The sequence below is a fragment of the Ostrinia nubilalis genome, chromosome 14 (assembly GCF_963855985.1).
Source record: "Ostrinia nubilalis chromosome 14, ilOstNubi1.1, whole genome shotgun sequence".
Taxonomy (NCBI): domain Eukaryota; kingdom Metazoa; phylum Arthropoda; class Insecta; order Lepidoptera; family Crambidae; genus Ostrinia; species Ostrinia nubilalis.
Window position 1 is genome coordinate 15,836,388 of NC_087101.1, and position 144,179 is coordinate 15,980,566.

Sequence of the window (144,179 nt, forward strand, 5' to 3'; positions counted from 1 at the left end):
TTCGCACGTATCTACAGAAGAGACTAACCTTACCTAAGTGTGTAATGCATGAAAAAATATCAGACGTGATAGCTTCGTTCAGCAGACATTAAGCGTGATGAAAAATTAAAGCCTCTATATTGATTTTCGATATTTTGATCATTCCATATTTTGAACGTTTTCGATATTTTGAGTGTTCGATATTTTGATTTTCAGTCATTTCTTATTCGATAAGGTGGAGGTAACCCGATTTATATGGCTATACCACAGATAATATAATACTACCTATACTATTTATAATATTTCATAATTAAAGAGACTATGACTATGACATTCTTGACACGATTAATCCACTGCTTATCAGTTGCATTGTACGCTTCAAGTGTCGGAATTTATACTTCAAATGCGTTGGCAAACGAAATATAATCTTTCCCTTAAAGTGGCTTTGTACAAGTAACTGTTTAATTTGTTTGCGATTGGAGTTTTGAATCATAGCGCTGTTATCATTGATAAGGACGTCTTATCTGTCGATGTGGCGATATCGATTGTCTGCATTCGCGTATATTGTTTGATATTGCTGTTCGTGCTTCAATAAACATTATGATCTTAATTTGTTGCTTTTATTGCTATTTTATTTGCTCTATTAAAGGGTTAGACACCATGAGATCATCAACCTGCCTAATGAATTGTGTTGATTAGTTTTGCGATTGCCATATTGCTTTACAAAACCCATAATGATGATCATCAGCCACCTCAGTCCACTGCTGGACATAGGTCTCTATTATTACATGTATTTGATCGTTATCTTTTTATTTTTATTTTTATTTTATTTATTAAGACAACCAACAAGACAACACGCATACATGGAATTACTATAACTAAAATTGCTTAGAACTAAGTGTTGTCTTAATTACTTCATGATACTTACCTCTAATTGCTCACTATACTCGTAGTAGTCTTTAAAAAAATCTAGTAATTTTATGACTTGGGTTTGTTACACTTTGCTTGATTATGCATGAGTACGCCTGAAGATTTATGTGCAAAGACTTTCAGTTCGTCTAATCATACACTTTAATCTGTCATTAATATTAAAACTTTCGTAACATCTTATTATTAATCATTGTATTTTCATCATCAATATTTCTGACTAACATTATCCGGTTGAAATAATTACAGCTTATGAAATTCGGGGAAGTTTATACGAATACACCAATTACCAATCGTCACCGATATGATACCGATAGCATGATGTCGTTTGATACAACAATCAGCGGCTGTGTTTAGATATAAGATATAACTCAAGTCAATAAATAATCCAAGTCATGTCCAAGGACTCAGTGTGGTGTTGTTCTCACCATTAAGTAAATGTAACAATATGATTCTGAAATAACAGCCATGTTAAATTTTTAGATCCGTATTAGAAAACAACGCTCAAAACTTATTTAATTTCAATAATTGTTCCTGCCCAGTGGCTAAATATTGAAATTGAACTATCTAGAACAGTGGTTCCCAAAGTTGTCTGGGTTACTACGACTCATCTAATACAAGTTCCCAAACTCGGGACCCACCTACAGGAAATTTCGCCCGCTGCCCAAGCGGTTGGATTGGTAGGGTGGTATGTCGTTCTACAGACAGGGCCCACTCAATGTTCGCTCGCGACCCACCACTGGGCCGCGACCCATAGTTTGGGAAACCCTGATCTAGAGGCTCTTGATATTGAATGAGCTTCAAATTGAATGAGCTTTTGAGTTTCATTCAGTGTCGGTATTAGGCACATATAAATCTTATTCAAATAATCACGAGAAGTTCCTAGATAAACTTTAATGAATCCTTAGGTACTACTCGACTCGACTATTTCTAGCGAATTGTCTTGCTCGTATAACTCTTATGCATATTCGCTGCTCAGATGTTATCTGGCCTCTATCGGCGGTCCAATATAACTCCCAGTTATCTAGCGCGCGCCATACAGCGGAACCGCGTAGGCGTCGCGATCGATCAGCTGATTGCCTCGGATGGGACCTGCTTACAGCTACTTACGTCTATATTACTTCCGTTCGATTTAGAGCATTTCTCGTATAGTTAGAGCATTACAATTCCAAGCATACGATAATGATATCACACGAATCACGAATTCGTATCTGATGCATTTTCGGCTTCGAATTTCCAACTTGATCCACTTGCATAATCCTACAGTGACAGCAGCAAATCACATAATACCTACATTCAATGTTTATTCCTATTGCCATTTTAGGTGGATTATTGCCCAAATCAATAACATTTTCTGAATATTAGCACGTCGCTACATTCTTGCTGCTTATCGTCTTGCTATGATATATGGTCTACAATTTTAATCAAGGAGACGAAAGTGTCCTTGAATCAATTAGGTATATGCTCCTGAGTCCTGATTGAATAGTGTAGGTACTAAACATTTATTTTTAACCGGAAGTCATTGGTAACTGATTTTGTTGCGCTACTTCTTAGCACTTCCCAAATATTTACGTCAAGGTGCTGGACCTCATGTATGAGGAATGTTGAAGTGTCACGTCGTTTATCTTTTCGGGGAGCAAATCCGAAAGCATTAAAAAGCAAAGATGCAGAGGCCGCGCCTGCCCCGCTGACACCATTCGTGCTGCCTCTTATTACGCGTGCAAACATCGTTTCGAAAAGATCGTAAACTCGCCATGTTTATGTAAACTGATTATTATTTTATCGGAGGACAAAACTCGATACACTTATCGCATAACACGGCAAACACCCGAGAAATTATTTAATTCGCTCACGTAAGCGAATGCGTTTACGTTTTTTGCAATATTCTAACTGTTTTATTATACTGTTTAACATATTGATTGAATAAGTTTCATATTATCAGTGTTGTTTTTAATGATTTTATTGCTTTTATCACGATAAGCGAACGTGATTTGTTACTATACAGTGTGTAGACATTGCAGTTTTCCTCGTGCAAAAAAATGTGCATTGATGATTGTACCTACTCAACACGGTTTTGTACATTTCATCCTTACTGTCTTCTATCTACTATTTCCTCCTATTATACGTATCATAGCGCTTTCCTAGAAAACTAATTTTCAAAATGGGATGAATAGTTTCAGTTGTTATTTCCCCCAAAGTTAGGCAATTTCCTTGCAAACAATATCAGGAATCATCGATAGGTAACAAAACTTAAGCTGGCGACTGACTTGTTTACATGCGGACTAATATGTAAGTCTGTGTAACATTATTACCACAGAGTCATTGGTTTACACGGTTCAGTATCTGCCCTACGTGCTCTGCCTTACGCGATACTCAATTTTAAGTATAGGTAGAGTCGGCGCGAATGTCAAAATAAATACTTTCCAGGATTTTAATGTCTGTTTTCACCATCAATCCCTAATTTTTAAGTGACCCCTTTGAAAACAAAATTCCTGATAAATGTTACCATAGGGGTCACTTAAAAGTTAGGGATTGATGGTGAAAACGGGCATTAGTCCAGTAAAATAAATAGACGACATCACATCAAGGTCTTTCGTAGTTGTTACTGCAGCATCTTGTTGTTGTATGTTCGTTTCAGCCAAATGACGTCCACTGCTGGACTTAGGCCTCCCCCATGGTTTTCCACAATGAACTTTCCTGCACTGCCCGCATCCAAGCTCTTCCCGGGACAGAATCTGAACAGATTGTAACTGATGGTATTTTGCAACAAATAGGTACCTATGGTTTATTGTACTCTCAGATCATAGAAGGGAATAGATGTGAAACGGGGGCGTGGCGCGTGTCTCCGCGATATGCCCAGAAACGAACATCGCCCGCGACGCCAGGTTAGTCGCGATTCAGTCGTACTGAGGAAATGTTCTCCGATATTGTTGGATAATGCGTCGTAACGTGCAATAACATAAGTGAAACGAAGAACTACAGGAACAATGAAGTCATTTACCACATGTAAGTATTGAAAATCCATTGGTATTTTGCTTATAAATAAAAAAAACTAAACATTTTTACGAACGAATTCAGTGCCGTGACATTTACTGCGATATCGAAATTAGTGGTGATAAAAATTCAAACACGTTGTACATTGACGATTTAGTTAGCAACCACTTTATGTCATGCGTAACTACTGCGCAATGTATTTTATTTCTTCCGATATCCACTGACGCGTGAAAATACACAGTACGGCCGCATGTGCCGGTCGTAACATAGTGCAGGGCTCGTGTTCTAATACGGTTTCCTATTATCGATAAATAGAAGTAAATTATTATTTTCTATTTTCTAATTTTGAATGAAAAAATCATGAGTTGCTTGCGATTTTTAAGTTTTTACAAAAACAATAACAATAGTAGAAGGGATTAGTAACTGTCAACTATGTAATTACTATAAGAGCTAGTTGAAAGCCTAATATAGGCATTATTTTTGATAAACATAGGCGGTACGAATTTCGCCATAATTAAAAAGTTAATGCGCGATAGTAGTTAATAATAATTACAGTGATCCTGTTATTATTATTAAAGTAAATAATAATATATTACCAATATTGTAAATACTGGTAAAAATCGCAAGTACCTACTTAACCCATGACTTTTCATACAAACTTTGTCAGTCTATAACTTCTATACTCCATCCATAACGACATTGAGCTTTGGTTGGGGTAAATTAATATAAGGTAACTTCATTTAGTCCCAATAATTGATTCTGAGTTTTTCGTCCATACAAAATGGAACTGACTCCTTTATGCAAAAATCGTTAAAGAACATAATAATAACGTATAATAATAAAAAGGTTTTCATACAAGCATTTTTTAAACCAATTTCGAGCCTTGCCCCCAGGATTTAAAGTATCGATATCTTATCGACTCCATTTTATCTTTCTTCTCTCTAATTGCTTTTTTCAAAGTGTGCGTCACGTCACGCGGCCATTCATTGGCCATAAGCCACGCCTTCTGGCCAATCACAGCACTTTTAAGCCGGTTGCACATGTTGTCGTAGACTCTCAGTCGCTTTGTTTTTACACAGTTTAATGTGTGTGTGGGAGCTGTGGTGGGGGAAATGTGGGGACACCTGGTTCTCGTTGTAGTTACGCGCGACTTCATATCTATTCTCTTTCTATGATCTGAGATTGTACTGTAGATTCGGTGGTCAGCTTTACTTCGCTGACGTCACTGCCGACGTCAGTGGCGCCGTCTCGTCAAGGCTCTTTCCGGCAACGTTTTCCCCTGACCCCGGTTTTTCTCGGCACTCAGGCTAATCGATTGATCCAGTGATTCATTCCGGCACTTCTAGATAAACCTAAATGCAATGCAAAATTTAATTTTATGTCTACTTACCTCTTCTTCTTGTCGTGTCGACAACAAACCTACACAGTGTCAGCTCATCTCATCATCGTATTCTGAGTCCGTTACACTTAGTTATGTCTATAATCACATTAAAAACCACTTTGAAAAGTTGACTTGCATATCTCCCGCGCGAGTAAAAGTGTGATATACTTAATTACAAACATGTAACATTATAATTTTTCCCCTTTTTTGGAACTGTATAGTGGCGAAAGCAAAATTACGCTCGTGACGTGGTGCCACCACATTCCATAACTGCTGTCTAATAAGGCTCCTACAAACTTTACTCGTTTAACGCTGAATATGGTAAAATATAGAGTAGGCAGCTAGTAATTGGTACATTTCACGTGGAATGTATGTCAAATGAGATGGAATCTGCTGCCTCCACTATTTTGATGATTGCGCGTGCTGTCCTCTGACCTTTCGTCACGCGTCGTTTGCCACGTGTAACAGTTTACAAAAACTTACTCACATAAGTAAAATTTTATAAAAAAAAATAAAACCGACTCCAAAAAACCTACACTAAAAAGTAGAAAAATAATTACTAATTACCTACTTATTTATTAGGACGAATTATTAATATTTATGTAGGTATACCATGATTGATACTTCTGGAGTCGGTGCCAAGATTATGAAACATGTAAAGTTTGCCTGCACCGACTCCAAAAGTATCAATCATGGTATACCTACATAAATATTAATAATTCGTCCTAATAAATAAGTAGGTAATTAGTAATTATTTTTCTACTTTTTAGTGTAGGTTTTTTGGAGTCGGTTTTATTTTTTTTTATAAAATTTTACTTATTTCTTGCTTTTTAGTTAACTAATTATTACCTTGATGTTACCACTGAAGGTAGGCAGTACATTGAGACCATATTCTTAATGTATATTATAAAAAAGTTCATCCCCAATTTTCCACCCTTGGGGGTGAAATATTTTCTTCAAATTCGCATGAAACCACCCTTTTGATGATTTCTATTCAACAAAAAAATAATCGTTCTAATTGGTTTATAATCGGCGGAGATATTGCGTATAAAAAAGTTCATCCCCAATTTTCCACCCTTGGGGGTTGTTTTTTTTATTATTAAATTTAAATGGGACCACCCTTGAGGTATTACCTATACGCTGAAAAAAGATTTGTTCAAATCGGTTCATCATTGGCGGAGTTATCGCGTAACAAACATAGAAAAAAAAAACATACGGGTCGAATTGAGAACCTCCTCCTTTTTTTGAAGTCGGTTGAAAACTATACAGACTTCAGTCCACGTCTTCAGTGAAGTGTTATTGACTCATAAATTATAGTACTAAAAGTCTGTTGATATTATTTCTTAGTTTAAAACCAGTAGAATACTTCAACGCTAATGCCTGGAGTATACACTGGTACAAATACAAACAACTGGTACAAAAACAAACACAGATAATATTTACAAACTAACCAAATTTTTATAAATATAAATTCGTAAATTGTAAAGTCATACTTTTGAAATATGAATAATGAATGGATGTGTGTGAGGCTTATTTACACTGTCTTTTGAGAGGACATTGAACTCATTACGTACTGAATGCTAATTGTGACATTTAACATGTAACACAACATGGACCGTCAGGTAAGTCGCCATATTGACATGACTGCCAAAATTCATGAAGTCTTTATTTTGCAATTCAGCAATGTTTCTGTAGTTGTGGTTTGTTGTAATTATAAGCTATTGTAGGTACTCGTAGTAGATAATTCGTAGCTACTTTGACATGGTTGTTATTAACCGCTTGTAAAAATAAGTGTAGCAGAGCGCATGGGTCCTATCATGGGTTTGGTTAGGCTCATCAAACAGTTACGTAGGTTTTGTGTTCGTGACTATTGTGAAACTACTTTGAACATACAAATACCTATAATTTTAAGTAAGAAACATTAATTATTCATAAACGCACTTTTATCCTCAAGTCAGATTTGTTTCCACTTAAATTATTGAATTATTCTGCTATAAATATGTTAATATTGTTAGCTTGACTTTGACTCACCTTTGGGTCAAGAGGTTTACTTATCGGTATCAATCCCTAAGTCATTCCAAGATTATGGTAAAGTAATGCCTGTTTTCACCATGAGTCCCTAATTTTTAAGTGACCTCTTTGAAAACAAATGTGTTACCATAATAGTTACTTAAAAATTAGGGATTGATGGTGAAAACGGGTTTAAGAATAGTTTATCGACAGTCGACTAGCTATTATAGTATCAATGCACTTTGTATATTGGCAGGCAGATGAGGCAGATTCTTCACCCACCCTTGTTAGCAGTGAGTGACCTCCATGTAAGAATCGTTCCCAGCACCTGTGTGTGTTATGTTGTGTAAAATTACCACAATTTCCCGCTTGGAGTCACCGGGCAGTTTGCACGAACAGACAGACATTCTAATTTGATTAGTATGTTCGTTCGGAAGTCTTCACCGCACATGCTAAATAGCACAGTATTGCGGATAAATAGTCACATGTACAATAGCTTTAATATGTAGATACGACAGAGTAGAGTATAGAGTTCCAAACTTTATCCGTTCAACCCGCCTTCTGAGCACTGAATCATTTTCATTTTAGGTTATTGTAATTCTATCTTTGTCCTACATAACCAAACTAATGACACCTAACGCAGGACCTGCAGTCAAGATTTCAACTCTTTAATTACTTCCAAAATCACGGAACCACCTATGTATACTTTCATGTATGTAATGTAGTGTGCTATCTACATATAAAACTCACACGCTAATAAGTCTCGCGACGGGAAGCTCATTCAGACGAGACGTTACAACTCGATCTATTCGTTTAATGACCGTCAATCGATCAGTGATTGTTCAGTGAATTACTTGTACACTCGCTATTCTTACAGGATGATTATTTTAAACCTACTTATGGTATTTATGGAGGGCATAGAGATAAAAACTTAAGAGCATTGAAACCGCAAGAAAAACAAATTCTTATTCTTCTTCAATATCAATTGTTCTTTTAATACTACATTTTACTTATAACTTTCACTCATTACTTTATAAAAATGCGTTCATGGGCCGACTTTTCAACAAAGCCTCCGCCCTCCACAGACGATTCGTATGTTTTAATTAGGTACAATAAATACGACGAGTACTATTATTGTTTTACGATTAATCTTTGAATAGATCAGCCTGTTTAAAAGTATCGTCAGTTCCGTTTGAGTCATAACAATCGGCTCTATTGTATTATAGATTAATAATCACGTTGATAAAAGTAAAAGCTGGGATATGATCAGTATTTTAATAGAATTATTTATGAGTTAGACTTGTGGCATGCACATCGAATCAATGCCTCTTATTATGCTTTTTCATAATGGGTGAAACTTTAATAAATCATTATATTGTCTTGCAATATTTATACAATTTGTATTGCACTAATCCATATTAATAACCTTCGAAGATATTGTTCCGCTAACAAGCATAAAGCAATCAAATCCTTGTGAATAGATTCATGAGTATATTATGACTTTGTATTCTTTAGCAGTCTCACTATTGACGTCTATTAATAAGTTATACTCTCTACTTTTTTTATAAACAGTAGAGTTTCTATTGACTCGTATTACATACTGTACAAATGAAATAGAAGCTCAAGAACTCAAGACGATGTAAATAAGAAGTGACAGTTTTTGATATAATAGAATGATACAAATACTGAAATATCCCTCGTAAAAAAATACATTTGCACCATAAATGGCGTTATGCATGTTCGATGAATGAAGGGTCGCAAGGAAAGCGGTCCGGCTCCTTTCGCCGCGTTCGCTCTCGAAGGAATGCGCGTGCGCCGGCGGCTGCGGTCCGTGCGAATTGCGACCGTGCCGCATGTCACTTCCAATAAGCCTAGAAACCTAACAGCGAATAATAATTTCTGTAGAAAATTTCAGCAGTTACCTTATCGTTCTCTTTGTTTTCTTACATTTTCTAGCCAACCTAAGATCTACATTGGTCTACAGCTCAATAGACCATTTTCGGATGACGTTACGATGGTGGCTAAATCTAAATGAATGATAGTAAAAGAACATAAGATGCCGAAGTGAAGCATGAGGACTATACCCAGCAGTGAGCGAAAGTTATTAAAGAGATCTCTATTTTTAATATAGAACTTGTAGAAGTAATCATCGATGCAAATGAAAGCTACATTTGCTGGCGGCTGACATGACTCGATATCTTTTACATTCGAATTGATTACTAAAAGGATTGTCTCAGCCGATTGATAAATCCAGTGCTCATGTAAGAACCCCGGTGTGGTTTCGAAAGCGACGAGCGGTTTGGGAATACTTCAGAGACGAGCCGAGCCGTGCAGCTGCGCAAACGACGCAGGAATGAGGATATTGCCTCTTCTCGTTGCCATAACATCGTGTCGTGGAATAAACGTACTTACATTAGCACTGAAATGTGCGAAACGGTTGACACGAGCAATTACTTGAAAGGTACTGTTACGGCTAGACTGAGAGAAATGCCAGTGTGAGTGATGCATTTGAAAAACTTAGAACACAGACATGTTTGGCATTTTTAATTACTATTTAACTTCATTTGATCTCTTTATACCTAATTACATAGACTATCATCATCATTAACTTTCCATTAATTACGTTGTTATCTTTCTATAATAGTAAGACCACGCTATAATTAATTTACCATAGGTAATTAAAGCTTCAATTAATTAATCAAAGCGCTCTTTTTTATTTTGTTATTTGCTCTCGTATTCACTGAAAGCTGGATTGAAATAAGAATTCCCTGCTAGGTATGTCATGCTTACCTATGTGTGTTAGACTGTAGTTTGTTGAAATTATAATTTCATGTGAAACAGTGAAATGATGAGCGAATCAGATTCCCCGCGCTGAAATAGTGATTGATATACTCAACAGACATCACACAAACACGTGAAACGACAACGCGCGTACCTCTACAATACAAGTTTTCGAGTACCCACGCAGGATGTGGAGGTCCGTTAGGCGCCGCCGCGAGGTCCGCAGCCGAAAAACTGCAATAACCGGCCCCTCCCGTTTAATGTCCGAGCACACATGTCTCCGCTTCCACACAAACCATTGAGGTTTGACGAGTTTCCATACAATAAGTGACGTCCGCTGATCTGTATCTTATGATCGTCTTTTTTTCATCAGCGCCAATAAGCAAGATATTAAATTACTGCGTCTCTTCTACCTTATTTACCCTAATTCAGTGGTTTGAGGATTGCTAAAATTTAATAAAGTGTCGAGCCAATATAACAATATTATCGCCTATCATGTCAAAGCCTATAATTTCTTACATTTGCCATGAATAAACCGGAGCCATAAATATGTCAAAGCATCTCTAGAGAACAATAATCATCTATAAATAACCATGGCGCTCGTCTATTTCGCAAGGAGTGCAATGCCATCGCCAAGGCCGCTGCAATCTGCATAGATTACCAGCAAGAACAGCTCCGCCGTTAATTGCCCATTGTTTGAGCCGCGATGACGCTAGCTAGCGCCACCTGTGACAGTTAGTGCGTCAGTCGCTATCGACATTAAAGGTTACATAAAACAGATGTTAGGGGCCTGTTTGTTTGCTGAAACTGAAACGATGAATTTAGATCTGTCTGACCAACCTTCTAAGTTCAGATTCTTCTGTAAATGCATTATTACAATATTCAAAATTTTGGAACAGTCGACACGAAACAGGAAGGATGTATGAGATATGTATGAGTAAGAGCGGCCACCAGATGTTTGATCAACTGAGAAAGTCTCAAATAATTTTCCAAAATGAGTTTTAAGTAGGCCAACGAATGAGTGATTTCACATGAGCAATTCCTACCTACTTGGTGGTTCGACATCATCTACATATTCTTGCACGAAAAGAGTTAAAGTTAGTTTAAAACAAAAATTTCAACTACGAATTATACAGCTCGATACCGATTAATTTTAAATTAAATTTCCCTGAAAATACAGGTCATATTTATTGAAATAGGTAATATGTATTTGGATCGGTCTGTAAAAGCCGGCCAATCTGTGTACTTTACTGCTTAAGGCAAAGGCAAGTCGTAGGTATTCAGGGATTGCAATCTAGATTAATTTTAAGATATTCCGCTTGCGCAATAAGTAGGTCCGACGAAGATTACTTTTAATTTGATGATGGATCACCGAGAATGACGCCGGTTGATTTGTTAAAATTATATTGTGAGTTATCACTGGCAGCTAATTAGAAAGGTAATCGTGATTATTTATGGCCTAATCCAATGAAACGTTAAGCGTTGCTCGCAAAGAATTTGCAGTTTTTCAGCGATCATTAAAATCATCAAAGATTCAGGCTCAGTAACTGTCCCATTGTTTTCTAAACAGAAAAAGGCCAGGGCAATTATCCTACTTATTACTTTGATAGGATTTGACTCGTTATTGTTAACTATAACTTTATAAGGTAACTTACTATGAATAAAAATGTATGTCTTGATCAAGATGTGACAAAAATATCCACATTAAACTAATCAAATATTGAGTTTGCTTAAACTGATACTCAAACATTAACACCTCAACTCGCCAAAGATGTAATTGTTTAGCAAATAGCTTATAACGGTGTCGCCGAAGAAGGCCGCATCAAATATGCGCGAGCAGACGACCCCGCATCTAGGGCACTAAATAAATAAACAAGATCATCCGTTTGACCCGCTTTACTGGTTCTTCGCGTATAATTACGCAAACTCGCTCGAAATACAGTAAAAACACGTCTGCCTTCCTCTATCGTAAATACCGACAATTTTGTCGACTTGAATTGAAATCTATCTGAAGAAAATCCAGAAGTTGCAAACAAATGTTTCAACAATATTATTTTGAGACCGATTGGTGCCGATTGTTACTTGAAGGATTTTACAGAGTTTGCTTTACTTAAACAGACGCTAACTCGTTTCCAGTATTATTGAAGTCTTGTATTTAAATAATATGATCGATTTTTATAAAAATAAATTAAAACCAGGTGAGTTAGCACGAGATCCAGATATGTGACCGAATAATTTAAATCTGGTTTAGTTTTTATACCACTTACTTACCTAGATCTGTGACAATAATACATAGTTTGTGTCCCAGACTCCCACGCGCGGGATTGAGATAAAAGCAATTGCTTCTGCAGATTCATTAGCGATAAATGAGTATTTTATCATCTCTAGCATTCAATTTCCGACCGTCTCGAGTGCGTGCGCTCGATAGTCGGATCGTATTTCTAGATCTGAAACCAAATTGAATGTGTCAGCTGGTTTATAATACACAGCCATGAAAGCAAAACAGCAAATAATAAATATATTGTTACACAGGCCCTATTTTACTTGCTTAAGTTTTTATTCCAATTCCGACAGAATTATTACTTTCGTAGCCTGTGATAACTGTTTTATATGTTTAACGCAGTAATTAATTTATGAACAACATTAAGATGAAAACATTTATTAAGTGGGGAAATCGAGATTTTGAAAATCTTTCATCAAATTTGAGGGTTTGATAATAGAATTTCAAGATAAAAAACTTATTGATTGTCTGACACTAACAATTTTTATTCTTCGCCTTACTCTCACTTCTCTATGATCAAATTTAAAATCACAAACTAACACGCGTGAGTAATATCCTTTTCCTTGTAGTCGATTAAATCTGAAGCTACCCGCATGATTAGGTGCGTTAATTCGCATAGTGACAATAATCGCATGTGGAAAGTAATCGCTCGCCGCAATTGTTTGAAAAACGTCAGTTAATAATTAACCGTAATGACGGACAGTGCATATTACCGGGGAACACTGCGAAAACTCGCGCACATTACATCCCGCTCCATGAATGAGAAGTTTAGTAAGAGTCTGCATGCGAGATTAAAGATGGCTCCGCGGTTTTTGTGAGAACGAATTTCAACCGGAAAAAAGCGAGTAAAAACGACAGTATTCATTAATTGCGGGTTCCGCTTCAGTGGCCGCGACACAACGGAGGAAAGTTGTGAGGCTGCGGCAGGCCCGCTGGCACTCCCTCCGCAATACTCCGCATGCAAAGCCGAATAATGTGTCATGGTTACAGACGCTAGTGATCAGCGTTTGCTAATTATGAAGACAATGAAGGTCCAAAAACAGTTTAACATTCCCCCTGGACAAACTTGACCTTCATTGGTTGGGTTTTTATTGGCGGTCAAGCTGTAAACACACACAGAAGTTTTAGCAGTGGGAACGAAAGGTGGAATTAGTCCCGTAATTGTGAAGATGCACACCGGTAATTGCCTACACTGCACATTAACCTTAACAAGTACTTCTACTGTCTTGCAGCTTTCAAGAATTTCAAGGAGCTTTAAATATGAGCCTACTGGGTGCAGGTCCTCTAGGGCAGTGTTGTGGTACAGGCGGCTAACTCGCGATGAATAAACCCATTTGGTTTTGTCGCTACTTCTCCCATGGCATCACGGACGCCCTAAAAACTTGCTGTTACGCAGTGCGTCGCAATTCCACCGGCGGAGGGTCGACGACCCGCAGTTGTTTGTAGTCTCTACGGAGTTTACATACGAATACCTCGTAAAAGTACTTTTTGGTAGTTATAATAAAACGGTTAGTGAAGATTGCAACAAAGTAACTTGTTGCCTGTAGGCGTAAGTAGGCAAGATAGTCTTACAAGAACTTTACTTTGTTATTAATTTATCAACTTATTACACTGCCGTACAGCTCAATACTCACTTTATTGCTTTACCACATCTGCTACGATAAATAAGGAGGATAAAGAATACTCATCGAATAGTAGGTACCTACTTTCAGCCTTTTCAGTTAGATCTTACACAAACTTTCCGAGTGAAATATTCTACCGATACTTTTAACACTTTTTTACTTACCGAGGTATAACAAGACCACAAATTGAGACGAACACTGTGTGTGAAATTATTTTAAATTTAACATACAGCTTTCGTTCCGCTATTCAATTGTTGCATGAATCAGAACTGTCAAATTGTGTATTATTTCCGGCTCGTTGATGCTGCGCCACAATCAAAACCAATAGTAAGACTAAGAACTGGATATGGCACGCAAAGTTTACGTACGGGTACCTTTACAGAAAAACGTCTTATAGGGTGGGCCAAATAGTCACCAGACTTTATTTAATAGCAATAATAAGAAGATGTTTTACTATGCCCCTTTACTGCGGCTCTTCAGTGCTTGCGCTGGTGCGCGGTGAAAGCTGCGGCATCAGCCAATTCAATTCAGACCGACGCGCACGGTGGTCTGAAAATGAAGGTCCCATACCATAGAAACTTAATGTCAGAAATTAATGAATAAAAATATGTATTATGTTTAGTATACCTCCCTTTGTTTTACTAATATAGTATGAAGGGTATGAGTAGCTCCATGTGTGAGAAAAAAAATATTTTTATTTTTTTTTGTATGGAAAAAAACACTTAAAGTGGATTTTTTTTAAACTGAATAGAACTGAAGGGCTGGTACTCACATGAGCTATTGCACCATACACGGCGATCAAGATGACATACAATTCTTGTGCCTTTGGGTGCCGTGCCGCTTTGCATGTACCAAGCTTTGGAAATTTTGAATTTTCGGTAGGTGATCTTTCAAGTCTTTGATGTTATTTTATGAAGTTATTAACCGCTTTCAATACGAGAATAGTATGTAAATTAATACTCATATAACTAGGAATATACTAGGGATATTTTAAAATAATTTTTATTTTGAAAATATAAAAAAATAAACCTATTAATCATTGAATGAAGTAACCAACCAGTTGGTAACTGACATTGTTATTAGTTACTAACCTGCAAATGACGTTTTAATGAAAATAATAGAAATCAATATTGATTAAATAAACAACTTAAAAAATCGAACTGCCTAATAGGCCAGTAGAATTACATTTGAAATCGGAAATAATTCCTACAAAAGATTTTATTGCTTTAATGGCTTCATTTGTTACCCATTAATAAGACTATCCTACATTTTCGACTTCGACGGAGTTGTGCTTAAGTAGTAGCTTACCCTATCGAAAACTGGTCTTCATGACGGTTGAAGGGCATTTAATCCTGCATTGAATAAGACCAAATTCACAATACATATTATGTATTGGACAAACCGTTCTCGTGCTTATCTTCGAAAAAGTACAAAATGTACTTATAATTTAATGATCCTCTCCACGTCCAATGTCTCGATACCCGCAGGATTCCAAGTTTTGAAAATGACCGCCACAACCAGTGTAACCCTGTCAAGACTTACGAGCTGGATACGCCTATATCTTGTTCGTCCCAGCCATTCGATACGTTGCCTAATCGATGCCTTGTATGGTAACACAGAGTCGTTCAGGAGAGTGCAAGAAAGAGGTGCAGTAACCGCAGTTAAGGAACGGCTGGGACGAACAAGGATAGGTGCATCCAGCTCTTAAGCCTTGACAGGGTTAAACTTGACAGGCTTAGGATACGTACATTTTGTACTTTTTCGAAGATAAGCTCGAGAACGGTTTGTCCAATACATGATATTATGTATTATGAATTTGGTCTTATTCAATGCAGGATTAAATACCCTTCAACCGTCATGAAGACCAGTTTTCAATAGGGTAAGTCCTTTACGCGATGTAACCGTAAAACCGAAAAAACGCCCCTTTCGGGGGCCCCCACCACTTAAGCACAACTCCGCCGAAGTCGAAAATTTAGGATAGTCTAATGGGTAACAAATGAAGCCATTAAAACAATAAAATCTTTTGTAGGAATTATTTCCGATTTCAAATGTAATTCTACTGGCCTATTAGGCAGTTCGATTTTTTAAGTTGTTTATTTCAATATGCTGCTATTATTTTCATTAAAACGTCATTTGCAGGTTAGTAACTAATAACAATATCAGTTACCAACTGTTTGGTTACTTCATTCAATGATTAAATGTTTTATTTTTTTATATTTTCAAAATAAAAATTATTTAAAAATATCCCTAGTATATTCCTAGTTATATGAGTATTAATTTACATACTATTCTCGTATTGAAAGCGGTTAATAACTTCATAAAATAACATCAACGACTTGAAATATCACCTACCGAAAATTCAAAATTTCCAAAGCTTGGTACATGCAAAGCGGCACCCAAAGGCACAAGAATTGTATGTCATCTTGATCGCCGTGCATGGTGCAATAGCTTATGTGAGTACCAGCCCTTCAGTTCTATTCAGTTTTAAAAAAATCCACTTTAAGTGTTTTTTTCCATACAAAAAAAATAAAAATATTTTTTTCTCACACATGGAGCTACTCATACCCTTCATACTATATTAGTAAAACAAAGGGAGGTATACTAAACAGAATACATATTTTTATTTATTAATTTCTGACATTAAGTTTCTATGGTATGGGAGCTTCATTTTCAGACCACTGTGCGACGGCAGATGAGGTGACGTTTCACTTTCAACTTGAATGACCCGGCCCGGCGTGACATAAGGGCAACTTAATTAATTATTCATAATTAAATTAAATCTGTAGCAGTAGTTAGTAAGCAAATCTAATTTTGTCATAGCCAGCCATGATAGCGTGTTTATTTAATAAATCATTATTTTAATATAAAAAGTTTAAATACATAGTTTGATTAATACTGGGACGTGTAAAAATGCCTTTTAAAAGTTCATTTGCAAAAATAAAATGAGTTTTATGAGTTTTTTTAATGAGTTCAAATGTGACTAAACAGTTTACATAATGGTTACTCATTTTACCTTCAGACCTAAAAAGCTTTTAGTAGTGATCCTAACTTTACTCGTATTTGTCATTCCAACTTACTTTTTGTTTAGTTAGTGGCCACCAGCGTTGGAATGTATTTGGTTATACCACAAACGCCTACAATCAAATCAATCTCAATCACGTTCTTTGTCGGTAGACCTTTCAAACTTTGCACACCTAAGTATATGCCTAATCATATCCGAAAAGCAAGTAATGCCTATCAATTAATCTTTTATCTTTGAATCTGCATATGCTGATACGAAATTTCATGGAAATTTAAAAATATGTAGTATCAATGCTCAAAATTAAATCGTAATACAAGTATCTATGCCTACTGGCAAAGTAAACTAACAATATGAAAAAAGGCTAGTAAAACCACGTGAAGGTATAATAAACGTGCACAATACGGGTAATACGATATAAAATGTAGTAGGAAACTCATTGTAATAAGGTTGAAAATTTCTGTGCTCTGTATTGTGACTGCGCTTAAATTGCAAATTGTTTTCGATGCATAGCAAAGCGCAAAAAATTTACTGCATTATTTTTGTGGCTTATAAATTACTAGCTTTCCGCCCGCGGCTTCGCCCGCGTGGAATTTTGTCTTTCACGGAAAAACTTTATCACGCGCGTTCCTGTTTAAAAAACCGGGATAAAATCTATCCTATGTCCTTTCCCGGGACTCAAACTATATCTATGCCAAATTTCATCAAAATCGGTTCTATGGTTTTGGCGTGAAAGAGAGACAGGCAGACAGACAGACAGAGTTACTTTCGCATTTATAATATTAGTATAGATGATAAAATCAATGAGATTCAGTCTGAAGGTGAGGTGGGGAATGAGAATTTTTAGGAGTGCATATTGACTTACCTATATGTATATTTATCACTGTATATTTTGTGTCATGCCTGCTTGGATAATGTTATCGTTGGAAAGCTTGAAAGCCAAGTGACACGCTCAAAAGTTACATAAAAACTGGAAGCTCAAAAGTTTCTCATTGATGAGGTAATAGTTGGGTTAAATGATAGCGTTACACATTATACAATTAATTAGTATAATAAAGGCAGCCGGTTCCCAGCGCTGAGCACGCGTCGCGCGCCACTGGCGGCCGCGAGGGCAGGCGCCGGCCCAGGCACACAGGGCTGCTGGACCGAGCGCGAGACAATTAAATAACGTTGATTTAATATGTATCGTAAACAATACAGGGTATGTAAAAAAACGCGTAATAAAGCAGCAACATTTTTAGGAAGGACTTATTCATGATGATTACTTATTCTGTCATGGTAGGTACCTATTTGTAATCCCATAGTAAAAGTAATACATCATCATTATGCGGTTAGTTTTGTCACTTAAAGTCCTACCCAATGAATGCGTTTGGAAAATAAACAAAAACGTTTAATTTTATTTAATCTTTCTTTTATGACCCTAAAATTCGTTCCTGTGACGATCTCGTTGATGTCTTTTCTATGTGCCACTTGTGGTTATGCAAAAATTACATAATTATTTACAAACTATATTGACAATCGGTTTTAATAACTTTTGTAAAGTTCTAGTTATTTTTTTTTTCACGATTTTGTAATGTTCAAAAATTCATTCATCAAAAAATAACATCTAAAGGAACGTCTAGGTCGAACTGTCAGAAAATCTGAAAATGTAGGGTTATGCAACATTTCATTAAGGCAACAGCTGTTTGGCAGCCCTACTTCGTTGCAGCCGTTGGCGGCCGCCAGCAGATTGGCTGCAGTTATGAAAGCGCTGCGCAAGACAGCGACACTCCGATGCGTTCCGAATGCTGCAAGCCAATGATATTTTTACCACTGTCTGAGACGCCCTTGACATAAGTACTATGCTTAAAAGTGCTAGTTGATACAGCACACTCAAGGGCTTGATGCAGCAGAATGACAGCAGCAGCAGATAATTTTAACCGCCTCTGTGGTCTAGTGGTAAGACCACCTGCTTCAGACGCAGAGGTCCCGGGTTCCCAGGTTTGTTCGGTTTGGTTGGTGGTAGGGCTTGTTCTAAGTCCGCCTGGCTAGTTACCACCATCTTACCTAAGTCTGTCGCCATAACAACAATGTTGTGTTCCGGCAGTTAGAGGTAAGATAGCCAGTTCCTCCGTGGTTAAGGATTCCGGGTGAAGCTCGCTTCCACCTTCGGCCTGATCATCACTTACCATCAGGTGAGATACAGGCCAAGAGCTTCCTCTTTGTGGATAAAAAAAATGATGCAAGCTCAGCTGTCAGCACTGACCCGCGCACACGCCGCGTGTCGTAAGCAACGCGTCAACAGTTCGAGCGCGTTGTGTCGAAATATTCTAGACTTTTTTCTGAGCTGACTGGCCAATTGCGGCGTCTGCAATTAGACGTGTTTCATTTTGTTTCGGATGCGTTGAGAAAGGCTTCGTCGCTAGTGAACGTAATGCAGCCGCCATCGTTTTGGTAAATCACTAGTAGGCTACAAAAAGATCTTGAGTAATGTACAACGTCACAGTTTATTTACTTATTTATCCGGGGCTATTTTCCGACACTAAATAAAAAAAAATTTGAAACTGTAGTGATGGAGTCTAGGACTACTAACTTCAGTGACCCGGTGCCGTCTTAACGGTCGTTATTGTGTATTTAATAAATCGCCTGTTGTAGCATAGATAAATAAAATAACATATCTCAAGAAAGTAGACCATTTCTCAGTAAGTTGTATAGGTAGCGGCGCGGCGCCAAGGTGACCGGGTGCGCGCTCTTGACATTCAGCGCCGGCGCCCGCGCAGCCATTGTTGCCTGAACGCGCAGAACGAGGATATATCACTTCAGCTATACGCGACTACCGGTTTGAGATGTTTGTTACATAATACAATACAATAAAACAACTCGCCCAAGTCGAAGCTTGAGCCCGCATCTTTTCCTAAACTCTTGATTATGTAATCCGCTACACTCGGGCGTACAAGGTTATTAGGTTACTTACTTAAAATAACTTGTCATTATGGTCTTTAGGCATACCTACCCCTATGGGTTGTTTACGACTGCCAAAGGGTGATGCTGTCATTGCTATGACCTCTACCTAGACCTATTAGGGTCTGAAAAATCGTGTAACTAATTTGCAATGGTGGACGAACAACCTAACAAATACATGTATGTAATCAAATTATAATTAAAATAACTACCGAAGAACAAAGAGAGCATAACGTGCTACAGAAATCGCAATAAAAATAGCACCAACAATCCAGCTAGGACATAGTTCCAGAGTGGTCCAGCTATGCGACCGGTCCGCGGCGTGGGCGCGTTGCGAAACAACCGCGCTAGTGCGCAGATACCCGGCTAATGCCGCCCATTATTGGGATACAGTTTCTCTTCCCATCTGCCGTGGGTGCAGAAGAATGCAGGTCATAAAAAGTTAACTAGATCAACGTAATTTTGGACACGAACATAAATAAGCGAGGCTTTAAATCAGCCAGTTATAATTTTTAAATTGAGATTATTAGTAGTTTCTAATAGCAACTTCAGATAATACCTGCTAAGTTTATTACTAATAATATGTATTTTTACTACTCCCTCAGTAAATAGTGTATAATAATTCTTTGATTTCACTGTCTGTTTATTATGAATTTAGCAAACAATACCTACTGTCCTTCAACCGCTCCCAGTTGCAAATATTATTCGGATCATAACAGCAACTTACTGCGAGTAAACTACGCCCAGTGACCTATGCAATATTGCAATGGTCATTAAAGGAACTAGAATATAGTACTCAGTGCCGAATACCATTGTTTCCATTATCATGAATTATTTTATTGAAAACAAAACTGCTATCTATTTCCAGACAATGGTTGCGAAACCATTGACGGACCACAACAAGAGCAGTTATGAATATTGGCCGCTGATGCAATGCGATTGTTTACTTCAAAGTTGTGAATAACAATTATCTATTGTCGATTATTACGAATTTTCGAGGAGGTCGAAGATCAAGTGGCTTTACCTAACACAAATCCTTGAAATACATCTTGGAACTTGAATATTTTGAAAGTACTTAATTTGAAATTGGCTCAGTATATTCTATGACTAAAAAATTACCTTAACACGAAAATTAATGTTATTTTAATACCTCCTACTTTGAAATCTGAAATTTATCCAAGTCTGAAATCCCACTTTGTTGCATCCCCTTCAAACTTAACTAACCGCCATCTTCATTCAAACATTTGCACGTATGATTAAAAAATCTTAACAGAACGAATAAATTAATTAATTTTAATAGACAATACACTATTTTAGTTAGTTGTGGGATATAAACTTTTGCTGTAAAATAAATAGGACTTAAAACCGGTAGGTATAATGAGTTCGGGGCGTAGGATAATAAATCTCAAAACTTATTAAAGCTCCAATATTTTGCGGTAAAACAATCAGTTCGTCAGGGGAAATGTTTCCGCTCTTTGAGGTCGTCAGCAATGAAATGTGTAATTTACGTGTATTATGTTTCAAATTAATTTACTGCTGCAAGATGCTGCGGGGTACGTACAAGAAAATTGCAGATTCTTTCATAGTCCAGTAGAATTAGCTTTTAAATCGGAAATAATTCCTACAAAAGATTTTATTGTTTTAATGGCTTCATTGGTTGCCCATTAAGATTTTCCTAAGTTTTCGACTTCGACGGAGTTGTGCTTAAGTGGTGGGGGCCCCCGAAAGAGGCATTTTTTCGGTTTTCCGGTTATACCGCGTAAAGGACTTACCCTATCAAAAAGTGGTCTTCATGACGGTTGAAGGGCACTTAATCCTGCATTGAATAAGACCAAATTCATATGTTTTGGACAAACCGTTCTCGCGCTAAAGTTCAGCAAAGTAGAAAATATACGTATAATTAATGACCCTCTCCACGTCCAATGGTTTGTTACCCACAGGCTTCCAAGTCTTGAAAAGGGCTACCTCAACCAGTGTAACCCTATCAAGGCTTACGAGCTTGATGCGCCTATCCTTGTTCGTCCCAGCCGTTCCTTAACTGCGGTTGCTGCACCTCTTCCTGGCACTCACCTGAACGACTCTGTGTTACCTACTGTTGCTGCCCCTCTTCCTTGTATCCTCCTGCATGACTACGTGCCTAGCCGTATGCCTGGTCTAAGGTTCGACGCCAAAAATCAACAACAACAAGTTCATATTAAAACGCTGAAGAGTTTTTTGTTTGTTTGTTTGAACGCGCTAATCTTAAGAATTACTAGTTTGATTGAAATCATTATTTTTGTGTTGAATAGCTCATACATTGAGGAAGGCTATAGGATATATACAATCACTCTACGACTAATAGAGGCGAAGCAGTAAAGAAAAATGTTGCAAGCACGGAAAATAGTATTTAAACTATTTTCACGCGTACAAAGTTGATTTTGTGGCGTCGAACCTTGGACCAGGCATATAGCTAAGCAATGCAATCGTACAGGAGGGTACAAGGAAGAGAGGCAGCCACATTAGGTAACACAGAGTCGTTCAGGAGAGTGTCAAGAAGAGGTGCAGCAACCGCAGTTAAGGAACGGCTGGGACGAACAAGGATAAGCGAATCAAACTCGTGAGCCTTGTTAGGGTTACACTGGTTAAGGCGACCCTTTACAAGGCTTGGAAGCATGTGGGTAACAAGCCATTGGACGTGGAGAGGGTCATTAATTATACGTATATTTTCTACTTTGCCGAACTTTAGCGCGAGAACGGTTTGTCCAAAACATATGAATTTGATCTTATTCAATGCAGGATTAAGTGCCCTTTAACCGTCATGAAGACCACTTTTCGATAGGGTAAGTCCTTTACGCGGTATAACCGGAAAACCGAAAAAACGCCGCTTTCGGGGGCCCCCACCACTTGAGCACAACTCCGTCGAAGTCGAAAACTTAGGAGAGTCTTAATGGGCAACCAATGAAGCCATTAAAGCAAAAAAATCTTTTGTAGGAATTATTTCCGATTTAATCAATTTTTGTGTTTAATTCTACTGGCCTATCAGTTACTTTGTGACTATAGGAAAGGATTTTATTAACTCATTAATCATGTGTAAGCACTTTAACCTTCTGCTTTTACAAATAATAGACCATACGAGCTATTTATTGTAAGGTAAAACGTACAAGCCCAAGAAAAGTGTTGGCTGATATCCCTAGCATTTTCCCCAAACACGCTAAACCTTTAAAAATGTCAACGAACTAACAAAGACCAAAGGTGAAATTCAGCATACTGCGTGGGTGAGTCAATAACAACCAAAGCGTTTCGTTTGACAAAGTATTTATTGCGAAAACCTTATTATAATTAACACCTCGCGAGCAGAGCGCGAGTAAACATTCTGAATAAATAGCCATCTACTTTACAAAATTTCAACTCTAACAAATATTTTAAGGCAATTTTCATATCACAATATTATTTTGACAGAGCTCCTAAGTAGAATAGAAACGATTTGTATAGGAATTGTATTCAGTTCATCACATTTACAAGGCATTTCAGAATAAGTTATGTGTATAGATAATCCACCTGGCACTTTTTACAAAGAAACAAACTTAATACCTACAAGTAAAAAATATTGCAACAATTAACGCTATCAATCTCAAATTATTATGTATAGTTTGCTCTAAACGACATTTAACAGATAATTGACTAATTTATTATTATGCTAAAGAAAATAGTAAATAGAATGTGTAATAAATATTTATACACAGAAATAGTGACATATTTTATTTTGTTAGGCACTATAAGTTAACTATAAAATTGTCATAGCTTCTCATCCCGCCGCGCCTGCAGACCGCGGCCGCACCCTTCGGGCACATAAGGCACAACTATTTGACACTTCTACAATTCAGTGACGATTTTCATCTAATTACTTCGCAACTACATACACTCCTCCATTTATGAACATTTTAAAAACTAATTAAGTACAAATTGTAATATTGAACTACTCGAAGTCCAGCTCCGATTTTAGTCCCGAACGTTCGAACTCACGCGTCTTTCCTTCGACAATCCTCAAAATTACATTTGTAAACATATAAAAAAATAATATTATTACATCTACGACCACGGGGGAAATAAATGCAGCAGATAAAGTTAAAACATGTGGGATATAATTAACATCGCCTCGCAACGTTCAGTCGTCGATAGAGACGTAAGTGCGCCTGAACGCGATGAAGTTTATCAAAAATTTACTCATAGCGAACGTTGCCCGTTTAACAAGCTTTTAATAACACGCTCGGCGAAACAGCAAACAATAACGATCCGTGGCGAATTAGGAAACGGTGCACTTGAAATGACGCCGCGTGCTCGCGTTTGTACTCGGAGGTGGCGCGTTCCCAGCGGCGCGGGCGCGCGGTGCCGTACGCGCCGGGAAAGCGGCGCCACCGCAAAAAAGACATTAAGTTTTTCAGCGCAGAGGAGTGACGCTAAACAATAGGAAGAAACTATTTTACTCACACTTGGGAGACGAGTTCGCATCGAGTATCGGCCGCTTTCCAACGGCGCGCATGCACGAGATAATTGCTGTTACGGATAACCATCATTTGCATTGTTCGCAATCTGGAGAAAATTAATTGCCCCACAATCGATCGGCGAAAGAAATCGATCGGCCGAACTTAACTTGATCGGGCACTTGAAATACCGAAATGATACACTTTCATGTGGATAGGTGCCACTCATGTTTTCTTCGAAAGTAAAACGTCGCGAGACGCGAGCGCCCCGCGACGCGTCTCAGTCCGCCGGCCACAGGTATCGAGTTCTCGCGTAACATATCCGAATCCGCTGACACACATTAAACCCCGCTACAATCGATCACGCGACGTTACACGTACTGAGTTTTTTGGCGTTACACGCCCACACATATTGAACCATCACGTCTTCTCAAACTGTTACAATTTAAGCGGCGCCGGCTTCCTGTTTCTGTTGTATGATGGACTCCCACTGCGCGATGAGCCGCGTGGAGCTGGGCGCGAGGAACTCCTGGCCGGGGCTGAGCTCGCACAGCTCCGCCAGCGACTTGGCCGGCTTCAGGCTGCCGATGGACTCGTGGCCCGAGCTGTTCCGCGGCGACGGCGACCGGAGCTCGTCATTCAGGGCCTCGTATAATTCTCCGATAGATTTGGTCGCCTTCAGTTTTCCAGGCAGCGGAATTTCCTCATCCTCGGACTCGGAGCTGGTTTCATTGTCGCTCAACTCGATGTCGAACGGCTTTTGTTTCTTTCTCATGCGTTTCAGTTCATGCTCTCTGTCTTTCATGTCTCTGAGTTCCTTTTGTATTTTTTCCTCAACGGGCACGTAACCCTTTCGGACAGGTTTGCCTTCCGGCGTGCGGGTGATCACGGCGGGACTGACGACGGCCGGGGCGATGACGGGCGAGGTCGGGAACGTCAGAGGCGGGGCTAGAGGCACGACCGGGGACGAGGCCATGGGTACTGGGCCGCCGACAGGAGAGGTGGCGGGTAGTTTGCCTTTGTTCGCAATGAACCGTTGCATGATTCCCTTGGTCCCCGTCTGCGGCGTGAAGCGGCGCGTGTAGCCGTTGGTGTTGAGGACGGAGGCGGCCGGCGGCGGCGAGGGCGTCACGGGCCCCATGAGGTGCGACGTGGACACCGCCCTGTTGAGGGTTTTCTGCGGCTTGTGGTCATCGTCTCCGTTGACGTGACCGTTCTGTTTGTTGACGTCGATGGTAGACTCCGACATAAGACGGTTTATTCTAAAATGACCCTCTTTGAACTCTCGTTCTCTCTCTGTCACTTCTATGATCTCTCTTTGGATCCTGGAGAGGGGATCCTCTTTTAACAGCGACTGAAACAGAAGAAAAACGAATATTAGTTAAGGTAGGTATTTTAATTGATTTCATGATCATATTATAAGGATTACCTCCTTGTTAGGGCAATTTAATAAGTATACGAGTAAATATTATGGCATAATCAAAAAAATATAAACTGCAGACAATGCATTAACTTGCGCTTGAGTCGGCATGGCTGTGCTCGTGGCAGCGGATTACGATTACGATACGTCATGTGTTGCCAACATATTATGAGTAACGAGTAGGTACTTATAGTTATAAATATTGACCTTAGGCGGCCGATATCTAGCTCAAAGTGAACAAGTTTTTCAGATTTATAGCTTACACGTATGAATGAATTTAATTAGTAGCGCCGGATAATGTAATGTTTCGCAAAGTTTATTTATATATAGGGACTAGATTAGAATGCTAATATGGCATCTAAAAATACTTAAAACGTCTAATTTACGATAATTTGTCTACAATAAAGATATTTTTCACCGATAATCACAAGTTTACCTAAGTACGGCAGTTAAATTACTTTAGTTTACGATTAAATTAGTAGTAACAATACTTAAATCACTTGTGTTACTTGTTTTCCAAAGTTTTTCATAGGTTTTAAGTATTTTCAGTACTCAAATCTTGAAACCTTTTATTTATTGCAGTGGATTACTGTGCTAGGTAATAGCACTGCAGGTCGTAAAAGTTAACCATTAATTTAAATTATTTACTCACAACACTTGTGTATGACTATATCGTGTTTGTTCAGCCATCTGTGAATCATCTATCCGGAACATAGTATTTGCTTTAAGAAAAAATTCGCAGAAATACTTTGGTCTTTGTTTTTGTGAATCTTTCGAATCTAAAGATGTAATCAACCTTATGATGACCTAGTGGTTTACAAGAGCGATTATATTCCATAAGTTTCGATTACAAGTTTAGTTCAATCCCTGTCGGAACAAAGTGTGATGAGCACGAGGATTTAAAGTTTAACTGCTGTACTTAATTGGAACTTGGAACAATTTATTGTAAAAAATAAAAATTACTTAATGTAAAATAATATATTTTTTATCAATATATAAATGTAAGTAGGTAGATACCTTGTACCTAGTTGATGAAGTCACCTGTTTTAATATCAGTTTTATTGATTGGTTCATAAAGAAACGTTATCATCGACGTGTATAATGCCATTCCAAGATAATAACTACATGAACTTTATAAATCCATAGTACCTACACAGTTGAGGTACAATAAATTATCGTCGCTTCCACATCATATTTTATAGAATTTAGCACACGGCATGAACATGGTGAGAAAACTGCATTCCATACATTTTTCAACAGATCTGCAGTCACGTTAGAATGTGGGTAGGTAAAGTGCCTATTATGCCATATCCGCAGTAGCTATGCATGCAGCATTTCATCATAAAGAAAGAGCTAGGTCACCGCAGGCCACGCTATGTGACCTACGCACCGCAGTGACGTATGCAGATACCGCGCGGCGGTCAGCGCGGGCCGCCTGGCTTCGAGCAAGCTGCCCAATATGGGACATGGGTGCCCTGACATATTCAACGGACTCGCTGATACCGATTCACGGTGATTATGAATCTACCTTCTTATCGTGTGTACCTACAGGATTTCGTCTATTTCGATCCTTTACAAATAATAACCCATTTATCATTACAGAATCACCTGATAATATCAAGTTATTAACGGCTATGAAGTTAATTTCCATTCTAGATAAGACATTATAGCCACGTTTGTTATTGAACGTTTGATTCGATAGCAATAAATAAAAAAAACAATATCGATGATAAAAACTATCGCTGGGCGCGTTATCAGATGATGTATAACAGTACTCCGCTAATCTCGATTTTACCGATGCGGCCGTCTCGCGAGCTTTCTACTGGGCTTCGATATCGGCACACATTCCCAAACTCGCACACCATTATTCTCTCGCGAAGAAAGCGCTAATTGATCCGAGGGGCACGCGAGCGCCGACCCTCGACTGCACCAGCGCCGCTGCGCCCGCTCGCGAGCGCGGCCAGCCATGCCGATGACCTACGAACCCACAGATCACAATCGCAGGACTACGAGCGGCCGATCTTAACTGGAGCACGCTCGCATTCCAAACCTACCCGCAATAAAACAAAAACTGTACTCACTTCACCCATAGTGAAATTCCAATTTCGAATCCGATTATCCGAGCAGGAAGGAAGTTAAAGGCGAGCACATATGGAGAACTGTTTCACGGTTTGCACATCACGGCACCGACACCTGCCACGGTTGTGCGCCGATTGCGACGTACGTGCGCTCCGGAGGGCGGTCGCGGGCTAACGTCCTCTCGGCCGGCGCGTATCACTCACCTCGCGCGGCTAATTGGCGCGGGAGCGAGAGAGCCTGATAACGCTACACATTGAAAAGAGAAAGGGGCATAACACCTCACGACACCTGGCGCTGCTTTACCGACCAGCGACCGTTTTGCCGACGGCTCATCATGGCGCGCGTTTGAAACTTGCGAGAGGATTTACGCGCTATTGGGTTTCAGAGGGTCTGTTGTTCCCCCTTCCGTCCAACAGGAAAAGAGGGATAGTTTCGACCCAAGCAGCCGGGATTGTAATGAAGCCATAAAATGCATTATTAGTTTGTTACGGTATCGGCTATGCTTTTTTAGCCCTTGAGACTACTATTTAATTTTAAGTTAACTTTTTTTTTTTAAACTGAAGAAGTGGGTAGACTTATCAATTTATTAATTTTCAGTACTGTAGATGATAATGATAACTTTCGCATTATTTACGTTGCTAAATGTGGGTATGTAAATAAAATAAGCTATAGGTAGTAACATAAATATATTTTAAAAACTATGACTAGCAGTTCAGGGAAGTGACATAAATTTGAAATACAGGAACAATTTTGTATTCTATTGCACTACATCAAGAGGTTTCAATGGCACCTTGGCCTGGGGCTCCATGTGGCTGACGCGCAGATGGCGCGAAAGGTCGCTGGCGCGGTAGAAGCCGCGCGCGCAGTGCCGGCACACGTAGGGCGTGCTGTTGGTGTGCTGCTTCAGCAGGTGGAACTCCAGCATCATGGCGGTCGGGAAGGTGCGAGTGCACTCCCCTATGGAGCATTTGAATTTTGTAGCGTTATCATGCTTAAACGCCATGTGGTGGGACAAGCTCCTCTTGGTGGCGTAGTTCTGGTTGCACAGCTTGCACAGGAAGGGCCTCTCGCCCGTGTGCTTTCGCATGTGCACCTCCAGGTCGGAGAACGTCTTCAAGCAGACGGTGCACTGGCCGGATCTTTCCGAATGCACTCTCCTTATGTGAATTTTCAAATTACCTTTCAATGAAAATGTAGATCCACAGAAACTACATACCAGCTGTTTCTCATTGGTGTGTCGGCGCTTATGGGAGTTGAGAGCGTTTCTGCTTTTCATGGATTTGTTACATAATTGACAAGTATATTTCTTTTCATCGCTGTGTACCGATTGATGTTTCTTCACGAGATTGCTGTCTGCGAATTTTTTTCCACAAATAGGACACCCATAAGGCTTTTCTCCTGTGTGAACGCGTTTGTGACGAATCAGAGACGTGACTTGACGGAAACTTTTGGGACAATATGGACAGGAGTATGGTCTTTCGTCTGTGTGTACTCGCATGTGAATTATGATGTCATTTTTTCTATAAAAGCTGCTTCCACATGTTTCACAGGTGAATTTCCTTTCTCTTTGTCCGTGGCGGGTTTCAAAGTGTCTGGAGAGCGAGCCTTTGGTCCTGAATCTCTTGCTGCAGCCTTGACATTTGTAGGGCATCTCTCCGGTATGGGTGCGCATGTGTGTCTCCATGGCCGAGCGGCTCGCCGTGATCTGGCCGCAGATGACGCACTGCAGGGGTCCCGACTTGGACCGCTTGTTTTTCTTTTTAGTTTTGAAATTCACATTGTTGTGGGCCTTTTTCTCTTGGTTTGTTTTATTTTCATATTCGTAGTTAGTTTGATTTTCGTCTAGGTACTCTTGTTTTACAATATCATCGGATTCTATGCCGCCGTTATATTCATTTTCCAATACGAAGTTGACCTCTTCTCCGCTGATATCGAACTCCTCTCTGTCTTCGGCGTCGGCCTCGGGATTTGGGTAGTCGTCGTATCCCACCAGCCGCAGCACTCTGTCCGTCGCCTCACATTTTAGAATGAAGTTGTATGCGACGGTCAAATCATTCACGCAAACATCGCATAAAGCACTTGGTAGGCCGTCACCTTCTTCTATGCTGATAGGAACACATCGCATAATTTTTACACTGTGCTGGAGGCCTTCTCGGACATCGAACACTGAAGTTGCAGTTGATTTGCTAAGGCAAACTCTACACACTTTTGAATCCATTATTCTCCTCGCTATGACAGAGATTTTGAATTAAATTATCTCAAAATAATTTGATAACAGACATTGAACATTCAACATTTTTATTTATTAAAATTTGTAACAACAAAGCATCCCTTCAAATTTGTTTTTTTTTTCACTCTTCTTGTCAAAGTACTTTTTTTATTCTCTCCTTTTAGAGGAAAAGGCAAAGGCACTAAGCTGTACAGCCAAGACTTCAGTTTATGGCGGTTGTATGGCCTCACGGTAAGAGGGCTGAGGTTTATGGTCATCATTACTTACAAATCCTCTTTGCTTTTGTCTCAACTCTCGTTACACGACTATCTACAAGCTTCCAAATTCTTTCAAGAAGTCTCAGTTTTAGCACCACATCTTTACTAAAACTCAAGGAAAAGAGAGGAATATCTTGGATATCAGTTTCATCATTACTTTAACTAAGGAAAATAAACACTTCACTTGGCTGTGTTGCGTACTGACTTTTGCTTTATTCCTGCAAAAAGTATAAAAATGTTGACTGACACTGACAGGTGACAAATTCAAATATACCTGTCAAAATTCGTGCCAAATAAAAAACACCGGTGCGATTAATTTTATTAAAAACTTTACATAATTTATCGAGTGCGTAACGTTGCTTTCCACCAAATCAATGATAATATTATGCCTCGTGTAAAAATTGATTACATTGTTAGTTTTAGCAGTGAGGATCCGGTATGTTCACGAATGATTTAATGATTGTCTTACAAAAATTATGTGAGCATTTGAAATTCCTACATAAAATGTTGTTCTTGGTGTAATCAGGATAATCCGGCGAGTAACCTGCTAGCATGGGACGTGAGCAAGAAGCGCTGGTTATGCGCGAAAGGGGAGCCGTCGTGCTCCGTCGTCCTCCAGCTTCCGCGAGCTGTCAAGGTTAGCATATTTCCAAAACATACTAAAAATATTATTATTCGTACTAAGATAATGCAAATAAGTTAATAAGAATGAGTGATTAACACAAATCAATCTGTTTTTCCCCAGTTTTTGTTGATTCATAGCTTGTAATTATGAATGTTTGCATCCCACAGATTTCTGCAGTACATATTGGAGCCCATCACGCTGCCCTGGTGGAGGTGCTGGTGGGGCGCTCGGAGAAACCAAATGAACCTTTTCAAGTCAGTGCTTACTATTGAATGTCCATTAAACAGCAGCATTGAAAAATTGTTTTGTAAATTAACATGCTACATCAGTGTTTTACAACCTGCAGGTCGCGACCCAATGGGGGGTCATGAGAGATCGTAGAAACTACCTCAGTAAAAAAAACAGTAAAGTTATAAAGTTAGATTTATCTGAAATCTAGTTAAGCAAATGCATAAATGTTGTAATGGATTGAAATATTCGGTTCCTACAACATCTTTATAATATTATAAAATGCATGAAAAAAAACTAACCGAATTGAGAACCTCATCCTTTTGTTGAAGTCTGTTAAAAAGGGAATGGTCAAGGATTCACGAAATATTTTTTCATACAGGGGTTGTCATGAAAAAAGTTGAAAAACACTGCCTATTATAGTAAAAAAAAAAATAACTTCACTACAGAGACAAGAGAAATCTAATTGTTTAAGGCTCACCGGTGAGCGTGGCATTCAACGTGTAAAATTATATAAGTATTATCTTTTTTAGAGCATCATCTGTCAGTTTGTGATAATTGTGATATATGTATGTAGTTCCAAAATACTCAACTGTCCTATCCATGACATTGACAGCGGGGCGCCACCGTCAATACCGAATCGCTGGTTCTGTTTTCTGCCATGTTCGAAACCATGTATTTGAACTATGGTAGCGCCCCCTGTTATTGAGTTTGGTGGGACAGTTCAGCGTGGGTCATCTATAGCACATTGTTTGAGCAGGTGCTAGTGCCGAGTTGCGTATTCCTGTCGCCGGCGGAGTCGCGTAAGGACGCGGGCGTGGAGCGCGTGCGCTCCTTCAGCGGCTCGCAGCTGGCCGCCGCGCGCGCGCAGCGCTGGGACCGCGTGCGCCTCGTGTGCTCGCAGCCCTACAACAAGCACTGCAAGGTGGGTTGCCTCCAGCCGCCCTATGTATAAATCTTTGTGATAAAAGCTAAAATCGTAGGAATTGAAGTGCTCAGAGGACTGCAAACTGATTTAAATTTGAATTTAATACTACAGTTAAAAGTGAGTGAAAACTGTGCAGTCAAAGTACAGCTTAAGATAAACGTCTGCAAGTTCAAGATGCTTCAAATGAGTAGGTTTACCGGTCGCTAGTGTCAACATACTACCTAATCTACTAAACACTAACTAGTAGGTACTTAGGCAGGGTTGCACCATCTTACTTTGACTTTAATAAACGTTAAAAATCTGTCAAACTCCATACAAAATACGCCGGTTATCTTTCTAGTCATGGTTAAAGTTAGGTGATGCAACTCAGCTTTAGTATACTACCTAATCTACTCAACACTAAAACTTCAGTGTGCCGGACTACATCTTGACATTATTTTAGCTGTTCATTTACACTGAAAACCAACGCCGTGGCCTTCGTCACCGTGTGGGCCACGGCATATGCTGAGTGGGGTCCCGTTGCAGTGGGCATCATGTTGGTGAATGGGTGGCACTGCTCAGTTTACTCGTTTTTATTTTTTTTCTTCTTCCATTATTATGTGCCACTGTCATGTCTATGTAATTGCCTGTATTTGTGTGATGTCCATTGTAGTAAATGTATCTTTCTTTCTTTCATTTCCAATTCATATCTCTTTGACACCAGTACGGGCTGAGCTTCGTGCACATATCGGAGCCGGAAGACGCGTCTGCGCCCGCGCCTGCCCCGGTCCCCAGTACCGTGGCGGGCCCGAGCCCGGTCCCCGGCGCGGCGCTGGCGCGGCTGTTGGACGCGGGCTCGTCGTCGGATGACGAGTTCAAGCCGGGGGAGCTGTTCGCACGGCACAACAGCTCACGGAACAGCACCGACACAGGTGACTTCCCGATCTTCCTTGCTGAGCCATTTATCATTATTTTAAATACGTTATCATTTACTATACATAGTCTGGTCGCCGAGCACGTAGAATTTTGTCTAATGACCCCAAGCTACCTATCCTTATCGCTCGCGCGTAATTATATTGCTGTCGCGACTGTGCGACGGGCGGCAGCAGTGAGTGTGCGAGCTTTAGTATATCATGATTTTATTTACAGGCGCCCAAATCAGACAGGCTACGTCACAAGCGCTCAAAAACATATCTGATTCCGCCACCAAACTGGTGAAGACGCCTCTGTCTAAACACGGCTCAAAACGGACGAATCAACCTGACGATTCTTGCAGCTCGAACCGGCAGAGGGACGACCTGATGTATACGGACGACGACGATAAGCCGCACGCGAAAATAGACAACATTGTACAGAGGCACAAGGACGAAAAGAGCAAAGACGAAGTTAAAAAGACTACTGAGAAAAAACATGACAGAAAAGCTTCCAATGAAAATCCTGGTAGGGATAAAAAGGAAGATTCTCATAAGCCCACTAGCGACAGAAGTAAAGACAAAAATGAGAGGACACCAAAGGACGATAGGAAGAACCGGACAGACCCTGTGAGTCAAGTATCAAAAGAGGAACCGTCCACAAGTAGCAGTCGAGATAACAGCGAAAAGGATAGAAAAAGATCTCGAGATGATAATCATCCTAAGAAAGGTAATTAAAATTTGTTTGTGTTTATTTTTGGACCATTTGATTTCAGTAGCCCATTCTTTTTATGGTACGAACGACAGCACATCAACCTAAACACAGTGGCGTCTTACGTCGTTGTAATACAGGCTATTTTGCAACAAAAATGTATAGGTTGATGTGCTGTCGACTGTACTTTTGATCTTGTTTCGTCTCAGCCAAATGACGTCCACTGCTGGACAAAGGCCTCCCCCATGGTTTTCCACAATGAACGGTCCTGCGCTGCCCGCATCCAGGCTCTTCCCGCGACCTTTACCAGATCGTCGGTCCACCTAGTATTAGTAGTGATCTTGTTTACTTGTTTAAATTTAAAAAATAGTTTTTTGGCTGGATGTAAACAGCTCGAAGTCGCTCGCTATTCGCTTCACATACGGCTTACGTCCAGTATAGAAAGTATGAAAAGTCGATACACTAATGACGTTTGCAGCGGGCGGGGACTTCCAGTCGATCCTGAAGGGCGTGGTGTTCGTGCTGAGCGGCTACGTGAACCCGCGCCGCGCTGCGTTGCGCGACATAGGGCTTAGCCTGGGAGCGCGCTGCGAGCGCGACTGGGGACCCAACTGCACGCATCTCATGTGAGTCAAGCGTTATTATAATGAGAGCTATCGTTTTAGCGCTCACCAGTTAGCGCCACTGTAGAGTAAGGTCCTGTCACTTGGGGGCCGTTCAAGTATTACGTAAGCAGATTTCTTACCATTTTTTACCCCCCCGCCCCCGTTGTCATCAAAAGTAAGCAAAGCACTTACCCCCTCCCCCTATGCTTACGTAAACATTTTTAGTTATAAATGTTTTTTATATTGTCATTTTTAAAATAGGAAAATTCATGAAAATATTAGGTTTAACTGATACACACAGAGTAAGGGACAAAAAAATATAATCAGAAATAAAGAACATAACAAACATAATTGCATCAACATAAACACAAATGATAACTTTCAATGCTTACAATACGTTTAGTATCCAAACAAAACGCGCGCGGGAGGCCGCGTGTTTTGATGATAATATGCGGACTACGACCAGCGTTGCCAGACGTCCCGATTTTGGCGGGACGTCCCGATTTTTAAATCAAATTTTAATGTCCCGCGCGGGACAGGCTCGGTCCCGCTTTTCGGAGAGAGACACTCACTTCACCAGACTATTGTTTGAAACGCCATATTATTCTAAAGAATAAAACTTTTTTAATTTTTTTCTTATTTTATTCTAAAGACGAATTTGACGATAGAGTAAATCTGATTTAAAATATTATTTTTTTATTAAAATATATTTTCTATGCTACTTTTGCGATCTATTGTCAGGTAAACGTAATTTTAAGTCAAATAAAAAGATAAATATTTGAAAACCTTTGATTATATGTATACGTTTTTTTACTATGTCCCGCTTCTGACGGAAGAATCCCGCTATTTTCACTCAAAAAGTACATTCACTCAAAGTCCCGACTTGGCGAAAAAAAAACTGGCAACGCTGACTACGACTCTCAAAGGATGATGGGCATATTGGGCGTTAAACCAACAGAAACAAAAAGTATACTAAATTAAAGCTTAATACTAGTACTTCATTTCATAGTATGACAACAATCCTGAAATACGCGGGGATACGGAGATAGAGGTCGTTGAATATGCAAAGTTTCCATAGTATTTCACATCACATTAGGGTAATAAAAATAGTATAAGGTCAATTAGATTGCTTTTATCGATCATATTGAGAGTATTGTATCATATCTTACTATCGATTCTATCGATTTAGTAAGTATGTATACCGAATAAATCATAATCGATTATTCGATTGCAATAATCGATTATATTGCTGAATATAAGGAATTGAATTAACAATCAAATGATAGTAATGATGGTAATCAAAAAATCGATTAATCGAATTGTTAATCGATAAATCGTTATTTGGCAATATCGATTAATAATCGATCCGTGATCGATTATGCGACAGTACTACAGCTTAACTGGTAGAAATCCCATTGAAATATGACTGTGTTCATGTCATTTCTCTAAATGGTACCTAGGTATGTTTTATTACATTATATCCTACGCTTATAATGTAAAACATGGTTTAAATAACCATTTGTTGGCCCCACTCCTGAACTGTTGGACATAATAATGGATAAATGACTTAAATATTTAAAATATATGTAGATAAGTATATTAATTAATAATATTTTTTGTTTGTGCAATAAAGCACCTATTACTATTACACATTATGTCAATTCCCAAGCAAACCCGGGAGTTTTTGGTAGTTATTTATATGAAAATATATTTCTGATATCAAGTCCTAACAAATAATAGTAGTTACATTTCTGTTGGTTTTACGCCCAGATTCCATAGAAAAGTGCCCATCATCCATGGACAATGTCGGCACGAGAGTTAATTATTAGACAAGTGAATAGCGCACGGTAATTCCCTAAATTTAATGTGCGGTAATTCCCCTAATCAGTTCTCAAAGCGAGTGCCTACGCATATGTATTATTTGCGGGAATCCCCGAAAAAACGTAAATAACTAATAACGATGACGTAATCATCATCTAGACCCCCTACCCCCCATGTCATCCAAAATAAGCAAAACAGAGACCCCCCCACCCCCCCTTGGTGCTTACGTAATACTTGAACGGCCCCTTGCTAGTAGCGAAGACAGTGGCACCAACTGGTGAGCGCTAAAGTGGTAGGAGGACTATCGTATTTGCACTCATCAAGATGGCGCCACTGTAGAGCAAGGTTCTGTCAATCGCCAGGGGTGCCAACTGTTAAGTATAAAAACGATAGCCCTCATTCGGTAGCTGTCTTATCTTTTTGCTATGATATTACTTTAACCGATTGAGTCCCAGACGGCATTAATTAATGTCATAACAATTGATTATCTATTGTGTCTAGATTCGCGGAGCTTGAAGAATTAAGCCTAGGCGACCGATTTTTAACACTAGAGTGCTCGCGCCCTTAAATACTCCTAGAGTGCTCGCGCGGGTCACATATGTCACCCATTATGATATGGGTTTATTTTTGCTAATCTTATTTAATACAAGTAAAACAAGTTATGATATTAAACATCAACTATATTTCTTACTAAATAATTTAAAAAAAGTGAGCAATTCTTTCATGAGCTCTTATTATAAACCAAAAGAAATACTTCAATATTTTCCAAATATTTTAGAGTCGACGAGACCAAAGTAGTTTAAATAGTCCTTGGACCCATTATTTTGGCAAAAAAAATCACCTAATTAGAAAGTTAATTAATAGATTGATCTTATCCTGTGATATTTTGATCACAACTCGGGCACGATATGATTTGATGATCTGGACAAAAACGCCTATTCCACTTGATACATTTGCTTACGAGGGCTTCGATTTCTTGCTCTTGTGCAAAAAACACATTGTCCTTAGCCACAGTACTGGCAAGTTTTGTGCTAGTTGGTGTTCTTGCAACCCCAGAAGAATCCTGGTTTTTAATTTTATAGCCCTAGGTATATTATTACTACATTACTTACAATCTAAAACAACTACTTTCTTGCATCAGTTTATGCTTATAAAACGATATAATTATTGGAAATGTTTAAAAAATGGTTAAAAATTATAACTTTGAACTTACATGAAAGTAAACTTGATTTTAAACCGCGACAATAAGGGATCAAACAATTCCTCGAGTGCTCGCGCGGGGGACATGCGTCACCCAAACACTTTAAATGTTTTCTGCACTCACGTTGATGCGTCTAGCAAGATGGCGTTACTACTAACATGTGCGACAATACATGCTCGAGGAATACCTGAGAAGGCAACACTGTAGCTCGATACCTTGAAAAAATATTTACAAATTTTACACCCTGGGTCACCCGCGCGAGCACTCTAGTGTTAATCTTTTTTTTTTAGTCGGCCGATAGTTGGGCCCAATTCTAATTTGTTTGAAGAATCAATCGGTTTCGGTGTAATGTGCGCACTTCCATACATGCTTTAAGTGTGATATGCTGTTGTTTTGTACAGGTCTGATAAAATATTATGAATACTATTAATTTAGAGCAGTTAAACACATTACGTTCCACTGACTGAGAGAAATTGATTTAAAACCGAATCTCTGTCTATAGCTGTTTCATCACCATCATTTCAGCCACAAGATGTCCACCGCTGAACATAGGCATCCCGCAATGGTTTCCAGGTTAACCGGTAGCGACTTGCATCCAGCTCCTTTCAGCTACCTTTATAAGGTCATCTGACCACCTTTTGGTCGTTGGTATACCGAAAATAGCTGTTTATGTAGCCCAAAATTATGACATGACATGTTGACACTAACCCCCAAGTTGCACCCTAAATAGTTTTACTCCGGCTTAAATTGTTATTCAGTATGGAAATGTCATTTTAATCCAGTGTTCATCCTAGGTGTACCGTTTTATTAATAAGGGGGTAAGAGTTCAGTTAATGAGGGTTTTCGCGAATGAAAAATCCGCCAGATGGCAATACGTAGACGCGAGGTCCAAATGCTGCATGATTGGTTATTTTTGACATGACATTGACAGATATGTCAAAATCCACCAATCACGCAACACTCAGACCCCACATCCACGTCCCGCCATCGAGCGGATTTCATTCGCGAAAACCCTCATTACTTGCACCTTCGACAGTTGCGCGTTCCCCAACACGCCGAAGCTGAAGCAGGTGCGCGCGGCGCCGGGCGGCGGCACGGTGCCGGCGGCGCGCGGCGAGTGGCTGGAGGAGCAAGCGCGGCGCTCGCGGCGGCTGCCCTGGCGCGCCTTCGCCACCGAGCCCCAGCATCAGCGCCCGCTCAGCGAGGATGAAGAGGCGGACGAGCCGGCCGATGACGGTCAGTGTTGCTTGTTTATAGTTTCTCATTTCACTAGTTCTTGGTCTATTATGTTTTATATCTCATGGTATTCTCGACAAAAGATATTGCTTCAAAAAATTACATTTGCGTTCATTCATATTGTCCGTCTCTATACAAAATAAATACATAATTTAAATAAGAACACCCCGAGCACAAAATGTTTGTATTATGCGAAGTCGCAGCCTCAATTTGACTCACTGGGCTGTCGTGAAGAGGTAAGGCCGAATAAAAAGCAGTTTTGTGTTATATTTTAATTACAGAATGTGACACCGATGACGAAATAGTAAAAGCGTTACGAAAACAAAAGAAACGTCGCACCGAAAGTTCGCCCAGCCCTCCGAAGAGCAAAAACTCCCAAAATGAGAGCAGCAAACGAGACAAGAACGTGTCGAATACGTCCCGAAACAGTGACGCGAACGGTTCGAATACGTCACAGAATAATGTGTCAAACTCGTCGGACGTTATGTTCGTTCGAGACGAGCGAATACAGGGGAATGTAACAGTCAACGATTCCGACGACGAGAAGACTGATGAAGATGACGGAGGTAATTAATAGGTTAGAGTTTAAACTGCCTGCATTTTTTGTTTCAGCTTCCTTACTAACTAGACGCATAGTTATTTTATATCAAAATCTGCAGATAGTTTTGTTTGTATGTTGAATCTAATCTAACACCAGAGTTAAATAATTTACTAAAGCCTGGTAATTATATTGCTGTCGCGACTGTGCGACGGGCGCCCGCAGTGAGTGTTCGAGCGCGACAGCAATATAATTACGCGCGAGCAATAAGGATGGGTAGCTTGGGGTCATTGGACAAAATTCTACGTGCTCACGGACCAGGCTTTACCTACTAATAATTAACGCTATTTCATAAACGCTTAGGTATTTACCACTACACTGGTACACACATTTCACCAATAACACACCTCTTGTTTTATAGTAGCTCTTCACCGCATGTCTGCCATCAGCTGTTACGAATGATTTGGTCTCATAAAGTAGATCCTTGCCTCCACCTCACGCATTGTAATATTCCAGAGGCCAGCGCGGTGCGCATCGACAAGGCGCGCTCGCTGCCGAACATATTCGCGGGCCGCACGTTCGTCATCGACGCGAGCGCGCGCGACACCTTCGACGCGGCTTTGTTGGAGCGCTACGTGCGGGCCTATGGCGGCGTGCTGGTCGATGTAAGTATTATGTTAGAGCAAATTAGACCATGTAAATACTAAGGCTGAGTTGCACCACCTAACTTTAACGGTAACTATGACGATAACCGGTGCTTTTTGTATGGAGTTTGACAGATTTTTGAAGTTTGTAAAAGTTAAAGTAAGATGGTACAACCTAGCCTTAGTCGTCAGAAGTCATCAACGCAGCTGACAGAGCTGCATCGTATAGTTGACGACTTCGGATATAGTTTTTCACGATCTTTCAGTTTACGGATATAAATATTTACTGGCTGTAACATTTTTATTCAAACATCTAGAGTCGCATGTACACTAATGCCTGTATGCTAGTATTTCGAAATGTCCAGGATCCTCATTGACCTTCATACACACTGAACAGGCTGTCACAAATGAGAGCTTATTTTGTGTATCAATTTGAAGCACCACTACGAGTGTTCCGAGAACTAATTATGTGGAGTAACCATAGGAGTAAGCGAGAAAGAAAATCACTAACTTTAGTTCCATGGACACTCGTATCTGCCTACAGTATGGCATACAGCGCCAAAATGGCGAAAATCAAATAGGCACAAAAAATATGACAGCAGCCAGTCCAGTGTAGAGATGTGCCGCTGAGAAAGTTCTCGTTCCCGGCAATATTCCCAGTGAGAATATTCTCGAGAACCGAGAACGCTCCCGGGAATATTCTCAGTGTTCTCGACAGAACACATTTAGTTTTATTTTTAATTTTGTTGTTTATATGTGATATTATTTGTAATGTTTCGATGTTTTATTAACTGGGCGGCGTTAAGACTAGTCGTTATAAACAAGGCATGAAACGAGTGAGTGAGATATTGCTGTCTTGCTCACTCTTTTCGTGGCGAACGCGTACCGCGGCTTTAGGACTCGGCTACGGTATTTGAACATCAGTGTGCCTCTGAGTTTTAAGGCCCTTGCCACCCTGGCGGATTGCAAGCGGATTCAAAGCGGATTCAAAGTGGATTTAAAGCGGAGTGGCGACGCGACTGAGAAACCGCGTGAAAATATCGTAAAGCTCTCCAAAGGCTGCCCAGCCGAGCTGGATTGGATGAGTAACCTTTTTATCGAAGTTGGACCTACCTAACTGGACTGTTTGTCCAGCCAGAGTTATAGTCTCAAACATTTAGAGGAGTGGGTGCAACACGGTCTTTAGACATGATTTTTAAATCTTGTCCATGTTCATTTTGACACCCACTTGTTGAGACTATTGAGGCCATCGAGCATTGTGCCTAGATCTTCCACGATCTCAGCCATGACTACGATATCGTCTGCTGTCTGGGTGATGTACTCGCCGTTGATATTCGAAGCCACGATAGCCGAACGGTGAAGGGGTCGGACTGGCCGACTCGTGATCCGGGGAACGCGGGTTCGGTCCCCGCCGTCGCTCGACTATTGTGGTGAGCTCACTCGTGATACAAGCATATTTAGCTTAGTACGAGGGGCTAACGGGAGTATTAGTAATTTGTGCAATAACAAATTACTAATAATCTTTAAAAAAAAAATATGCTGAATCTGCTCCAGCCCAGAAGCTTGAAAACATCTTCCAGGGCGGTGGTGATGACGTCTCCCTGTCTCACCCCTCGCTGCAACTGGATAGGTTTCGGGTCCTGATCTTAAAACGGACTGTCACTGTGGCGTGTTTGTACAAGCCTTTCAACACTTTAATGTATCAATAGTCAATTTGGCACAGTTGAAGAGACTGAAGCACTGCCCATGTTTCAAACGAATCGAAGGCTTTCTCATAGTTCACAAACTCAAAGTGGCTGATTATACTCCTTGATCTTCCGTATAATCTGCCGTTGCGTATATTATTATGGTATATGGTACTAAAGCCTTTTCGGAAACCGGCTTGTTCGGGGGGCTGAAAGTCGTCGAGCCTGCTAGCGTGACGTGAATAGAACAGCTTGTAGACATGGCTCAGAAGCGAAATGGGTCTATAATTCTTCAACAAGATTTTGTCACCTTTTTTGAAGAGGATTATTACCATTCTTCTAAGGGCAGAAACTGCGTTAAGCGGGTCCCGGCGCGGTTTCATACAAAGTGCTCCGTCGCGGGCACCCACGCGGGGGACTTTCGTATGAAACCGCGCCGGGGTCCGCTTAACGCAGTTTCGGGCTTAAGTGTCGGATCAATCTAGCTAGCACGTATTTTCTATAAAAATGTGTCAAATGATCCGTCAGACAGGCTATCCACAACTTATCCAGAAGTGGCGAAACAGGCCCTTACTAAGCGATTGTGAAATATGCCCTTAATGTCAAATAAGAATAGTTTAAAAAACTAAAAACACGCTTTTAATTACTAACAGCACTAAAAAGCTAAAAATCATCAGGACCCTGGACATCATCTAGCATTAAAGTGCTCGAAAAGACAAATCCAACGAATCCAAACTCGATGAGTTTCCGCCGTTTCGTTTAGGAGTTCCTATGGCTACCTTCTGACTCCATCATTAGGACCCTGGACATTATCTAGCACTTAAAGATCTCGAAAAGACATCCAATGAACCCAGTTTCGTTTAGGAGTTCTTTTGGCCACCTTCCAGTCCCATCATCAGACCAGCTGGTACCACAATATTGTATTGTCATTTCTAATCTACATATAATTGCCAAGTTTCATGATGATACAAGACTTAGAAGTGCGTGTAATTCAGATTCTAAGATTCCATTACATAGTTAGTTACGTACACGACGACCTAATAAGAGCGTGTTAAAAACGAAAAATGGACAGTTACATTATTTAATTACGTGTAAAAAGAAATTTCTGCCATCTTACATATCATTAAAACGACATTTCACGACGAAAAAAATAAAATAAAATAAAGGTGCAGTTGCCAAGAATATTGCCGAGAAAGTTCCCGAGAATATTCTTGGGAACACTGAGAATTCACTGAAAATAGAGTGTATTGTTTAATATACACTTATCTGTTGACTTCATTTAATACTATTTTACTTAAGAAAGTTTGTTTATTTCCATTTGATAAACATGATTCTCAACCTTTCTCACTTAGGAGAACGCTCTCGGGAACGCTCCCGAGAATATTCTCAGTTGAAAGAGCGTTCTCGGGAACGGCACATCAATAGTCCAGTGTGTATAGACGTCAGTAAGAATCATCAATCTTCAGGTCTGACGTCTCAAAAAGCATAAGATGGGCAGCAGCGTCTGCGTGCGAAACGTATAAAAAACTGCGCTCGCCAATCCGCCTGTCAATCGTGGCGAATACTGGCAATGAGGGCTATCGTTTTTATACTTAACAGTTGGCACCCCTGGCGATTGACAGGACCTTACTCTACAGTGGCGCCATCTTGATGAGTGCAAATACGATAGTCCTCCTACCACTTTAGCGCTCACCAGTTGGTGCCACTGTCTTCGCTACTAGCAAGTGACAGGACCTTATTCTACAGTGGCGCTAACTGGTGAGCGCTAAAACGATAGCCCTCATTCCCCCAGAATGGAATACACAAGAGTCGATCAACGTGGAAAGCATTGGGGGAGGCCTATGTTTAGCAGTGGACGTCCTATGGCTGAAATGATGATGAAGTCTCAACAGGATGGGAAAGTTTATGCTAACCCTAAGTATTTTGTGTCACCAGGCGGAGACGCTGGACGAGGACAGCAGCGTGAGCTACGTGCTGTGCGGAGCGGGTGTGGACGCGGGCGCGGGCGGGGCGGCGGGCGCGCGCGTTCGCGGCGATTGGCTGTGGCGCTGCCACGCCGCGCGGGACCTCTACCCCGTGCAGGATTACCTGCTTACGTGAACGCTGCTCTAGGGTTCCGATGCATTAACTTGAGAATATCTGAATAGCGATTCAGTTTTTTACAATAGGGATGATGACTGGGGTAATGAAATCGAAATTCTATCTAGTCCGTCAGACAGATAACAAAAAAAATTTGGACACATAGGGTAAACCACCCAATCATTGGCACTGTACCAATTTATTGGCATGCTCCAGTTTTTTAAGAAAATTAAGATTTTTTGTAGCCAAACTTTATATTTTTTAGTAGAAATTGTACAGTAATATCATTTATTACTCAACTGGCTACACACGTTTTTTATTTTTTCAAACATCGCGGCGCATCAACCATTTGTTTGACAAACCGGGACCTAAGCGAAAAAAACAATCGAAATATTCGTTTTTTACTAAGGTAAGAGCTATCATAATCTTTGAAAAAAATGCAAATCTACCTTGTTGTTCTTATACATAATATTTTTTTCTCATTATTGAATATATTAACTGCCTTTTTAAAACATTATTTTATAATTTAACCGCCAACTTTTAATTATTTGTGGTGTGCCAACATTTGGTATGCGTAAAATCTGTTTATCCATTTTATTGGCACACATGCCAATAAAAGGGTATTTAAAATAATTTGAGTTTATTAAAAATTATACCTTGTTTGTCTCAAAATTGAGTTTAAATTTCATTTAAAATATTTTCTAACGTTTTGGATACACCAATCCAAATGTTGGCCCACTGCCAATTATATAAAATCCATTTATTGGCACGGGTGTCAAACATTGGTTAAAAAGGTGCCAATAAAAAAATATTATCTTTTCAGCCACTTTCAAAGCCTTTCAAAGTCTTATTCCATTAATCCCCGTTGACAATCCCCGTCAACGGGGATTAGTGAACTTTTTGTTCATTAATCCCCGTTAACGCCAATGAAGGTTATAATGGGGATGAATGAACTAAAAAGTTAATTAATCCCCAGTACGTTAAAAATAAAATACTAATGTAAGAATCAGGTACCTTCTATTTATTACTGGATAAGAACTCAATTATTATTTTTAGTGTCCGACCGAATGTTCGGTTTCGGTTTCGTTTTCGGTTGAGTTTCGGTAAAATCACGAGTTTCGGTTTAGTTTCGTTTTCGGCGGCAAACTTGCCGAAACTACGACCGAAACCGAATGTGCATTCGGGAGTTTCCGCGCTGTTATCGGTCATGTTCGGCGTGTTGAATGAGTGAATGAATCCGATCAGAGCCAATGTCGTGATTCGCTCGCTTGTTTGTTTGCTGTAATTGCTGTTAGTTTTGTTTTGTTGTGGTGGCGAGTTTTCGAGTGATTTATTTTGAATGTGGTCAGTTTTTACTCAATACTCAATAGTTTATGGTTTTATCTCGTTTTATGTCGTTATAACATAAGAGCAGGTGTAAACACCAAAAAAAAAATATTCAATAAGACTGATAAAAGTATAATCAAGTTTAATCTAACCTATAATTTTTTTTTGGTTCGCAAATGCTATACGTAACAAACAAACATTAGTTAAGTAGTTAGTAATGACTATAGTGCATTTCATGGTGATAATATTATGGATTCACAGTTTCACAGTTCATTTTAGTATTTATCACCAAGGTATCCAAGTGGCAAGTACAGTAGATACTAAATTACGTACTACCAATTTTGTTTTGAGAAATTATTAAGGTAAAAGACCCGACCATGGGACGGGTTATGTAGATGTCTTGAATATTGCGAGTAATTAAAAAAAATCTAGACTATAAGGGCTATATTTCACCGGGACACCATGGCGGCGCAACCAGTCGCCGCTACCAACAAAATGTATACAGCTCTACAGGGTGTTAGGTAAATGGGTATATGAGCCGACACTAGCCCATGTTAACATATGCATGTAAATGGTATGGTGAAGTCAGAAATTTGATATCATCATTTTTTTTTTAATGTTCATACAAAATAAAATTTATAAAATCAGATTTGTATGAAAATTAAAATAGTTAAAATGATGATATCAATTTTCTGACTTCACCATACCATTTATATGCATATGTTAACATGGGCTAGTGTCGGCTCATATACCCATTTACCTAACACCCTGTATAGAGAGTTACTCACCTGGTGTCCGTTTGGTTGCGCAAAAATTTAAAGACTGACTGATTATAATAACGTAGCCTTGTAAGGAAGTTTCGGTTTCGGTTTCGGCCGAAATAGACACCGTTGCCGAAATTCGTTTTCGGTTTCGGTTTCGGTCGTAAAACTAGTTTCGGTCGGACACTAATTATTTTTATTATCAAATTAAATTAAATTTAAGATAGATTACAATACTTAAACAAATTTTACACTTACCTGATTAACCAAAAGCACTATGGATATTGAATCGTTATTCCCCATTCATCATTTAAAAGAAGATGGAAATGATTACATACAAATTTGGGCCAAGATGTAACAAGATAAAAATGGTGTAAATTAATAGCTTTGTATTCAGGCTTAAATATAATTTAATTTGATTATAAAAATAATCAATAAGTGAGTTCTTATCCAATAATAAATAGAAGGTACATGATTGTTACATTAGTATTTTATTTTTTAACGTAGTTTTCTGAATAAAGAAAAATAAAATAAAGTAATGGGAATTAATGAACTTTTTAGTTCATTACCTAATCCCCATTACAAGCTCCATTGGCGTTAGCGGGGATTAATGAATAAAAAGTTCACTAATCCCCAGGATTAGTGGAATAAGCCTTTGAAAGGCTTTGAAAGTGGTACCACGGTCTACTATACAATTCAGATTGAAACATCCTGATCATCGCTCTAAGCCCGGTCCGCTCACAATTTTAACTGACGAGGAAGAACAGCTTTTTGTTGACTGGATAAAATAAAAATCAGTAGCAGAAAAAGTATTTCCGAAGAGAAAAGAAGATTTGATAATAAGTGTTTATGAAAAGTTTAAAACCATATCGATGGCTCCTACGTATAAGGGCGAAACTGCCGCTTACGCCTTTTTCCAATTATTTAAGCAATGATTTCACTTTGCTCTAATCTAGGTATAACATCAGTAAGAAAAAAAAAATTTTTTTCCATTAGATACAAAATAAAATTTTAGGCAAATAGGCGTATGTGCAAAACTACGCCACGTATAAAGCCCAATCATACGATTCGTCAATCTATACGAGTAGTTGCTTACATAAACATATATTTTTTATAATCCAAATCTTAAATAAAGCCATGAAAATATTTAGCAAATTGTTTTATTTATAAATTATGACACATTATATAGTTATTTAATTTTTAGCGTTAAGAGTCGCATCTCAAACTAATTTGAAAATTATAAATAACTTGAAAAAATCGAACTGCCTAAGGCATCGTGGGTTCAATTCCCGCCTTAGGCAATTCGATTTTTCAAGTTATTAATATTTTTTTAAAATATGACACATTATGGTAAAAGACCTAACTAAATCTCGAGCACAGTATATGGGCGTATTTGCGTTAAAACGTAAAACGGTACATTAAACGACTTTTTCTAACTGATTTATTATTGATATAGCACATGATAACAATTAAAATAATTACATGCATAAATAAAGAGAGTAATCGCTTAAAATATTATATTTACGTTGTCATTTAAGTCTCTTTACGTTGAACAATATACATGAAATTATAGAAATATGCCGACGTAAAAGGGCAATGCGTAAAATCTCAAAATATATAAGAAAAATATAAAAATTGATAACAGCAGTAGCAAAAGCATTACATGTTAAGGCTAAATGTGAAATTTCATTAAATTCGTTTTAGTAGGTCAGAAGATATGACCCAAAAATATGGTTCTGGCCACTAAAATGGCTCTCCTGTAAAATTTACTTTTTTCACTTACGCCAGTATACGTAGGAGCCATCGATATTTAAATATAAATGTTTGAACTGATATGGTATGTTCCTATAAAATAAATGATACTTTTCTTATAACAAAGGATTTTATTTTGTTTATTTCTATAATGAATCTCTTTAAAACCTGTACATAAGACCTAGCAGCTATTTTTCAGTCTTGCGAGAACAGTGACAATAATACGTAATTATCACTGCCAATAAAAGGTTTGGCTATGCCAGGAATTGGTATTTTGATGTATTTTTTTAAAAGGTACGCTATATTGAATAAATGATTTAATTTATTAATGATAAGTACTTTATAATATTCTACAAAGATTAAAAGACCAATATAAATGTTTTTTTCTTTGATAAAACATATTTTTACATGCAAATTTTACCGGTTTTGTGAAGTAACTGCTTAAAGTGCCAATAATTGGGTGGTTTACCCTATTTTTTTATTTTTTTCATAATCGAATAAATTACAGTATTATATTGAGTTGAAATGTCGCGTGACGTAACGCGACATTTCAACTCGATGTAGCACTGTTATTATTTAATTATGAAAGAAAATAAAAAATATGAGTAATATTTTCTAATTGTCTGTCTGACGGAAAAATAATTGAAATTTTGTCATCTAGCCTATTCTACAATCGATGTAAACAAAACAGCAAAAATTATACAACCCCCAGAAACATCCTCTGGGCAGAGCATCATTGCTCTATAATAAAAAAAAAGAATGACACAAAATATACATTTTGTTTATCTCATTAACAAAATTATAAAGAATATTACAACTGTAATGCCACTAATAAAATCAATTAATGACTGAATAAAGGCAAGTAAAGCATCATATTAGGCCGGCAATACACGGACCGCTTGAAGCAGTCAGGGTCGACAGCTTAAGCTGCGACTGCACAGTGAACTGCGTAGTTCTATGAACGCACATACACGAACCGCTCGAGCGGTTGCAACTGATTCGGGCGGTCAACAGCACGGTGAATTTTCATCGTGCAGTCAAGCAGTCGCCAGCCATACACTGACTGCTCGCGCTGTCGACAGCTCTCGCGCAGTTACCTCCGCCAACTTTCTTCATTCCACGGCGCGCGCGCTTGTCATTTGTTGAGCAGTAATACCAACTGCTCGAGCAGTTATCGCTGGCAGCTTCAAGCTGTTGACTGCAAGAGCAGTCCGTGTATGTTGATCTCTAACTACTGGAGCTGTCCGTGTATTGCTGGCCTTAAACTACAATGAAAATAAAATGAAAGTGAAAAATATAACAACTGATTAGTGAAGTTTGTGGCTTTATTCCTAAAAAAATTATTCATACGATAATAGAATCAACAATCATAAAAAATACTTTTAAATGCTCAAAATGCGCCAAATTGTAAAAAAGCTTTTAATGTAATGTACATTTTGTTGTAATGTTTAGTTTGATTTATAATAAAATGTTATCAATTTACTTGTACTTTAATTTCCTAGAAGTAATGGTTGGACACCATAAAAATAAAAAATGTTACATGTATTGTGTAGAATCACTTTATTCAATAAAAATATGTGGTTTTAATCAAATAATACCACTATGTGACTTTCACTTCTCACTGTTTCTGATAGTTCCTCAATTTTATTCGGTAATAATAATATTACAATACATACAATGATCCACCAGCCGAGCACAAATTACGTTGAGGTGAGCAGAGTCAATTTCTCGTTCAGTTGCAGTTGTGTTTTGATCAGCTGGGCTAGTGTCACCACCTGGAAAATAACAATAATAATGTGTTAATACTGGAATATTAGTAATCAAGTGGCAGTGGGCGGGGCAAATAGCTCGTAGATACGATGGCCGTTGGGCGTTGGGGCAAATCAAATCATTTGTTGCATTACATGTGTGGTTTGACAGTTGGTAAATGGTAGGGTAGTACATCACATGCACCCTGTAAGGGCATAGCAAGTATTCTCAGAAAACAGAAAAGTTCTCGAGTAAGGACCACGGGCTGGAAGTAGTAGCGTGGGCAGGCCTCCTACTAGGTGGACCGACGTTCTGGTAAAGGACGCGTTCACAAAGGCACTGTTCTAGTTTTCGTGCTAAATCTTGATGGCGATGATTCGAATACGCAAACGATTTGAACTCGAAACTTTTATGCTAGCCATACTGGATGCGGGCAGCGCAGGACCGTTCATTGTGGAAAACCTTGGGGGAGGCCTTTGTCCAGCAATGGACGTCATTTGACTGAAACGAACGAACGATATAAATTTTCAAATAGATGACTAATAAGCATTTAACTAAAAGAAAACGGCGCGACTTTTAACAAGTATTGCGCTGCTCGGTATTCGCTGGGTGCGAAGTACTAGGTGGGGGTAACATAATCTATCGCAGCGCTCATGGTGGTCAAAAGTAGAAATAATGTAAGCTCTGTCATTAGATGTATCTGTCAATGGCAAAGCGATTCTACATAATACATTTTAATATCATTAATTAATCGCATGAAAAGGGTCCTACTGGGAACTTAAATAAAAGAGTAGACTGTATTTCGATAGGGCTGGTTTAATAGCCGTTCACAGTTTGGAAATAACTAGACTATACAACGTGGTAGTACAAAAATGAGTCACAGTAGTTGTTGTACACAGATGTTTGCCTTATGATGAGAGCGTGAATTATTGAACTCTGCCCTTGTTTTGTTCTTAATTCTTCTACATCTCGGACTTGTCCAGCCAATACCAACAACTTTCCTTTAAATACGGTTTGTGGTTGGAATTTGATATTGTAACACTCACAAACCCGGTCTTCAAAACAATACTAATTTCGATCTGAAAACGATATTTAATTTATTACTAGCGATACAAGAACATTTAAATATATTTACTGTTATATAATGAAACCATTAAAGTAGTTTTTCTTTTTGTTTTACTGTAAAACTACAACTATAAATGAAGTAAACAAACCCTGACACAATCAAAATTAAACACACTTTTTGGACTTACCTCATTTGATTTGAATGACCAAAATGATTTCAAAACCTTTTTTCCACCCAAATCGTGGTATCACAACAATTTATTAGTCGAAAATATTTGTTATTTTTCATTTCGATATTTTTTCACAAATATACGACCTAAATGTCAATGTGACAGAGCCCACAAAGTTGTGGACGCTAGTTGGCGCTGTAATCGTGCACAGAGCCAATACTGTAGTGAAGTATTTCCGTATGTCGGTGAAGGTGTCGGCGGCCAGGTTGGGCAGCGAGCTCACTAGAGATGTGGAGTGTAGTGCACGCACCATGAGCAGGTCCTTGACGCTGGAGGCGAAGGCGTCGGTGAAGGTGTCGGCGGCCAGGTTGGGCAGCGAGCTCACTAGAGATGTGGAGTGTACACGCACCATGAGCAGGTCCTTGACGCTGGAGGCGAAGGCGTCGGTGAAGGTGTCGGCGGCCAGGTTGGGCAGCGAGCTCACTAGAGATGTGGAGTGTACACGCACCATGAGCAGGTCCTTGACGCTGGAGGCGAAGGCGTCGGTGAAGGTGTCGGCGGCCAGGTTGGGCAGCGAGCTCACTAGAGATGTGGAGTGTACACGCACCATGAGCAGGTCCTTGACGCTGGAGGCGAAGGCGTCGGTGAAGGTGTCGGCGGCCAGGTTGGGCAGCGAGCTCACTAGAGATGTGGAGTGTACACGCACCATGAGCAGGTCCTTGACGCTGGAGGCGAAGGCGTCGGTGAAGGTGTCGGCGGCCAGGTTGGGCAGCGAGCTCACTAGAGATGTGGAGTGTACACGCACCATGAGCAGGTCCTTGACGCTGGAGGCGAAGGCGTCGGTGAAGGTGTCGGCGGCCAGGTTGGGCAGCGAGCTCACTAGAGATGTGGAGTGTACACGCACCATGAGCAGGTCCTTGACGCTGGAGGCGAAGGCGTCGGTGAAGGTGTCGGCGGCCAGGTTGGGCAGCGAGCTCACTAGAGATGTGGAGTGTACACGCACCATGAGCAGGTCCTTGACGCTGGAGGCGAAGGCGTCGGTGAAGGTGTCGGCGGCCAGGTTGGGCAGCGAGCTCACTAGAGATGTGGAGTGTACACGCACCATGAGCAGGTCCTTGACGCTGGAGGCGAAGGCGTCGGTGAAGGTGTCGGCGGCCAGGTTGGGCAGCGAGCTCACTAGAGATGTGGAGTGTACACGCACCATGAGCAGGTCCTTGACGCTGGAGGCGAAGGCGTCGGTGAAGGTGTCGGCGGCCAGGTTGGGCAGCGAGCTCACTAGAGATGTGGAGTGTACACGCACCATGAGCAGGTCCTTGACGCTGGAGGCGAAGGCGTCGGTGAAGGTGTCGGCGGCCAGGTTGGGCAGCGAGCTCACTAGAGATGTGGAGTGTACACGCACCATGAGCAGGTCCTTGACGCTGGAGGCGAAGGCGTCGGTGAAGGTGTCGGCGGCCAGGTTGGGCAGCGAGCTCACTAGAGATGTGGAGTGTACACGCACCATGAGCAGGTCCTTGACGCTGGAGGCGAAGGCGTCGGTGAAGGTGTCGGCGGCCAGGTTGGGCAGCGAGCTCACTAGAGATGTGGAGTGTACACGCACCATGAGCAGGTCCTTGACGCTGGAGGCGAAGGCGTCGGTGAAGGTGTCGGCGGCCAGGTTGGGCAGCGAGCTCACTAGAGATGTGGAGTGTACACGCACCATGAGCAGGTCCTTGACGCTGGAGGCGAAGGCGTCGGTGAAGGTGTCGGCGGCCAGGTTGGGCAGCGAGCTCACTAGAGATGTGGAGTGTACACGCACCATGAGCAGGTCCTTGACGCTGGAGGCGAAGGCGTCGGTGAAGGTGTCGGCGGCCAGGTTGGGCAGCGAGCTCACTAGAGATGTGGAGTGTACACGCACCATGAGCAGGTCCTTGACGCTGGAGGCGAAGGCGTCGGTGAAGGTGTCGGCGGCCAGGTTGGGCAGCGAGCTCACTAGAGATGTGGAGTGTACACGCACCATGAGCAGGTCCTTGACGCTGGAGGCGAAGGCGTCGGTGAAGGTGTCGGCGGCCAGGTTGGGCAGCGAGCTCACTAGAGATGTGGAGTGTACACGCACCATGAGCAGGTCCTTGACGCTGGAGGCGAAGGCGTCGGTGAAGGTGTCGGCGGCCAGGTTGGGCAGCGAGCTCACTAGAGATGTGGAGTGTACACGCACCATGAGCAGGTCCTTGACGCTGGAGGCGAAGGCGTCGGTGAAGGTGTCGGCGGCCAGGTTGGGCAGCGAGCTCACTAGAGATGTGGAGTGTACACGCACCATGAGCAGGTCCTTGACGCTGGAGGCGAAGGCGTCGGTGAAGGTGTCGGCGGCCAGGTTGGGCAGCGAGCTCACTAGAGATGTGGAGTGTACACGCACCATGAGCAGGTCCTTGACGCTGGAGGCGAAGGCGTCGGTGAAGGTGTCGGCGGCCAGGTTGGGCAGCGAGCTCACTAGAGATGTGGAGTGTACACGCACCATGAGCAGGTCCTTGACGCTGGAGGCGAAGGCGTCGGTGAAGGTGTCGGCGGCCAGGTTGGGCAGCGAGCTCACTAGAGATGTGGAGTGTACACGCACCATGAGCAGGTCCTTGACGCTGGAGGCGAAGGCGTCGGTGAAGGTGTCGGCGGCCAGGTTGGGCAGCGAGCTCACTAGAGATGTGGAGTGTACACGCACCATGAGCAGGTCCTTGACGCTGGAGGCGAAGGCGTCGGTGAAGGTGTCGGCGGCCAGGTTGGGCAGCGAGCTCACTAGAGATGTGGAGTGTACACGCACCATGAGCAGGTCCTTGACGCTGGAGGCGAAGGCGTCGGTGAAGGTGTCGGCGGCCAGGTTGGGCAGCGAGCTCACTAGAGATGTGGAGTGTACACGCACCATGAGCAGGTCCTTGACGCTGGAGGCGAAGGCGTCGGTGAAGGTGTCGGCGGCCAGGTTGGGCAGCGAGCTCACTAGAGATGTGGAGTGTACACGCACCATGAGCAGGTCCTTGACGCTGGAGGCGAAGGCGTCGGTGAAGGTGTCGGCGGCCAGGTTGGGCAGCGAGCTCACTAGAGATGTGGAGTGTACACGCACCATGAGCAGGTCCTTGACGCTGGAGGCGAAGGCGTCGGTGAAGGTGTCGGCGGCCAGGTTGGGCAGCGAGCTCACTAGAGATGTGGAGTGTACACGCACCATGAGCAGGTCCTTGACGCTGGAGGCGAAGGCGTCGGTGAAGGTGTCGGCGGCCAGGTTGGGCAGCGAGCTCACTAGAGATGTGGAGTGTACACGCACCATGAGCAGGTCCTTGACGCTGGAGGCGAAGGCGTCGGTGAAGGTGTCGGCGGCCAGGTTGGGCAGCGAGCTCACTAGAGATGTGGAGTGTACACGCACCATGAGCAGGTCCTTGACGCTGGAGGCGAAGGCGTCGGTGAAGGTGTCGGCGGCCAGGTTGGGCAGCGAGCTCACTAGAGATGTGGAGTGTACACGCACCATGAGCAGGTCCTTGACGCTGGAGGCGAAGGCGTCGGTGAAGGTGTCGGCGGCCAGGTTGGGCAGCGAGCTCACTAGAGATGTGGAGTGTACACGCACCATGAGCAGGTCCTTGACGCTGGAGGCGAAGGCGTCGGTGAAGGTGTCGGCGGCCAGGTTGGGCAGCGAGCTGACCAGCTCGAGCAGCTGGCGGCCGGCCGCGTTGTTGCCCACCACGCGCTCCGCTAGCACGTCTTCAACGTATTGCAGCACCTGAAACCATTAGATTTATTATGCCTCAACTACCCTGAGAAACTATTGCGACAAGAATCTTTTGAAAACTTCATGGACAAGATAGATAATTTATTAGGTGAACGGGTTCGTTCGTATCAGCCGAAAGGCGACCACTGCTGGACAAAGGCCTCCCCCAAGGATTTCCACAAAGTCAGGTCCTGCGCCACTCGCATCCAGGCATCTCCCGCGAACGGGTACTAATGACTCGCACACTAAATGCGGCCGCCCGTCGCACAGTCGCGACAGCAATATAATTACGCGCGAGCGATAAGGATGAGCTTGGGGTCATTGGACGAAATTCTACGTGTTCGGCGACCGGGCTTTAATATACGAGGTGTGTTCAAAAAGTAAGGTGACTTTGTATTCTTAAGAAAAAATATTAATTTATTTATCAATATTTATGTTGTCCCCTTCAAAGTAACACCGTTATGTACTGTTAATTGTGAAAAATATAAAACGTTAAAATAGCGGTATCGTTATAGCCAATGAGCTGCTGTCATAGTGACATTGACGTATTGTCAATGTCACACGAGAATCAAACGTCAGAATAGAGGGACGCGCGGAGATGACTCCGCGCGCTTTTGTGCTAAGTGCTGAATTGTATCTAAAATAAGGCAATATAATGGGAAAGTTAAGTATCCAGTGTTTTATTTATGAGAATAGTTCGACCGGCCTCTAATAGTTCAGAAGTGAGATCTGAAACCTATGATAGTAACGTGATTTCAAAGTGTTCCAGGTGACCAATGTTTCGTGTGATTTGTCACGAATATTAACACAAAACGCCCACGGTTCTAAGGTTTTAATGGAATATGATGAAGAGAGAATGTCATGGAAACCACGCTGACAACTATGTGAGATGCAGAAAACTATTTATGTACGAGAAATGATGGACTCGAATGATGAAGATGCTCCTTCCGTAACTTGGCTTGTGGTCACGTAAGTGGTGAACAACTTGATTAACGATGGCCCCAGACCAGGTACGATTCATTATTATTATCGATTATTCCAACAGCAACAATATTAACACATTTCCTTTTGAGTAAAATAATGCATGGAAGTGAATTATGCAACAAATGTTATAGGTATTGTCAGTCTTTACTGATAATGCCAGGAATGTGTGTAAAAGCTATGGTATGTGCTCACTTTAATTGCAATGCCTAATAAACTATTTTAGTAAATCAAATTAAATTGAACGGTGTTCATTTGTTCATGTTTACATTCTGCAAAGAATAACTTGTTGAGATTTAAAATCTATAAAGAATAGATAGAATTTGGTCAGATAAATTAAATAAGTTTGGTGATCATGCCCGAGTAACCTCTTGGCATTATTTTGGAGAAGAATTAATAAAATTAGTTTTATTCAAGTAAATTGAAGCTAAGGTCTGTGTTGTGTAAACCAGTTTTAGTATCATGATGTTTCTTTCTTGATGTTGAGCACTATAAGATGAGATAAAATCTATTAAATAGCTTAATTTGTAAATTGAAATTAAGTAAAGCAGCCAATTATGCCGTTGAACATGTGGTGTATTTTTGGTACTCTTATAGTGATTGATACTTCAATTATTGTGAAACATAATTATTATTATGTTACATGATGCTATATTTTGAGTTAAGATAATGTTAATATTGAACTTTTCCAACTTATCAATTAATTTCTGCTGCCAGTAGTGATTTGGGTTGTATCACTAAAATTGAAAATTAGTGTGGGTGATTAAAATTTATCCAATTATTATAATTAAAAAAAAAAAAAAAAAATAGAATGTGGTACATTTAACTTAAAGAGTATTCTTGTGTACCAGCCATTATTGTTGGTTATTCTTCCCACATGGTGAAAATGATTTTAATCTTGAGGTTATTTATTAGCTGTTTAATAAAAAGGTTACTGGTTGTAGCATGTTGTGTGTGCATATTTTTAGATTTGACTTGAGTTTTAGATATGGTGACTTATCTGTCTGCGGGTTGGCCCTGTGGTGAGCAAATCAGTCAAGTGCAATACCTGAGTGAAGCTGAACACTGAACAAGGGTACTTCACATAAGTGATTTGGAGTTGGACAGAAGGTAATGCAATACAAAAGGGCATCAGCTGTGATATTTGGTGAGTGAAAATGTAATACAAAAGGAATCAGCTGTGATATTTGGTGAGTTGAATTAATGTTTTATTGCAAGGGTTGAGCTGAGACTAGCAGTGCCACTGCGGCTTGGTTGTTTAACTGTGCTTATTCTTGTCATTGGCATGAAATTGCATACAATTAACTTGAGTGTGAACAGATTGTAATAATAAATTGGCTACAGTCTCCTGCTAGACTTTAGAACTTCCCAACTGCCGCTAACAGTCTTAAGCAAAAAGTTATTATTAATAATGGTGAATAAGAGAGTTAATTATGTGTTTGAATAGAAATAAATGCTTATCATTGGTCATAAGCATTGGCCTATTGTGTGGTATACTACTGTACTGTGCGAAAGTTAGCTATTTACCCGACTGCGCCAGAAGGAGGGTTATGTTTTTGAATAATGGTATCAATGGAGCAAAGTACTAGCAGTGATCAAATAAAGTTTATATTGGTGATGATTGTGTTGTGTGCTTCCCTGTAATGACTGGGTTAACAACAGATACTTGAATATGAAGTCAGTTGCATTGTGGGTGAATTTTGGCCAAGCATGAGAAGAGAAGTATTGTACTTGTTAAATTAAAGTTCTTGGATATTTCCATGAATGCTTGTTCCTATTTGAGAATGGTAAGTTCATGGAAGTATGTGCAGTTTCCAAAGATAATAGTTGGAAGTGTATTGCTGTCAACACAACAATAACAGTAAGTTTATTATGATAAAGTTGCATTTGTGTGTGAAGCAAATTTGTGTTCACTAAGACACAATGTTAAGCATAATTTGTTTCACTGTTTATTACTGGCATTATTGATGATGATTTATGTAGTTGTGTTATTCATCTTAATATTTTAGAGTTTACATTGAAATATTTTATTATTTAAATAAAGATAATTTTAGCAAATTTCTTATGATGTTGTGATTATGGGAATGGTTTGATAATAATAATAATAATAGGGGTATGATGTACTATGTGAGGATCATACACCAGTGGGCATTGTCATGAAACTGGGTGGACTTTGTCATTTTGTGTGAGATGGATGTCCTGATAGCTGTGTGAGGAGGACATGTGGCATTGTCTTGAAACTGTGTGGACATTGTCATTCTGAGTGGGATGTCTGGTGTGACATCAGGAATTGTGAAGATGTCGTGTCTTGTGTGGGAGACATCATGAACTATGATGTTTTGGCTTGTGTAGCGACATCATAGGGCTGTGTGGCGAGGCGCAAACTGTGTGGAATGGCCTAATCTGTTTGGGTTTAAAGAGAAAATGTTAAAAGAACCATAACCAATCCCATAAATCATTTAGGTCCGATAGTATTTATTTTATTTGTATTGCATTGTATAACTTCATTATAATTACGTCAGGATTTCACAATGTTCTAAATTAATTCTGAATAATACCGAAGAGAAGAGGCAGTATCATGAGCAAATGGAGAACCTACTGAGAAAGGCATACGCCGGGCGCTGTAGTGGTGACTTCGTGGAAAGCTTCAACGACATCGAGCAAGCAAAGAAGTGATTTTTCAAGTGGACGAAGACCACAGGAAGGCGGTCTTCCATGTCCGGAACTGGAACAGCAACGACGACAGGCTGCTAGCAGTCGCCCCGAGCGGCAGGCGCGCGAAGAAAGGAGCGACTCCCCTAGAAGCTCCTGAAAAGCAGTGGCGCCTCAAGACCGGATGGGACGAGCCCGTGCTGGAAGACGTCGCAGCATACTTCGAGAAATGGCTGTCAGACCTGCAGATTATGAAGAGACTGCGTATTCCTCGATACTACTACGGGGGGGAGATAAATGAAACTCCGAGAGCTGCACATCTTCTGCGATGCAGGCGAGGAAGCCTACGCCGCCGTTGCGTATTGGCACCTCGCTTACAACGACAGGAAGGACGCGGAAGTTGTGCTGGTAGCTGCGCGTGCCAAAGTGGCTCCAGTGAAGACACAAACGATATCGAGGTTGGAGCTACAAGCAGCATGAACGGAAGTGCATCGGCTGCCTGTAGAAGACACTATCTACTGGAGTGACTCCTAAACTGTGCTGCATTGGCTGCGGAACGGAAGCCGCCGCTATACACCCTACGGAGCGCATCGACTTGAAGAGATCACCGAGGAGACAAGGCCGTCGGAGTAGCGTTTGAGTACCCACTCACTTGAACGTAGCCGACGTGGCGTCGAGAGCGGGATACGTGCCTACATCGGAAGAGGATGAGTCTGTTGTTCCAAGGGCCGTCGTTCCTCAGAAGACCGAAGTCTGGATGGCCACGGCAAGAAGGCAAGGACGATGACGTGACAATCGAGCAACACTGCATCTCGTCACTGGGAAGATCGAGGATAACGAGACGGTCACATCGGACCTCTCGCTTTGAATATTCTGAATATTCTGAACATGAGAGACAGAGATGGCAATATCGCGAGAGAAAGGGAAGAGTATAAAATAGGGAGCAGGGCATTCCAGCTGACTAGTTTAATTCAGATAAGAAGCGAGTTAAGAAATCAAAGTGGTCGAAAAGAAAAAGTGAAGAACTCAGAAATAAAGCTGTCTACAACAAGTACTCTGCCTTCAAGATTTATGCCGGTTCCTAGCCCACGAACATGCAGTCCACTGCTCATCAACAGTGAGGGTTCTTTCCATTCTTGGAAGTAGAATGGGTTACAGTTCTATGATTTGGAGTTTATCGGAACCAATAAGTTGTATTTTTGTGGTGGTTGAACAAACTTGATAGAAACCTTGGATAAAGGCCTAATTGGGCATCAAAAGATGAGTTTCGTCGGTGGTAACATTTTGGGCATATGAGCTATGGTGCCTAGATTAAGATGGCATGTGTGTGATCGACATTATTGTCATTATTGAAGCAGCTGATTCTAAAATATTGAACGAAGAGATAATTGTGATAGCGTCTGTATGACCATTAGCGTGGCGCTACTGATTGAGGAGCACGCTGAGCTTCTAGATGATATGGATGTGCTGTGTAATGATGACATAGATGTACTGTGTGATGATGATATAGATGTACTATGTGATGATATAGATGTACCGTGTGACGATGATATAGATGTATTGTGTGATGATTTCTCGTTTCAGCAGAACCAAAGGTGGTCAGCGTGTCGTGCGAATGGTGGTGGAGAAGGCAGAGTGGATCTAGCCAGGTGCTCAGCTGGATCCCAATACGAGGCGTCAAGTGTGCCATGAGCAGACCTTCGAGGGCGAAGGAATTGCAGGAAGGCCGAACTGTTAATTGTGAAAAATATAAAACGTTAAAATAGCGGTATCGTTATAGCCAATGAGCTGCTGTCATAGTGACATTGACGTATTGTCAATGTCACACGAGAATCAAACGTCAGAATAGAGGGACGCGCGGAGATGACTCCGCGCGCTTTTGTGCTAAGTGCTGAATTGTATCTAAAATAAGGCAATATAATGGGAAAGTTAAGTATCCAGTGTTTTATTTATGAGAATAGTTCGACCGGCCTCTAATAGTACCAACATAACAAAACAAAAAAATCGATAATCGAAAGTACGTTGCCCGCGAAATTTGAGGTCACCTTACTTTTTGAACACACCTCGTACAATATATTCACTGACTAATAAACGATATTATTAAATGAAGCATTTATTATTTAGTAGCAATGCAAAAAATCTATGTCTGTCTATCTAATAAGTATAGTTCAAACAATTACAGCATAGTAATCACATATCTAAAAGGAAGTAAGACTGCTTGCCCTCAATGAGGGCTATCGTTTTTATACATAACAGTTGGTACCCCTGGCGATTGACAGGACCTTACTCTACAGTGGCGCCATCTTGATGAGTGCAAATGCGAGTCCTCCTACCACTTTAGCGCTCACCAGTTGGTGCCACTGTCTTCGCTACTAGCAAGTGACAGGACCTTACTCTACAGTGGCGCCATCTTGATGAGTGCAAATGCGATAGTCCTCCTACCACTTTAGCGCTCACCAGTTGGCGCCACTGTCTTCGCTACTAGCAAGTGACAGGACCTTACTCTACAGTGGCGCTAACTGGTGAGCGCTAAAACGATAGCCCTCATTACAAACGCAGTGTGGATGAACATGAACAAGACGTTACCTGCATGCAAAAAAATCTATGTCTGTCTATCTAATAAGATAGTTCAATCAATTACAGCGTAGTAATCACTTATCTAAAAGCAAGTAAGACTGCTTGCCCTCGATGACTAATGCAGTGTGGATGAACATGAACAAGACGTTACCTGCATGCAAAAAAATCTATGTCATCATCATCATCATCATTTCAGCCATAGGACGTCCACTGGTGAACATAGGCCTCCCCCAATGACTTCCACATCGCACGGTTGGTAGCGGCCTGCATCCAGCGCCTTCCCAAAAAATCTATGTCTGTCTATCTAATAAGATAGTTCAATCAATTACAGCGTAGTAACCATTTATCTAAAAGCAAGTAAGACTGCTTGCCCTCATTACAAACGCAGTGTGGATTAACCTCAACAAGACGTTACCTGCTCGAGCAGCGAGGAGAGCTTGGCGGCGGCGTCGGCAACCTGCGCCAGGTCCATGGCAGGCTGCACCTGCCGCGAGCGCCCGCCGCCGCCCATCGTCTTCTGGCACAGGTTCAGCCCCACGATCTGGAAGGTTACCATACGGTGTTAAGGCTCAAATTGTAATGGCAGATTGAAATACCTCTTTCAAATTAAGGGATCTAATCTATATAAATAAAAATGAATTGATGTTCGTTAGTCTGATTAAAACTTGAGAACGGCTGGGCCGATTGAGCTAATTTTGGTTCTTTAATCTATACAGGGTGTCCCGTAATGTAACGTCAAGCCGGAACTGGGTGTTGAGGCAAGTTGTGCTGGTTATCAGAAAAATATAAAAAAAAAACTATGTGGCATATTTTAAAAATAATAGGCATTTAAAAAAAATCAAAAAATTCTACTCCAGGTGACGGTCCTTTTACTCGTGTTGCCACAAATCTTCACTTTTTCCAAATTTTTCTTTTGTTATGTAACCCTGAATAATGCTTCTCTAAATTGTTATCAAAATTACAAAACCAGCTGCTCCAACTTGGATGAAAAAAATACATTATTCCCAAAAAAAATTTCAAAATAAAAATTTTGCCTAGTTTAAACTGACTGTACTGAAAAAAAATTGTACTACGCGAGTGTGGCAAGTGACGTCATAATTTGGCGCATTTAGTAAGGATTCCAAAATGGTATAACACTTTGTAAAATCTTGCTGTAATTGTCGACAATTTTTGTTTATTGGAAATAATCCCGTTTTTAACTTTATCTACCTTGGTTAAAAATATTATTCTAATGTGCCCAAAATTCAAGTTTCTGGCTTAAGTGAAGTGGAGAAGCCATTTTAAAAGGTATGAGCGGGACGGAGAGGGCCATCTTACCAAGCAGGGATGTCATGGATATCCGTTACCGTAACCGAAACTATCGGATATCCGAAATAAAAAAATGTCCATAACCGTAACCGAAACTGATTAAAAAGTTACGGATAGTTTCGGATAAAGGCCAAACTGCAAAACTCTATGAAATCTGCAGTATACACGCCGCAGCTGCAATGCCGCGCTGCCGATTTCATAGTTTTGCAGTTTGCGGTTGCAGTTTGCGGTCTGCGGCCCGTCTTGGAATTGTACCTTAAATCTTAATATTTGTTACCAACTTGTCTGGCATTCGCTGGCACCATCTAATATGCCAGCCTGTTTTACCTTTATCATACATAGGTGTCGTCTTAGTTGGTACATGAAGTAGCTATGTGGGTCACGCTCACGCAGCATCTTGCTATTTGTATTATACCTACATTTTTGAAATTCTAATAATTCCGTAACCGAAATTATCCGAGACTTTCGGATAATCTGAAATGATTTCATATCCGTGACCGTAACCGAAACCGGTATAATATTATTCTAATATCCGTAACCGTATCCATAACCGAAACTTCATATCCTTATTATCCCTGTTACCAAGTACAAGTGCAGGCAGAGCAGGTAGTAAAGGCGCGCGCGCAAGGGTGACTTTTGTCACAGTATGTCAACTACTAATTACTGTCATGGTGACAAAAGTTTCTGTGACTGGCTGTACGGTAGTCAGTCACAGAAACTTGAATTTTGGGCACATTAGAATAATAATTTTTAACCAAGGTAGATAAAGTTAAAAACGGGACTATTTCCAAAAAAACAAAAATTGTCGACAATTATAGCAAAAATTTACCAAGTGTTATACCATTTTGGAATCCTTACTAAATGCGCCAAATTATGACGTCACTTGCCACACTCGCGTAGTACATTTTTTTTTCAGTACAGTCAGTTTAAACTAGGCAAAATTTTTATTTTGAAAATTTTTTTGGGAATAATGTATTTTTTTCATCCTAGCTGGAGCAGCTGGTTTTGTAATTTTGATAACAATTTAGAAAAGCATTATTCAGGGTTACATAACAAAAAAAAAATTTGGAAAAAGTGAAGATTTGTGGCAACACGAGCAAAAAGACCGTCACCTGGAGTAGAATTTTTTGATTTTTTTTAAATGCCTATTATTTTTGAAATATGCCTCATAGATTTTTTTTTATATTTTTCTGATAACCAGCACAACTTGCCTCAACACCCAGTTCCGGCTTGACGTTACATTACGGGACACCCTGTATAAATAAAAATGAAGTTCGTTAGTCTGATTATAACTCGAGAACGGCTGGGCCGATTGAGCTGATTTTGGTTTTAAAATGTTTGTCGTAGTCCAGGGTAGGTCTAAACGGTGAGCAAATACGCGCGCGATATTGTTTTTTTGTGACAGACAAAATTACACGCGGGCCAAGCCGCGGGCGGAAAGCTAGTTAAAAATAAAAATGAATTGATGTTCGTTAGTCTGATTAAAACTCGAGAACGGCTGGGCCGATTGAGCTGATTTTGGTTTTAAAATGTTTGTCGTAGTCCAGGGTAGGTCTAAACGGTGAGCAAATACGCGCGCGATATTGTTTTTCTGTGACAGACAAAATTACACGCGGGCGAAGCCGCGGGCGGAAAGCTAGTAAGAATTAATAATGATTACTGAATAAGCTTTTTCTAGTATATCATACACTTAATATAGTCAGAACTGCATAAATATATGGTGGGCTCATAACTATACTAGGATATAATCCAAAGATTTTGAAACGGAAAAAATCAAAAACTAACAAGCGTTGATAGTATAGCCCTCCTGACAATGTCATAGCTGGGACGGTTCAGTGTAGGTCATCTAAAACTGTAATATGCATGCCACCAATCCAAACTTCTATGACTGAATGTCTCGGCCTGTGTCCGCGACCTGTGACGTCACCCACCTCGGGCTCGTAGCTGGTGAGCGAGACGTCGATGGGCGTGAACATGCAGCCCTGCTTGCCGCGCGGCACGCCCAGCGCCACGCACACGTAGGCCCGCAGCCCCATGCGCGCGCCGCTCAGGCTGGTGTCCAGCGTCACGTGCACGGGCTCGCGGCACTCGCGCGAGTAGTACTCGTGGATCACCGACGAGTGGTTCGTCACCTCGTTGCCCGTCGCCCACCAGCCTGGGAGAGAGCAGATGTGAAAATATAGTGCATCCACAACTAAACTGAACATCATGTTTGTGGAGCAACAGCCGATAATAAAATGTATTTGCCATAAATGATTTTATTTATTTATCTAGCATAACCGGCCTTAAATTGGCGATGAAAGGGAGAAATAACATAGGTACACTTGTGTTAGATTGAGGGAGATAGGCAAGACCATTTTTCATACAAGCTAGCAGCCTGTAACAGCCCAACGACAGTTAATAACAAACAAATCTTGCTATTTATATGAAATCTCACTTTAATTTGTGGGTGTTAATAGACGTAAACAAATGTGGTTACAGCACCTTGTTGTAATATATCTCTAAAAGAAATTAAAGAAATACACTCACTCACACTTACTACTGCACTTATTTTTTAGTGCCCTATTGCCAATTCTATGCTCTGAACTCAATTATAAATGTTAAGGATGGAATATCAGAGAGCAGGCAAGTGAAGAATACAAATAAGAATATTATTGATCTGTGCACAACTTTGATGGTACTCACCAACAATACTTTCTGAAGCATTTACCCGTCGGTTGAGCTCATATACATCCATAGCATAGTTGAGTTCGGCTTCAACTTGGTCGGCATGTTCCTTGTGAGGCACGCAGAAGCAGTTGGTCACTTCCACAACCCCCTTGTCTGACGTCCCTACAACCAAAACATAACCTCTCTACACACATGTAAAACCTCTTTAAACAGCTTCTACCGACTTAGAAACAGCTTGATTTGGATAAATACAAGCGTCATTAGCTAGTTAGAACATAAATTCACATAGTAACTCAGGAATCAAAAGAAATTTTTTAAGAATATCCACATGACGTCGGCATGAAAATTAAAGTATGCTCCCCAAAGTTCAAAGTATGTGGTATTATTTATTAGCTTACCCAATAAGGTACCGATAACTCGATGGGAATCTGCATTTCGACGCTCGTAAGCATCCACAATTTGAAATAAAACAACAGGATGAACCTTGACAACTAGATTGAGCGCCATTTTGGTTTTGAAAGGACTCAGTGAGTGTCACAGATTAGAGAGTATAAGTGGTGAGTGTCTGAGTGATGGGAAAAAGTGTGAAGTCAAAACGTTCGATAAAATAACAGATAACGTTATTGAATTTGTTTGTTGGTTTTTTAATACCATAATTTTTACCCCTCATATTATTTAATTTGGTAATCTGCACAAGTTTCCGCTATCATTAAGTCAGATCTCCGGTGCGTGTTTTGCTTTACACAACAAAAACATTTCAACAATCAACAAATTGCCCACAAAAAAAATTGGATGTTGATTGTGTAGAGGACTTAAAGCCAAACACGGAGCACGTATTAATGAGCAAAACATGCGCCGCGCTTATTAAGATCATTCTTTGACAAAGATCGATAGATCTCTTTTACCATGCAAATACTATTACATTACCGGTATTACCACGTTATTACCCAAATACTTGTATTAATTTTTTTACATAAAAAAACCTAAAATACATGTTTTGCGGCAATCGAATCTGCGACCTCTGGCTTATTTCTTTCTCACAATCATGTAATCCGATGCCTATCTACGCCAATCTACGCAAACCACTAGGCTAGACGGCCGAACAATAAACCGATACCGTTATTTTAACGACAGCAACAGCCACCATGCACACATAGAAGTCTTGAGTTCGATTCCTAGGGAGGTAAAATGTTACTATATAACATACTTGGTTCACTAAAATATTTAGACCAAACATGGTTGATGTCTATAAAATTGAACAAAATTTAAATTAAACAATTGTTTATTAACAATTTAAAGATAACACAACAGAAAACAAAATACATCATATTATTTATTTATCACTATGCCAGCTAAACCTAGTAGGGTAAAGGTAAGTTAAAATACCTTTTCTATGCTATATTTACAATTTGTTACTACTTAAATCATCATTTTTCTTCTTTTGGTGTTGGAGTGGTGTGGATACGGATTCCATGCATCTCTGCAATTTCACTCTTCAATGTATCAGTAACAAGACGATGTTGTTTCACAGTAGACAGACCTACAAATTCTTTAGCTTCAACGCTGACCTGTAAATACAGAACATTTTTAAAATTTGTTTTGTTGTCTTTGGTAACATACAAGTGTATAGCTTTTTAACACTTTCCTGGACAGTGAACTGCTATGGCAGTCATAACAATTAAACTTGTGTCTCGGTTACTGTCCGGGACAATGTTAAATGGGGGAAGCTTTAGCTTTGATAGTAAAACTACTTCTCGTTGGTCCACTAAAGTTACATTGCTCATTAGGCATTGGAAGTAGCACATACCTCAAACATGGCACCGCAGCCCCCTGAGATATCCTGCACGCTCAAGTACGTGATGCCGGGCATGGAGCGCTTCAGCGTGTCGGACAACTGCTGTTCCTTGGTTGCGCGGTTGCGATCAAACGCGGTACCGCCGCCCGCCTCGCCTCCGCTGGACCCGGCCACCGCACGGGACTTGAACCAAAACACATTTTTGAACCAAACATATAAGTGACTTAAAAATAATAAAGGTTTCCAATTTAATACTTACCAATCTTTTCTTCACCGGTTCTAGCGCACGGATGAACTGCCGAAACATTTTGCAATGTGAAATTAATTTACTTAGACTCCTTTCAAGGAAAAATTTGTTGATGAAAAATTATTTTCAAAACATTATCTAATGTCTAAATTTTGAAGCTTATTATTTGATCGATAACATATTTGTAATAAAATTATTTTTAACACTTTTTTTTACAAATTTTACATAACCTCAAATTAGCAAATTGACATCCACCAACCAAAATAAAAAACGTTTCGTTTCATCATTCATATTAACTATTGCCAATATTATTAACCAGTTTCATGGATCTTTTCCTTTGCTCGTAAACTAAAAAAGTTCAATACTTCAATTTTCTGTCACTTTGACATTGACAGATAATCGATTGTTGCATCGTGATCAACACGTGCGTTTGTGTATTTTTTAAATAAAATGCTAGATAATTAAGTTAAAATGCCACCATTTCGTGCAGGATTATTAAAAAGAAAGATTACACCTGAAAACTCAAAGGAGTCCACAGCCAAAGATGACAAGGTTAGTACGTAAACAAGGCGTAAACATATTTTTTTGTTGAACGTGGTATTAAAATACTTTTACAAATAATTTACTGTGCTAAATTCTCGGTTTAGGACTCTACTTCATTCGATGATAGCGAAGAGCTGATCCGAGGTGACCTAGACGATGCGGCAGACGCAACAGATTCCGAACGAGAGGATCAAGACGAAGCCGGCTCAGACCATGAAACAGAAGTATGTACTTTCCATTCAAAATCAAAATCTGCAATTTTTGAGCCATTATCTAAAAATCTGTTGAGTTTTAAGACTCATGGGAATTTAAAAAATAAATTATAAAGTTATCTTCAATACTAGCCAAAATTGTAAATCTTATGTTTTAGGATGTAATGTTCGGCGATGATGCAGATTCGACTTTAGGCGATGAAGATGATGCTGAAGGATCAGATGTATCTTCAGTAAGTTACATAAGTATACAAACATTATTTATTTTACTTTGTTAAATGCTAGTTTTTATGCAGTTTTATTTATTTTAGGAACTAACGGATTCAGAAGCAGATGATGAGTCAGAGGAAAACGACGATGATGATGATGACGAAGATGAGGATGATGATGATGAAGAGGAATCTAATGAAGAAGAAAGTGTTGACAGTGGAGCAGAGTCTGGGCCCGGCTTGGCACATTCCAGTGATGATTCTGAGAAGAAAGTGGAAAAACAAAAACCAAAAGTTAAAGCCCAGAAGCAAAAGCAAGACAAACAGAAAGGAACTAAGAACAGTGTTGAAGAGTTAACAGATAAAATCAGGGAGACCAGTGTTAACATTAGGCCAGTAGAACAAAAAGGTAAATAATCATTTATAAAAAAATCTCTGCTCCTTATAATTTTTTTTTTATCTTACTTGTGATGAAGGCACAACCAGAGACTCTTTTCAACTCCTCATTTTTCCTCTACAACTTGTTTGAGCCAGCATAACAACAATCAGCAATGATACATTACTAAAGTCACTTATGAAATTTCCCCAAGACTGTCCACAATGTGTGACAAGCTACCCATCCTTATCACTTGCGTGTGATTATATTGCTGTCGCGCTCGCACACTCACTGCGGCTGCCCGTCGCACAGTCGCGACAGCAATATATAAATCGCGCATCACTCGCGGGGTAGCTTGGGTCATTGGACAAAATTCTATCTGCTCGGCAACCGGACTTTAACAGGCCAAGCTTATTCCAGATGAGTACGAGTCGGGCGACACGTCGGACGAGGAGGAGCGGCGCAACACGGTGGGCGACATCCCGATGTGGTGGTACAACGAGTACCCGCACGTCGGCTACGACCTCGACGGCCGCCGCATCATGCGCCCGCCGCAGCGCGACCAGATCGACGAGTTCCTCAAGTGAGCACATTACTAACATGACAGACGAGGACGAGTCGGGCGACAACGGCCTGAAAATCAGGATTGCGTGGATCTCTCCTCACTACAAAAGCTTTCATGACTTTCTTTTTCGTAATACCACAGAATAATAATAAGCACTACGTACAGAAGTTTTACTAGGCGAAGGTATTTAAAAAAATGTATGCTCAATGTCACTAACAATATGGTGTAATTTAGCTTGTCTCAAGAGTCAAGCACCATTTTGTTAACAAACGTCAGTGATCGGTACTGCGCCGAAGCTATAGGGCTGACTTCGGTAAAATTATGTGACATGAGGTACCAAACTGCAGAAAATGGCGGAGGAAATACATGATTTAGCTATAATATTAACTACTTATTTACCTCTCAGTGTCTTCAGGCAACTTAAAAAAATAAAATTCTGTGTTTTTATTATTATTTAGGCAGTTAAATACTGCACAGTATTTAGTACACCATTTTCTTAATTTTTTTCCATTATACACAAGAATACGCGTGCGTGTCAATGCTCGCTCGTATGTGAGGCCTTCTCGAATAGTATCCTGTAGGGGGTCATCGTGCGTGTTCATTTGAAAACTTCTTTCTGACTTTAATGTCGTGTTGTGCAGGAAATGCGAAGACCCCGACTTCTGGCGCACAGTGCGCGACCCGCAGACCGGGCAGGACGTGCGGCTCAGCAAGGAGGACCTGGAACTCATCCAGCGCATCCGCGCCGGCCACGTGCCCGACCCCAACCACGACGAGTACCAGGTATTACACAGTGTACTTTTGATTGTCTCTTGAAACTGATAACTGTATAATTTGTATTCATTGTCTGACCATTTAGTCTCCACTGCAGGAGAATGATCCTCTCTTATTTAAGGAGAGGCCTGATATTCGCATCTTTTTCTCTTAGTCGCGTCTTACGACATCCACGGGAAAGTCAAAGGTGGTCCTATTCTACTCTGCCGAAACGGAACTACACGCCTCTTCTTCGTATCTTAGAGTTATATTTTTGTACTTATTAAAAATCTTGTTAGGTTAGGTTAGGTTATTTAACTAACGCTTTGTTAGATTCCCTCTCACATTTTTCAACGAGATACGCTGCCGTCACTTGACGTGAAAAGCGATGAATGTGAATGAAGACATGCTAAAGCCTGGTCCGTGAGCACGTGGGACGCGCGCCCGCAGTGAGTGTGCGAGCGCGACAGCAACATAATGACGTGCGAGCGACAAGGATGGGCAGCTTGGGGTCATTGGATGGGATTCTACGTGCTCACGGACCAGACTTTAGTCGTATCTTTAGGGTGTCGGAAGCTAGCCTTCAGGATCAATATGATTGTCCCCAGCCGTGGGTGGAGTGGTTCAGTCGCGAAGTATTAGCGACGCCGCTGCGCGCGTTCCCCGAGCACAAGCGCTCGTTCCTGCCGTCTCGCACGGAGCAGCTGCAGGTGGCCAAGATCGTGCACGCGCTCAAGATGGGCTGGACCAAGACGCGCAAGCAGATCGCCGACGAGAGGAGGAAGAAGCGGGTGAGTGTAGTATTTATAAGTTAGCTGCTATCGCGTGGTATTCAATGAGGGTTTTCGCGTATGAAAGATCTGCTAGATGGCGGGACGTGGATGTGGGGTCTGACTGCTGCGTGTTTGGTGGACACATATCTGTCAATGTCATGTTAAAAATCACCAATCATGCAGCATTTGGACCCTGCGTCTACGTATTGCCATCTGGCGGATTTTTCATACGCGAAAACTCTCATTGGGAAGTAACAAAAGAATAACAGAGATTTTCGGCCTGCTTCGGACACGCGCGATATCCGTGCTGTTTCTGGGTGATTCGCATATCACAATCACAATTTCCGCTTCAGTGCCCCAGTGAAGCGCAAATCGTGCGATTACGGTTCGATGCAAATGTATGAGAACTCGAGAACTGCCCAGCAACCGATTATCAAATCAAATCAAAACATTTCTTTCACACACCTACACAAATGATTATTGCCTTAGTCTATTTTTTGTACAATTGAATACCTGACACCACATTCAATGAGGGCTATCGTTTTTATACTTAACAGTTGGCACCCCTGGCGATTAACAGGACCTTACTCTACAGTGGCGCCATCTTGATGAGTGCAAATGCGATAGTCCTCCTACCACTTTAAATAGCACTCACCAGATGGTGCCACTGTCTTCGCTACTAGCAAGTGACAGGACCTTACTCTACAGTGGCGCAAACTGGTGAGCGCTAAAACGATAGCCCTCATTCAATTGACAATATTATGATCTGTAAAACCGTCGTGGACAGACAGAAAATGACTCAAAAACAGACGCCCTATTGGTGTATTTTTATAGCGAATACTTGAATTTCAATGTTCCCAGGAGAAGAACTTCTACAACCTGTGGGGTTCTTTGGCGAACGACGAGGAGGAGCGGCTCCGCGGGATCCACAAGCACATCCCCGCGCCGCGCCGTCCGCTGCCGTCACACGCCGAGAGCTACAACCCGCCGCCCGAGTACCTGCTCGACTCCAAGGAGGTGACACCACACAATAATAATAAGTACTACGTACAGGAGCGGCTGCGGCGTCCACAAGCACATCCCCGCGCCGCGCCGTCCGCTGCCGTCACACGCCGAGAGCTACAACCCGCCGCCCGAGTACCTGCTCGACTCCAAGGAGGTGACACCACACAATAATAATAAGTACTACGTACAGGAGCGGCTGCGGCGTCCACAAGCACATCCCCGCGCCGCGCCGTCCGCTGCCGTCACACGCCGAGAGCTACAACCCGCCGCCCGAGTACCTGCTCGACTCCAAGGAGGTGACACCACACAATAATAATAAGTACTACGTACAGGAGCGGCTGCGGCGTCCACAAGCACATCCCCGCGCCGCGCCGTCCGCTGCCGTCACACGCCGAGAGCTACAACCCGCCGCCCGAGTACCTGCTCGACTCCAAGGAGGTGACACCACACAATAATAATAAGTACTACGTACAGGAGCGGCTGCGGCGTCCACAAGCACATCCCCGCGCCGCGCCGTCCGCTGCCGTCACACGCCGAGAGCTACAACCCGCCGCCCGAGTACCTGCTCGACTCCAAGGAGGTGACACCACACAATAATAATAAGTACTACGTACAGGAGCGGCTGCGGCGTCCACAAGCACATCCCCGCGCCGCGCCGTCCGCTGCCGTCACACGCCGAGAGCTACAACCCGCCGCCCGAGTACCTGCTCGACTCCAAGGAGGTGACACCACACAATAATAATAAGTACTACGTACAGGAGCGGCTGCGGCGTCCACAAGCACATCCCCGCGCCGCGCCGTCCGCTGCCGTCACACGCCGAGAGCTACAACCCGCCGCCCGAGTACCTGCTCGACTCCAAGGAGGTGACACCACACAATAATAATAAGTACTACGTACAGGAGCGGCTGCGGCGTCCACAAGCACATCCCCGCGCCGCGCCGTCCGCTGCCGTCACACGCCGAGAGCTACAACCCGCCGCCCGAGTACCTGCTCGACTCCAAGGAGGTGACACCACACAATAATAATAAGTACTACGTACAGGAGCGGCTGCGGCGTCCACAAGCACATCCCCGCGCCGCGCCGTCCGCTGCCGTCACACGCCGAGAGCTACAACCCGCCGCCCGAGTACCTGCTCGACTCCAAGGAGGTGACACCACACAATAATAATAAGTACTACGTACAGGAGCGGCTGCGGCGTCCACAAGCACATCCCCGCGCCGCGCCGTCCGCTGCCGTCACACGCCGAGAGCTACAACCCGCCGCCCGAGTACCTGCTCGACTCCAAGGAGGTGACACCACACAATAATAATAAGTACTACGTACAGGAGCGGCTGCGGCGTCCACAAGCACATCCCCGCGCCGCGCCGTCCGCTGCCGTCACACGCCGAGAGCTACAACCCGCCGCCCGAGTACCTGCTCGACTCCAAGGAGGTGACACCACACAATAATAATAAGTACTACGTACAGGAGCGGCTGCGGCGTCCACAAGCACATCCCCGCGCCGCGCCGTCCGCTGCCGTCACACGCCGAGAGCTACAACCCGCCGCCCGAGTACCTGCTCGACTCCAAGGAGGTGACACCACACAATAATAATAAGTACTACGTACAGGAGCGGCTGCGGCGTCCACAAGCACATCCCCGCGCCGCGCCGTCCGCTGCCGTCACACGCCGAGAGCTACAACCCGCCGCCCGAGTACCTGCTCGACTCCAAGGAGGTGACACCACACAATAATAATAAGTACTACGTACAGGAGCGGCTGCGGCGTCCACAAGCACATCCCCGCGCCGCGCCGTCCGCTGCCGTCACACGCCGAGAGCTACAACCCGCCGCCCGAGTACCTGCTCGACTCCAAGGAGGTAACACCCGGAGAATGACGCCGATGTGTCAATCAAAAATCAAAATCAAAAATATTTATTCAGTTTAGACCACAAGTGGCACTTATGAACGTCAAATAAAAAAAAAACAAACAATAACAAATATTAAATTTAACTGTTTGACATTTTATAAAATTGACATTGTATTTATTTGACATTTAGAAATTAATGTATAATTTATTACTATTTAATTAATTTTTAGTCTGCACTCTGTATTAATTTTAACTGTGGAAACTTTGCTGATTTCTGTCCTATTTTTTGTGCGATTTTTTGTCTGTATATCAAAATTGTTTGTTTCCCTAATATAAATCTACTATATAAAAATAAGTCGGGTTTTCCTCCCTGACGCTATAACTCCAGAACGCACGAACCGATTTACACGATTTTGCATTCGTTGGAAAGGTCTCGGGCTCCGTGAGGTTTATAGCAAAGAAAATTCCGGAAAAGGGGGTAAAACGGGATCCACGCGTACGAAGTCGTGGGCGGCCGCTAGTAAATAAATAAAAAGAAAAAGTAGCCCTTAAAGGTAGCCCGTGTGTGGGACTCGCCGCCAGGGCCGAAGGGCGGGGCTTACCCATTGAATCCGGTGTCCACCGGAGCCCAATGAAACGGAGCCGCGAGTTATTATCCTAGCTTAGGGATTCATCTGCAGCTCCGTCTCAGGCCATTCTGGCTTCAAGGGGATCCTCAATCCCCTCCTCCAGTTGTTTTCTCCTCATTGTCATGGGCCATGATAAAACCGTATCGGGTTACGTTACGGTATACTCTATACCACTGTGCAATCAGACCTACCGCGCTGTGGTTTTTGTTCGTGCCAGCAAACCAGTACCCTCCGTGACTGGGGGGCGTTCCCCTATCCGCAACCCGGGGGCACGTCTGATGGCCGACCCAAAACTGCACACAGAAGATTTTTCTAGACATAAAACGACCTTATAATAACTCATTTTCTAGAATAATAAATAATAATAAGACTAGATCCAGCATGTGCACCACTTTCACTTTTGTCGATTATTTTGCGCTTAAAACGGCCTCTACGTGTTGGATCTGTATCCCCACGCAAGCCTTATAAAGGACCGGGCCACTTTTGACCCGTGAGCTCCAAAGCGTACAAACATAATAAAACGTTTATTTCAGACATAGATCCATAGGTGTTAGTAACATGATGAGCTTAATCTAGTGTTAGTAATAAGCTAATAACAATGAGGTATTTATGTAATATGGCTTCCAGTGTGACTCCTGCCCTATAGGTCTTCATAGCGAGTGACTAAAACTATAGCCGGGGGGCGTTCCCCTATCCGCAACACGTCTGATGGTAGACCCAAAACTGCACACGTTTTCTAGCTACATAACGATCTTATAATAACTCATTTTCTATAGCCTCTAACTAAAACTTATTGCCGCAGATGAAAGAGTGGAACAAGCTGAGCGAGACGCCGTGGAAGCGCAAGTACACGTTCCTCCCGCAGAAGTTCGCATCACTGCGCGCCGTGCCCGCCTACGAGCGCTTCATCCGCGAGCGCTTCCTGCGCTGCCTCGACCTCTACCTCGCGCCTCGAGCCATCAAGATGAGGGTACGTGCACAAAAACTCAATAGTCTATATTTATAAAAGAAAGTCGTGTTAGTTACTCCACTTATAACTCAAGAACGGCTGAACCGATTTAGCTGAAAATTGTCAGGGAGGTAGTTTAGAGCCAGGAGAAGGACATAGGATACTTTTTATCCCGTTCGAAATAAAAAAAAGTCTGCTTATTTATTGCCATTAAGGCGGAACAAAGTTCGCCGGGTCAGCTAGTAATAAATAAATGTGGAAACTTAATTGGTTTATGTGTTGTCTTACTGCACCTAAGTTAAATTACATTGTAACTGTATGTTTCCCAAAAAATAAATAAATAAATAGTACCAGTTTGATGTACGATAGTCAGCTAAGATAAGATAAGATAAGATAAATTTATTGAATAAAGACTTAGCCTAAATACAAGAAACTTAAATGGGGCTATGAAATTATTTGGTTAGTAACAATATTTTAATTAAGGTAGTATACCTAAACTAAGCAAAAATGTTTGCCTGTGTTTTAGGTATCCATACTTATTATGTAAGTTAGTGCTTATTAAACAGATATTATAAATAATTACACCAAAACAATGTTGATAAAGGTAAAGGTTGACAATTTTGTTACATAAATAAAATTTTGCTGACAGAATGTTTATTTATAGTTAGCATACCTAAAGTAAGTAATTTAACTAATAACTATTAACAGGTTTTCTGTGTCATCATATGTTTTACCCTTGAGCCATTTCTGCAGTGCATATTTACATTCTTTGCTGTTCATTGGGTATATACAGAGATACTTGTTTATACTGTTGTACAAAAAGCTTCCTAGAAAACAAAAGAATTTGTGGGTATGCTGTCTGTTAAATCGCTCAGAGGGACATACGATGTCGGCGCGCCTTTTGTTGGCTTTGAGGTCGGGATTAAAGGTAGTTAGTGAGTGTTTTTTGAGGATTGTTAGTAATACGAAAAGTTGACGTACTGATAGAACGTCGCATTTCGTAAGAAGCTCTACTGTAGGGAAGCGTGTTGGTCGGAAAGTGCCTACTTTCAGAACAGCTCTTTGAGCTATTTCTAAGCGTATTAGTGTAGTTTTATGCGTGCCTCCCCAGGATGTAATACAGTAAGTAATTAATGACTGACATAGCGTGAGGTAGACAGTTTTGAGAAGAGGACCCTTAGCCACGTGTCTCAGATTTTTGAAGGCAAATATCAATTTTCTGACTCTAGATGTGAGAGCTTCGACGTGAGCTTTAAAGTTCAGGTGTTTATCAATGATTAGACCTAAGTATTTCATATTATCAGTACTATTTAAATAAGGGCATGCACATGCTTGTTGAGAATTAGTGCAGGAGTGGGCTTTAATGGAGTATACGTTTGAGGTAGGCTGCGAGAAAGCATTGTAGGAGAATGTTATGAACTTAGTTTTATCTACATTAAGGGTTAGTAAGTTGTTTTTAAGCCACTGATTGACAGAGTCGAAACCGAGTTGAGCTTGTGCGAACGCGTCACTCCAGGTGTTTGCGCTAAACATTAAAGCTGTATCATCGGCGTATGATATTATTTTCCCTTTGTTGTCGGGAAGTGGAAGTAGGCATAGGTCATTGATATACGTGAGAAATAACAGCGGCCCCAGTATGCTACCCTGTGGAACCCCATATTCGACAATTAACTCTTCACTCACTTCATCATCTATAATTACACGTTGAGTTCTTTCCGAAAGATAATCCTTGATTAGAGTATGAGGAATTCCTCTAATACCCAGGTCGTATAATTTCTTTAGAAGCATTGGTATCGAAATTGTATCGAAAGCTTTTGCAAGATCAAGGAAGATGACTAAGCATTTATTACCTGAGTCTAGTTGCCTCGCAATGTAATTGGTGAGCTCATGTACTGCGTCATCAGTAGACCTATTCGGTCTGAAACCGAATTGAGTGTCTGCCAAAAGTTTATTTTTTTCTAAATAATTTAAGAGTCTGTTATAAATAAGCCTTTCAAGGATCTTGGAAATGGATGGCAGTAAAGCTATCGGGCGGTAGTTATTCATACAGGTTTTATCTCCACTTTTATGTATGGGTCGTATTATAGCTTTCTTTAGTACGTTGGGAAAAATTCCTTTCGACATGCATTGATTGAAAAGATGTGTGAGCGGAGGAGTAAGTTGTTTTTTGAATTGTTTAATAAAAGAGCAGGGGATTTTGTCAATTCCTGACGCACAGTCATTCTTCAGCGTCATGATAATTTGCTCAACTTCGGCCTCGTCAGTGTCAAATAGGGCAAACGAGTATAATGTTTGTAATTTGGAAGGGTTTTGCATAGAGGGAAAAAGTTGCGTGCAATTTAGTTTAGCTTTTTCAGCGAGATTTTTGCCTATATTAGTAAAGAACTTGTTTACACAATTTACGGATTGTGCAGCCGAGGCGGAATTCGTGATTAGTTGCCGAGCGGAAGATTTGGTGTTAGTAGTGTAGGTGATATTTTTGATGACTTTCCACAATTTCTTTTTGTCATGACCTGCTTTATGAATTTCGTCACGTTCATACTGACGCTTTAATTTTTTTAAAAGATTATTACAGAAATTTCTATACCTAAAATAAATTATTTTATGAGTTTCACTGTCTGGTGTTCTTGTGTATTTTTTATGAAGTTTGTCTCGATGTCTTATGCAGCGCAGAAGACCTGGAGTTATCCATGGTTTCTTAATTTTGGAACTACTGGTTGAATATACAGTCCGTGTATTTTGTACAATTATCTTTTTTAGTGAATTTATAAGATAATTGGCCGATTTATTGACGTCATCTGAACTGTAGAAAGGCGTTAAATCTAAGTTTTCAAGGTCATGGAGCGCTGATTGAGCACACATTGTTGATCGTTTTGGCATACTGTAAGATTTTTGGTAGCGCTTTTCTAAGCACAACAGCAAGGAATTGTGGTCAGTCAATGAGGAAGTTAGTACTAAAGTTTGTAGTGGGATGATACTTTTTGCTAATATATGGTCTAAGCAGTTACCCGACCTAGTGGGATGGAGATGAGTAGGTAGGAAACCTAGGTAAGCTGCAAAGGTCAGGTATTCCTGTGACCTACTTTCGATATTGCCGAGTTTGATGTCGATATTTATATCGCCCATAATGAATACATTTTTAAAGTTTGATACTTGTTGTAAAATTTGATTCAATGACTGTAGGAAATTGGTAATATTATGATATGATGGTGAACGATATATAGCTACAATTGCCGTATCTGTACCTATCTTTGCAATGAGACAATTTGCATCCACTATGTCGGGTTCCTCCACAGTGACCTTGCTCAAATTACTTTTAATGTACAGAGTTACGCCGTCGTTTTGTAAAATATTAGTTTTGTTAGTTACGTACGAATCATACCCTAGTAGCTGAGGAATTGGAGGGGAAGAGGTGAGCCAGCATTCAGTTAAGACTAACATGTCTATTTCCACATTAATTTGGCTAAGTATCGCTAACATTCCATTAAAGTTACAATTAATGCTACGAATATTCTGCATGAAAATGTTAAGACTACTTTTAATATTATTATTAGATAAATAGGACGAGCACGAATGTGGGTCACATACTATTGATTCAAATTCATAAGAAGAATCTATGTCCTTAATAAAATCAGGTGATATATTACCCATCCCTGTGCTTGTAGAACTGGTTGTGTGGCGCTCTAGGCGCCTCCATAGTCTATGGAATTCAGATATCGAGCCTCAGCAGTTTTCCGAGCGGGACATTGTTCATCTCCTGTTTTATGTTGACTCGGTTTGTTGTATCGCCGACACGTAGCGCAATTGGCAGGGTCTTGTTGCTTTGGGCATTCTTTAATTGAGTGCCCGACGTGGCTGCAGTGCCCACAGGTGGATTCAGTCTCTCGACAATATTTAGCTGAGTGCCCGTATTGTTGGCATTTGAAACACCTGGTCACAATTGTATAATCCCGTACTGGGCATGAGGTCCAATTTATGAAAACCCTTTCCTGCTGAATAATAAGTTTTCGGAGGTCAGAGGGTAGTTCAAGTATGTAGTTACAGTGACTCGCATCTTTTTTGCCGGATTTGTGGCTAAGTTTTACCTTGGCTAAGAACTCTTCTCGCTCTATATGCTGATGTTTTCCCGAAATATTTTGCTCAAATAAACATTCCAGAAGTTCCTTTTCGGGGGTATTGGCGGGCACTCCTAGTAATATAACTTTTGGCATCCGTTTTGTGGTCACTTCAATTTTCAGGCCCGAGGTTCTCAGCTGTTCTGACTGCTTGAGCTTCTCAAGGTCATCCTTACCTTCAGCGCTAATAATAACACCTCCCTCTTTGGTTTTTCTTATTCCGCGTATATGCAGTTTAAGTTCTTCGGGCTTGATTATTGTTTGAATGAGCTTTTTCGTGTCTTCGCTCGACTTATCTTTGCTAGTTGGGTAAATGGCCAAAGTGCTGGTGCTCGAAGGCCGTGCGATCGTATGTTTGGTAGTTCGTACCACGTCAGCGAAAGATAAGCTAGGTGGTTGAACTTGGGGGGCAGTACGTATGCATTCTTTCAGGTCCTGAATCTGTTCCCCAATTTGATTTGACGTCTCTTTTTGGTCCGTTAAGGTATTGATAGTCAGTTGGGCTGAGATGTATCTTTGTTTCAGACACTGGTATTGCACGGCTAACTGAGATACACCTCCCATGACATTTCTGCTATAGTTGTTGATTTTCAGTTTCTGCTCAGTGTTCATCTTTCCCTCAGCAGATATGTTGCATATCTCACTCAGGCAGTTCTCAATTGATGAAAGCCATTTTTGTATTTCCTGGGTCGATACAGTACTTTCAATGTTCGACTCAGTGGGGGGGTGGGCTACCTTAGCTTGTGGTTTATGTTGTGGTGGAGGGGGGCTGCGACTGGTCCTGGTGCTCCTACCAAAGGGACTCTCCATTCTCGTATTTAGTATTCACAATGACACTAAAACCCAGGTAAAGTATGTCAATGACTGCATGACTAACACGCGCTGACACAGATTTATGCGATGTATGCACGACACTGATTTTATTTAGTGTAAAAATAAATTAATAATTGTTTGCTGATGGCACGTCCATCTGCAACGGTGCAAAATTAGGTGCTTTATGGGGGTCAAGGATTATTCCTTGATTGTACTCCGTTAGAATGGCGTGACGTCACACGCTGACCCGTTAGGGGCCGTTCAAGTATTACGTAAGCACCAAGGGGGGGTGGGGGGGTCTCTGTTTTGCTTATTTTGGATGACATGGGGGGGTAGGGGAGTCTAGATGATGATTACGTCATCGTTAGTTATTTACGTTTTTACGTAGGCATTCGCTTTGAGAACTGATTAGGGGAATTACCGCACATTAGGGAAATTACCGTGCGCTATTCACTTGTCTAATAATTAACTCTCGTGCCGACACTGCCCATTGAAATTTGAGAGTCGTAGTCCGCATAACTAAAAATGTTTACGTAAGCATAGGGGGAGGGGCATACTTTGCTTACTTTTGATGACAAGGGGGGCGGGGGGGTAAAAAATGGTAAGAAATCTGCTTACGTAATACTTGAACGGCCCCTTGGCTAGCGTGAAATTATCTTCAAGCGCAACTTCAAGGCCTTATAATTTCTCCATTCGTAGAGATATTTTAATGATTCTTTCACATTTATGTTTAATTTACTTATATTTTCAAATTGTATTAATAAAAAATATTGGAAACTTCTCCATTGTTGTTAGCCACGCCTACCAAAAAAATGTGCGTGTCCAAAACGCACACTACAGTAACGAATACAAAACAATTTTACAATGAAGAAAAAAAACATTGACTTCCAATGCCATTCCAAAACCTTCAAGAAAAGAATGAGAAAGACTGGTTTACCTGAGATATAAATAAAAGTCAAAGCACTAAGCACATCACACCTACCTGAACAACGATTGACACCAATAAGGTTTCCGTCCAAAAATGTAATGTAATCTACTTACTTCCCTCCAGCTAACGATCAGCCCCGAGGACTTAGTGCCGAAGCTGCCGTCGCCGCGCGACCTGCAGCCCTTCCCCACGCAAGAAGTGCTGCGGCTGACCGGACACGAGGGCGCCGTCCGGAGCGCGGACTTCGACCCCTCCGGACAGTACATCGTGTCCGGATCCGACGACGGCACGGTTAAAGGTATGGAGATGCTTATTGTAATGCTACGGATACTTAGATTTTTGTGCGATTTTTTTAGATTTAGACTTCCAGTAAATGTCTAGTTTAGAGCAGAAATCTGCTCAGTGGAGACAAACTTTAGTCTTCTTCTGAAGATTAGCCTTCTAAATTACATACCACTGAGCCCAAATCCTCGCCTATTGTCTTCTTGTCTTTACCAATCGTAGTTACACTGCGTAGTCTCTCCATTAACATAATGAAACCTTTCATGCTACGTAACAAATGTAGTTACGATGACGAGGGCTCTACTCCGTACTTTACCTTCGCTCCACTTTTGCCACCATATCCTCACCTCATTTCCATTGATGTCTAACATCTCAAATATTTTCTTATTGTAATCCTTGAATAATTCTTACGGAATTTCGGAGTTATTTTATCAAATAAATTGCAGGGTTTTAGTTGTTTTTTTTTACCGTCACACCAGGTACAGAGGCACCCGCTGAAAACCAGTGTCGAGACACGCTACACGCGCGTTTCGATTAATACTTAGCGGGGGCCTTTATGGCACGAGATTTATGTATTATATTTTAATGTAATGTTGTGTGTTAATTTTTTTTTTGTGTTTTCTCTTCTTTTATTTGTTCATTTTCATTTGTGTTTTCGTGTCAAATAAAGGTTTTTCTATTCTATTCTATTCAGTGTGGGAGACGAGCACCGGGCGTTGCTTGCGAAGCATCCGTCTCGGCGAGGGTGTGACGCGCGTGTGCTGGGGGCCCGCGCCCGGCCTCAGCCTGGTGGCCGCCGCCGTCGGCAACCGGCTGCTGCTGCTCAACCCTGGAGCGGACATCGGAGCACACAGAGTGGCGGAGCGAACAGACCGCTTGCTGGACGAGCCGCCGCCGGCGCACGACATCGCCAGTGAGTGTTCTTAATTTGCTATTATGACGTCACATCATAGTTCGTTCTTGACTTACTTGACTTATGGTCCTATGTCCCCTAGATGGGGAAGAGGGCGTCCACAACAGTCCTCCATCTCGTTCGGTCATAGTTCGTTCGTTTCAGCCAAATGACGTCCACTGCTGGACAAGCCTCCCCAAGGTTTTCCATAATGAACGGTCCTGCGCTGCCCACATCCAGGCTCTTCCCGCGACCTTTACCAGATCGTCGGTCCACCTAGAAGGAGGCCTACCCACGCTACGTCTTCCAGCCCGTGTTCGCCACTCGAGAACTTTCCTGCCTGCCTACATGATAGTACCGATCATCGACTACCGATCCACTGGAGTCTTTGGTGTTTGTCTTATCACATGCCAGTGCGAAATTATTATTGCTCGAAATAGTATTCTAACACAAAAGACAGACAATTTTTTATTTCACAGTTTTCTGAAGAACGCTATCCTTAGTGATTTTATGTACCGCAATAGACAGATAGCATAGCTTCCATTCATCATGACGTCATACCGCCATATCCGCCATCTACTACAGTTACGTTACGTCACGTTACTAACGAAAGTATTCCGCCCGCAGTGGACGAGCGTACGAAGTCGTGCGTGACGTGGGACCGCGTGAAGCCCGAGGAGTGGGCCATCGGCGTGCGTATCGCCGTCACACACTTCAAACCCGTCATACATGTGAGTTTTTAGATCTACCATTTCTTGATCAATTTAAAGGCTTTCGGCTCTAGATCGCGACACATGACGATGTAGTCAGAGCCAGCCTAGTCTTTGTTTGTCTTCTATTATAGATCGTTTCATCCACGAAGATCCGCCCCACGATTCTTCCGCGAATGTTTGAGTGTTATCGGTACACGCTAAATTATCAATGAGATTAAACTTCCCGCACCCCACGCTTCCCTCGACCAAAAATTGGTGGGGCACGTCTTCGTGGATGAAACGATTTTTAACTGGTTATAAATTCTAGTTAAATGTGTCCCGTATATGTATAGAGTGGATCGCCGGATTTTTTAGTGTTTGCAGTTTGGACGAAGGTCTACCGACATGAAGAGTTGACGTGACTAAAGTACGGCCAACTAGCAGCGATACAAAAGGTCGATTCGACTGTCGAACTGACAATCTATTCTGTCTCTTCCCATCTTGTGTATTTGTCGTAATGTTTCGTTCTCCCGCCAAAATATGTCAAAGTCAAACCCTTGCTATTCCAAATGACCATGACATTGGGTTTGTTTACATTTGGTATCGCTTCTCGTTGGCCGTACCACAGAATAATAATAAGTACTACGTACAGAAGTTTTACTTCGCGAAGGTATTTAAAAAAATGTATGCTCAATGTCATTAACAATATGGTGTAATTTAGCCTGTCTCAAGAGTCAAGCACCGTTTTGTTGACAAACGTCAGTGATCGGCACTGCCCCGAAGCTATAGGGCTGACTTCGGTAAAATGATGTGACGTAAGGTGCCAAACTGAGGAAAATGGCGGAGGAAACACATGATTAACCATGAATTATCATGAATAATATTGTGGCGACTACGTCCCACTTACGCCTCATACCAATTAATTAAAATATACTTAATTGTAATACTTCTTGTACAAACTTAAGATGTAAATGCTTTGTTAGTTATAGCGTGTTAATTTTAGAGCATGGTAATTTTAGTTTCTCACGCACCTGCAATTTTAGGATTTTATTGTCGGAATGTTTAACTCAAATCTTTTTAGTGTTTCGCCGATGTAACATGTGGTCCATTGTTGATCTATGCAATTATTGCAGGTGTCTGTGTATCAAGCAACATCAACCTTTGTAATGTCTTTCTATTGTTTGTTGTTTACTTTGTATTATGTTTGTACCAACCTTTGCCATGTGTTTCATGCTAATTGTTTTGTTTGTATCTTCGTGTTATTTTCACTTTGTTTTACGATTGTTACCTGAAAAGGCCGCCGACCGTCGAGAGAAAAACCAATGTTGAGTTTAGTCAGTCAGCACGCAACCTCGGTACCGGTCGGACGCCTTGAAGGCCCATCCTCGCGCTTACACAATACAGTTACCGTCTTACCAGTCTATATGAACTTTTATTTATAAAAACCTACGAACCCTGCTACCCGAGTATAGAGCGCCGACAGTGGTGACCCCGACGTGATCTTACGTGTTTTATTGTGCGCTTAGGGTTTTATCAGGGTTCAGGTTCGCGCCGCGCAGTGATAATTTCGCGCAGTGATAATTTATAGACTTTCTGACAGTTTTTTTTGTGAGTGTAATCAGCGTGTCGTTAAAATGGCTAATAGTCCCGTCAAGAGGGATACGCCACTCGACACATTCGCCGACACCGCCGACTTATTAGCTGAAAACGCCAGGCTACGGTGCACGAGGCCATCGCCCCCAGCAGCGGCAATCTCCACACACATAACTGACGAACGATTACGCCGGCTGGAGGAGAACATGGCGCTTCTCATGAAGAATTTGCAACAGGCGCAAGTAAGCAAGGTAGACACGAGAAGTAGCAGGCCACGCGGTCGTTCAAACTCACGCTCGTGTACCTCTTCACGGTCTAGAACTAGACTGACAGACTGGCTATGTTGGGACCATCATCGTTACGGTTCACGAGCGAAGAAGTGCATTGGACCTTGTTCCTACAACAAACCACAGCAGGGAAACGCCAGCGGGAGTCATTAACGGCGGGTGACGCAATTCCCCATACACCTACACGCCGCATCTTCGTTACCGACAAGGCCAATAATGTAACGTTCCTCATTGATACAGGGGCCGACCTTTGCGTATACCCTAAAGCACTAGTCCCTACGGCTTGCAAAGCTTCTGCCTATGGATTAGTCGCCGCCAATGGAACTTCAATAACCACGTATGGTACTATCGCACTGACCTTGAACCTCGGGCTTCGAAGAGACTTCCCATGGATTTTCGTGGTAGCGGATGTACAGAAACCCATTATAGGTGTAGATTTCCTCGCTCACTACAACCTGATGGTAGATGCAAAAAATAAGAGGTTGGTAGACGCGATCACTCATCTTACGGTCAATGGACATGTGGCTGAGTGTGAGCAACTCACTGTGAAAACTTTAAGTGGAACATCACCTTACCTCGATCTACTGTCCAAGTATGTTGCGATAACACGACCAGACGGAGCCATGCAGGAGGTAAAGCACGGAACGAAACACCACATACTGGTGACGCCAGGACCTCCCGTAGCACTCAAACCGCGAAGGCTCGCTCCCGATCGTCTTAGAGCTGCCAAGAAAGAGTTTGATTCGATGGTTAAACTTGGCATCGCTCGTCCATCGAAAAGCCCGTGGGCAGCGCCCTTAGTTATGGTAACCAAGACAACCACATCCTCCACGCCAGAATCCAGTTCATCACCGATTCCTGGAAGTGAAAAGGAGACTGAAGAAAAACATCGTCCATGCGGTGACTACCGAGCTCTGAATGCAAGAACAGTGCCCGATCAGTATCCAGTGCGTCACATTCAAGACTTCGCACAGTTTTTAAGTGGTAGTAAAGTGTTCTCAAAATTAGATCTAGTGCGTGCATTCAATCAAATCCCTATCGCTGAAGAAGACATTCCAAAGACTGCCATCACAACGCCGTTCGGTTTATTCGAGTTCAAGTTCATGACGTTCGGCTTGCGCAACGCAGCTCAAACGTTTCAGCGGTTTATGGACGAAGTGTTAAGTGAATTAGACTTTTGTTACTGCTACATAGACGATATTTTAATTGCATCCAGTGATGAAAATGAACATTTAAAACACTTAGAGACAGTATTTAATAGGTTAAGAAAATATGGTGTAGTGATTAATCCTAAGAAATGTGTATTTGGCCAATCAGAGATCGAATTCCTAGGTTATTTAGTGTCCGCCGACGGTACTCGTCCGCTCCCTGAAAAGGTTGAAGCAATACGGACGTACCCACTTCCGGCCACAGCAAAGCAGCTACGACGGTTCCTAGGTATGCTAAACTTTTATAGAAGGTGCATACCTAACGCAGCCGCTAGCCAATCTAGTCTTAACGAGCTGCTGCATGGTAACATAAAAGGTAAAACTCCAATTGCGTGGACGGATCAGGCGAGAAAAGATTTCGATATTTGTAAGGAGAGTCTAGCACAGGCAGCTTTGTTAGCCCATCCTCGGGACGACGCCGAGTTAGGCCTCTTTTGTGACGCATCAAACAATAGCATTGGAGCAGCTCTGCAACAAAAAGTAGGTAACGATTGGCACCCTATCGCATTCTTTTCTAAAAAACTTACTACGGCCGAACAAAAGTACTCAGCGTACGACCGCGAACTATTCGCTATCTATGCTGCAGTCAAACATTTTAGGCATTACGTTGAAGCACGACAGTTTGTAATTTTTACTGACCATAAGCCGATAACCTATGCATTTCGTAAAAAGGAGCAACAGTGTTCACCCAGGCAGTTTAGATACCTGGATTTAATCGGTCAATTTTCAACAGACATACGTCATGTGAGTGGGGAAGACAACGTGCCAGACGACGCACTTTCGCGTATAGAGAGCGTTCGTAAAGGCCTTGATTGGGAATCTCTTGCGAAGTCACAGGAAAATGACACTCATCTTAAGTCGTTGTTAGATTCAAATAACTCGTCATTGCAATTACGACTTCTTAGTTTGCCAGATAGCGACACACCAGTCTATTGCGATGTATCAACTCAACGCGCCAGACCCTACCTTACAGAGCCTTTCAGAAAGGTAGCGTTTAACATACTTCATCAGAATTCACACCCCGGGGCACGTGCTACGACGAAACTCGTTTCACAACGATTCGTATGGCCCTCAATGAATTCTGACTGCAAAAAGTGGACGAGAGCGTGCTTGGGCTGCCAGCGTTCTAAAGTGTCACGACACGTTATCACTCTTCCTGGCACTTTCGCACCACCATCTTCTCGGTTTGACCACGTTCATTTGGACATTATCGTTATGCCTTACTCTGAGGGATATCGATACTGCCTCACGTGCGTCGACCGCTTTTCAAGATGGCCTGAGGCGATACCGATACCCAACCAAGAGGCAGAAACAGTAGCACGCGCGTTCTATTCGAATTGGATTGCACGTTTCGGCATTCCAAGCAGAATCACAACGGACCAAGGCAGGCAGTTTGAGTCGCACCTATTTAGAGATCTGAACGCTCTACTAGGTTCGAACCACCTACGCACCACTGCTTATCATCCGTCTTCAAATGGTATGGTAGAACGCTTTCATCGGCAACTTAAGAGCGCAATTAAATGTCATGCCGACGAGAGTTGGACGCGGGTATTACCAACAGTATTGTTAGGCATTAGGGCATCCTGGAAGGAGGATTTACAAGCTACATCTGCTGAACTTCTATACGGACAGAGCTTGCGCCTCCCAGGTGAGTTTTTGTGTAAGAGTGTTACGCCCAACCCAGTGCCTAGCGATTACGTCAACCATCTACGACAGCAGTTTAATAAGTTACAGCCAATCGACGGCACGCGCCATGGCATTAAGAGTACTTTCTGTTTCAAAGATGTGCTGTCGTCCAGTCATGTATTTGTAAGGAATGACGCTGTTAAAGCTCCTCTGCAACAGCCCTACGAAGGGCCATATAAGGTAATAAGCAGGACAAACAAAACGTTCGTACTCGATATACGTGGACGCGAAGTCACGGTATCGATCGAAAGACTGAAACCTGCCTATATTCTGAGAGATGCAGAACACCATCCAAACAACCATCCTGACAGCAGTATACCATTGGAGGTAACTTTAGAGAGTGGCCGAGGTCAATCTACCGGTTCCAATGTTAATTCAGGTTCTCCATCTGTAGCTTTACCGCCTATCTCTATCGAACCGGACTTCCCTCGCCGTTCTGGTAGACGCGTTCGTTTTCCAGACTACTACCAAGCAGGCTTGTGATAATCAAACGTAATTATATTATCTTCTTTTTTGTAATTTTGTTATTTCGTTATTTAGATCACTTGTAGCTTACTTATCGCGATTGTTGTTTTCGTTCTCTTTTGTTCTCGTGATCTAAATCACTGGTAGGGGGGTACTGTGGCGACTACGTCCCACTTACGCCTCATACCAATTAATTAAAATATACTTAATTGTAATACTTCTTGTACAAACTTAAGATGTAAATGCTTTGTTAGTTATAGCGTGTTAATTTTAGAGCATGGTAATTTTAGTTTCTCACGCACCTGCAATTTTAGGATTTTATTGTCGGAATGTTTAACTCAAATCTTTTTAGTGTTTCGCCGATGTAACATGTGGTCCATTGTTGATCTATGCAATTATTGCAGGTGTCTGTGTATCAAGCAACATCAACCTTTGTAATGTCTTTCTATTGTTTGTTGTTTACTTTGTATTATGTTTGTACCAACCTTTGCCATGTGTTTCATGCTAATTGTTTTGTTTGTATCTTCGTGTTATTTTCACTTTGTTTTACGATTGTTACCTGAAAAGGCCGCCGACCGTCGAGAGAAAAACCAATGTTGAGTTTAGTCAGTCAGCACGCAACCTCGGTACCGGTCGGACGCCTTGAAGGCCCATCCTCGCGCTTACACAATACAGTTACCGTCTTACCAGTCTATATGAACTTTTATTTATAAAAACCTACGAACCCTGCTACCCGAGTATAGAGCGCCGACAATATTAACTACTTATTTACCTCTCAGTGTCTTGAGGCAACTTAAAAAGTACATTCTGTGTTTTTATTATTATTATTTAGGCAGTTAAATACTGCACAGTATTTAGTACACCATTTTCTTTAATTTTCTTCCATCATACACAAGAATACGCGTGCGTGAGTCAATGTTCGGTCGTATGTGAGGCCTTGTCGAATAGTATCCTGTAGGTGGGCCATCGTGCGTGTTTTGTTTTCGATGTAAACTCGCGGAGATGGACAGGCCTGGCCGTACTTGAATGTGACCGTCGTTCCGCAGGTGGCGTGGCACGGGCGCGGCGACTACGTGTGCTGCACGGTGCGGGACGGCGCGTCGCGCGCGGTGAGCGTGCACCAGGTGTCGCGGCGCCGCAGCCAGCTGCCCTTCCGCCGCAGCAAGGGGCTCGTGCAGTGCGCGCTCTTCCACCCCACCAAGCCGCTGCTCTTCGTGGCCGTACGTGTGACTTTTTTTTATGTGACAGGAGGCAAACGAGCAAACGGATCACCTGATGGTTTGTGATTACCGTCGCCCATAGACACCCGCAGACCCAGGGGCGTTACAGGTGCGTTGCCGGCCTTTAAGGTGAAGATACGCTCTCCTCTTGAAAGCTTGCAGGTCGTATCCGTCCGGAAACACCGCAGACGACAGTCCATTCCACAGTTTGGTACGGGGCAGAAAGTTTCTAGAGAAACGTACTGATGTGGACTGCCAACCATCTAAGTGATGTCACTATCGATAGTACCCCGAAAAACATTCACCCATCCCAGACGAGTGGCGAAACGTGACGGTTGTAATTTCGAAATCCCTTAGCTCCGGGATTTTTTTTTTCTATAGCGAAGTAACTACTTCGCTCCATCCAGCCTTTGTTTACCAGTGGACGTCATTTGGCTGAAATGTACTTCGCTCCGTGAAGAGATTTCAAAATTACGACTGTCAACATTCAGTCACTTGTAGAAGGGGGCGGAATGACGATAGTGCTATCGACTATTGTTTTTGGCTGCTTTTTTTAAATCAATAAGCAACACTAACAGAGTAAATACAAATGAGTAGGTCATCTTCATAGAAACGTACCGAGCGCGGTTTGTATGTGAGCGCGCCAATACGTATGCGGCGCGCACGCACACACTGACAAAATTTAGCGTGGATTAGCGGGGAGTTGCAAACCGCTCTCAGTGCGTTTCTATGAAGATGATCTACTCATTTGTATTTACTCTGACACTATCCCGCGGCGTTCGCCGGTGCCGTTGGCCGCACTAGCTACGATGGCATGCCTAGCGCGGTTGCTGCCCTATGCTACATGATACGTGTTGGTCTTGCAGACGCAACGGGCGGTGCGCGTGTACGACCTGGTGAAGCAGGAGCTGGTGCGCAAGCTGCTGACGGGCGCGCAGTGGGTCAGCACGCTGGCCGTGCACCCCAAGGGCGACAACCTGCTCGTCGCCTCCTACGACCGCAAGTGCATGTGGTGAGTCACCTTGTGAAGCAGGAGCTGGTGCGCAAGCTGCTGACGGGCGCGCAGTGGGTCAGCACGCTGGCCGTGCACCCCAAGGGCGACAACCTGCTCGTCGCCTCCTACGACCGCAAGTGCATGTGGTGAGTCACCTTGTGAAGCAGGAGCTGGTGCGCAAGCTGCTGACGGGCGCGCAGTGGGTCAGCACGCTGGCCGTGCACCCCAAGGGCGACAACCTGCTCGTCGCCTCCTACGACCGCAAGTGCATGTGGTGAGTCACCTTGCCCATATATGCTTTTGCATTACTGCTAGGAAAATTATGTCACGCCGTTTTTTTAAAGATAGGTACGAGGTCAAGACAACGTCGTCACTCGCTCAAAGTTCCACGATACAGCTAGCTGTGCGTTCGAACGCACAATTATGTAGAAAGGCGCCACACGTCCGGCTTGTGAAGTCCGGTCGCCGAGCAGATAGAATTTAGTACAATGACCCCAACCTACCCATCCTTATTGCACGCGCGTAATTATATTTCTGTTGCGCTCGCACACTCGCTGTGGAAATTCTATCTGCTCGGCGACCGGACTTTAGTCGCGCGGTACGTACCTATACAGCCGACACAAACAAGTAAAAAGTTTAGTAAATAAAGCGTTGGATTTGTCGCTTTATGAGGAAGTGATGGATCTGTGACGAAGTTTACACGAGTATCAACTGAGTATTCATCTAAGTTACTGTCGAATTTTAAAATGTGTACCCTTCCCACAGGTTCGACCTGGAGCTGTCGTCGAAGCCGTACCAGACGCTGCGGCTGCACGGCAAGGCGGTGCGCGCGGCGGCGTTCCACGCGCGCTACCCGCTGTTCGCCACGGCCGGCGACGACCCCTACATCGTCGTGTCGCACGGCATGGTCTACAAGTGAGCGCCTACACTGAACAATGAGCGCTATCGCTTTTATACTTAACAGTTGGCACCCCTGGCGATTGACAGGACCTTACTCTACAGTGGCGCCATCTTGACTAGTGCAAATGCGATATTCCTCCTACCACTTTCGCGCTCACCAGTTGGTGCCACTGTCTTCGCTATTAGCAAGTGACAGGTCCTTACTCTACAGTGGCGCCATCTTGATGAGTGCAAATGCGATATTCCTCCTACCACTTTCGCGCTCACCAGTTGGCGCCACTGTCTTCGCTACTAGCAAGTGACAGGACCTTACTCTACAGTGGCACTAACTGGCGAGCGCTAAAACGATAGCCCTCATTGACTCCACTCTGCCTTGCAGCCTAAACTGGCTGCTTGCCTTCTGGGGGGATCTGGGGTGGTTGGAGTAGGAAGATATACCACAAATCGCGCACAATGGCCCAATCATGAGGCTAAGTGCGGTATTCGATTGCCCTGCAAAACTAACTAACTAACTCCACTCTGCCTTTTCTGATAATTATAGCAAAATAAAATTCGCTTCCCTATTAAGCAATGTAGTTAAGCGAGAAATTATAGAGCGACACTGCAGAGTTTTACTGTTAAAACTACAAAATAATGCTCTAATTAGCATAACATGTATGCTAATTAGAGCATTATTTTGTAGTTTTACTGTTAGGTACTTCCCACACTTGTATCTTGAGCGTCGTCGTCTAATCACCATTTGCGTAGCGGTAACGCAGAAAGACGCTAGTCTGAGGGAGGCCTTCCTCACAGTTGTAAACCACCGCTTAAAACAGCAGAATAGTGATGTTACCTGATCATCTTAACCCACCACCACCCATGGTTCTTCCTGCCTCACGGCGTACGAACCGAATCTCGGGAGAGCGCGCGGGTACTTGCTCTGGGCTCTTTTCCCCGGGCGCTTTGCTTGACTCCCTACAAATTTATCTGACCCATGTCCCTTCTCATAGTCAATTCTCCCCCTTCTGGGGCTTGACACCACAAATACGGTACTTCGCGTCGGGCTGCTATCGTTGATAAATGTCATCACTTCTTCTCATAATTTCGCCTGATTGTGTGCCAGGAGTGCGCGAACTCGCGCAGCGCGATCCAGTTACTGCGATCGTGAGGTCCTGGTGATAAACAGGTCCTTGCTCGGCTCTCCGTATCGCATCCAGCATTTTCTGTCGAGCTTCGTCATAGAGGTTACATTCCCAAAGTGCGTGATCGCGGCTCTTTTCGACTCCCTCGCCGCATGGGCATAGTGCAGACTCGCACAGCGTCATTCTGTGTAGGCGCTGTCTGAAGCACCCGTGCCCAGTTAACAATTGGGAAACCACGTAATCAGGTTCAACCCAGCCGAGTCGAGATGTTACCTGGTCAGCAGAAATGTAATGTGACGTTGTTTCCAGCGACCTGCTGCAGAACCCGCTGCTGGTGCCGCTGAAGCAGCTGGGCAGCGGCGCGGCGGCCGACGCGCTGCACACGCTGGACGTGCGCTTCCACCCCGCGCAGCCCTGGCTGCTGGCCGCCTGCGCCGACCGCACGCTGCGCCTCTACTCCTAGCTCCTAGCTCCTAGCCCAGAACAATACATATTCTAACTAAATACAACTGGCTCGTTTTATTCGTATTCCTACCTAAAATTATGTGCATTATAGTCGCACGCCATATGATGTGCCGCCATGCCCATGAAAAGGCCTATTCAAACCTGAGCGATATTCGCTGCCGCTGTGGGTAGAGGTACATACCGCGCGGGTTTCGCTCAGGTATTTAGTATCAAGTACCGCGGCTAGAGCGTTTTCTCTGCCGCAGACGGTAGCGAATACCGCTTAGGTCTGAACAGTATTATTACCGCATACCCACTGGGTTTTCTCTGCCGCAGACGGTAGCGAATACCGCTTAGGTCTGAATAGGCCTAAAATTACAATTTATTGTAGAGTCGTGGGCGTGGCTTCTTTTCCTCGCCACTTAGAAATAAATACAAACTTCAAATCTTCCCCATGCCAAAGGGTCACCCTATCGAAATTATTATATTATATTAGAGAAATTAAAATAGAAGAAAGAGAAATTATTATAGAATATTAAAATTTTGTTCTAAAAATTCATGGTTAAGCTAATAAAAGATATACTGGGTATACTTAGACACAATCTATACTAATATTATAAATGCGAAAGTAACTGTCTGTCTGTCTCTCTTTCATGCCAAAACCACTAGACCGATTGTGATGAAATTTGGCATAGAGATACTTAGTTTGAGTCCCGGGAAATGACATAGCGTCGGCGTCGTCGAACAACGACGTATCTGCAAAATGTTAAGTTTCCAGGAGAGCGTTTTGAAGTTTTGGAACCGGTTTTTTGTGTCTACAAAAAAAACTACTTGGCTGATCGGTTTCAAATTTGGGGATGTTATAAACATAAAGATGTTATTTTATATAAACTATGTACCCATCTCCAAAAATACTTAGTTTTTTGTAAAAATCACATGCGTCATTGTTCTATGGACAATTTGAGGATGTATGTGATAAACCGTCGTTGTTCTGCGAATTTTTTTAATCAAATATATGACGTATGTCACTTTTAGTCATTATTCTACGGAACTTCTGCCATGAGTACCCGTCGGATGATGAAGAAATTGGAGGAAATAAATAAAAAACATTGTTTATTAGGTTTCATTATTAATTAATTTATAAATAAAGACAATAGGTATCAAAGAAATTTAACAAAAATCAAGGATAGATAAACCACATCCATATACTGCGGCAGGTTATGCAGAAGATCGAAGAGTATAACTTGCCACTATGCTTGGAGTTCGTGGACTATGAGAAGGCCTTCGATTCGATCGAGATTTGGGCAGTGCTGCAATCTCTCCCTGCAACGCGGCCGTATCGACTCTCGTTACATCGAGGTACTGAAGTACTTCTACATGAACGCACCAATCCGGCCTGAATACAGAAGCAGAGCACGAGCGCGATTCCACTACAGCGAGGCGTAAGGCTGGGAGATTTTATACCTATTTCCAAAACTGTTCACCTGTCCAACTCCTGGAATGAAAGGATTCGGCATAAATATCAACGACGAGTACAACACTCACCTTAGGTATGCCGACGATAATATTATGGTCATGGCAGAATCTTTGGAAGACCTCGACACAATATTAAAGACCTTAATCGAGTATCCCAACGGGGCCTTTGGATGAACATGGAAAAAATGAGCTTATGTCGAATGTCCATGTTGCACCCTACCCAACTTCGGTTGGGATCTCAATTCTTGAGATTGTTGACAAGTAGGATGTCTACCTTGGACAAAAGATTTAGCTAGGTAGGTCCAACTTCGAGAAAGAGGTCAATCGACGAATCTACCTCGACTGGGCAGTATCCGGAAAACTAGACCATCTTCGTCCAAAATCCTAAAGTGCCGAAAGACGAGAGTCTACCATCAGTGTGTGTTACCCTATTATAGGTCCAAAACGTTGGCTCTCAAAGAAGCTCAAAGTTGCACGGCGTGCTATAGCAAGGGTTATGTCAGTGTTTCTTTACGAGATCAAATCATAAATGAGGGAGGTCCGTAAGCAAACTAAAGTCGATGACATATCCCGACAGATTAGCATGCTGAGTGACAATAGGCAGGACACATAGTACGCAAAACTTACGGCTAATGGGGCACCAAGGTTCTAGAGTAGGCTGCATACCGAAAAACGAAGCGTGCGACATCCACCCACAAACCAAGGCGGAACGATGATCTCATAAAGGTAGCAGGAAGGCACTGGATGCAAAAACTATCACCTATAAGATCTTGCATTTTTTGAATAATGTTGGGATCTGCTTGAAAGGGTAAAGGGGGCATTGATTTGACGGTGTAAGTGCTACTTAGAAATGAATAAAATAAATAAGTATAAAATTTAACTTAGACGAAAAGCTTTCTAAGCATACCTATACTTACAGGGTGACGTGTAATAAGTGAACATCCTTGTAAGGGATAACAGGTTATTATAACCAATTTATTTATGTAGGTATATGCCTAGGCAAAAGTCAAGCATTTTTCAGTTTTAATAGGGACATCCTAACATGGTGTTCCGATAAAAATTGAGCGGGCGCCCCTTTATCACACTTTTTTCTTTTATTTTATTACTTTTATTTTTTACTGTGTGTTTAATAAAGTCTTTTATTATTTTTATTATTTTTAGTTTGGGCTTTTTCTACCTTAGCTTAAAAGCAAGAAAATTGAAAATCAGCTACGGGATATTAATTATTATTATTTTGATTTCTTGTATGGAAAAATTACATTGTGTTTTGCGTAGACAAATACTTATCTAATTTGATTGCAAATGACATGCACTATAATCCTTTACAAGGATGTTCACTCATTACAAGATGTCATCCTGTATACGCAAAAAAAACTTTATTTTTAACACAATGTTTATTTTGAGTAACAAATCGTCAAAAAGAAACACATTAAAATCAAATTATTGTAGTCTCAATTTTTTATTTTATTTTTTAAGCAATTTAAAAATAGAACAAAGACGCAATTGGAATACCCGTCCCTAGTACAAAGTCGGTTGTGTATATCCGACGTCAAAATTACCAAACTTTACCGAAGTACAACGATGGTTCTGATCAAACGTCAAACAAAAGTCCATAGAACGATGTAAGTTCAGTACATCCGCCACCAAAAACAATTATTTTGTACCAAACATTCTTAATGTTTATACTCATCAATCTACCTACAAATACCATAAAATAAAAACAAAAGGACACTGTTTCTTTTATTTTCGAACTTCCTAGTACAACGACGGGTGTCTACGTACGTCACAGTTTTTTTTTTCTCTGACTTCCCTAGTAAAGAGATGGTTGTGACTTTCAGTCATCAAAACGATAAAGTGTCCAAACTTATAGATATAAAGACGAAATTCTAGATACATTCAATATCAATACGAATACAAATGTATAAGCTATTCCAACAAACGATGTGCAGTCTTCCGAAGTACAATGACGCTTGCACAAACACGTCTCTGTACTGCGTTAGAATAATCACATCCGTCGTTGTTCGATTCTGTATCTTCGATATTATTACGAATTTTGAAAAATTTAAAAATTAGTTTATAAAGGGGCTATTTTAGAGTAGTTTAATGCAAAAAAACAGATTTTGACGGTTGCGATCATACGACGTTGTTCGACGACGCCGACGATAGGATAGTTTTTATCCCGGATTTGAAACAGGAACGCGCGTGATAAAGTTTTTCTGTGAAAGACAAAATTCCACGCGGGCGAAGCCGCGGGCGGAAAGCTAGTATTCATATAAAAATAACTGTTCGTAATGTTTATTGGGAAAATAATAATTCATAAATAATTAAATAGCTTCTATTTTAAAATTAAAGACGAGAGTATGATTATAACCTTAGATTATTTTATTAATCTAAGTGATTAACATGATTGTTACAGTTTACAGAACTTAACCACAAACATATTATAAATAAGGTTAGATTTTAATAAGTTACGAACATGTTACGAAGCTCTCAGCCGCTACAGCGAAACCAAGCGAAATTATAAATTAGAATTGTTGTAACTTCCTAATAATCACCTTTTAGGAATTTAATTAAAGTTGGAGTTGGAAGGTAATAAAATTTTTGTTTCAATTATTTTTTTTCTTTAATTCATATTACAATAAAGATTAGGATATAAGATAAGATAACCGAAACCAAACTTTTAAAAAGTTGCATTGCAAAAAAAAAATTAAATTTGACGTTTGCAGCACACCGTGAAACGAAACGTAAAAGCTAACTGTCAAAAGTCCACCCGTCAAAACAAAGCTTCTCGAGTTCGCTTTCGTCGTCTGGCAATATTTCGCTGTGGTGGCTTGTTGGGTGCTCATTCGCGTCGGCCTACGGACTGTTTTCACACAATAAACTCTATTCGACCGTTGGAACTATTTACGGAACGTTTTTATTAATGAAATCGAGTTCGACCAGTGGTGTCGGTTAATATATTGTTAAGATTATTAAATACAACGTCGAGCGTCGTTATTTTTGTGCATCGATTCATAACGTACGGACATATCGAGTGCTATATTTGAATTTGTAAGAGTTAGTGGTGGACCGATGAACGTTGGCCGCGGCTCGCGCGTGTCGGCGGAGCGGGGCTGCTAGGGCGAGGGCGCCATGTCGGGGGCCGCGACGCCGACGGCGCCGGAGCCGCCGGCGCTGGACGAGCGCGACGTGGAGCCGCGCACGCCGATGAAGCGCCTCGGCTCCACGAGGAAGCTGGCCGCCTTCAGCAGTAAGTCACTCACGTCACTAAGAACTTAGCGTAAACTGCGATTAAGGAATATAAGCCATAATATTAACGGAAACTGAAAAGCGTCCTCATAATGACTTTTAAGAAGGTACTGTGTTTATAGTTTATGAAGCTATAGCCAGCTTACACTGTAAGTCAGTCTTTTAATGATAAAGTTACTCTAGCATATTATTCTGGGATAATTTTAATAAAAGGTTACTCTTTTATCACTTTCCTTTAAAGTAGTTTAAAGTTAAAGTTAGTGTCACTGAAGGTCTCACTATCACCGGGTATAAAACTTTTCAGTATAAATCCCATCCCATAAAAAAGCTATTATTCTTTTATTATTATTCTTGCTTTTAAACTGTGATCAGCCTTATTATTATATTTTATAAAAAGTACTAAAGAAAACTTTTTAGAATCATTAATAATTAATATTAATTAAATAAATGAAGCCAAACCAGGAACCAGTAGCAATGTTTAAAATGCCCTCTACATTAAAATAGTGAACTTCTTATTTTTATTATAATTTTAATTTCAAGTAATTTGAACAAAATTTCCATTAATTTCATGAACATGTCAATTTGTTGTAAAATATTTTATTCTATTCAGTTTTAAGGTTTGGACTAGATAACTAACCAGTTTTAATAATTTGCAGGTCTTGTTCTACTCACTTTGTGAAATTTTACATTAATGCTTATTATCTTTGCCACATGAAGCAATAAACATGAATGATGAGAAAAGTTTGCCTAATTACCTAAGTAATTAAGCAATGATATCATAAAACTGTTGTGTAACTTGCACTTGTGTTGTAAGTTAGGTTTGTATAAAATTGTTGGAAATATGAAAGTGTGATAAAAATTATGGTTCTGTACAAATATTATTCAATGAATCAATGTATTTATATTGAGTTTAACATTTTGAGATTATGTTCCATTTTTTCTTTATCAATTAAAGAGGAAACTTCTCAGGCAGAAACAAGTTTAGACAAATGTAGTAACTTATGTTGTTGTACCAAAACAACACAAATATTCCATCCAAATGTATAATTTAAAATATTAAGAATTTTTAATTGACTTATTTTAATTAAAATCATAATGTATTTCAAATTAAGAAAACATACCTACTCCAACACTGAGCAAAACATAACAGTTCAATAACATAGAGCTGATGTCTGTTTAGATACCAGCTCACACAATCTTAATCAATATAATCATTAATTAGCTCTATTCTCTAATGGGTACCCACTTCCCACTAAACCCTGAATTTATATTGGTTTTCGTTAATTCACTGACATTAGTAAAGTTTGCAAGTGGTTATTATTTTTGTTTTTATTATTAGTGTGCCAAAGTATAAAAACTGCATAATGTGTCACAAAGAAATGTTTACAAAATTAATTTAACCCTGAGGATTTTTAGTCCCAAAGCAAGTCTAGAATGTATCATGTAGTCTTCATGTTAGGTAGGTAGTTACTATATCACTAAAGAAACATAAATGTCAGGATAGACACTTCTGGCAAGTTGTGGGTTTATAAATTGTTATAAGTAGAGCACTTCCCCCAAGGTTTGGTCTGCATGATGTAAGCGATGCCCTCACGCGAGCGGCCATTGGCGACTTCCCTGCGGCGCCCACGCCAGCCGCCGGGCATACCTTTGCTGCAATAAACCACTTCATACCAATGTTATTAAGGGCTAAATGTTCTTCCTTGAACTAGTGTTTGGACTGGTAGCCCTTATCAATTTGGTTATGATGCAATATTTTATGGCTTGATGATATTTTATGAAGGGGTAACGGCGGACCTGCGCGTGGCGTGGTTTCCACCGCGTTACCACGGCGTTACCTTTCGCTTAGGGCATTTTACCTTGCATGTGGTATCTTCAGCTTAGTCAGTTCAGTTTAGTTGGGTGTAATCTAGGCGTTTTGAGGCCGAGCATCCTCTAATCATTACCTGGTACTCTGGTCCTTATGGAAATTATACTTTATCCCATAGGTGTTTTCGAGAATTATTTAATTTAATCACTGTAATTATGTTTGCTTTTCTTGTATTTATCTCTAGTTTATATTTGAATGAATCTGATCGCGACTTCCTTCGATAATAATCTGGATAATGTGCTATTCCGAATATTTTTGCGTTAGGGAGTTAATAAACATACATTTATCCATCCATCGCGTCGTTTCCATACAATATCATCCATGTTATCCGTCCTGGAACAATAGTAGGAAAATTGTGTGACTACGCCGACGATCATTTGTGCGCAGTATGAGTGGTATGATCAGTCAGTGACGCACAGTGAGTGGTCGGTTCGATTTCCAATTCTCTTAGATTTCTGCCGCGAGGGTAATGATAAATGACTAAAATGACACAACCATGACTCATTCACGGTGGAATGTTTTATTCTGCTTGCAATCTAATTCACCTCAAGCCGTTGTTACATAATTATAATAATACATAAATTACTAAGTACCTACCTACGACGGTCGTAGGTAGTACGACCGCAAAATGCCTGCCTTCTATAAAGTTGTTATAATAACTCGATTAATCTCGAATGCTAATATAGCAGCTCTAAATTTGAATTTAGCGTAATAAATTGTAGGTCTTTGTTCATATTATATACCTACGATAGATAAGTAGACATTTACATTGTTATCAACAAATTCTTTCGTCGCACCACAGAATAAGTAATAGTACAGGTACAGAAGGATTACTCCGCAAGACGATTTAAATAAATGCGAGTCTTGCTACGACGCGATACAGTGCAATTCAGCTCGCACAGCACTACGTACCTACAATTTTATTCACCTACAAGTTTTGTCTCTATCTATCGCGTGCCTCTGAACTCTTCTTACGCTGTTAGGGTTGCTGTCTAGTGAAAAAATAATTAATCTACTTATTTGTAATGAGGTACGTATGTAGGTAAGTATGCATTCATTATGGAAAACCTTGGGAGAGGCCTTTGTCCAGCAGTGGACGTCATTTGGCTGAAACGAACGAACGCATTCTGAGCAGTAGTCATAGTAGGTTAGTTTCCTATACTATCCTAAGAATTATTGATTACCTACATGGCCAACATACCTTTCAGCATCTTTGGGAAGCGAAAAAAAAAAGATAAATCCGGTAGATTACTTTTCGAATTTAAACACCCGAACGCCGCACAATATTTCTTTCTCTTTATGTCCATTTTTAAATAATACTTCGATCATAGAATTATAATCATACTACAACGCACGCCAGCGTCCTGACGGGCGCGCGCGTGACACTCGACTGATATAATACCCGCCGGCGGGGCGCTTCGCTGTAGGTAATTATCGGATGTACCGCGCGGATTGAGCCAGGCCTGGTCGCACCCGCGGCATACCGCTCTTTCTGCCTATCATGGTTACTTACAAAGTCGCGGAAGGTGCAACACGAAAACTGGAGTTTGAAACGGTTTACCAACAGTCTAATAAAGAATAACTTACGTTCACCATAATTCCTACGTTTGCACAAGGTTCTCTCGAGCGCCACCCGCGCCCTCAGCCAGACTTATCTTAATTTATAAATGCTGTTACTGACATTGGAAAAGAAGAAGGAAGATAGTAGGAATTGATTGCTCATTCACGGATGAGTAGTAGCGTTTTTCCTACTAGGTTAGTCTAGTACATCACTAACCAATCCACATTGAACTAATCAAATAGCGGAAGGTCGATCACAGACGATGTACAGTTTAGCTTGGTAACAGATATTCGTATGATATAAAACTGGTCCTACATATACCGTTGATTATTGTTCCAACAAGCCGGGTGCGATTATTCTATCAACACAAACAATGAGAAACAGAAATGAGTATTGTGAACGCGTAATATCGGAGTAAGTCGGCCGCAGCTCCGCGTGGTCGTGGCAACACATGGGGCGCAAATGTTCGTTAATCGGCCACCGATACCACTTCCGGCCACGGTGTTCGTTAACTTAAACACTCGATGTAGGTACCCTACGCACTACCAACATTCATTTTAAATGTTAGCAAAATAAACAAATTGTCAATTTGCCCCTGTTCCATTGAAAACTAACTACTAGGATATGCTCTGAAATAAGATTAATCTAAACATTCTGCTCACGTATTCGGTACATCAAAACCGAATAATGCCTCCATTCCAACTATGGGCGACACACGAAAATTAATTGATAAGTGAGTCACCCTCCGAACAGAAAGGCAACAAAAAAGGTAACCTTAGTGAATGTATTCATGACATGACCATTGAAGTTGCAAATAACCTAATTTCCATAGCAATTTATTATTTTGTTGTCTGCGTACAGTTGAAAATCGCTTTCAGCCGTTTAAATAATTAGTTACTTGCGTTGAAGACAAGAGATCAGTGCTTTAAATTATCCTACAAGTTATTAAGTCGTATGACAGGCGTTTCTTGGTCTTTCAAGATGCGGTTCGCGGGCAACAAGTCAACTGGTAAGTGGCCTCGATTTTAGTCTTTTATTTCAACAAATAGGTTGCTGTTACCAGCTATAATTACTGCATGCTTCTCTGTTTAATTATGTTCCCAAAGTGTTACTCAAGCCGTCACGGAACGTTAAACAATTGGAGCATTTGAGTACTCAGATCAAAGTGTCTGTTTGGTAGACTGTTGATATGGTTCACGCTCGCCTGAGAAGCGGCGGTGATAGTGATAACAGCTCGGGAAAGGAAAGTGTTGGTGGTGTCGCGGAGTGAATCAGAGGCGGTTGCGCGGGGCGGCGCCGGCGCTATATTTAGCCGCCGACTTGGCGGAGCCGGCTCTACTGCCCCTTGTATAGAGGATTTTCATGGATTGACTTTTATTCGGCGATTCTCCCACTTTTAATATCCTTTGAGTATAGCCCAGCGATGCAAACTCTGATTGCTTTGGTACCCGCTCAATCTTTCTTCTTGCTTGCTTCGCATCCAAAAAGATCAAAGTAAACCAGTGATATTCAAAAGTTATTCTGGCAAACTGAACTGTATGCCCTGTAATAATATCATTATGAACGAAGATGTTAAGTAGGCAGGACTTGTGAGACAAAAATGGAGAACCATATTGAACCTTTGACTATGTATTCCAAGAAAGTTTATTAGAGACGTTTTCACTGGCATCAACTTCCCAATTGTGATATAGTTACATATTGGAATTTCTTTATTGTTGCTTCTTTCTTTTGTCTACATATAACATCAAACATCCTTTGTTTACCAACACGGGTTGTCGCTTGACTTGGTGGCGGGCGAACATCGACCCTTGTATAATCCATTTAGCGCCGCTACCTTTGCTAGCCTTTAGTCCAGCATCGATGCTGCCGTCAATATTGTTTTAGGTTAACATAAACACACCGTGGTTATTTGGAAAACGCCGCGCCGACTGCCGTGTTTCGTATCACACCTCAACAAGAAATAGATTCATGATAAAAATACCTAGCACTCGAGTTATTTTCGCTATTTGATAATAGCAAAATAACGTGGAGTTTCTTTTATTTTTACCTAATTATTGGAACTCCAATTGTTGTGAAACGCAACAATGACGACCGCAAACATAGGTCTGTACAGGAAATATTACTTCAAAACGATTGGGTTTTGAACAGTCTAGATATTAGGAATCACAAATTGCGGTGATGCAATCTCGGACTGGAGTACTAACTAGTGATATCTAGTTTTGCTTTGCAATAATACAGTCCAGTTGAGAGCGCGAATGTTTAACAACAAAGTTGGCGAGGGCTACATAATCCAACTGGCACGAGTATGTAGATGATGTTCTATGGAGAGTACCTACTCACATACCATTCTAAACAACAAAGAACTTTTTCTTTTAACTTTGGTCGCGATAGTTTTGTTCGGTGAAAGTGTACACAGTGTTTGTACCAAACGCACAACGTAATGGTGTTTTAAGTGATTTGTATCTTTTGTTATTATCAGCTATTCGTATAACTATAACTTGGTTACCATAACATCTGAAAGTTGTCATTTCGGAGAAATTTATTCAGATAAAAATAAGGCATCGTATTATTCATGCAAGTACAAGCCGAAAACAGATGTAGAGTCGGTTGTTTTAAAAAGTTCTTGTAAGCTCGTTAAATGAATACATGATTTTTGCACTTACTGTTTGGCCACTGGGACTGGGATGGTTAATCCGATTACTGGCAATAAGCTTGGTTAGTCATCTGTTCCCCTTTGTGGCAAGTTTGTTTTGTCGAGTGGTCTCAACGGGTGCTCTCGCTCATAATATGATTGACGTACCTACTTATATGTAGATTTATTGACTCATTCTCAACCCGTCAATCAATTCCCAGCGATGCTATATTTTACGATTGTTTAGTGGTATGTAGATTTTAACCAGATCATTTTTGATAGTTAAATAGAAGAAAAGAAAAAGATTTTGAAAAAGATGAAAAATCATACAGGTTTTAGATTACTTGACATCGTTCTTAAAATTAGGTAAAAGTAACGGAGAGACTGTCCCCTAATATCACTAGTGATGGGTTGATTGAGTGTAATATGAGACCATGGCAATTACTGATAACGAGCTGGTTGCTGCCCGAGGTGCTTGTCCTGCGAGCGGAGCCCCGGCCGCGGCCGCGTGATTGGCGTGTCATCGGGCAGGGAGCGCCTCCCCACGGGTAATTAACTAACGGCCAGCCGCCCCTAATAACATTACACGCAACTAAATTAAAATTGATCGCCAAATACAAAGGAACTCTATAACACACCTATAAAATTCTCCAATAGAAAGGCATCTCTACCAAAACCAATATTAGACCGCTTACCGCGTACCGCCACTCTTACTATAAATAATTGTGAAATGATTTGTTACAGTGTTTTATGGTGGAATAATAAATCGTATCTCTTGTTGGATCTAGCGGCTTTACGTTCAACCTAATTATGGAGTCGGCAGGCAAAAAACCAATATGGTTTCTGTTTCTATTTCAAGCGATGAAAACCACAACGACGCGTGTAATTCAAACGCATTACATTAAGTATTTCAAACTATTCAATGGACAATGTAGAGTCGTCGTTAACGAATAAGCGTGGAATACCTCTTTGTGTTGTAGCTAATTGTTCCCATTGTATTCGTCGAAGAATTCACCTTTCGGGACAAATATGGTGTGTTACCATTACCGCTGAGTCTGTGGCTCGGGCGGCGCGACTGTGTCTGCCAAGCAAGCCACGTATAAATAGCGAAGTTCGATGCAAGGGTATGGTTAGGTACAGCTCAGACACAGACATGCCTCTCCCCCTTTCTGTCTGTCTGGAGCACTGAGTAAAGTTTCATTTAAACTGTCAAAGTCTCTGAAGCCTCTACATTTAATTACACTATTATTTGGTTCTGGAAAGTCCCACTGATTAAACTTCACCATATCTTTGTGGTCGGTATGCGGTGCTTATTTCCCGTGTTTTGTAATGTATAATTAGCTCTTTAATATTATTCAATTATGTACATTAAAGGTATTATTACAATTTGATAATTATTGACATTCGTTTTGCATAACACGCTAATTCTCAGTAACAAAATTAGTATCGGATCTTGTAAAATATTGTGTGTTAAGTAATTGGGACATACAATTCAGTGTAAAATTATAAATGTAGTGATAGTGTATCTTACATATTTTAAGTAAGCCTTTAAACCTTCTCTGCCTGCTACAGCCCTGACTTGTTGTGTTTCCGGCTCTTCCCAAGTAGCATTTTACTCCATTTAAGAGTTCACATTTAGTTCCAATGTGTACTTAAAGCATTAGTACAGTTCACTCGTGATGTATAAGCTGTATTATTGCAATTAATTACACCTATACCTGTCTAAGGGACTTATAGGAGTGTAGACTAGTGTAGAGTTATACTTTTATACGATTGTTGGTGTTATAATACTCTAACAACTATCCTTTAGTCAGCCGTCTGACTAAGAGCATTATAGGAGGGTAGAGATACGGCAATCGCTGTTTAACGGCCTACTTGTACGATGTTATAGAGCTAGCATTTTAATAGAACACACGTGGTCATTTATAAAGCCAAAGGCTGTTATGTTTACTTGTTTTAGACTGTTATACAGCTAGTAGCTGTAGTAGGACTTGTTTGTGATAATTAAATAACCTTTTTTTACTATCTGTACAAAAGTGTTTCAATGGTTCGCATGTGCACTGTAGGCTGTTAAAAGGACTATATGTGTTGTCCATTAACATCAATAGCAGTTTATTTGTCCACAAGTACTACTCTTATTTGCTTTAAGCTGAACATGAATGTGAATGTGATATTCTATTACACTTTTCCCAAGCCTGTTTTTAGTTGTTCATGGTGGTTCTGTACATGATGCAGAGTATTTTCCTCTTATGCCTGAACCTGAAAGTTCCCTTCAAAATATACAGATATCAGAATGTGATGATTGCAGTTCTAGTGATAGTGAATACAATTTTGATTTGGACAATTATTTATTTAACCTTTCGCAAAAAAATAAGATCATGGGCTTTTGAAAATCGTATTCCTCATTCCGCTTTGAATAAATTGTCAGGCATAATAAACGAATTTAAACCGGGAACACTACCGTCTGATGCTTTAGGTATTCATACTTGACTATTAGTACCTAGCTGGGCTAGGCGATTTAACGGACATTAATAATTTTAATTGCGGATCTCTAAAATTTCAGTATTTGAAAGAATTAAAGATACACAATTGACCTGAACTAGGTACATCTTAAAGCTGTACATAAGTTCACATTAGAATAAATTTATAGACATTAGCGCTGTAGTGGTACAAATATGGAACTTCATATAGATAACAGCATTCTAACATGTGAACCTAATATACGCTCACCGCATTAAATCGGAGTTATAACAGTTCACATAGCCGTATTTTATGTAGCATTGGAGTACTTTTGTCGGACTTTATAACTTTGAAAGCTGTGCATTTAGCCACTTGTTACTCTTTATTACACTCAAGTACGTTGTATGGTTCACACTGCGTCCCATATAGTGCCGTAAGTCAGCCTTAAATCCGATGTTACTACTTAAACTGCTATTATAATGCTATTATACTGCTAATGTACAGCCATAGTGAACTTAAGGCTGTCTAATTTGTGCCCAAACTGGTTCTATAAAAGCATTATAGCAAGCTATACAGCTCGTATACAGCTGACATACACAGCTTGTGGAGTACATGTGAACGACTAGTGAACTCTTAAATGGAGTAAAATGTTACTTGGGTTAAGGCTGCCTGCGCACTGTGCTGATATTATCGATGCTATACGAGAATATATAAAATATGTAATATAGTGTATGGCTCTTGCAATTTTGATCTAGTTATGCAGTTACGAGTAATACTTTTACTCGAGTACTTAGAGAATACGATGGTGTCGATGGTATATGTAATAATGTCGTCACTTCTCTTCTAGCCATCTCTACATTTTGATTAGGTATCTCGTTACAATGATAAGTATACAAAGAGGTGTTACTAGATACAAAAGAAAATACTCTAGCTTTTCCATTCAATCAAAACAGAATTTGGGCATTATAGATTAATTTCACTAATGACTAATGTAATCAATCCCCAATTATTATAAATTGAGATGAAGCTCGGATCTTGTTATGATCCCAGTATATCACTGGGATCATAACTGTATTACGCTGCTTAACGTAAACATTGTGCGCATTCTGACACGTGTTTTCACCTGAGTTTTATCTTTTTGAATCGAGGCGCAAGTAACATCACTGCAATGACTGCCGCATCTGAATCACAACACAGCCGACGCTTGTCCGCAGACACCCGCTAAATTAAAGTCTGTCACTTGGCGGCCAGTTAATCAATGTCGTCGTGTCTGTCAATCGCAACTGGATAATAACACAGAACAATCCAAAGCTCTCCGCGCTGATACGACGCGTCACCAGAACTAATAGCCTGTTGATATCGCTCTTATCAGCAGCTTTCATTATTGACGTCATTAAATGTCTACATTGATTCAGTATTAACTATAATTTATGGAAAGCTTGTTTGTGATTCTAGTACGGAACTGATCCGGGACCTGTTCGCACTTCAGACCGGTTGCAGTCTCCAGCGACTGGTTCCAGATCACGTTCGCGATTGCATTATCTGTCACATATGTTTACGGCTTCTCGCCGAGCCATGGACATAATAATTTGGTGCCGAGCAAGCTCAATCACACATTACGTATGAGTGAGTAGAGGAAACTGTGTATTAATTTCCTGTTACAAATTAATGTAAATCGTCTTAACCCTACGGTGGTCGCGCTCTAAAATATTACGTTTGTGGTCGCGCGGATTACATGCGTAAGCCATTTTACGGAGTAATAAAAGAAGACATCTCTTTATAAAAACATGTTTCTTTATTTTTTATATTGATTGTTATGTAATAGTTAATGAATAATCAAACAAACAAACGAGCAGTTCTTCTCAGTTATTATAAATTAACCAAAACATAAAAATCATTATTTTTCGTTAAGAAAATGTCAACTTTGGCAGTTTAAAAATTATTCAGTACTAAATTGCACTTATTTATTAATTATATTTTGAACAGGAGATACAGGCCATAATGGAATGATAAGGACAAATAAATTTGTTGCACGAATTACAAGTATTTCCAGTACTTTGATTTCGCTTTCTTCCGCAGTCAAAGTAGCGACCTAAAAATCTCCGCTGTGATGGTTCTGAGTTAGATGGCTAATCACTGGTCTGAGAAACTTGTTCTCTTGTGGAAGAATGTGCATTTCTTCATCAGAAACCGAAGAGTCGCCAGAAGATACGCTTTCATTGTCAATTACTTCTAGCCATTCTGCAATTTGTGCTTTTTGTCTATTGTTCATGATTTTATTGAAAACACAAATGTAAATACATACCTATGCCGTAATTATTTATTATAAAGCATTAATTTACACGAAAAATGCAAAAACAAACACATTAAGTAAAAAAGGTAACTTAAAAAATACTTACGTAATTGGTCGCGAGGATTACACGGGTAGGCCATCGGCCTTTACGGGGCTCCTGCGACACATACACAAGAGACCTGGCGCTTACACGTCATTAAGTGTGATCTTCGACTATGCAACTTAAAGTACACGAAGTATCAAAACGATCGCGTTGATCGATTTCAAAATATTCGAGAATTTGCACGAGTGGATTACGGGTGTAATCCGCGCGACCACTGTAGGGTTAATTGAAAAATTAACAAATTCTTAATAATACCGAGACCCTTCCTGACACTTAATTTAAAAGATTGAGATAAATTAACAGTTTCTTAATTGACATGTCCTACTCCAATTCGGTCTTAACCAAGAAAGGTTCTTCTTATGAATTCAATGTCAACTGTCGAGTGAGGGACCGTTAAGACCCCTTCTTCAAGGAAAAGTTTTTTTTACGCCATTTAGTTGAATTCGATAGCAATATAAACATTAATTATGAGTTCAATGACCTGTCCTTCCTTAAGTTAATCAAGTCGCGTCACTTCGTCAGTACATCTAATGGGGAAAAGGTTCGCAATGTAATTGTTTATTGTGACTCCCCCGAGCGACCCACCTAAACTCTTGCTCGTCCAGTGCATCAGAGCATACTATAATTAACTAATTAATTAAAACGGTTGTTAAGCGTTCAGGAGATTTTCGATTTGCCTTTCTCTTATTATTGGTGGTCGAGATACAATAATTTTATAAATGTTCATTCATTCATTATTACTTCGGTAGAGTTCAGACACATAATTTCCTCGATAGGCGTTTTAGTTCTACTTACCTTTAGACTAGACTTAGTAAAGCCTAGAATCAGATGGATAGTCTTCATACAAGCGCTTTATGTGAGGCAGAAATCTTATATCATTACTGTCAAAACGTTGGTAAAAAAAAAAACAATAAAATTTGTCCGAATTTTTACTTTATGTGACGTTTCAAATGGACCACTATCTATGGTCCACCTACGTACCAAGTTGCCTACTTTTCTTTATTAATCTATTCCATAGTATAGTTGTTTGTTGAATGCATTTATTTGCGGAATCAATTTATCATTATGTGTGGTGGGATTTGTAGAGGGTAATAAAATAGCATGTCGTCTACGTACACGTTTGGAGCGCGAGTGCCGAGTCCTTTGTCCACGAGCGGCGCCCGCCGAGCGTGGGAGTGCCCTGCGCCTGCGCCTGCGGGCTGCATTTATTCCCACTGACCGCGCACATCCTTTATTGCAATACTCTCGAATATGCCCTCGTTCAGTCTCTTTGCCAGCAGACCTACCTATTTAATGACCAGACCTATCCCAAATAGCCAAATTCGAACATTGGGTTATTTGGGTTATTGAACGTTTGCAACGTAGTAGAAACAAATTAAGGACTAACAATTTTCAGCCTGGGTTGAATCGTATTTTTACAAGCTTTATATTGACTTCACTTGTTAGTATGTGTGGGACAAATCTTGCAACTGAAATTAGGACCAGTTCTCCTTAACCGATTGAGCTGATATTTGGTATACTTATGTAAGTACGATGACAATGCAATGTTATGGTACCATTGAGCTGGTCTGATGATGGAGTCAGGAGGTGGCCATAGGAACTCCTATGCGAAACGGCGGAATCGCAGCGAATTTGGGTTCGTTGGATTAGTCTTTTTGAGCACTTTAGTGCTAGATGATGTCCAGGGTCCTGATGATGGAGTCAGGAGGTGGCCATAGGAACTCCTAAACGAAACGGCGGAAAATTATCAAGTTTGGGTTCGTTGGATTCGTCTTCCCGAGCACTTTAGTGCTAAATGATGACCAGGGCCCAGATTGAGATACAACTAAAAAGTGTAAAATAAAATTATAATAAAAAAAACCTTTTTTAAAAACAAGCTTTATTCTGAAATGCAGTTGTACTACAACCAAAAAAATAATTGTATGCAATGTTCAAATAATTTCGAAAGCTTGTAGCGCATACAGAAAAAAGAAGAATAAATTCCATGCGCGATACAAGCTTTCGAAATTATTTGAACATTGCATACAATTATTTTTTTGGTTGTAGTACAACTGCATTTCAGAATAAAGCTTGTTTTTAAAAAAGGTTTTTTTTTATTATAATTTTTGTGTCTATACATTATGGTGTGCGGTCCACCTCTAGCGAGTTTCATTCTTCACCACACCACTGCAGTGCTGTTTTCAAAATTACTTAAAAATGTATTAGGTACATTCTTTATCGCTCTAATGAATAAATGAACAATGGCAGCACTAAGTTGGGTAAATAACTAAACATTGTTTAAAGATCCAGTTTGGCAAATAACAAGGAAAATCTCTAAGTTTAAATTATCTGTTCCTAGTACTTATTCATTACGACAATATTATTAAAAATTAGCAATTGGTGCGACATAATTGGCACTGCTTAATGATTTTATTTGCAACATCCAGTATGTTTCGTGTCGTGTTCCTCACGCCAAGTGTCGTGACTCTACCGCGGCGCTCGCGGTGGAATTAATAATGAAGTAATTGCAATAAGCAGCCTGACAGATATCGTGTATCGTAATCGCATCCGTCGCATCAATCTCCTCTATTATTCAGTGGTATGATTCAACTAGAAAATAGTGATAATATAGTTTGTGATTTACTGGCAATTTTTTTTTTTTTTTTTGTGGCAACCAAACCTCTCTGGGAGGTTTATTTTTGCCAATGTCGAGTGAAAAATATTGACATAGTTATCAATAGAACGTGGGTGTTTCAGTCCTATTGATTTTTCATGGATTCCGTGGAGTTAAGTATGCCCGTAAGCAGGTTTCGAGACGCCACCGGGTCCAAAGCGGGTTGTTCATACGACAACCCACTCGACACTCGATGCGCGCTCAAATTCGAAGTATTTCAATGTTTTTTATAATTTATCACTTCACTGCACTTTAGAACACAAAATAACACCAAATTTGTACACTAAAGTCCATTAAATAATAAATTGAAACCATTAAAACAGATCGACCATGCTTCCCGTTCAACTACCCTCCACGGAATCTTACTGGCAATATGGTATTTGTTTTATTTTGATTGAGTTAATGTGACAAATTGATATTATGAATTCAAAATATTTACAAGAAGACATCTTCGATTACAGTAAAACTTATCCTTCATATCTATTATCTACGTGTGTCTAATCTTAAAAGTGGTAGTTCATCTACTGATGCACATTGCACATACATATTTTCTGATCATTAACGTAATGCATCATCTAATAATAGTCGAATAAATCTCAACGTCAATGATTAGACGAGTACAATTGCAAAGTTCTGAGAAGTATGGAAATAGTAGTGGATGGTAGAGCGGGCGCGGGCGCGTAAACAGTGGGCGCGATTAGCAGGCGCGCGGCGCGTGTCTTCCTTGCGCGCGCCCGCGCCGCAAGCTAATGAGCCCGTGGCCGTGCTGGACGTACCCGGCCTGGGACTTTATCCTCAATACTATTGTCATTTTATAGATTCATCGGAAATCTGCTATTGTCGCGTTACTTAAGGATCACTTGGCACCACACAGGTAGACTGAATTATTTTTAAAGGTAAATGTTCTTGTCTAAGGTTACAATTTGCATTAGTGAAGTTATCTTTGAGAACATCAGTAACAAAATAATCCGGTCGCCTAGTAAGAAAAATCGTAGATTCACACAAATAAGGAGCCCAAAAGAACAAATAAGGAGCCCAAAAGATAAGGAGACTTCATGTAAAGTGCCACTTATGGGTTACCCTTAAACATATTATTTTTGACGTTCATATTGCCAAAATACTAGTCAAAATAGAATCAAGATTTTTGATTTGTTTTTAAGTTAAAAATATGTTCCTAAAGCCTATATTGCTTTTGTTGATCCTACATGGACAACACATGCAATTTTTTTATTGCACTCGTATTAGCTCTACCACCGATAGAATTATTATGAGAATCGATATTAAATTTCTGGATGTCAGTTATTTTGTGGGATGATGGCGAAGTTTTCGAGCACACCGCTCAACGAATTTTAAGCAGGCCCCTTGAATGGCGCCATGCAGGTTTGGTTTTTGCACCTTGCCTCGCTTTGGGCTGAGTAGTAAGATAATGCCCATGATCTTTTAACAAAGATGCAATCGTTTTGTGTGTTTCATTGTGCAGTATCAACCAACTGCAGCTTTTGACCAATGACTCTGTTACGAGCACAAATGCAGCAACGCATTACAGCTATAGTAGGATGATGTCTGTCACAATAGTTCAATTGAAACCTAAATAGAGAAGCTGCATTGTCGAGAGTTGGGTTGCATTTTAATTCCTGGCGGTAGTCACGATACTCACGATTCTTCTTAACAGCTAAATAAAATTCGCTACAGACTCAGCGATTTGCCAGCAGTCTGTTATTTTTGTGTCATCTCTATAAAATACCTATTTCAAAAGTTTTATTAAATGTGTATTCATTCGAGGCACCACAATTCGGGTTTAAATGAAGTTGATGTCTCGTTTGGTGCCACAAATAGAATGTATCCTCTAATAAAAATAACAAAAATGAGGAGTAAGGAAATAAGGGCTTACTTTTGATACGAAGAAACCGGTTCAGTACCATTACCATCGCTAGCTTCATGTGTTCCATAAATATCAAGTGTAGGTAACTATTCATTATACTTACTTTTGTAGGGTATAATACTCTATGTGTTGTTAAAATGTTATAAAATAACTGTTTTGATTATTCTAGATTATTATTATGTCCGGCTAACCAAGTTTGGGTGCGCCTGCCCCACAATAGGTCGGCATGCAGTTCAGGTTAGCCGTCGGTCGGTTGTCAGTATTGTTGGCGTCGCTGCGCCGAAGGTTGCCATGTGCAGACTGCACCGGGAGCCGGTGGTAATGGGCGAAATATGGCAAGATGGTTGCAAAACTCCGCATATGAATCAGCAACCTGTTTGTGTCGAAAGGTGTCACTCTCAGCAATATGTCGATCAGCGATACCGCGGTGTAGTATTGTGCAAGGATGTCTAAGCAGCTGAACGTCCGATTTGCGAGACCTAATAAAGAGAAAGTCTTCATTTTCGTTAGGGTGCCTGGAATGAATTTATACAGTTAGAAAAATATTTACTATAGAAAGTTTCCTGGAGGATTTCTCGTGGAGCAAGTCGCGACCGGTGCGGTGGCTAGTTCTAGCGTTACACAGATTTTAGCAAATATTGGTCGCGCGACCGGTTCTCCCCGCCTGCACCCGCCTGCGCGCGCGGTGTGTTGAACTGCACGCCGATGCACAGATCACTGTTTGCTCGTAAATATTGACCCATTTCTTTGCACCTTGAGTCGCTTCGAAACTCTCTCCTTTGTCCGATGAGCCCGTTGACATCTGGCCACACCGTGAAATGCTACTAATTCCTAGAAGCAATCAGCGTAACTGTTTAATTTATTGATGCCTCCACCTGAATTATAATAGTCAACAAAATTTTAAAGGCTAATAATGACATGGTGCGTCAGCCGTGTACTTATTCACTGACTAATCTTAACTTTTAAATTTCAATGGGATTTTGGTACTACGAGTACCTACATATCATAGCCAAAGTAGTCACGGTTAAATTAAAGTAATGATGAAAGCGCTAATTTATGTCATTGCTTCCGGAACGTACAAATACGAACGGAAATAGAGTAACGTTACGTGCATCGAATAAGTGATGAGATGCGGTGGCGGCTGGCGGCTGGCGGAGGATCGTGACGCGCGAGGGTGGCCGCCGGAGGGGTGGCGGGGTGCGTCGGAGGCTGCGCGCCGCGCGCCGCCAGTGCCCGCCGCCCGTCGCTGCCGCGAGCCCGCGCCGCGATGTTCCACTGCATCGTGCAGCCCCGGCACGACTGGGGACCGCCCGACCTCACCAATGCGCACCCCGGTAAACACTCCTCGTATCCCGCTCCTGCTCAGCTCCACACCGCTGACCCGATCCGTTGCACGCCACCGAACGAGTGCCCGGATCCCGACGCCTCGGGAACTCCGCTCTCCCGTCACACCACTCGACGGGAACACCGTTATGATCTATTAATGGCACAAAAACGTTTCGAATGCCAATAACTAATTATAACTGCGTCTCCGTGGAGTGATAGAAGTGACAGGCGTTTTTTGTGAAAGCTCCCGCGTACGGAATACCGTAAAACATGTGTTCATTGTTGTTATTGTGCATTGTGCGGCGTGTGATCGTTCGCGAGATGCGGCTCGACGGCCGGCATATGAAGCGAGCGATGTGTGCATGCGGGCTCTGGGGCGCAGGTGTTCCCCGCAGGTAGCAGCCGGGCTGCAGCCGGCTGATTTTTTGCGCCAGGAAATCACTGTATTTGCATGCGTACGACGCGCTTCGCGGCGTATAATTGAACTCCTTTCTCGAACGTTAATTGGGCTCACAAGGTTTTCCATAATCACTGGTTCCTCGGCGACGCGGACAGATGACGGTCGCTGCGAAGTTCTTTAATAATGATCGTGTTTTATGGCACTGGTAACACGTACGCAGTGTTTATACGGAGACTTTGATGGAGCGATATCAATGAGCCGGTCCCGGCTGCCCTCGCGGCGTCCCCTCCTGTCGCCGCTCCCCTCGCTTGGTCCCTTCCATTTTGATAACAACCACTCTTTATATCGCTCCTACTGTGTGGATGACCTTTTGTTTTTATTGCTAGTCCCGGAGCATAAAAAATATTTAATATACTTAAATTATAAGTATCAATATGGAATTGTAAGTAATTCTTACGAATGTTGTTTTGCATATAATACAACAAGTAAGTACGAGAAACAGTAAACAACAAATTGAATGATGCTTTCCCATTCAGACTGATTTAAAGCTTATGTTACTGAATGAAACAAAGCGCGCTAGCAATTGTAAGATGACATTTATTTGCTCAGCACAATCAAGGAATACACTAAGATTTACGGCTATGAGTGTGGGAATCAAGCTGCCGTTTACTCCAGACCATACCACAACGCATACACAACAGTATTAACATAGGTAAAAAATGGGAAACAAAAGTGTAACAAACAATAATACATAACGTACTACCTATTAACATACATAGAAAAGTAATACACGAACAACTGTAAATTCTACTTGCCAATTCAGAAACGTGTGCTAGTAATATTTTTACAATGCGTGCCAAGTGCTGAGAAAAAAGCTTTAACTAAACTACCTACATAACAGTTGGAATGCGTTATTTGTTTCCGAAAGAAAGAATTCTTACAAAATTCTACCGGAGAATAGCTCTCGGCAGTCTCAGCTGGCTGATCGTCACACAGGAACCTGCGCTGTGCATTTGCGCTGTCATCAAGTTTATTTTTGCTGCCGAGATTTGGAATCGCGAGGTCTAATGGTCAAGGCGCTGACGTCGTGACTTGCGATGACGTTGTGACGCGCCCCCGTTTTACAAACATCTCATTTAATCACAATCTTATGACGTCCAATTTTATATTCTCGAAGCGTCCCGTCTATGTTATGTAAAGAAGATTATTATGCAACGATAAAAAAAAACTGTAATTTAAAATTGAGCGAAATATTTGCAGAACTGGCTCCCGGATCGTTTTCCTCATTTAATTTGCGGCCATCGAACTGCTTATCGTTTCTATCAGAAATGTAGCACAGTATAAAATTAGAATTAGTCTATAAGCAGCTCAGAATGTACAATATACCAAAACACTTAGTTAAAATGAAAAAAATATCCTTGTAGGTAAATGGTTTGCCAAATATTAGGTACTATAGTACTATCACTATCCTAATCCTTGTGAATGGTTTGCCAAATATACTATCACTATCCACTTGCACTGGAATTTTCTCGATCATTAGTCATCATGCATTCGCATGGCCATCCATCCCGACTTCCCGAGCGTTGCGCAAATTGCTAAACAATCCCGGTTTCTGGTCCTGACCTGGCGCTGGGAGCGGAAGGCGTAGTCGGCTGCAGTGATCGACGGCTTCCTCCCGATAATGCGGCGTAATTCGTGCCTCTTAAGTTTTAAGCAGCGGCTGGAATATGACCAGCCAACGGCCGCTGCGACACACGGGGCTCGGCGGGGCGGCCTAATGAGTCGCGAGAGCAATGCTCGCTTGCCTCACTTGCTGCGGTGACACTGACCGTGAATAAAAAGGACCAATATTTTTCCAAAGGACGCACTTCTATAATTATTAGCACTCAACTTGTTGACACCAGAATATAGCAAGTTTTGTAATCGTTCAGCTCTCATGTTGCCTCGAGAATTCGAGATGAATATTAAAAAATCTTCAAACATTTTAGTACAAGGCTTCCTTCCTCATTAGCGGAATGATGGGACTTTATTCCTTCACCGAATATAAATAAACAAAACTATGACACGTTCCATTTACCCAGGACTATTTTGGTCGATTTCTTTCCATAAAACACTTGGTGAGTCACAGCTGTGCTACATAAACTGCTGTGATATTAGGCAAAAGTGATGGACGTAAACAATGTTTGACGCATCAATCAACGTCACTTCTCTGCCGAAAACTCGTGCACGTGGATTTGAATTTGTCAGTAAAAATAGTTGGCTTATGATAATACGAGATCAATCAGTTTGGGCTTTCTCTGCATCTAGCTAATATTTCCTGTTAATCTCTCAAGATTTTCTTAAATCCACTTTGTGTGTGATGAAACTGCCTTTTGGTACGTGCTATCGTTTCTTTTGTTTTGTTAATATAAACACGTAGCAGGTTTACTAATAAATAATGTAGACTTCTTACATAACGACCCTGAAAGATTGTCCAATGTGTTCTAATTATTAATTTTCTTATGCCCGTTTTCACCATCAATCCTTAATTTTTAAGTGACTTCTATGGGAACACATCAGGAATTTTGTTTTAAAAGGGGTCACTTAAAAATTAGGGATTGATGGTGAAAACGGGCATTAAACTCTTATAATCTTTTGTTCAACGGTTTCCATCAACACATCGTGTTCCTATTTTTGTACCGAATGTATACGGTGTGCCGTTGTAAGTTGTAACATGATGACATAAGAATCGGCGCGGTGGCTTGCAGACATCCGCATCCAGCTGACGGAGCAGACGCGCGTGCTGGAGCAGCGCGCCGAGGCGGCGGCCGGCGTGGCGGGCGAGCTGTCCGACTACTGCCGCCGGCGCGCCGACCTCGAGCACGAGTACGCGCGCGCGCTGGACAAACTCGCGCGCGCCGCGCACCAGCGCCACAAGGAGCAGAAACACAAGTGAGTGCCTCCACCCGTAGCGGAGCTGCACCTGCGGCGGGTTCATTGCTCAACCAGTTCAACCACCCATATTCTTCTTCGCTACACTCTTGACAGAGAGGTGGTGAACGTGAACGTCACACCTGGCCTGCCATAAAAGGCAAGCCTTACAATGCGTTGCCATTCCTCCTTCCCTGCAGCCTTTCTTGTAGGTACATTCGTAGAGTGGACCATTGAGTGAGGCATTAACTTGATCGAGCCAACGAATGGGCGACCTTCCGCATTCGCACGGTCTTGTGGCCAAAGAAACTAAAATATGACTTTGGACGATGTAAGAAAGACACTGATGCCAAGGTCTTGGGGGATTGAGATTTGAGACATTGGGTCGGAACTGTCCAGGTTATGTCATATAGAATAGAATAGAATAGAAAGTATTTATTTGTCTCAAAACAGGTTACATTTACAGTTTACATGTCTCATGAGCGCTCATCAGGCGTAAGGAATTTTGAAGATCATTGTTTGGTACTCCCCTGTCCGCAGACGCGAGCAATGGGCGCTGACGGGCGCGTTCGCGTGCTGGCAGGCGGCGCTGGACAACACGCGCGCGCTGTCGCGCGACCACGCCGCGCTGGCCGAGCTGTACGCCGGGCCGCTGGCCGCCCGCCTGCAGCGCGCCGCCGACGACGCGCTGCGCCTGCACCGCAAGTGCCGCGACATAGGTACATAAACCTAGATAAGAGTCCCTTAAGTGCGCCGAGAGTATCCGTGGTTTATTCAATAGGTAACCGCTCGCTGTCATAATACGAGTATTATACCCTCAGTCCTTAGAATCATCATCGTCATTTCAGTCACAGGACGTCCACTGCTGAACATAGGCCTCTCCCAATGACTTCCACATCGCACGGTTGGTAGCGGTCTGCATCCAGCGCCTTCCTGCTACCTTTATCAGGTCGTCAGTCCACCTTGTGGGTGGACGTCCCACTCTGCGTTTTCCGGTAAGTGGCCTCCATTCCGGACCTTGCTGCCCCATCGGCCGTCAGTTCTGCGTACTATGTGCCCTGCCCATTTCCACTTCAGCTTGCTAATATTTTATCTCAAAAAAAAGGTAACCCTTGCATATCATGTCAAAAACTAAGCTATGTGGTCCTTTGATCCTGTAAAAATAAAGATTGTAAGCTTACTTAATTAGAGTCCTGGCATAACATAAAGTCTATGCTATTTTTGGCCATTTTTAGATTTATAGCAAAGCAGAAACACCAATAGAATGTCTAAGGATGGGAGCTCTGTTACATGCTACACACACACTACAAATGAAATAATCTTGGAATTCAATTATCAAGAAAATATCCAACACACTTGAATATAATTCCTGTTCAATAGTTATCTTACAATCTTATTGTTCGACTAAAAAAGGACCGTTAGAAACGGAAACGCATGGAGTTAGAGACTAGTAAATACGCCACGCAGTGAACCTGTGGGGTCTCAGATCGGGGTCGTCGAGCGATTTCATCTAGGTTCAACCTGAGGCGGGGAAAGTAGACTGTTTTCATGGGCACACGGCCCTACCGTGAAATAAGCGAATTAAGGTTGCCGTCATGCACGCGCGTGACAAATTTAACTTGTCAAAAATCTGTCAGTTAAGGCTGATTTTTCAATCGTCAGATATCTTTTAACTGAATAATAAACTTGTCATTTTGTCATATTTCCCATAATGCAATTTTATTGTCAATGTGCCAAACTTATTCTTCAGTTAAAAGTTATCCTACTATTGAAAAATCAGCCCTTAGTTAGATAAACTTGGCTCCTTGCATGTTTCATCATTAAAAATATAAAATCTATCTATTTTTTAATTTTTTTTTGGGAATGAATATTTTACACGATCCCAGTGATTCCAACAGAAGTGAAGGTAAATGGTATGACTCTTATCACTGTGATTCTTACTTCTCACCAGTGGCTGAGCGTCACGAGGAAGTGGGCGCAGCGCTGGCGGAAGCCGGCGCCGCCGGGAAGGCGCACGCCGCCGCCGCCGCCGACTGGCGCGCCGCCGCGCTCAAGCTGCGCCACGCCGCCGAGCAGCGCGCGCGCCTCGCCGCCGCCTCCCCGCCGCGACACAAGAAGCTCAAGGCTGTGGACAAGGAGCGAGACAAGGTAGCTTCATCACACTCGCCCGGCGACGTCGCGGGCCCTTACTTACCGCACAGAATAATAATAAGTACTACGTACAGAAGTTTTACTTCGCGAAGGTATTTAAAAAAAAGTATGCTCAATGTCATTAACAATATGGTGTAATTTAGCCTGTCTCAAGAGTCAAGCACCATTTTGTTGACAAACGTCAGTGATCGGCACTGAGCCGAAGCTATAGGGCTGACTTCGGTAAAATGATGTGACGTGAGGTGCCAAACTGCGGAAAATGGCGGAGGAAATACATGATTTACCATGAATTATCATGAATAATATTAACTACTTATTTACCTCTCAGTGTCTTGAGGCAACTTAAAAAAGTACATTCTGTGTTTTTATTACAGTTGCCGCGAATACTCGCTATTATTCGGTATTCGGCATTACTCGACATTTTTTTGTTATTCGTCGAATACCGAATAATAGCTAGTATTATTCGGCATTCGGCGAATAGTCGTCTAAAATAAACTTTTCGTGAACAAAAAAACTAATGAGTTAAAAATAATAATATTTTTATTATTTTCCCTAATAAAACAATACACAATATATCAATTATTATTTGTAATATGTACCTGTGCCTATCATATTCATGAAATTAAGTAAGGCTTTTTGATTAATATTTAAAATCCAACAGAGGCAGATTGTGAAAAATTTTTTTTCTGCACGTTCGGGAGCAAGTCGGTTTGGTTTTTCCTCGTAAATTAAACCTGCCTCGGAAAATATTATTTCTGAATAAACAGAGCTTGCTGGTGTGATTAAGTATCGTTTAGCAAGCTTACTTAATATAGGAAATCTATTCTTATTGGTACTCAAAAGTCCACGATTCATATGGGTTTATTTTTCTGTTAGCCTTTGCTAATGCGATGTAGTGGGCGATTTCTTCAGCAGTGGCATTCTTGGGGTGCTCTTCAGTAGGTTGCTCAATAGATGATTCTTTAAAACATGCCCAAAATTTACTACATATATGTAGGTATGTATAACATGAAACAGATTTCTTTAACTTTATTGTTTTCTTTTATCACAACCTTAGAAGAAATTAGAAATAATTTTAATGTTTTTATGTCGAATAGTAATGTCGAGTTATTCGACTATTCGCCAAAGTGAATGGCGATTAATCGGTATTCGACTATTCGCTATAACCACTATTCGCGGCAACTCTAGTTTTTATTATTATTTAGGCAGTTAAGTACTGCACAGTATTTAGTACACCATTTTCTTTATTTTCTTCCATCATACACAAGAATACGCGTGCGTGAGTCAATGTTCGCTCGTATGTGAGGCCTTGTCGAATAGTATCCTGTAGGTGGGCCATCGTGCGTGTTTTGTTTTTGATGTAAACTCGCGGAGATGAACAGGCCTGCTTACCGGCGTTGGGTTCATAGACTGTTAAGTTTAACCGCCTCTGTGGTCTAGTGGTTAGACCACCTGCTTCAGACGCAGAGGTCCCGGGTTCGATTCCCAGTGGGTGCAGAATTTTCTGTTCGGTTTGGTTGGTGGTAGGGCTTGTTCCAGGTCCGCCTGGCTAGCTACCACCATCTTACCTAAGTCTGTCGCCATAACAACAATGTTAACAGCATTGTTGTGTTTCGGCAGTTAGAGGTAAGATAGCCAGTTCCTCTGTGGTTGAGGGTTCCGGGTGAAGCTCGCTTCCACCTTCGGCCTGATCATCACTTACCATCAGGTGAGATACAGGCCAAGAGCTTCCTCGTTGTGGATAAAAAAAAGTCAGTTCAATTTGCGTGGTTCAATAAGGTGTGAATGTTGTGTGGTTCCAGAGGCGAGCCCGCTACAGCGAGGCGCGCGCCAAGGCCCTGCGCGCGCGCGCCGACTACGCGCTCAGCCTCGAGGCCGCCAACGCCACGCTGCAGCGCTACTACCTCGACGACATCGCCGACATCATGCTGGTAGGGCTTCGTTTCCGTACACGTTTCAGATTGACCGCTGCCGCCTCACGTTTTTATAATAGCAAAATTATTTTGTTACGATTTGGCGATTAATAATTTACTAAAGCCTGGTCCGTGAGCACGTAGAATCCCGTCCAATGACCCCAAGCTACCCATCCCTATCGCTCGCGCGTAATTATGTTGCTGTCGCGACTGTGCGACGGGCGCCCGCAGTGAGTGTGTGAGCGCGACATCAACATAATTATTATGCGCGAGCGATAGGGATGGGTAGCTTGGGGTCATTGGACGGGATTCTATGAGCTCACGGACCAGGTTTTAGCTGATAGATGAATGACAATATTGTATGCTATGTCACTAAAGTTACTGGAGCTTCAGTTTTTATAATACGTATTCTCATTTTCAGTCGTGTTTTCTTTGCAAATCGCGTAGCTGAAAGTGTTTTTCTGATGTCTTCGTCATAGCCGCCTTCCGTATATTTAATATAGTTTGAACACGCGAGTTTTCCCGCCCGCAGTGCACGGAGGTGGGGTTCGAGGCGGTGGTGGGTCGCGCGGTGCGCGCGGCGGCGGCGGGCGAGACGGCGCGCGCGGTGGCGGCGGCGGACGCGGCGCACGCGCTGCACGGCGCCGCCGACGCGCTCGACGCGCTCGCCGACCGCCAGCGCGTGCTCGACGCGCACGCGCAGGCCTTCGCGCTGCCGCGCCCGCTGCCCTACCAGGGCGCGCCGCCCGACAAGCAGGATGCCGACATGGGCGCGCTGGTGGAGGACGCCGCGCCCGAGGACGACGCCTGCGCCGCCGCCGCCGCCGAGCTGGCGCTGCGCCTGCAGCAGCTGGAGGCCGGCGCGCGCCAGCTGCGCGCCGAGTGCCGCGAGAGCGCCAAGACGCTCGACGCCGCCGAGGCCGAGCTCGTCAAACAGGTCCGTGCCCGTCGCGGCTCAAAGTACAAGTACCGTACAAGACGCTTGAACGTCATAAGGCTTATATTTCTTTGCAGCGACTGGATCCCTCGCCATATTGTATTCACTTAATAATGAGGAGGTGGAAAACCTACTAGTACGAATTATTTAAACAAATTTCACCACTAAAACCTGCCTGTAAAACTCACCATCACGATCCCTGTATGCAGTACATACATTTATACTGATCCCAAGGAACCCACTCCGTAGGGCATACAGGACGGACTCGTGACAAGACACATATTTGAACATGTTCAAGTTCATATTATTCATGCTTTAACGAATACATATACTACACATTCACACCTTCACACTCACACTTACACACTCACACTCCTACACACAACCACACATAACGAGCATTATCATATTCTTTTCTTTTTTAATATACTATCATTAAGCGTAAATCTTTCGATGTCCATGAAAGTCTACCATAACTTATTACAATTTACTGCTGTAAATTTTCTTACATACCAAAGTAAATGCTTACTTAGTGAACTAATACTCCTAGAATTAATTAGAGATATCCTAATGGGAAGTAGCGAGTTATTCCCAATACAAGTGTCTCTGACTACTTACCGGGAAGACTCGGTAATAACTCTGTATACAAGTATTTTTGAAAATAAATGAATTTTTATTATTATTTTTATTATTATTGTGTCATTTGTTTCTTTTCAAATAAGGGACTAGACATAAGACAAAATTGTGGGCGGGATCGAGTATGGCAATATCGTGGTTAAAATGTTTTTAAAGCGATCATGCGTCGACCTCGTCGACGGTTCATATTTTATGACGTTTTCTCGTTCGAGCGAAGTGACGAGCGTCGAATCGTTATTAAATTTTTAGCGTTTAGAGTCGCATCTCAAACTAATTTGAAAATTATAAATAACTTGAAAATATTTGCAACAATATTTCTGTTAGATGTAGGGTAGGTATACTTAACATTGATGAAACAAACGCTGGCTGTAACAGCGTATTACACTTGAAAATTTCGACGGGTTCATCCAGTGTCTAAGTAGCTCAGTTGGAAGCAGTCGCCCGGCAAGCGGAAGGTCGTGGGTTCAATTCCCGCCTTAGGCAGTTCGATTTTTTCAAGTTATTTATAATCGTCGAATCGTTATCCCCAGATGGAGGGCGGCGACGCGCACTGGGACGTGAGCGGGCTGTTCGGCGCCGGCGCGGCCGCGGGCGCCGCGCTGCCGCCGCTGCCCGACGAGGCCGCCGCCCGCGACCAGGAGGACTACTACCTCGCGGTGAGTCGCCGCTGCCCGTCGACGAGTTCCGACGGCCCGGAGACGTTAGGCCGGGTTCCCACTGTGCTGGACCGGCATCTCTGCCGGAAACCGGACACCGGACAAGGGTGTTCACATTACACCGGATCAGCGGATCCGAAATCCGAGCCGAATGAAGTGCGGGGAGCACGGGCGGGGCGGGGCCGGAAGCACGGGCGCGGCGGGGTGGGCCGCAACTCGTTCACATTACTCCGGTCCGGTGATTTTGCCGGCATTTTGTAGCGACAAAACGCTCAGTAAAAAGGCCGGGCTCGGCGAAAAAGCCGGATCCGGGATAACGTGAACGGCTTCATACAATTCGTGCCGCCGCTAGGCCCTCCGGCGATTTTACCGGACCGGAAGATGTGCCGGTCCAGCACAGTGAAAGAAAGAAAAAATTTTTATTCAGTATCATCGACAATACACTTACAATACTTAATATTATTTAATGAGAAGGTAATTACAATGATACTGAAAAGGTATCCACTCAGCATGGTGTCGTAGCATCTCAGTAGATAATGCCACGACGCTGGTACATGGACATGGACATTGGCAGTGGGAACCCGGCCTCACACTGATCGTTCGGTGTGCATTGCAGAAGTTCCGCGCGTACGTGTCGTGCGCGGGGCGGCTGGCGCGGCTGGAGAGCAAGGCGGCGGCGGCGCGGGCCCGGCTGGCGGGCCCGGTGGGGCCGGGCGCGGGCCCGCCGCCGTCGCCGCCGTCGCCGCCGCGCCGGGCCGCCGCGCGCCTGCGCCGGGGCCGCTTCGCCGCGCCGCTCGACCACCGCCTGCCGCTCGTGCTGACGTCCTGCGTGCGCGTCATCGCCACCTACGGCCTCAACCACCAGGGCGTGTTCCGCGTGTCCGGCTCGCAGGTCACGATCATTACATTACATTTATTTTATTTATTTAATTTATTTTATTTATTTTATTTATTTTATTTATTTTATTTATTTTATTTATTTTATTTATTTTATTTATTTTATTTATTTTATTTATTTTATTTATTTTATTTATTTTATTTATTTTATTTATTTTATTTATTTTATTTTATTTTATTAGGAAAACCAACAACAATACAATACAAATAATCGGACCTTAAATTATGTATCTGCTTAGCCATTTATAGGTAATCGCAAATGGAAGTTAAAATGCAAATAGACCATAATGCCATAGCAGACATTTATAGAATTTACAAGTAAAAACTTAATAGTCAACAGTACTTTTTAAGCGCCGCTGGAGTGGGAGTCGAAAAAGTTTAAATAATGTTATATCACGACCTCGTGAAGGTAGCGATGTGGAAATCGTTGGGGGAGGTCTACGTTCAGCGGTGGACCTCTTGTTACTGAAACGATGATAATGATGACGCTCGAGGTCGTTGTGCGAACTCGTCTCGAACTTTCAATAGGCTAGATGACAACATTTTAAGTATTTATTTATTATATTACACTCGTATTTTTTATTTTCTTACATAATTAAATAATAACAGTACTACATCGAGTTTAAATGTCGCGTCACGTCACTTTTCAGTGGATTTTTTACTCAAAAGTGACGTCCCGCGACATTTCAACTCGATATAATACTGTAATGAATTAGATTATGAAAAAAAATAATTAAAAAAAGTATTAAATTTTTTTTATCTGTCTGTCGGACTAAATAGAATCCCATCAAAAACAATACTTGTCAAAAAAACCAAGTCTCGCAACTCAGTTGTTCTACGGTAAAAAGTTGTGAGATCCATGTAATACCAAGTCCAGGCCAGGAAATCTTTAACGTTTTACATAAATTATTGACTTGGCCATCGCACTAAATAATTTAATTTACACGTGTTTTCATGCGATGGCCAAGTCAATATATTTATGTAAAACGTTAAAGATTTCCTGGCCTGGACTTGGTATTACATGGATCTCACAACTTTTTACCGTAGAACAACTGAGTTGCGAGACTTGGTTTTTTTGACAAGTATTGTTTTTGATGGGATCTCATTTCTTTTTGTATTTTGTAGACAGCAGTTATGTATCTAGAAAACTGGACCGAAATTGAAAAATTTTACTCGACTTGGCGGTTGCACTACCGTGCCCCCAAATATCATTTCTTTTTGTATTTTGTAGACAGCAGTTATGTATCTAGAAAACTGGACCGAAATTGAAAAATTTTACTCGACTTGGCGGTTGCACTACCGTGCCCCCAAATATTTTAGTTTTTCCTTGATTCATACACCAAACACTACTTATATTCCAAATTTGAAGCTTCTAGGTCTGCTAGAAGTGCCTTAGAGTTTTGATGATCGGTGAGTCAGTGAGTCAGTCAGTGAGTCAGTCAGTGAGTGACAAAATTAAGTAACTTTGACCCGTTATAATTCTTAAACTACTGGTTCAAATTTAATGAAATTTTAAATATACCGTGTCTTTACAATGCCTGCATAGCTAATGAAAATTCAGCCTTCTAGTTTTATCCACAACGAAGTTATAGGCGGTCGAAAATGGCCTGAATTGCTTCGAGAAAAGGATGGTACGGCCGTGCCGCTTTTTTGCTCGACTTGGTGGGGGCACTGCCGTGCCCCCAGATTTCGATTTCATTACCCAATTATCATCCCAATTGATCGTGTTTCCGCAGGTGGAGATGCAAGCGCTGCGCGCCGCCTTCGAGCGCGGCGAGGATCCCCTGGCTTCGGTGCGCGACGCGTCCGACATCAACTCGGTGAGTACGTTTCCTATCACCAGAGTAAATACAAATGAGTAGGTCATCGTCAAACGCACCGAGCGCGGTTCGTATGTGAGCGCGCCAATATACGTATGCGGCGCGCACGCACACACTGACAAAATTCGGCGCAACCACGACTGGCTAATCCACGCTGCGTGCGCGCCGCATACGTGTTGGCGCGCTCATATACAAACCGCGCTCGGTGCGTTTTTATGAAGATGACCTACTCATTTGTATTCACTGTGCTATCTTTCGTTCGTTCGTTTGTTCGTTTCAGCCAAATGACGTCCACTGCTGGACAAAGGCCTCCTCCAAGGTTTTCCACAATGCACGGTCCTGCGCTGCCCGCATCCAGGCTCTTCCCGCGACCTTTACGAGATCGTCGGTCCACCTAGTGGGAGGCCTGCCCACGCTACGTCTTCCAGCCCGTGGTCGCCACTCGAGAACTTTCCTGCCCCAACGGCCATCGTCTCTACGAGCTACGTGTCCCGCCCACTGCCACTCGGTTTTGGCGATTCTGCGAGCTACGTCGGTCACTTTGGTTCTCCTGCGGATCTCCTCATTTCTGATTCGATCACGCAGGGAAACTCCGAGCGTGGCCCGCTCCATCGCCCTTTGGGTGACCTTGAGCCTTCTCATAAGGCCCGTAGTGAGCGACCACGTTTCAGATCCATAAATCAATTTCTTTTATATAAAATCATAAATAGTATTGTTGACTCGCCCTATTTATTGAGTAAGTTGTCTTTCAGGTGTTCTAGACCTAACGCAAGACACGGAAAAACTTTTATGACGCCACTATGTAGGACTAATTATAGAAATAACTGTTTTGTCATTAGAGCCTGTAAAAAGTATGACAGTGATTATGGTCACGTTGACATATTTCACGAGAGGCCTATGCGGTTCCGTGGTCTAATAAAGGCATAAAATGTGTATAAATAAGATAATACACCGTACAAATAAGATTTGCGCATGGTTTATAAATGTTTAAGTTAGATAATTAAGTATTGTGAATCTGTCTTTTCAATTTTAAATTATCAGTGAAAACTCATAGGCTTGTGTAAGACTTATTATTTTTATTGTACATGTATCATAATATAAGCTGTATGTTTTCCTAATAAAGAAAATTAAAAAAAATAAATTAAAATAAATCAACACTGGCAACACACACTGCTCGAAGACTTTCGTCTCGAGACACCGCGCTCATTTGTGTTCGCGGCGCAGGTGTGCGGGCTGCTGAAGATGTACCTGCGCGAGCTGCGGCCGCCGCTGCTGCCGCCGCAGCTGCAGGAGGTGCTGCTGCGCGTGGCGGCGCTGCCGGACGACGCCGACTTCGTGCGCCGCCTGCGCGACGTGCTGGCCGCGCTGCCGGCGCCGGCCGTGCTCGTGCTGCGCTACCTGTTCGCCTTCCTGGCGCACCTGGCCGAGCACGCGGACCGCAACATGATGGACGCGTGGAACCTGGCCATCTGCCTGGGGCCCACGCTGCTGGCCGCCTGGGGCGAGGGCGGCGCGCAGGTGGCGGCGCAGAACCTGCTGAACGAGCTCGTCAAGCGCACCATCCAGCACCACGCCGCCGTGTTCCCGCAGCACCTGCACCCGCACGCGCTCTACGTGCGCGCGTACGTACCCTCCCCGCTTGGGGGGCGGCCATTGATGAGGGCTATCGTTTTTATGCTTAAGAGCGTTTACGCCGTTTGGCGCAAAAACAGTACTTTTTCAACCCGTCACAATCATTAACCAGTTACATTACAAATATGTTATAGGCATAAATAATTAGGCAATTTTGTCGTCTAAATAGTTAATTGAGAAAATATTTCAATTAGTATAGTATTTAAGAATTCTATCAAGATAAGTCCACACAGGTTTTCAAATTTCCACTTTAGCGTCAGTTTACAAGCTGAAATTTTTATAAAAATTCTGTGAAAACGATATAACAAACATTTATATATTATAGCATAGGTCCTTAGGCAAATAGTTAGTTGAGAAAATTCTTAGATTTAAGCATTTTACAATAAGAAATCACAAATTCAAAGAACGTGAAATACCCAAAAATCAAAGTGATTTTTACACCATTATTCGTCTTTAATTCAACATAAAAATAGCTTAATATAATAAAACAGCATCTTCTTTAAAATATTTACTTTGAAACGATATACAGGGTGTTTGGCGCATCGTGTGCCAAAATGATTTGGCAGATAGAATGGGTCATTTCCTATATTTTCAGCCCTTATAACACGTTCCTTGCCAGGCGGCTACTTTTATATTAATTTTTTTAGTAATTTCACCAAAATACCCAAATCGCATCATTTAATTTCGATTTAAAAAAAAAGTACTAGGCGTAGCCTCAAAGTAAATATTTTGTTTTGACGTGCATTGATGTAGGGTTGCATCAAATCTAAATTTACTGGCAAATATCATCTAGTTTTTTTTTAATTCAGCTTTGAAGTTTTCCGAAAAGTTAAAAATGGACTGAACATTTAAGTTTACATGGCTATAAAAAAATAAATAAAAGAGATAGCGATCTTCGGATTTTATCAAAACTTCTCTAGTCTATCCCCATTCAAACGGTATACTAATCTTATTTAAATAATAACAATAACTTCACAAATTCCTTAAATTAGTGCATTGACTCTACTCGGACTGATTTGCGAAATTTGTGTTTATAGCCCCTTTTTGCGTGAATAGCACGTTATTAAACACCTAACAGGTAAAAATTATTTATCTTATGCAATGTAAAAACCTTTTCCCTATCGTTTTTCAATGTGGATTTCTTGAATTTAAAGACGAAAATAATTATTTTGATCGTTTATTAATTATTACAAATTTAGTTCAAAATGACCGCCTCGACAACGTATACACTCACGACAACTTCTTCTAATTTTGACTATTGTCGTATGCAGCCACATTTCTCTTTTTATTACTACAAAGACGTTTTCTACTCGTGGATTAGAAGAGATGGCCCTATACAGTGGCCTGCACATTCCCCAGACCTAATTCCGTTAGATTTTTACGTCTGGGGACGAGCTAAAGAACTGGTGTACGTAACGGATTCAAACAATAGAAGAACTACAACAATGAATAAAAAACGCCTTTGTAGTAATAAAAAGAGAAATGTGGCTGCATACGACAACAGTCGAAATTAGAAGAAGATGTCGTGAGTGTATACGTTGCCGAGGCGGTCATTTTGAACTAAATTTGTAATAATTAATAAACGATCAAAATAATTATTTTCGTCTTTAAATTCAAGAAATCCACATTGAAAAACGATAGGGAAAAGGTTTTTACATTGCATAAGATAAATAATTTTTACCTGTTAGGTGTTTAATAACGTGCTATTCACACAAAAAGGGGCTATAAACACAAATTTCGCAAATCAGTCCGAGTAGAGTCAATGCACTAATTTAAGGAATTTGTGAAGTTATTGTTATTATTTAAATAAGATTAGTATACCGTTTGAATGGGGATAGACTAGAGAAGTTTTGATAAAATCCGAAGATCGCTATCTCTTTTATTTATTTTTTTATAGCCATGTAAACTTAAATGTTCAGTCCATTTTTAACTTTTCGGAAAACTACAAAGCTGAATTAAAAAAAAACTAGATGATATTTGCCAGTAAATTTAGATTTGATGCAACCCTACATCAATGCACGTCAAAACAAAATATTTACTTTGAGGCTACGCCTAGTAGTTTTTTTTTAAATCGAAATTAAATGATGCGATTTGGGTATTTTGGTGAAATTACTAAAAAAATTAATATAAAAGTAGCCGCCTGGCATGGAACGTGTTATGGGGGCTGAAAATATAGGAAATGACCCATTCTATCCGCCAAATCATTTTGGCACACGATGCGCCAAACACCCTGTATAATTCATTGTTATTGTTTTGCTATAAACATTTGAAAACTATTAAAAAACGCCGCTCGCGAATCATTTCCAATGTTGCCCCTTGAAACGCCGCGCTTCGCGTAAACGCTCTTAACAGTTGGCACCCCTGGCGATTGACAGGACCTTACTCTACAGAAACGCCATCTTGATGAGTGCAAATGCGATAGTCCTCCTACCACTTAAGCGCTCACCAGTTGGTGCCACTGTCTTCGCTACTAGCAAGTGACAGGACCTTACTCTACAGTGCGCTAACTGGTGAGCGCTAAAACGATAGCCCTCATTACGTGACACTTTTAGGGGGAAAAACCTCACTCTCACGTGGGGGAGAGGGGGGGTGTCGAGAAATATCACGTAATTTTTTTCCACAACAAACAGAGATAAATCCGCCGTTTGCATTTGTGAACACAGGCCCAGTTTTTAGTAGAGATGAAACGGATAGTGGTTTGGCCGGATACCGGATATCCGGCGGCCGGATAGTTGGCCCATTGTCTGTCTCGTTGTATGTCGTGACGAGTTGAGCGCCGCACAGGTGCTTTGAACGCGATCAGTGGTATTAGAGTAGACTAGACTTGTCAGTTTTCGTAAATCGAATCCGTCCGAATAGAATCTCAGATTTTGCCACTTGTCTAGGGGGCAAATTAATTCGGGTGATTTCAGTTGCCATCGTGAGTGTGTGGTTGAATAGGGAAAATTAAATTACATAGTTCACTTGCTACGTAATCTGACTGAATGAGGGCTATCGTTTTAGCGCTCACCAGTTGGCGCCACTGTAGAGTAAGGTCCTGTCACTTGCTAGTAGCGAAGACAGTGGCGCCAACTGGTGAGCGCGAAAGTGGTAGGAGGACTATCGCATTTGCACTCATCAAGATGGCGCCACTGTAGAGTAAGGTCCTGTCAATCGCCAGGGGTGCCAACTGTTAAGTATAAAAACGATAGCCCTCATTGCATCATGTCATCAGACCATCAGTGAAAAAAAGATCGCCCATTTTAATTATCCACCACTAAATTTTAATCACCGGAAAAAAAAATCTGGGTAATGAGTTATTGATACTGATCCCATTTGTGCAAAAAAAAAAAGTAAAATAAAGTGACTCAAAATATCCTCCTAAAATTGGTAGTTTATTGACACACGCGTCGCTAGCACTATTAATGTACGATAATGTAACACTTATTAGAATTCAAAATGGTCTAAGTTAGCTAAGTATGTAATAATAACACTGGAAGCACCTGGAAGCGTGTTCGAGGCGTGAGCGAGACAGACAGATCGATGCAACGTGCGAGCGCGTACGACTAGCGAGCAGCGGAGTGACCCAGCTGTGACGCGTAAAATACGGACTAAAGAAAATTTAATAAAAAAATTAACTTTATGAAAAACATTTCTTTTTCTTTTGCTTTAAATTTTTCACACGTTTCTACATAACCTGTTAAAATTTTTTCGGTGATAAAAATTTAGTGGTGTCTATATTTCGACATTAACAGATATTTATTTATTTAGTATTAAAAATTGTCATTACAGTGAATAACCCTGAAAAAGAAATAAGTTTTTTGAAAGGAAATTGTCGTAGTTTTTTAATATTCGGTATCCGGCCGGATAGTAAATTTAGGCCGGATATCCGGCCTACCGGATAGTTACCGGATATCCGTTTCATCTCTAGTTTTTAGATCCGCAGTTTGCTACCAATGCTTAAATAATAACAAAATGTAAACTGATAGTTAAAAATTGTACTAAAAGTAAACTTTTTTCGCAGGTCGGGTTTTTTTTATAAAATCTAATATTTTCGAAGCATGGATTATCTCATTTACATTGCAAATAGGCATTTTGGAAAATCTCACGTGAGATTAAGGGGTGAGGGAGGAGATCTGGCAAAATCTCATGAAATCTCACCAAGGGGGGCGGGGGATTAAAAAATTGAAAAAATTGTCTGACGTAATTAATGGACGCACCCTTGTGGTTTCATTCAATATCAATTTGAACGGCCGTCGTATTAGTTTCAAACCCGAAACATTTGCCGAGCGGTCGAATGATTATGATACACGTTTCGCAGGTCCAGCGTCGAGGAGCTGGAGCCGGCCGCGGACGAGCCGGACGCGCGTGACGACCTCTCGCTCTACGACGAAGACGACGGTAAACAATCATATCGTTGCTTATCCTACCGAGTCGAGTCATACCGGGCCTGTTCATCTCCGCGAGTTTACATCGTAAACAAAACACGCACGATGGCCCACCTACAGGATACTATTCGACAAGGCCTCACATACGAGCGAACATTGACTCACGCACGCGTATTCTTGTGTATGATGGAAGAAAATTAAGAAAATGGTGTACTAAATACTGTGCAGTATTTAACTGCCTAAATAATAATAAAAACACAGATTGTACTTTTTTAAGTTACCTCAAGACACTGAGAGGTAAATAAGTAGTTAATATTATTCATGATAATTCATGTATTTCCTCCGCCATTTTCCGCAGTTTGGCACCTCACGTCACATCATTTTACCGAAGTCAGCCCTATAGCTTCGGCGCAGTGCCGATCACTGACGTTTGTCAACAAAATGGTGCTTGACTCTTGAGACAGGCTAAATTACACCATAGTGTTAACGACATTGAGCATACACTTTTTTTAAATACCTTCACGAAGTAAAACTTCTGTACGTAGTACTTATTATTATTCTGTGGTCATACCTACAAATAGAATCACTATACAGCTCGCTGTACGTTTCCAGATGAACTGAGCGAAGACGGCGAGAGTGGGGATTGGCAAGATTCGAACTCAACGGGAAACTACCGGTAAGTGTCTAAATTCTGTTCTAAATAAAGTCTATACTTATTTGTTTAACCGTTTGAAACTTTCATGGGGCCATTCATTTACTACCTAAGACGATTTAGGGGAGGGGAGGGTCGACCATGTCTTATGTTTTCTTACAAGGGGGTGGAAGAAAATTTCGATAGTTCCTACGTGCCTCCCTGGAATTTCTCGCTTATGTGCTAGTCGTCAAACGTTTTCTTTCAGATTCTTGCGTTATAAATATTAAACAGGGGGGGGGGGGGAGGGGGTCGGTCTGCTCTTATTTTTTCTTATCAGTTATCATAGAGGGTCGGTCGAGGTTCTTCAGCTATTGGCTGGTGCGGGTATCGAGCGAAAGCTCATGACCCGAGATTCGGTCAGTTGTGACTGACCGATAGAGGGGAAGGGGGTCAAATACTAGTGAAAATAGTCTTACGCAATAAATGAATGGCCCCATTGTTGGATCGAATGCACGTGTAACGGGAACAATACTTGTCTGTAGGTCGGCCAGCGTGGAGCGGCGGCAGTCGGCGGCACAGGTAGTGAGCGCGCTCCTAGAGACCTCCGTCTGACACCGCACACCGTCACACACATTAGCCTGTACACTGTACAACAGTGACCTTTATTGCATTTACCCGTCGCATTCATTACACACCCTAGGATATTGTTTACTGTCGGTGACGGGAAGATGTGACGTAGACTGATTTCAATAATTTTTTGACGTTTTTTTTTGTTGCTTTTCGTTTAATATTGCCGTTAATTTGTTGTATTTAGGCGCATGATCCTCCTGTGAAAGATGTAAAATTATTCCGACTGATATTTTTAGGTCAGCTTAACTCATATCAATATAAGTCAGTGCCTGAGGCATGGCAGCGGCACGGGAGGGATGACATCGACATAAAATATTATGACGTGACAGGGCATACAAATCCAAAGTTTGACTGTCACAAAATCACCGCCTCATGCCGTTCCCGTATCTCAGGTACTGACTATGATAGGTGAAACGTGATATACTATGTTATTTACTTAAGGAATAAGTAAACATGTTTTGTTTGTTATCGTTATTAGAGTTAATTCTAATTATCTACTAATAAGTAGTGTAGATAACATCGATTCATCGCCGTTATGTTTACAGCTTTATCATTTGCATGATAGTTCATTGTAAATTTGATGTATTTCGACATTGACAGTACTGATTAATTTAATACAATCGATTTAGCTTTATTATAAAATAGTATGTATTTTATATTGTCACGTGAGCACAATGCATGGTTGTTCAATGTAATATACGAATATAAACTCCATTTAGTTATACGTAGGTAGTTGAACACATTATATTAAATATATTTTGTGATGTTTTGTCGCACAAACCCGTGAGCCCACTTGTGAGTTTGTATTATGCTAAAACTTCATTTTGATCACATCGAGGAGCGCAGTGACATATCGCTTTGATTAACAGCAGACTAGATCGTTCCTGGATTATTATTATCATTATTATTCCCGTCGCATAATACTTAATAATTATAATATTCAGAATGATATTCATTTGTGTTTCGAAGTTCGGAGCCATGTGATCTGTTTTGTTTACGTGACTGTTATTACGAGCCCCGGCATTACGACCAAGGCACTTGTTTGTGATCACTCACGCCAGGTGCGGCCTGCGGTGGTGATGAATTCAAAGTCCGCGTGTCCGCCACCGCAGCCCGTACGTTCCTCTAACGCAGGGGTTACCAACCAGTGGTTCGCCAAGGACGGAAATGTGGTCCGCCAAGGATTTTAAATTTCGCGAGCGATAGACATTCGCGTGTCATGAGAGGGTTTAAGTAATAAGCTATTACCGAACCTGTACAGAAGAATGAGAGCTCAAAAATTAAAATTAATACGAAGGTACTAGAAAAATTTAGTATCGTATTTGATTTTCTAAATAAAATTGTCTTCTTTTTAAATAATAAGTTTTTGGTTTCACTTTATTTAATGGATTTTTTAATGGTCTAGAAAAGGTTGGGAACCACTGCTCTAACGTGTTGGTCGCGCTACGGCGGTACTTCAAATAGCGCTTGGAGTTTCGTTTTGCACTAACACGTAGTTTGCCACCGGCGCTCACGAGTATTTGTGAGAGCTTGTTTCGAATATTATGTGCTTGCTTTAATACGTATTCGATGTGAAACATTTCATACGTGGCGAAGGCAGATTATGAGATTATTTTTAAGTAGCGCTTTGTCAACTGTGGAATGCCATTTTAATGTAGTGTCACAGGAAAATAACGTTAATGAAACGTAAATAGTTTTAAACAAACTTTGTATACTAGTGTGAGGATTGATTTAAGTTTTGAACGTATGGACGGACGGACTGTTCATGTTTCAAAAATGTCGGCCTTGTCGATATAACGAGTATTATTGATTGACGGATGTGATGTGGTATGTTTAGCGTTAAATTCCTGTGGCTCATTGCCTATAATATGAAGACTGAGTTATACTAACATAATTAAGGACTAGGACTGCCAGAGAGGTGGGAGGTGCTTGTTCGTTTGTGATAATGTCAATAAACTATTTCACTTGTGCATGTTTTGTTTAATTTGAGCTTCTATTGTGTGTGTGCTGATGCAGGGTGGGGGGGAGTATCGTAAAAATATGCATAATTTTACTTGCAGTTGTTTTTAACGCCACTTCTTAAAAGTTTTTTATTGTCATTGCTGCTATGCTTCAAATAAGAAAATGAAAACAAAAAATAATTGAAAATTTTACAGGGTGGAATTTTGTAATGCCACCTGAAGGGAAAGTACTTTTAATACTGTAGATAGAAAATTTTACTTAAAGAAAACATTCCTTTATTTTTGAAAAGAAATGGAACTGCATTCAAAGATTTTCAAAAATTTCCTTGCCATACCCACGAATTAAACCTACTAAAATCTGTTAAAAATTACACCCTGTATTTTTATTGCATCGATCATTGGGGTTAAGTATAAGGATGAAATCTCTCTAACAAACTTGATAAATCAAAAATAAAAGGAAAAACCATGACATCATAAATTATTTTAATTATTTTACAGAAAATTGTAAGGTACGAGAATGTTTGTGAATTTTCGAAAAAAATCTTATAATTTTGTATGCAGTTCTTTTCAAAAATAAAGGAATGTTTTTTTTGAGTAAAATTTTCTATCTACAGTATTAAGAGTACTTTCCCTCTAGGTGGCATTACAATATTCCACCCTGTATAAGTGATGTACGAAGGCTATTAGGAGGCTACTTCCCATTACGACTAGATCTTCCCAAATCATAAAGTTATATGAAAAGGATAATACAGGAAAGAAATCAGCATAAACAATTTTGGAACAATGTTGTTGGTATGCCTCAATAAATAAATAATACTTCACGATCAACGAGTAAAGGGATTGAGACTGTTTTATTTATAGTATTTTTATTTTATGATCAACTCGCTCATCATTATTTTACCTAGAAATAACCCAAGTGAGCTTTGTAGGTTTTGCAAATATTAATTATATTATTTGTTTACCTACATTATTCGTTACGGGTATGTAAACAGACTAGGAAGATTAATATTCACTTTGTCACGTGACACATCACGTACCGAAAGTACTTTTCGAAATAGGCTGCGTACGCAGCATACGTAATGTAGTAAAGTGAATAAGCTTTTGCTGAAATCTTAAAATCAAGGGTCTTTGAGGGAACTTAAATAAATCATAGCGCGTAATGTAAATTACGTAATAGTACCGTCATTACTAACTTACATCTGTCCTCCGTTTGGACACACGAGTACGATGATAGAGTTCAGTTCCACTTGAGCCCGCTGCGTTGAGACGTCCGCTCGAGTGCTGCCCGTGTGTTGCAGGTGGCGCCGCCGCCGCCCGCGCGCGCCGCGCCCGCCGCCGCGCCCTCCACCTCGGCCCCCCAATGCAGGTACCATTTTATTTATGCTCTGTCCTCTGTCGCGCTTCTGAGGGACGACGATGTCACACGGTGGATCGGGACCGGGTCCCGGTTCACCTTCGTCGCGGTCGTCACTAAAAATCGTTCGTTCACATCGCTCGTTATGTAAAATATCTAACTTTCTCCCTTTCTGACTAACACGGAGCAAAAAGTACATCCGACGCCCGGTTTTTCCAAAAATCACTCACCGATCGTTTTTTCGCCAGAAGATTAGCGGAGAGCACGCCGGACCTGGTGCTGGACCTGCCGCTGCGGCCCGCGCCCGCCGCCACGCCCACGCCCGCCGACGCCGCGCCCGCGCCCGAGCTCGAGCCCGCGACCGCGCCCATCGCGCCCGCCGAGCCCGCGCAGGACGCCGCCGCAGACTCCGCCGACACTTTTCTGCACAATCGCGACACGCTCAAGAAGAGACCCAACTCCAAGTGAGTACAAAATCAAAATCAAAATTATCTTTATTTGTTTAGACTAATTAAATTAGTTCTTGCAAATCGTCAAATGCTCTTAAGGAGCCTATACATGTCTCATTCTTTTTTTGCCCTACCAGCGCTTCGAGACAAACATTTGGCAAGTGCTGAGAAGAAGCGCCGCATCAAACTCAGTCACCAACTCACCACTGTCTGCCGGTTTAAAAATATAAAAAAATATAAAAAAGTAGGAAGTTACATACATTCAGAAGCAAGTTACTTACCACGCGCTCCCGTTGATAGAAGATGGCCTTTAAGACGCCCATCTAGTACGATCGGCGATCTCGAACGGCACCCGCTAAGAAGAACGAACTAATCGCGTCGATCGGATTTCTAGGAGGTCCGAGGGCGCCGACGGCGAGCCCGCGCCCGACGCGGCGGCGGCGGCGGCGGCGGCGGAGGCCCCAGAAGCGAGCGAGGCGGCGGGCGCGGCGAGCGCGGAGGGCAGCCCGGTGCCGGCGCGCAACACGGCGCGCGTGGCGGCCAAGTTCGCGGAGCTCACGCTCACGGGCGGCTCGCTGAAGCCCGCGCTGGCCGCCAAGCCCGCGCTGCTGCGCCGGCCCACGCCGCACGCGCAGCCGCGCGCCGCGCCCGCGCCGCCGCTCGCGCCCGCGCCGCGCCCCTCCGACGCCTGCTAGCGCGAGCGGCTCCGACGGCGATTCCGCTCTTTCGGCTTTTCCCACTGAAATGAGATAGGCGCATTCGTTTGGACGATGCGGCGATCGGGGGAGAGCGAAACGGAGAGGACGAAGCGGACGAGGACGCGTATAATGTGATTGTCGTGTATCCCCTTCTTTGTAGTTTATGATGGAGTTGGTGGACCGTGGGTGTCCGATGAAGCGAACGGGCCGCTCCGGAGCGGACCTCGAAGGTGCTCCGGAACTGATTTTGGAAATCGTTTTCGGCTCAACCAGGAATCTCTGTAGGTACTATGAATTGACCCCCGAGGCACGAGGCGTGTGCTCGGGACCGCCGTTAGCGTAGCGGTTCATTGACTGCCGTGTGCTCGACCTATGGCTCGATGCTAATTTGTAGAATGCAGAATACGGAATGAGGATATTTTATCGACTCGAGTGCCCTTTCCGTGCGCCGGCTGACGAGAGGCTGAGCATTCTGCCACATCGACGGGTCCAGTGGCGTGAAACTTATGTGACCCTTATCTTAGTAGTTCTGATATTATCCCTAGTCTAGAATTGAATATAAATACGCATTTTGCTCATTGTATTTTTGGTTGGTAAAGCGAGTTAATCATCCGTATGCATAAACAGAATTTTCCTAGGTATTCTTAAAACTACATCACACCGTGTGTTGTAGACATTTCTGACAGTGATTACTTCCACAAACCACAAGACTTGGTAACGAATACCGTAGAAACGAATGTTGTTTGTGAATACGGTTGGCAGTGTCATAAGTTGAATGGGAAAAGTTTGGATTCATCACAAATATCGTACGTAGATTTTTACTATACATTTCGAATGGTGACTCAAAGAGAGTGGTATATTTTGTTAATGTGCAGTATGAACGAGTTCTCTATGGGTTTCTTTGACAGTTCGCCGAAAGGGCGCTGTAGTCACTGTTTCCATTCATTTTTTGATGTTAACTTTCTCAATAGACGTCAGTTTAAGTCATAGACAACCGGTCGCACTGCACATGCATACCGTAGAAAGAGAGGTCTGACGGTGAATCGAAGAGTGTTGGCTCCTGCCGTAATCGTAGATGTTGTAAAGGAAGATTTAGTTTTGTAAGTGTGTATCGTCCGTATGTTCCCGTACGGTATATTTTTGTACGGGTGCCCGTTGCGGGAGATGTGAATATTTTTGTACGCACTTTTGGCGCCGGCGGCCTTCATCAGCCACCGACCGACCTCAGCCTAAGCATCACCTTCTGGACGTGTAAATACGTTCAATATGTGATATAACTTTTCGGCATGCCGCAGTTAACGCGTTGCCCATTTTACCAGTTTTTACATAAGCTTTGTACACAGTTAAACACTCAATAATATTTATACATGCGACCCATGCGTGCCAACTGACTGTAACATGAGAGAAGCGCGTTTAGAAACAGAATATTATGCTATTTATTTTACGTTACTGAATATTTCTGTGACTTGACGAAAAATTGCAATCGAAGAGAAATAAGATTAGCAGCATCATTTTATTATTGGACCCCATGAGATTAATTTGGATCATTTTTAACTTGCTCTCTCGTGATTTTATATTAACTTGACAACATATCTGAGTTGGTTAGTGAAATGGCTGCATAGGGCGCGGACATCTCTTACAAGTGTGTAGTATCATTCGACTGTTTGCTTCCCGAACCCGCGCTACACACGGAGCCGTCATACCTGCGTGGCGTGGTCGGTGGGTGGGCGCGCCGGCCGCCGCTGTGATATTGCTACTTGTATTGTATCTGTCGGATGTCTGTACCTTCTGTAATCTCCAACTCAATAAACCAGTATTACCGATGTAGTGGAGCGTTTTATTACAACCCTCGTAACAGTAGTGTTCTTGTCCGATCCTTTCCGTAGCGAATACAAACGAATACAACATACAAAGTGCAGGCGACAAAAATACAGCTTGTTTAGGTCATATGGAGTAGTTACCACAGGAGACCATAATAATATTATTTTTTTCTGATGCAATCTGTCCATTGTTTAGTGTTGTGTGAAGTGAAACCATCCTATTTTTTGTTAACTTACTTATATTTATTTTATTAGTGTAGAATTAGCCTCACTCACGTAATCACGTCCGCTCGTGATATGCTATCTGTTAATCCCAACTAATATTATAAATGCGAAAGTAACTCTGTCTGTCTGTCTGTCTGTCTGTTACGCTTTCCCGCTTAAACCTCGCAACCGATTTTGATGAAATTTGGCATAGAGATAGTTTGAGTCCCGGGAAAGAACATAGGATAGTTTTTATCCCGGTTTTTGAAACAGGGACGCGCGCGATAAAGTTTTTCTGTGACAGACAAAATTCCACGCGGGCGAAGCCGCGGGCGGAAAGCTAGTATCTAATAAATACCTACTCTGTTTCTATTAAATTTCATCAATTATAATTACAACCAAGGTATTACCACTTATCATTACACAAATAACTAGCTTTATCTTTTTTCAATTTCGAAGCTATTGTAATTATCCATAGTAAATAATTACGTACCTGACAAGACAAGGATAACATGCTAACAGATTTATCTATATTTACCTACACTTAATCCAGAAGAAATACTGCCACGGACCACTGCTAGTACCAATTTCGGGACAATAAGAAAGGCCAGTGCAGAGTAGAAACTCAGTCACATCACCATGTTGTCGTCATAATAATAATAAAACATAATTTTGTAATAGTAAATACTTTATTTAGTATAACTCATAATTTAACAGTTTGTACAGAAGTTGTCGAACAACTACCATGTATAAAGTTATCTTAATTTTTTCGTAAATAAAACTGGCTATTCTACTCAGTGAGTTGACGGAACCCGTCGAACGAAACCCTACACTATTTCACAGGTACGAGTGGAATGTCTTCGTCAATAAACAAGAATCGTTCACAATACGCTTATTCTTAACTACATAATATTTCAATTCAGCGTGAGAGCGAGTCCTTAGTATAAAATGAGTGAAAACACTACACTTCGAACGGCGAAGAGGACGCACGCGCCGCGCTGCGGCGGCCCGGGCAACAACAAAGTGGGTCTTAGAGAAATTCACAAAGAGAATCGAAAAGCGTTCCTTCGTCCGGCTTAAAATGAGCCACATTCGAAACCGGCGCAATGCTACGGTCACCACCCGGCGCGTGGCCTGCGAGCACGCCTCGCGGCGGGCGGCCGGCCGCCTGGCGTCAGCTGGGCGGCGCGGGCCGGGCGGGCGCGGGCCGCTAGTAGCGCAGGCAGTGCTCGTGGTGCACGGCGTGGTGCAGCGGCGCGGCGTTCTCCTTGTCGCGTGCGTAGTGCGGCGCCGCGCCGTGCTGCGGGCCCGCCGCGCCCGCGAACTCGCCGCCCAGCGCGCCCTCGTACTCGTCGCCCGAGCCGTCCGACGCCTCCAGGTAGCCGAACAGCCGCGCCGCGCCCGCCGCGCGCGCCTCCCGCCGCCGCGCCGCGCCCGCGCCGCCGTCCGCCGCGCCGCCGCCCACCCCCACACCCGCCACCACCGCCGACGCGCCGGTACCGTTGCTCACGACGCCGTTGCTCACGACGCCGTTGGTCACGACACCGTTGCTCACGACGCCGTTGCTCACGACGCCGTTGCTCACGACACCGTTGCTCACGACTCCGTTGGTCACCACCCCGTTGGCGACGACGCCGTTGGTCACGACCGTCGTGACGGCGTCGGTGGCGGTGGACACCGTGGCCGTTGCGACGCTGAAGCTCCCGCTGGCCACGCGGCCCACGCCGGTGGGCACTTTAAGGTTCCGATGCTCGATGTGACTGTAAACATTGAAAGTTACTTTGGAGCTAGCAGCTTAGCAGTTGTGTGGCAGTTGCTAGGACAGAAGGTTTTTACATAAAAGACCACAACTAAGCATAAGTACCTACCCAGATAGGTAGTTAGATGTTTTAATTTTGAATGAATTATTGTAAAGTAGCCCCAAAATAATAATAGCGGTTAGCCAGTAAGAACCCGTATTTATATCTGCGGCCATGGAACTTACTAAATTGTAAAAGCTGAAAACGGGCTTTAGATAGTAATCAGGCATAGAATGTCTTACTGCGTCTCCCGCAAGTGGTGAGCGAGCTGGTGCTGGTCGTCCGCGAGGAAGTTGCACTTGCCGCAGGACTTCTTGTTGTGCACCTTGTGCACGTGCGTGGCCAGGCGCTCGGCGCGCGCCGCCTTGTACTCGCACAGCGCGCACGCGAACGGCTTCAGGTGCGTGTTGAGGTGCCGCTTCAGGCACCAGTTGTCCACGCCCGACCACGAGCAGTAGCAGCACGCGTAGCGCCGCTCGCCCTGTGGACAACAGCCGCTTTTTTGTCAGTGGAACTGAGTAATTTATAGTGGCACGCGGTCCACCGTCTGTGCTTTAGACCAGAAGAAGTCCGAAATATGGGTTCATACTCTATTATTTTTTGTTTTACTGACTTTTTAGCTAAAGTTATTCACTTGTGTAGTTTATCTCGTTACCTTTCTTCGGACGGGTGAGGAGGACGTGGCGACGGCGGCGGGCGCGGGCGGCGGCTGCGGCGGCTGCGCGGGCGGCGCCTGCTTGTGCAGCACGGGGTGCGCCGGGTGCGCGGGGTGCGACGGGTGGCCGGGGTGCGGCCCGAGCGCGGGCTCGGCCTTGGCGAGCGGCGCGCGCTCCAGCTTGACGGGCGGCGGCGCGGCGGGCGGCGGGCCCGGCGGCGCGGCGGGCGCGGGCGGCGCCGGCCGGAACTCCAGCGGCGGCGGGGGAGGCGGCTCCGCCGGCGGCTTCGTGTAGTAATGCAGCGCCTGCGTCGGCGCCGGCGCCGGGGCCGCCGCCGGCTGCGGCTTCGGCTGCGCCCGCCTGATCCTGTTCAAGTCGTACGGCTGGTCTCTGTGCATGCGCAGGAAGTGTTTCTTCACGTGGTCGGCGCGGTTGAACTGCTTCTGGCAGAGGTAGCAGTGGAAGGGCTTCTCGTCGCGGTGGATGTTCTCGTGGCGCGTGAAGAGGTCGCGGCGGTCGGTGGCGTAGGGGCAGGCGCCGCACGCGTAGCGCTTGCCGGCCTCGCCCGCGCCCGCGCCCGCCTCCGCCTGCACCTGGGCGGTCTCGGTGCCGACGCTGTTCCGCCTTTCGTTTCGCGCTTGTTCCACCTGTGAACGAGTCCTCGTTTAATATCAACATCAACTCGGCTGCTGCAGCCGGCAGGAGCGGTGGTGGGGAGCGCGGGGACCTTGGCCTTGAGGCGGTTGAGGTAGCGCGTGAGGTCGTCGAGCGCGGCGTTGTCGCGCAGCAGGTGGTCGGCGGCGGCGGGGTCGGAGTGGTGGTCGCGCGCCAGGTGCGTGCGCACGCCGCGCGCCCAGCCCGACGCGAAGCCGCAGCCCGTCACCGGGCACTGGAACGCGCGCGCCTGCACACGCAAATTTTAATTTGTTTATTAACTAAACTATGATTCAGTTATACTTGTTTACATGAATGAGGCATCTTACTTATTCTGAAATAAAATATTGTATTTTTCCTAATACCTTTAAGTACTTTATCATACAATAATAGCGTGTTAAATACGCACGTAGTACGATTAATAAATTGGTGATTAATGAAGTTTAGGTTGGTATTATAAACATTAATGAAGGTTTATTATCTTATCCGTCTTATAATTACTTATGTTGAAGGATGATGTCTGTACAAATATCTTTGATAAGAGATAATTATGATAACACACGTGCGTCACAAACAGCAGAAAATTTCAAGAATTAAGTAGCTTGAACAAAGAAAAAAATTAAAAGCAATGCAATTTTAATGGTAAGTATAATAAGTAGATAGATCCCTTATTTTTCTTTCGGGGTGTGACCCGCCAAACTTAATCGCCCGAAATTGTTTTGTGAAGACCTTTCGTCTTTCATTGTTTGAATAATCTTTGTCATATGTACTTGTTGTAGATGGTTAAGTGAGTGTTAAGGAAAATAGAGGTCATCATCATCATCATCATCTCAGCCATAGGACGTCCACTGCTGAACATAGGCCTCCCCCAATGCTTTCCATGTTACCCGGTTGGTAGCGGCCTGCGTCCAGCGCGTTCCTGCTACCTTTATGATGTCGTCGGTACACCTTGTGGGTGGACGTCCCACGTGAAACAGAGGTCAACCCCAGTATATTTCATATATTTGAGTATAAAAACCTGTGAGTGCGTCCCCAGCCAGTGCTCGGCGATGCGCGCCATGAAGCCGACGCACTCGCAGTCGGCGCACTTGAACAGGCGCTGCGCGGGGTTGTAGGACGCGATGCGCGAGTGCGCCCAGGCCAGCGGCTCCTCGGCCGCCGACCAGCGGTCCTCGGCGCTCGGGTCGATGCGCGGCGTGAAGTTCGCCTGCACGATGCACATACCACCAGTTTATACAACACCAACCTGAACCACTCTACAGTGTGTTTGGTTGCAGATGTCCGACCTGTTAAGGTTGCGTTCTACTCATGAAAGTGAACAACTTTTCCCAATAAACATTTGTCGATCTACAAAAAAAAATTCGGTATCCCATACAAAATATATCAGCTAATATTTCATTTCTTATGGAAGACCAAATTTTTTTTTCGTATTTCGACAAATATTTATTGGGAAAAGTTGTTCAGTTTCGTGAGTAGAACGCACCCTTAACCGGTCGGACATCGGTAACCAAACACACTGTATAAAGAATGAGGGTTTAGCATTTCTGGGGTTATCATAATAGCACTATTGTAGGTAGGTATTTGAACCTACTAATTTGGATATTTTATATTTTTAATAATGATTTAAAATTGAGTCTGTAATCTCCTCCAT

At 42.0% G+C, this 144,179-nt stretch overlaps 8 protein-coding genes across 8 annotated transcripts in view; 3 read left to right on the forward strand and 5 right to left on the reverse strand.

Annotated features, from left to right (window-relative positions):
• Positions 1-24,424: 24,424 nt before the first annotated feature.
• Positions 24,425-28,065, reverse strand: LOC135078225 (uncharacterized). The gene is made up of 2 exons (XM_063972814.1): positions 27,896-28,065; positions 24,425-25,748 (listed from the first exon to the last, which is right to left on the reverse strand). Exons 1-2 carry the CDS (start codon positions 27,902-27,904, stop codon positions 24,840-24,842), a joined length of 918 nt encoding a protein of 305 aa, XP_063828884.1. The 5' UTR covers positions 27,905-28,065; the 3' UTR covers positions 24,425-24,839.
• Positions 28,066-28,582: 517 nt separating this feature from the next.
• Positions 28,583-30,231, reverse strand: LOC135077932 (gastrula zinc finger protein XlCGF57.1-like). Its single transcript, XM_063972462.1, has one exon. The coding sequence runs from the start codon at positions 30,109-30,111 to the stop codon at positions 28,651-28,653; it is 1,461 nt and encodes a 486-aa protein (XP_063828532.1). The 5' UTR covers positions 30,112-30,231; the 3' UTR covers positions 28,583-28,650.
• Positions 30,232-30,672: 441 nt separating this feature from the next.
• LOC135078365 (DNA repair protein XRCC1) lies at positions 30,673-43,593 on the forward strand. Its single transcript, XM_063972962.1, has 11 exons — positions 30,673-30,816; positions 30,907-31,017; positions 31,173-31,259; positions 31,994-32,158; positions 32,865-33,072; positions 33,290-33,781; positions 34,242-34,389; positions 38,427-38,626; positions 38,908-39,192; positions 39,681-39,829; positions 43,429-43,593. Exons 1-11 carry the CDS (start codon positions 30,766-30,768, stop codon positions 43,591-43,593), a joined length of 2,061 nt encoding a protein of 686 aa, XP_063829032.1. The 5' UTR covers positions 30,673-30,765.
• A 5,361-nt stretch (positions 43,594-48,954) lies between these two features.
• LOC135078230 (uncharacterized) lies at positions 48,955-64,829 on the reverse strand. Its single transcript, XM_063972828.1, has 6 exons — positions 64,700-64,829; positions 64,317-64,463; positions 63,563-63,786; positions 60,739-60,864; positions 50,805-54,125; positions 48,955-49,186 (listed from the first exon to the last, which is right to left on the reverse strand). The coding sequence occupies exons 1-6, from the start codon at positions 64,806-64,808 to the stop codon at positions 49,112-49,114; spliced, it is 4,002 nt and encodes a 1,333-aa protein (XP_063828898.1). The 5' UTR covers positions 64,809-64,829; the 3' UTR covers positions 48,955-49,111.
• Positions 64,830-65,565: 736 nt separating this feature from the next.
• On the reverse strand, positions 65,566-66,567 carry LOC135078226 (bolA-like protein 3). Its single transcript, XM_063972815.1, has 3 exons — positions 66,356-66,567; positions 66,109-66,279; positions 65,566-65,869 (listed from the first exon to the last, which is right to left on the reverse strand). Exons 1-3 carry the CDS (start codon positions 66,401-66,403, stop codon positions 65,729-65,731), a joined length of 360 nt encoding a protein of 119 aa, XP_063828885.1. The 5' UTR covers positions 66,404-66,567; the 3' UTR covers positions 65,566-65,728.
• Positions 66,568-66,702: 135 nt separating this feature from the next.
• On the forward strand, positions 66,703-91,910 carry LOC135078227 (ribosome biogenesis protein BOP1 homolog). The gene is made up of 16 exons (XM_063972816.1): positions 66,703-66,895; positions 66,991-67,110; positions 67,257-67,331; positions 67,410-67,716; positions 68,104-68,266; positions 68,890-69,031; positions 69,610-69,792; positions 70,636-70,791; positions 74,059-74,226; positions 80,185-80,359; positions 81,038-81,256; positions 81,863-81,966; positions 88,213-88,386; positions 89,253-89,398; positions 90,146-90,295; positions 91,711-91,910. Exons 1-16 carry the CDS (start codon positions 66,815-66,817, stop codon positions 91,862-91,864), a joined length of 2,517 nt encoding a protein of 838 aa, XP_063828886.1. The 5' UTR covers positions 66,703-66,814; the 3' UTR covers positions 91,865-91,910.
• Positions 91,911-96,097: 4,187 nt separating this feature from the next.
• LOC135078366 (SLIT-ROBO Rho GTPase-activating protein 3-like) lies at positions 96,098-134,903 on the forward strand. Its single transcript, XM_063972963.1, has 13 exons — positions 96,098-96,571; positions 116,498-116,681; positions 117,201-117,379; positions 118,612-118,808; positions 120,614-120,742; positions 121,257-121,661; positions 122,828-122,953; positions 123,570-123,845; positions 125,587-125,670; positions 126,895-127,292; positions 131,603-131,682; positions 132,282-132,345; positions 132,846-134,903. The coding sequence occupies exons 1-13, from the start codon at positions 96,454-96,456 to the stop codon at positions 132,913-132,915; spliced, it is 2,310 nt and encodes a 769-aa protein (XP_063829033.1). The 5' UTR covers positions 96,098-96,453; the 3' UTR covers positions 132,916-134,903.
• A 5,186-nt stretch (positions 134,904-140,089) lies between these two features.
• LOC135078367 (zinc finger protein 865) overlaps positions 140,090-144,179 on the reverse strand; it is a 6,513-nt gene continuing 2,423 nt past the window's right edge. The window contains exons 3-7 of the mRNA XM_063972964.1: positions 143,547-143,735; positions 142,602-142,778; positions 141,874-142,521; positions 141,461-141,699; positions 140,090-141,179 (exon numbers count right to left, since the gene is read on the reverse strand). Coding sequence (XP_063829034.1) covers positions 140,630-141,179; positions 141,461-141,699; positions 141,874-142,521; positions 142,602-142,778; positions 143,547-143,735 — 1,803 coding nt within the window. The 3' untranslated portion in view covers positions 140,090-140,629. The remainder of the gene's footprint in view (positions 141,180-141,460; positions 141,700-141,873; positions 142,522-142,601; positions 142,779-143,546; positions 143,736-144,179) is intronic.

Coding starts and splice junctions, on each gene's coding strand:
- LOC135078226 (XM_063972815.1), bottom strand. CDS start 66,403: ATGTTTCGGCAGTTCATCCGTGCGCTAGAACCGGTGAAGAAAAGATTG. Junction 66,280..66,355: donor AACCGGTGAAGAAAAGATTG/GTAAGTATTAAA, acceptor TTTTGGTTCAAG/TCCCGTGCGGTGGCCGGGTC. Junction 65,870..66,108: donor GCTGCGGTGCCATGTTTGAG/GTATGTGCTACT, acceptor CTGTATTTACAG/GTCAGCGTTGAAGCTAAAGA.
- LOC135078230 (XM_063972828.1), bottom strand. CDS start 64,808: ATGGCGCTCAATCTAGTTGTCAAGGTTCATCCTGTTGTTTTATTTCAA. Junction 63,787..64,316: donor TGCTTCAGAAAGTATTGTTG/GTGAGTACCATC, acceptor GCTCTCTCCCAG/GCTGGTGGGCGACGGGCAAC. Junction 49,187..50,804: donor GCGTCAAGGACCTGCTCATG/GTGCGTGTACAC, acceptor GTTATTTTCCAG/GTGGTGACACTAGCCCAGCT.
- LOC135078365 (XM_063972962.1), top strand. CDS start 30,766: ATGCCTCGTGTAAAAATTGATTACATTGTTAGTTTTAGCAGTGAGGAT. Junction 34,390..38,426: donor CCCAACTGCACGCATCTCAT/GTGAGTCAAGCG, acceptor CACCTTCGACAG/TTGCGCGTTCCCCAACACGC. Junction 39,830..43,428: donor ATGGCGGCGTGCTGGTCGAT/GTAAGTATTATG, acceptor TTGTGTCACCAG/GCGGAGACGCTGGACGAGGA.
- LOC135078227 (XM_063972816.1), top strand. CDS start 66,815: ATGCCACCATTTCGTGCAGGATTATTAAAAAGAAAGATTACACCTGAA. Junction 67,111..67,256: donor GCTCAGACCATGAAACAGAA/GTATGTACTTTC, acceptor CTTATGTTTTAG/GATGTAATGTTCGGCGATGA. Junction 81,967..88,212: donor ACTTCAAACCCGTCATACAT/GTGAGTTTTTAG, acceptor GTCGTTCCGCAG/GTGGCGTGGCACGGGCGCGG.
- LOC135077932 (XM_063972462.1), bottom strand. CDS start 30,111: ATGGATTCAAAAGTGTGTAGAGTTTGCCTTAGCAAATCAACTGCAACT.
- LOC135078366 (XM_063972963.1), top strand. CDS start 96,454: ATGTCGGGGGCCGCGACGCCGACGGCGCCGGAGCCGCCGGCGCTGGAC. Junction 117,380..118,611: donor CCGCAAGTGCCGCGACATAG/GTACATAAACCT, acceptor ACTTCTCACCAG/TGGCTGAGCGTCACGAGGAA. Junction 120,743..121,256: donor ACATCGCCGACATCATGCTG/GTAGGGCTTCGT, acceptor TCCCGCCCGCAG/TGCACGGAGGTGGGGTTCGA.